Source organism: Mastigoproctus giganteus, chromosome 9 (assembly GCF_048544385.1).
Source record: "Mastigoproctus giganteus isolate SK-2022 chromosome 9, ASM4854438v1, whole genome shotgun sequence".
NCBI lineage: Eukaryota > Metazoa > Arthropoda > Arachnida > Uropygi > Thelyphonidae > Mastigoproctus > Mastigoproctus giganteus.
The window spans coordinates 98428346-98572524 of record NC_143583.1 but is presented as its reverse complement, the minus strand read 5'-3'; the positions used below and the strand labels follow the sequence as shown (position 1 = coordinate 98572524).

The window sequence follows — 144179 nt, the reverse complement described above, 5'->3', positions numbered from 1 at the left end:
TTGCTAACAAATTGGCAGCACGCCCCTGCCTGTATTCCCTCGTCAACGTCATTTAGCTACACATGGAATAAAAGAGGTCTGAGCACTGATCCCTGAGGAATCCCACTTTCTATTTCTGCCCACTCCGAGAAATGTCCATTTATGACCACACTGCAAGGTGAAGAACGAATCATCCGCTGATCGATCTTTCCTGTTATGCCAACCTGCTCTAGTTTATACAATAACCTCTCACGAGGCACTGCATCAAAAGCCTTACTAAAATACAGATATATACACCGATTAACCAAAACATTATGACCACCTACCTAATATGATGTTGGTCCTGCACGTGCAGTCAAAACAGCTCGTACCAGGCGAGGCATGGACGCTAAATGTTGCGCGAACCAGTCTCGAACAATCCGGGCGGTGTGACATGGCGCATTATCCTGCTTCACCTTTGGTCTCCGCCAGAGGTGAAGACCATTGCCATGAAAGGGTGTACCTGCTCAGCAATGATGTTTAGGTAGGTGGTAGACGTCAGAATGCCTGGCACATGGGTGACTGCACACAAAGTATCCCAGCAGAACATCGCCCAAAGCATGACACCGGCTTGTTTTCGTCCCATGCTGCATCCAGGCGCCATCACTTCCTAGACTTCCTCAGGTAAACAGCGCACACGTACCCGGCCGCCCGCATGGTGCAACAGGAAACGCGATTCACAGGACCGGACGACCTTCTTCCAATCAATCAAAGTCCAGTTTCGATGTTCGCGTGCACATTGTAGGCGCTGTCGCCGGTGAACCGTGGTTGTAGCATGGGCACTAGAGGCGGCCTGCGGCTACGCTGCCCCATTTTCAGCAGGGTTCGATGTACTGTGTGTTGTGACACATTACTCCCGTCACCAGCATTCCAATTACCGGCTAGTTGCGTCACAGTCGCCCTTCTGTTGCCACGTACAATTCGGGAGAACCTTCGCTCACCTCGAGCATCGATGAGCCTTGGTCGTCCAACACCGCTCCGGTGGTTCGTGGGTTTCCTCTCCTCGGACCACTTTCGGTAGGTACTAACCACGGCTGACCGTGAACATCCCACCAGCCGTGTCGTTTCGGATATGCTCTGCCCCAGTCGTCTGGCCATTGCAGTTTGGCCTATGTCAAACTCGCTTAAATAGTCCGCTGTCTTTCCCATCTGAAGAACAAGAGTAACACTGATTAACAGAGCTCAGTGTCAGGTGTTTTTTAAACCGTGTCGTGACCCGCACACGCGCCGTAGTTCACCTGCAGTTGCTTCGATTTGCGTAAAGATTCGCTGGTCATAATGATTTGGCTCATCGGTATATAGTATCAACGTTGTTCCATGCATCTGCTTTATAACTTTGCCGTAGTAATTTACCAGCTTAATCAACCATAACTCGTGCTTCACAAAACCATGCTGAGGCCCATTTAGAATACCATCTTGTCGAGATGGTCCTTAATTGTATCTTTAACCAGAGATTCCATTATCTTACCAACCACAGAAATCAAACTGACAGGTCTATAACTGCTCATGTACACTAGAGAAACATTGGCGCTTCTAATCCGAAGAAATAAATAATCCCGTGATGGAAATAATAATTATCTCATTAACATTAATGGCTGGATACTCTTCACTTACCGCTATTTTTAGTAAAACTAGATACATACCATGCTCCCCTGTAACCCTACACACTCTTAACCTCAGTAGCTTTGCGATAGGTGCTTCTCTGATATCAATACGCCACTTACTTTCCACGTTCAGCTCGGTTTCACTCTTTATCCTTAACATTAATGTGGTTTCAGTAGTAAAGGTGATTACAAAACCTTCAGTAGTAAAGGTGGTTCAACTCAGCCGCCACTTCGGCTGGATTTTCGATTGTTCCACGATTTTGTTCTCTCAAGGAACCTACCTTATATACCCTCTTCTTCTCTGCATTCATATATGAGCAGAACTCTTTATTTTCTATTCTTCGTCAACCATTTTCCAAACTCAGCTTTTGCAAATTTACCCTTTGGCCTTCAGGTAAAATCTTTTAAACAGTTATCATAATGTATTAATATCAAATAGCATGGAGTAATAACTCCTGCTTAATAAAGCGCAAAGAAATACTTGAGTCCGATGTAGTCCCCTTCTATAATTAAAGCCCTGGATTTTTTTCCTTTGACCACTGAAATTCTTTGGATGCCAACAAATAATAGTGCCATGATTTTATGACAATATGATCACTCTCCGCCATTGGTTTCTGAACTCTCACATGAGTTGATGAGAAGCCCCACCGTTTTGTTGTTGTTGTAGGATTTTAGGAACATCAACAACTAAGGCCATATTGCTCTGTGTGTACTGTCTGTAAATTTCGTGTGTTCTGTGGTCGATTTTCTGTTTGCTGGACGAGAAACCCGAATTTCCGGGAAAAAAAACCATGCCTGAGACCGACTAACTCAGCTACGTTGTGAAAAAAGCCCATAAAAATTCCTCCCATCATAGACGGAACTCGAACGACAGTCGTTTTTCGCCCGGTGTGGGGAGGGTGACGATTCTACCAACTGTGCTACCCACGAGGGGTCAACACTAAGAGGGGGCGCCTCCGTAGCCAGGTGGGAAGGAGCAGCAGTGCGTAGCACACGCTTCTTGATTACACCGGGGTTCGAACCCGTCACCACCAAATACGGAGGATGCGGAAAGGTCAAGGAATGACCACCGCATATCCCGGAGCAATATGGCCTTAGTTGCTAATGCTCCTAAAAACCAAATAACAACAACAACATCGACACTAAGAACCAACTTAAACAGTCAGTTCTAATGGGCGTCTATGCGAGCTTGAGGTGTAGGGTAGATGCCCTCGAAGAAATTAATATGAGGGGCCCGTCAAGCTCTCAGCTGCCGAACTCAACGCCAGAGCTCACTCCTGGGCATCAGGCAACACAACGGCAATCTCCAAGGCAGAATGCGCTGGTCCCACAGGAGTTAGTTATTGTTGGTGACTCTATTGTCAGGGAGACGGGGAATATATTGTGTAAAAAGGATAGATGGAATAGGACCATGGTATGTCTGCCAGGGGAAAAAGTTGATGACGTTGTGAAGCATATATCATCTTTTAAGGGCACAAAGGGTAATATTGTTGTACACGTTGGCACCCAATGACATTAACAGTAGGAGATCTGTAGATTTATTTAAAAAGTACAGGTCAATATTGCAAAAAAAGTCGTGAGTTAGGGTTAAATTTGAAAGTGTCTGCAATTCTGCCCAGACACGATAGGAGGGAGTACATGATGAGAGCCTTGTCAATCAATTCGGCCCTGGAAGTAATGTGCATGGCTCAAGGGGTAGAATTTTTTCAGCGTGGTCTGTGCTTGTTAACAGGAGAGATTGCTTCTACAGGGATGGGATACACTTAAACAGAAAGGGTGCAAGAATATTTGCTGATGCTATCGAGGCAGTGTTAGGTGGGTCGGAAAACTGCTAGCTTGGGGGGGATTCACAGACTAAAAGGTTAAAAGTAGCCGCAGGCAGAGGTGAAGGTGATTCTTGCACAACTTCTATTAGAATAAGTAGCGACATGGAGCGAGGGGTGCTGGGGTTTCAGGAACTGATGGCAGTCATCGTGAAACAGGTGGGTATATGGGATGTGTTAGGGTAACTAGGAATAGGAATAGGAGCATGTATGCTTGCATGTATACCAATGCTAGAAGTATAGTAAATAAATTTGATGAATTTGAAGTGTTGGTCAAGACATCAAAGGCGGATATTGTTGGGATAGCAGAGACGTGGTGTCACAAAGATATAAGGAATGCAGAACTGGAATTTGGGGAGTACAATGTGTACAGAAAGGATAGACAGGATAGAAAGGGAGGAGGCGTTATGCTGTTAATTAAGAAAAACATAAAATCAAAAGAAGCGCATCCAGTTGATATAGATGAATAGTGCACTGTTGAGTCAGTTTGGTGTGACATAAGCACTGCGAACGCAAAAATAAGAGTAGGAGTGTGTTATAGTCCTAATGACTCGAATGAGTACAATGAACAATTGTACAGAGAAACAGAGTGGGCCAGTAAATCAGAATGTCTTGTAATGGGGGATTTTAACTTCCCAGATATTGACTGGAACTTGTGGGTTGGTCACTCACACTAGTAAGACTTTTTTGGATTTATTGGATGATTGTTTTCTGCAGCAGCATGTTCGAGAGGCAACCAGAGAGGGTAATACTCTTGATCTGGTTATCAGCAGTGATCATTCTGTATTAAGAATTTGCAGATAAAGGAACCACTAGGTGGCAGTGATCACAGTGTACTGACGTGGGATTTACTTAAAGATATAATTACCATCAGGGGGTAAAGGAAAGGGTTTTTGCTTTCGTAAAGGGGAGTACAGTGGTCTCAGAAAGTTTTTAAATTCTGTACAGTGGGATAAACTGACGATGTTACCAACAGTAAATTCTAAGTGGGAAGCATTCAAGGAATTAATCGTGGATGCTACTAAAAGTTTCACACCTATTAAGAAATATTGTTCAAGGTTTAGGTACAAATGGTTATCAAATGAACTAATGAGATTCGTGACAGAGAAGAAAAATGCATGGGATGCATATAAATTATCAAGCGACTCAGAAGCCTATAGCAGATATAAGCTAGTCTGTAATCAGGTCACAAAGGAGGTTAGGCAGGCGAAGGCAGATTACGAGAAATCATTGGCAAAAGATGCTAAGAAAAACAGTAAGGATTTCTTTACTTATATAAGCTCTAAAAGGAAGGGGATGAATCTGATTGGTCCACTTGACATCGATGGTTCGACTGTTGATGATCCTGCTCAGATAGCAAACAAACTGAATGAGTATTTTGCATCTACATTCACACATGAAGAATTATTAAGGTTTGAAAATGGCAGAAGGTTATCAAATTGTAGCAGGGTGCTTAATGATTTTGTAATAACTGAGAGCAAAGTGGAGGAGAAATTGTTGAAGTTAAACATAAAAAAGGCAGCAGCAGGGGTTGATGGAATCTATCCAGTTATATTAAAGGAGGCGGCAAATGAAGTAAACAAACCCTTATCCATAATTATGAGAGCATCCTTGGACTCAGGGGAGGTCCCACGGACTGGAGATGTACAAATGTATCCCCAATTCACAAAGGGGGATCGAAGAGTGACACGAGTAATTACAGACCAGTTGGTTTAATTTCTGTTCCGGGTAAAATAATGGCGTCACTGGTTAAAGATGCACTACACGATCATCTAGACAAGACTGCAGCAATAATTCAGACACAGTCTTGTCTAACAAATTTGATTGGGTACTACGATGTGGTCACAAAGGAACTGGATACAAAAAATAATTTTAATATCATATACATGTACTTGGATTTCAGGAAAGCTTTTGACACTGTTGCGCATGGAAGACTGTACAAATTGGAGCAGAATGGTATTAAGGGTAAGTTGCTACAATGGACAAAAGGATGGTTGAATGGGAGAAGACAGATGGTGGTAATCAATGGGTGCTGCTCTTCGTGGACAAATGTTATTAGTGGAGTCCCCAGGGTTCGGTGTTGAGTCCACTGTTGTTTTGTATATTTATCAATGATATTGATGAAGGTATATCAGGCTCAGTGTTGAAGTTTGCAGATGATACAAACGTTGGCAGGGTTGTTAATGTTAATGACAGTAATGGCAGTGTGCTACTGCAACAGGATCTAGAAAAGTTGGGTAGATGGGCTGAGAAGTGGAAACTGAAGTTTAACATTGACAAATGTAAGGTACTGCATATGGGTAGAAGTAACCCCAGAGAAACGTACCAACTGTGTGGTACTACACTTAAGGGTAGGAAATGAAAAAGACCTGGGAGTAATTGTGCAGTCAGATATGAAGTTTTCTGAGCAATGTAGACATCGGGTTTTGTCAGTGATATACAGGAATTTTGCTAGCAGGGAGAAGGAGGTAATTGTCCCTCTGTATAAGGCAATTGTCAGGCCACGCCTTGAGTACTGCGTACAGGTCTGGAGGCCTCATTTTAGGAAGGATGTAGATTTGCTTGAGCGTGTACAGAGAAGGGCAATAAGATTGGTGAGAGGAATGAAGGGATCTCCTTACCAAGAAATGCTTAAGTTCTGCAAATTGCAGCGACTGGAGACTAGGCAACTGCGAAGTGATCTGATTGAGGTATATAAGGCTTTGAATTGGTTTAGCACGCTGAATCCTGATGGGATTCTTCCACTTCTTCAGATTACGAACCTAAGGGTGCATAAATTCAAATTAAGGAAAGGCAGATGTAGAATAGATGTGCGGAAATTTGCCTTTAGCCAGCGGGTGGTTAATTGCGGGAACAAACATCCATCTGTCGTTGTGGAAGTTGATAGGTTAAATAAATTCAAGGAGGACCTGGACAAACATTTAGAAGGAATGGACGTGTGAAATTGTTTTTATTTATTATTTATTTATTTATTTATTTTTGGGCCGATGCTGCCTAAGCTCATACACTTGCTTTCTTGCATCACATGCCACTACCACTACTACTACTTCTGAAATCTGCTCGAAGATTCTATAAAATCATAAACAAACAATTGCTTCTCTTCTATGTAATGATAATTTCTCACAGATTGAAAAACCTTTTCAAAAGTATTGTTTTGAATTCTAATTATTTGAAACACTGTTTTCTGTTCAGATATTTCTTGGGCTAAAGAAAACCTATAACAGTTGAGCGGGTAGATGCTGTGAAATTGCTTGAGAAAAACCTTCCTTTAGATTTGATTTCCCAGATGCTTTGCTTGAAAGGTAATGGCCAGCATGGACTCTTGTTGGCAGGCGATTTAACAAAGTTAATAACAAAGTAGCTTTCTTTCATTATTGAGTGCACAATTTGAGTGGGGATGTCAACATTAAACGCCAATTAATAAAACTGCCCGTTAAGCGAGTAAAGAAAGCTATAATTAGTTGTTTGGGTAAACAAAGATTGATATTAACTCTTGGCGAGTACGGCCTAACAGGTGAGTGGATATTCCCTTAATGCCACCAAAGATTAACGTGTAATTAATATTTCATCCATAACAAGTCAGGTGGAAGTGGTCGGCAAAGTTTGTCGGCACTTAAAGATCGCTCTGTTAGCAGTCTCCGTACAACTTTGGAAACGACCGAACTGTCTAACATCAGCTCATTAAGGGTTATTTGCATTGGAGATCAAGGACGGCCATTTTTCTAAATTATCGCAACCACGCAAACGAAAGTGATGCACGCGCTATTAGCACGAGGATAATCAGTTTATGTCCGCTCCAACGACTAACTGCTGGGGGGCATCGGTAGTCAGTTAACGGGGCAGCTGTTTTAACTGGTGGCTAAACGCAGCAGAGATGGCTATATCAGACTCGCTGCGAGTATTCCCTTTGAGTTGCTCAGTATTGACCAGGCGTTGCTGAAAGATTTCTTAGCTCTCTCTCTCTCTCTCTCTCTCTCTCTCTCTCTCTCTCTCTCTCTCTCGGAGTTATGATCATCTTTCGCACATTCAATTATTTCAGTAATAACGAGCCCTAGTATGATGTAATACTTTATATATTACATGCACTGTAGTAAAGAAAAGCAGCAATCTTTTCTTTCACCATAGTGCATGCTTGTCTCATCTCCTCCCCTGCTCCTTGTGGGAGGAAGGACAAACTCATATTAGATAACTTTTGTTGTTATTTCCTTATATCCAAGATTAAACAAATTTGATCCAGGTTCGCATGCAAATTCACCTATACTAAGCAAAATATGCATACATTCAGTAATCACTGAATTTCGACCACCCCATCCATAATGGACTATGCTACATAGCTCGCAGTATAAAAAGCCGAACAGCTTCATACTCTAGAGCAGTGGTATGCATCTGGTCGTGCAAATCAAAATGACGAAGTAGAAGTTATGGAACTTAGTAAAGATATCACGGAATTTCAAAAAGGCATGATTGTGAGAGGACGTGCGTCCAGTGCTTCCATTTCGTCAAAGGCGCGTCTTATGTGTTGCTTACGGCCCAACCTTAGTTAAGGGGTACAAAGAATGGTGTCGAATAGTTCAAACCAACTCCTGCCAACAGAATTCTAAAGGATTACGCAAGGTGGATGTTTCTGGTAAGCGAAGGGTGAAACACGTTGTAAGGGCTCAACGGCGGATCCCTGTGAGACAGTTAACATCGCAATACGCTATGGGGGAATGCAAGAACAGTATCTCAAATGACGATGCGCCGCACACTCAGACGTATGGGGTTCCACAGCAGGCGACCCAAGATACACCCTCTTCTCACCACTGATCATCGTCGACGGCGAATGCCGTGGTGTCAACACACGCTGGTTGGACACTGGAGGACTGTAAACGAGTGTGCTGGTCGAATGAATCCAAATACCTGGTGCAAACACGCTGATAGACACCTTCGTGTGTGGCACAAGAGAACGCGAGTCCATGGAACCGTCGTGCATGGTGCCCACTATTCAGGAAGATGACGGTGGTTGCTTAATGTAGAGCATGTTTTGCTGGCAAAAACTAGGATTCCTAGCGCGAATGAACCAACGTTTCGCTGGTGAGGTCTACCAGCAGCTCTTAGGAGGCCATGTGCACCCTGCCATGGTGCAATTTTTCCCGGGCAGAAACAGGATCTTCCAGGACTATAATTGCCGTGTCATTGGGCAGTACTGTGTGCCAGTGGTTTGAGGATCACAGTGAAAATATCACCCATCTTGACTGGCTTCCATATTCGCCTGACCTCAATCCAACTGAACACTTGTGGGATGTTTTGGAACGGGAAACAAGTCGTATGGATACGCAACCATCATCTTTTCCACCAGTGAAGAAAGCCTTGCAGGCAGCATGGCTGCAGGTCCCTACGGACGTCTTCGGACCTCTAGTAGATTCAAAGCCTAGGCGAATAGCGGCTGTTGTCTATACGAATGGTGGCCAAACACTGTGTGGGGGGTAAAATAACGAGGAAGTCTTTGATTCTTATTTTGTTGTTTTTATTTAATATTAATATTAAATATTCTTTATTTAGTTCCCTATTATTTATATAGACTTCTTTTTCTTACACCCCCACCTACACATCTGACTTTGCTTCACAGGAGAATTCCAGATTCAAGGGAACTTCTCAATTATGTATAATTCCCTTCGGAATGGCTGAGTGTTCAAGAATAACAAACGCACTAATTAATAAACAACAAAGTTTATTTACATATATATACACAACATGAGATACAACTGAACTAGATAGCATGTAATATGACATACAAAGTTAAATCAAAGATGCCTTGTATATATTATTCTTATTCCTGTTTCCCTTCACTAGCTAATCTGAGTTGACCATTATATGAAAACACTTGATTCATTCTTCTTACCCTAACTAACTAACTCCTAACACTTATACATTCACTATACCTATTTAACTTACTCCTGGATACAATTTTGTTTCATATATTAACAATCAAATATGCTACTTTCATCATTATGCTCTGTGTTCTCACCATTCTATTACAATATACTTGTAGATCAATCTTAACCTTCCTAAAGTCTATTTGTTATTAGTCTTTCAGATAAACCAACAAATCTTCATCAATAAAAACACTATATTCAGAGTTGCTCATATAACTCAATTATCTATCATTAAAACATATTCGGAGTCCCTCTTTATAAACCTTACAACCCTTCTAACACATTATAGCTATTTGTACATCAATTTCATCTGTTACTCATTCCTTCGTTTCCCTTGCATTTTACATTAACCCTTTTTTTTACACAATAAACTCTGTTAGTATATATAATTTACTTCAGAGATAATTTATCTATCATTGTACTTTCTAGTGCTACCCCTTTTTAATTAATTACTATACTGTTTCACTAACGGTCCTTCTTGTTAACTTACAGTACTTAATATATCTCTCACCTACTTCTATCTTTTTCTTTTCTTTTCCGGGGAGGTTTCAAGCTTCCATTTTAGGCTCTCTGGCTACCTTCTGAGGATCTGCTTTCTCCTGAATCTGCTACAGATAATTTTCCGGAACTCTTGGCTGCATGGGTCTGGCGTCCTTTCTCCATTCTGATCAGGCTACTAATTTTTCGACTTCGCTCCGTCTAATAGGGCTGGCACTTTGCCCTCACACATGTTAGTTTCGATACAAGGGCTGCTTCCTACCGCCTGGACATCAGAACTCTATGTCTTCATCAAAAGGGGCTTCTTCTTTTTCCAGGCACCTTTGCCTTCGCTGATTTCTATCGTTCCACTCCTTTACTTTCGTCTCTCCACCTTTAAAAAAAAAACACATTCACAAGGAGAAAGCTCATAGGGTGCTACCCTCGCTTCTCCGCTCCACCTTTTAAGAAACTCTTGCACAAGAAGAAAACTTCACAGGGCGCTACCCTCTCTTCTACGCTCCACCTTTTAATTAAAACTCGTTCACCAAAAAATATTTGACAGCGCTCATTTGCATTCGGGCCACTACCCTTGCCTTCCTCAATGATGGATTAGACTTTCTGCATACGGCCACTGCCCTTGCCTTCCAATGACGGACAGGCTTATTCTCCTTACACGCCATATATTCTAACACGTCAAAACTCGACTGTCAATGTTACTAACACATATTTTCTACTTCGACAAAACCCTCAACTGTCATCTCCTAACTCATTTTTATTTACAGCGACGAAAAAAACTCAACTGTCTGTTTTACCTAACTCATCTCCATAAACACACACATAAAACTCGACTCTGTGACTATTTTAACCCATTTCCACAAACACCGACAAAATCTCAACTGTCCTGTGTCTTTCCTAACTCATCTTCACAAAAACACCCATGAAAACTCAACTCAGTCACTTCCTTAACCCATTTCCACAAACACCGACAAAATCTGAACTGTCCTCCGTCTCCCCCCTTTCACTCACTTTTTGTCCATCTAAATTACATACCGACCCTATATGTCAGGGTAACCCTAGTTCTCAGTCTTAACCAATCTTCTCATTTTATGAAACTTTCACTCTGTCCTATTCGCCCATTTTAATTTTTCCCAAGCTGTCTCTTCAGTGCTCTATCCAACTCCTCATTTTAAGAATTTTGTAAATTTTCCCAGGCAGTTCACTGCTTTGAAGTTCGCCGCCATCTTTCTGTTTCACTTAACACTTTTTCTTCCTAAAATCCCAAAACTTGCTATCACCGACAGCCAGATGCCAGTCTTAAATCTCACCCGAGCATTTGTCCAGTATTTACTACCCGTCTCTTATCCAGCTGTCACCGATCAAAGGAATGTCCCGACAAACTCGGTCCTCTGCCGTATTGTTCTTTCGGGGTCATAATTATTCACACATACTCGCCAATAGCCGCTGCTACCTGTTTCCATTGTTTTGATTATTCCTGTGTGCTGGGAGCTGAAGAGCACCCCCTATTGCCACTAGCCTTTTGTCAAGCTTACCGCTCCCTTCTCTATTATATTGTCTAATTAAATCCCTAGCGAGTGCTCCATTATCTAAATAATATTCGTGACTAGTAATGTTTTGCTGCCCCATATTGCTATATCAGAAGCTTTACTTTAAATTAATCCCACTTTTGTATAAAATATTTTACTTGTAAGATTTTACATCTTACAACTGTATTAGGTAGGTGGTCATAATTCAGTGATCAGTGTGTATGTGTGTGCTTTTAAGTGATATTTGGTTTGCTTGAGCAACTTTAAAACTAAATTTCATAGTTTATACTGTATTTGCTCATTAACCGCTCAGATAGCTGCCCTTACTTCCTCGCAGTCTGTAGAGGACAAACAGGAGTTATTCCACTATCTGGAGAAAAGGGGCAAATTCTGTGGATACGTACAGAACGTTTGCTTGAAGTATTTCGATCCCCTGGGTTCCGCGATCCGTTTGGCTTGGGGAGTGGTTGTTTTTATATATTAGAATATTTTTTTTGGCTTTTTAGTTTTCATTTAAAATGGAAGTTATCGTTGACCTTTATTCTTTGGCCTTGCACAGTTTCATATTATACACTAGTTGTAAATATTGTATATAGTATAGCTACTTATATTGTTTGATTTGTAACTTTTAGTTGGAAATTGTTCTCATTTTATTTATACAAATTGCTAATCACGTCTTGAAATTCGAGTGAAGATAATCCCCATGGGCCCATTCAAGACCAAGAACTGATGTCAGCCACATCCGATGTAACGGATGACGAAAGGGATGATATTAATGAAGAAATTTTTCAGAGATCGAAGAGTTAACTGAAATTTTCCAAGGACTTTCCAGCACTATCGAACTTTCAACTATTTCCAAATTTGAAAAAATAGCCGGCTGGCGACTATTTTCCAACCGACAGTGACGTCATTGCTGCATTGGTGGAGACCCAAGAGAAAATTTCCTTCATAGCTGGACTCGACACATTGGGGCATCGGTGGCAAAGGTGTATTTACTATAAAGGGAACATGTTGAAATTTAACATGTTACCAGACTTCTCAAATACTGAGGCCACGAAGTTTTCAAACGCCCCTCGTACATGCAACGATACCTTATCGCTTTTGTTTCCTCTTAAAAAATTCAAAACAAATCAATCGACCAACTTCCTGTCAATTAAACATCTCCAGTCATCTCAAAATGAAAGAATAATTTAATGCCACGTGAGTATATAAGGCCTACCTCACGACACGCTTGTGGTGTCTGCTGACTCGCTCAATGTGACTAGTCTCACGTTCGTAAAGATCTGCCTCTTCCCAACACGATTAATAATAAACAACGTCAATGTGTGTCACTTACGGAGAGTAGTGATGGTGGAAGGAAATTCCGCTGGTTAAACGCATCGTTTATTCTTAATTGAAATTTCATAGAATCATAATTAACGCTCTCTTCATTAGCAAGGCGATGAATCAGTCCTCTGTATTAATTTGCAGCATTCGTTAATGCCTTTCTGGCGTCAGAACTGTGTTCAGATGGAGCCATTCTCGCCATTTTAATTCAAAGCAACTCATTCGTCTGACGAACGAATCCTGAATATCCTTATGCCGTGTCAGTTGCTAATTATCTCTTCGGAGAAGCGTCCACTCCAATAGATTCACTCTCACAGTGGCTGAGCGTGGATCTAAGACTACATCTAAATTCAGATTCGAGCTTAAAAATCATGAACTTGAATTTTTTTATTGATAAAACATTATTTATACGAAAAGCCCAAATAAATACTTGTTTTCATCACTAGCGAGAGATGGCAGCACTTTCAACGTTAAAAAAAGACCAATTGCGTAGGCTATCGCATAATGCTGTGGTGATGTAACCGTGGTACCTTTTTAAATAGCTTATTAAGTCAAATACTTCTAACTGTAGAATACAAGCGATTACCAGTACTCGCCACATATTTTGAAATATAAAAATAGGTGGCCAGAAAGATGAAACAAACCGGCCATAGAACACACTCGGTTTATCCAAATATAAAAGATTCAGGGTGAAGAGTCACGCATTCCTTGTACTCCACTTAAGCGTTAATCACGTGAAACATTTTGCATGCCCTTAACAGCCGGAAATACTGCTTAAATCGAGAAATAAGAATTCAGTACTAAAGACTGAACTTTCAGCTTGAAAACACGCTAATCAGACACCTCAATAAGACGTTTGTTAAACATCTGGTGTCAGACTGAAATGAACTGGAAGATCTTTTACGTTTCGGACTACATTTTGAAGCAGTTTTCAAGTGAAGTGGAAGATCTGGGCATGGTCAAGGATATTCTGACAAGATGTTACCATTTTCTATTTCTTTTTTCCACTCTTCCTTTCGCTTATTCCCTCTTTCTTTCTTCTTTGCTCGGCGCTTTGGGAACTTTTTCACCCACGCACGACAGCAAACTTCACAGCTGAGCAAGCTCTCTTCCATTCTATCCGCGTAACTAACCCTAATACGTCACGAGCGTTGTCTCCCGAGCCCGCTCGTACACAAAACACAGCGCGGAGTTGCCAAGTTTGTTGAAAGAAAACAAATATTCGGGAGGTTTTTTTCTATCCACAGTTTTCGTGTAATCTCAGGTGGGCTAATACCAAACAACTTGGCGAGAGGGCGCTCTGTTTTTTACACGTGTTGCAGACACTTTCTTATCCCTGGGTATAATCAATCATCTTTTTTTTTTGTGGCCGCGGATAGATCTGTGATACGACTTGTAGTGGAGACGGACGTGGAAGAAAAAGGGAGGGAAAGTTAACAGGTTGCGAGCGCTTTTTTCCTTGTCCTACTACCTGTTTAGACGATACACTTTTTTGGCCATCCCTGTTCGGCACGCGAAACCCAATTTATTCCTTCGTTTTACACGCGCATTTACAACACCCAAACCAATTGCTGTCTAAAGAAGCAATAAAGCTCCGCGGGAAAAGCAACTGTTCGTGGTAAGGCTGTGATAAAGGAACACACAGATGCAAAGACACCCTCGTACGTAATCTATCTCTGTACAGTCATTTATTTTCCAATTCCAGACATGCCACGTTAGATATTTTGACATCCGAAACAAGCTGAATTATGACCTCTGTTTTTATTTTGCTTTTCTCTCCCACCACCTTTTAAGAAATATCTCTGTAATCGGCAAATTCGTGGTGTTTGTTGTCCCAGTGGCCTCTGCACATCGGTCTTGCATATATAAAGCGATATCTGGCACGTGCCTTTCAATTGCGGTCATCCACCTGTGGGACAATCGAACGAATACAAGAACTGCCGGAATAACAACGTAATTGGCACGGAAATTCACATTCCACTATGTTGTAACGCAAACCTTTGACATGGCTTCCAAGAAACAATTCGCCACCAAGGGGAAAGGATAAAGAAAACTAACATCAGACGTTGAAGTCCCTCGGGTGTAAAGCAGTGACTATGCTGCCCTTCTGAAAGGCCCAGTTTCGAATTCCACCATGATCAAAGGAATTTTCGCCGAGTTAATCGGTCTCGAGCGAGGAGTGCATGGTTTTATCTCGCAGAAAGTTGAATTTTTCATCCAGCAAAATCAGGTAAACTGACGGTGGTATACGCAGAGTTACGAGTACATTGGGAATTTTTCCATTCTCGTGGCCTTAGTTCCATTGGCTGAAAAACAAACGTGAAGAGATATCTAAATGAGTGATTGTATGTTAATCGTTCAAGCAACTAAGGCTATGAGACTTCAGTATGTTTTGCCTGCAAATGGAACTTATTCTGTGGGCGTTTTGCCTGTTTTCTGAACAAAAAATACAAGTTTCTGAAAATAAAGCCATGCAACCCTCGCCTGAAACCGACTAACTGGGTCACGTTGTGAGAAAAATCCCTTTCGCCATTGACGTGATTCGAACTTCGAGCATTTTCCACCCGGTGTGGGAAAAACGGTGATTATATCCACTGTGCTATCCGCGTCAGGGCGAGATTTCTGTACGTACAATAACAACCGAAAATCAGGAAAGTCATTAATATCGACTATGGTCGTGTTGAACAGTTTTTTCCCACCCATCTCCTATTTTTAATGATGCTTTTAAGCCCATAGCAACCAGCGTTTTTTGTTTGTTGTTTTTTTTTATTTATATCTTTCATCACAGAAAATCAATGTATTGAATTTTTTGTTATAAAGTTGTGATTTCTAAAATTGTATTTTATTCCTATTTTTATTTTCTTAAAATAAAACACTTGGAATATTGTATCCACGTCTGAATGCGCTTCTAAAGAGAAAAATATTGCAAATATTGCAAATATTGGTTTGGAGATCCATCTCTTCTGGAGAAGGTGCAAAGGAAGGTGACTAGATTGGTGGAGAGCACTGAGCATTATCTCTATAAGGAACGGCTTAGAAGATGCGGTCTGCAACACGTGTAAAAAACAGAGCGATAGTGACTTCAAAGAAATGGAACCGGAATGTGTGGGTTGGCTTTCTTGTGCAGGCTCAGTATGATTCACACGAAGGCTATTTGAAGTGTGTTTTCTTTAGTTGATAGAATTCCAAAGAATTTTGATGAGGGGAAGGAAAATTGCAAAGATGATTACGAGTTTTATGTAAATTTTAAGAATATTAACTTCACTGGACGTCACATCAACGTTGCAAGGGAGCAATATTCGCAGGGTCATCTGACATGTCATGAAAATGCCAACAAAAAAAGGCACTCCTGCAGCAAAACAAGAAAGGGACATGTGTTTTTGTAAAGGCGGCTTCTAGAACGTCAGTTCAACTCCGCTTCGTATCTCTGTGAAGAAAGAATCGCTGCAAATGGGCCACATATGTGAGTAATGTAGGTTTGTGTGTGTGTTCTGTTGTTGTGTCTGGCCGCTTGGCTACCCAGAAGCTTCAATCACCTGTAGAGATTGTTCTTGGTATTCGTCCACACCGGCGCCTCCGTAGCCAGGTGGGAAGGAGCAGCAGTGCGTAGCACACGCTTCTTGATTAGACCGGGGTTCGAGCCCGTCACCACCAAATACGGAGGATGCGGAAAGGTCATGGAATGACCACCGCATATTCCCGAAGCAATATCGCCTTAGTTGCTGATGCTCCTAAAAACCAAATGACAAAATTCGTCCACACCACGGAAAGGTGGGCCAGTCCCAATTGCTCATAGTGTCTCAATTCCAGACTCTGGGCCACGTGATGTTGCCAAAAGGTGATCCAGATTCCTTCGGGGGCCCACTCTAGAAGAGTAAATGAATAAATAAAACAAAGCAGTTCCCGTGGTGTATTTACAATAAACAAAGGTTCTCGTGGTGTATTAAAAAAAAAAAAAAGAAACAAAAAAAGAGAAAAGAAGAAGAAAAAAATTAAGGTTCTCGGTGTATTAAAAAAAAGAGGGTTAGTTGGAATTAGTTTGTTGATGGTTTGCAATCAGGGACTTCAACCTGACAAAGACGTCTGCGGCGAAGACTCGGAAGGCAGCGAGGTTACTTGAGGTGCTGATAAGTTGATAGACCTGGTCTGGGGGCAAGTAGGGATATTGCTCTTGAGGCGGTCTCTGTATTCTTAATAGTGGACACATCCAAACATTAAGTTGTGTCAATTTTCGTTCTGTCCACAGAAGCATAAGTTAGTATTTATAATCCCAAGTTGATGAGATGAAGTTTTTCATTGTTGTTGTTATTTGTTTTTTAGGAGCATTAGCAACTAAGGCCATATTGCTCCGGCGATATGCGATGGTCATTCCCTGACCTTTCCGCATCCTCCATATTTGGTGGTGACGGGCTCGAACCTCGGTCTAATCAAGAAGCGTGTGCTATGCACTGCTGCTCCTTCCCACCTGGCTACTACGGAGGCGCCTAAGTTTTTCATTAAGTTATCCATGCCCCGTTATAAAGAACGAGGATTCAAGACTGAGGGAAAACCAGACTCCAGTCTTTTTGAACATCACAAAGGACGCATCTGGGAGAAATTTTCTGGTCACCACCCCCAAGGCCGAGGTGTCCCATCTGGTCTGCCACACATTAATAAGCTCTTTTAAGATCTTTCTCTCTTTTAACATTTATGTTTAAGGAGAATTCTATGTCAAGGATAAATGCAAGAACGCCTTTCCTGAGTTTGTAGCAAAAACCTCTATATATTATGTATAAGTCTAGAGGAAGGGTGCCTGCCATTACTTGGATCGCAGCTGTGGAGACCGTACGGCAGACCCAATGGATTTCCAAAATCATTCCTCTCCGAATAGAACAGTAAAAGGAACCAGAAGTTTGGAAGGTAAAAGACAGGTATTGAACGCAAAATCGCCGGCCAGTCTCTGTCTCTCTCTCCAATATGGAGTCTTACGCGCATTTCATTCCCACGTGTCTGAGCAAAAGCATCATGGGAATTCTTGAACTCTTTTTTTAAACTCCGACTCTACTCATATCTTTAGCCAACTGATGCTGAATGTCCTTCAAAGTCTGTCGTTTAGACTCTTGACTTCTTAGGTTTTAATTTTTAAGTTTCCGTTTACATAGTGATATTATGAGATGACAACCGAGGGAATGGGCGGTGCACTTCTTCTTCTTCCTCCAAGCTTAGTCTTAAAGTTACTAATGTTTTTGAATTTTCTATTTTTAATTCATTTATGTTTCTAATGTCTTTTACCTTCCAAACTTCAATATAATTAATATGGATAAATGAGGTAAGTACTGGAAAAATAAGCCTTTGCTAGAATATTGAATTGAAGATTCCTGTTTCTGCTTTGCTTACATCTCGCCACACCATTCACAGTGGTAGGGGTGTTCGAATAGTTTTTAGGGTCATATGTATGGCGAATGTGGTACAATTTTGAAATTGATGGAAACTGAGAAACCCCCCCCCCTGGCAACTAGAACAACGCGGAGATGAAAGTTGTCATGATGAAGCAGCATCCAGCCATAGGTATACAAATTTCCACATTTCTGGAAGATACGTAGCTCAGATTCTTAAGCAGAAACATAATAGTAGTGTCGCGCGAGCATCAAGTAGTTATAATCATGGTCCTTCTACAAGGCATAGGTAAGAAGCCTGTTGACGTGCGGAATTTTTATAGGCTTTTTTGCATGTTTTTCTCTTTCCAGAAACTGGAATTTTTGTCCAGAAAATAGCAATCCGACCGAAGAAGACGTGATGATGCCAACATGTTGGTCCACCAGTTGATCCACCACAACTTAACCAGTAGATGGCATCATTGTGTTTGATCTCGTCGGTGTTAGGAATGTTACAGTTTCACGTGAAACTCGTTTGCTCTTCGTGGCGCTGTCAAGTCTCACTTGCTGTTATAATCTTTGACGTAAACACATCACCATTTTCAAAATATCTCAATACGCACATGTTTTTGTTCTGGTGTAAGCAGTTTTAGGATTCATCTTGCATATGCAAGTTTATGTTAAACTTTTACCGACTACTTTGAATCCGGCGCAACTGGCTTAGTGTCTTAACTTTAAGATAACGTTTGGCAATAGTAGATTTCAATGGTATCCTAATGATCCTAATGTACTCATATATTTAGGTGACATAGTTGAGAATCCAAAAGCTCCGATACTCAGTGCGCTCAGAAATTTAGGAGCACTAGGATCGCAGGAGATAGCTACGAAAGGCATTCCTCAGCTTGTCGCGTCTTCTTCTGTTCCAGGATAGTCTTTGGGAGAAGGTAAGTTCCCTTTTCTGAATATGCTGTAGGAGAAATTCGGAAGGCTATAATTGTGTCCGATTACTAAAATTTTGTACGCATCTTCAATTCTTCAATCTTATGCTGCTTATATGCGGCGCCATTATAGTACCTTCACCCATCGATGTACGTTTTGTTCGTAAGATAAATTGTATTTTGAGGGAACATATCTTCATGGCACTTACGATTAAGGTAAAATGAACGCAACTCTGACTTCAGGCTGGGTCTACGACTCGACTCCTTCCTGGGTTATTATTCCCTCGATGATAGGAGCGTCCTTTCATTCAGTAATTAAAATAAAAATTCCTTTTCTGGTTATACTCCAGGTTGACCGCATAAAGTGAGAGGAATTCATAAGATAGAAAGAATACAAAAACATTACGATATTTAGCAGTCACGCGAGTTTGAACCATGGTCAACTCAAACGAGATTAGAAATGCTTGGCCAATCGGTTGATTAACTCCATGGCTTTATTTCAAGAAAGCTATGCAGGTCTGGCTTAAACAGTCCTAAAGTATTAGAGTCCAAGAAATTTATTAATTTGGAACGAGGAAGCTGAGGATGATATTACTGATGTGTAGAAGGGGGAGCAATGGCAGTTGACATCTCTTGATGTACTGAACCGTGGATTTGGTATCTCTGACACCAGTAAGCTTCTGTTGAATCACCCACATCGCACCTTAAGGTTTGGTTTTCACATTGATGAAATGTTGCTGGAATGATAGTTGCTAATCCCACGTGAGCCCTATATCCGTGTGGGATGAAATTTTATTGACTGTCTGGCCCTTAACAAAAAGGATCTTTTGAGTTTTCTCTTTCGTTGTTGCTAACTGTGCAGTTTTACGAGGATTAAACTCCAGCCCAATTGAGTCCAGGTAGTTTTCAACCGACACACGAATGCAGTAGGCCTTCCATCACCAAATGTGGGCACAGTTAAGTATGTTACATTCGAGCGTACGAAAAAAAATACATATATTTGTATAATCTAGAGGTTTGGAGAAACGCAATGGAAGCTGCTAATACAAGAAATTACAACGTATCATCACTCACGTTTTGATTACATTTCTTCAGTGTAATTGTCGTCCATCTTTATAATCTCTTACCACTTATGGGAAAAGATTATAGAGATAGATGGTAACCAAAACGTACGTGATGATAAGTTGTAATCTTCTGTTTTTTATCTGGCAGTTTTTGTTACCACAACAGTTTTGTCATTAAGATTTTTATACAATATACCAGTATGTGTATTTTTGTACCTTCGAATATCATTTATTTAACTCTGTCCATATTTGGTGTTCACAAATGGAAGAACTACAGTCCGTAATTTCTGTTAAATTCCCTGTAGGCAGTTATTAGTTATCCTAGCGGTAGAGCATATACCAGATGTATTTTCTCTGAGAATTGAGTTTATTCTGTGGTCAGCTTTCCTGTTTACTGGAAGAAAAAATCAAAGTTTCTACGAAGATAAACCTTGCTACCATCGATGGGGATTGACTAACTCGGCTACAGTGTGAAAAGCCAGTTAAAGTTCCTCCCTTCGTTGACGGGATTTGAACCCTAGGCCTTTTCAAGCTGTGTGGAAGTACGGTGATTATAATCACTATGCTAGTGGTGAAGGCTTACCGATTATTGCAAAGACCTGTCCGTACCACACATGGCGTCTTCTCTGTATTCAAAATATCCACATCGAACAGGTTCTGTCATTTTACAGAACAAGTGGAAGTCGCAGTGATTAATGACAAGGGAGTATAGTAGCTGCTTCAGCGTTAATATTTATATAAAGGTTTTTCAAAACTGTCCTAGATCTCAAATAATTCAAGATTCTGAAAAGCAATTCCCCTCGTCTTTTAACATAATAACCTAAAAGTTGGTAGTGAGATTAACTCAAAAAATAAGAATAAGAAACTGTCATATTAGGATCATCCGAAATTACTTCATTTACCCATATGTGTTATGTCTGTAAATTCCGTGTGTCCTCTGGTGAGTTGACCTGTTTTTTTTTTTTTTGGAGGAAAAACAGGACTTTCAAAGAGGAACCCTTTGCTGTCTTCTCTTGAGACCGACTGACTTACCCATGGAGTAAAAAACAAAAACAGCCATAAATTCCTCGCGTTATTGACAGGATTCTAACTGGAGCCTTTTCCACCAGTGTGAGTCGATTATATCCACTGTGCTACACGCGAAGACAGTGAGACTCACTGAATAACACACAAATAGAATTAATCACAGACATTTGGAATGTACCCACTTTAAAGTGGTCTCCTTGAAACTGAATGGGCTTACTTCAACGGTGCTGCCACTTATAAAAACATTCCTTAAATTCTTCGTCTTTCGGAGTTACCCCTCAGCATTTTCGCCATGTTTTCAATAAACAGACACCTTGTTATCAAATTATCTTCTTTTGAGTAGATTTCATTCGGCAAAGAGAAACAAATCACAGGAAACCGAAACTAGGGACCACAGAAATCATGTATTTTGCCAGATACTAAACTACAGGGGCAGCGCATTGTCATGGTGAAGGAGTAAGGTGACATTTTCCCATTACATCAGCATCCACTCTTTAATTAACCATGCATGTGCGCTAGAGCCTCATGACAGAACGTCTGATTCACAGATCCGCCTTCACGAAGGTGGATCTATGATTCAGACCACAATTCAAGGCGGATAGCACCGTGCGCATAAGCACACCCTTCTCCCTCCACCAGGTGAAAAAGGTCGGTTTCGAATCTCGTCAAAGACGCGGCATACTTCACAACTTGGCTTATGGTTTTTTCTCCCGGAGAGTTGAATTTTTCATCCAGCAAACAGGCAAATCGATCACAGAATACACGCAATTTACAGACATATTACATACCGCCCAATATGGCCTAAGTTGCTGATGCATCTAAAACCCTACACCAACAACAATGGGCTATACATATCACTTTATCAAAAAGCTCTAATAACTCCATTTTGAGATTTGATGTCTCGTCATCAAACGGTGTTTACAGTATTCCTTGTATTTCCGTTTTCCCAAATTTAAATCAAAACTTCAGAGTTTTCTCGAGTTCAAAGACACGTTTTTTTTTTTTTTTTCTTCAAAATTAGTCATTTTTGCTAAACTGTAGCAAACGACTGATTATAACGGCATGAGACTTCACCTGTGAGGTTACCAGTATAGACAGTATTGCTACTTGATTCACTGGTCGTCTCAGTTTGATCAACTCTCGTATTTTGAGTTTAAATGAAAACATTAATTTCCTTCTCATGTAGCCATGTCAGCGAGTGCCGACGTAGCCACTGTAATTACATATAACTGTATTACCAGTTGCGCGTTGCAAGCAGTTGAGCGCAATGATTTATGTGGTCCCTCCAGCTGTGGTTGATGAATATGCGTTTTATTCCGTTATGTTCTTTTCCGAAGTGACTGCTAATTAGTCTGGCAAGGGAGTTCAAGGGCCTCGTTCTGTGTCCAGGTGGAAAGGGATATTGCCGAAAAAACAGAAAATCCTGAGATCAGCCGTTTGATATTGACAAGGTGATATTTCAACGCTGATGTTATTTGCAGATGGCGATCAAGAAAAAAATGGTTAAAGATCGTTATTTGAATGCTAATCCGGCTAATAACTTGTTTCTACTTTCCATCAGAGTCATGTCATTAAAGGGACCAACAAGTTTTTCTTCGTGTATAAAAATGGAGTTATCAGGATTTTTTTTTTTTTCATCCTGTTTACATTTGCTTGATTGCTGTACAACCTACAGGTGGCACGCAATTTCAATCAGGCCCCTATGGTCGAAAAAGTCGAATTATTTTGACTATTAAATTGAAAATATGTTTATAGATGAAGTCATCATTCGGTTACTGTTTAAATTTTATTTTGTTTTCGGATGATAGCCACTTTCAACGTTCATTTCGTTCAAGCATTGCATTATAAGAACAATGGGACAGATCCCCTATTTGCAGAACAAATAGCAAAAGTGTATTTGACAGCTGCCCAATGACACCCACTACTGGCCAGAAAACCTCATCAGTAATTCCATATTGGACACGGCCTTGAGCTTGGGTTGTTCAGAATTTTTAATGAAGCAACTAAGTTCATGAGGCATCGTTATGTCCTGTCTGTAAATTACCTGTATTTTGTGGTTGATTTGCAAGTAAAATCCACGGAACTGATTTCATAAACTAACCTGGTTCTCTCAATGCCTCTTTAACAGATCAACTCGATTAATTGAACAAATACAAGAATAAATACATATTTTTATTCTTGGATCGATTACTTGATGTAATCCTGTTGCGTTTAAACACAATCAGTTGATTAAAATTAAAATTTATTATTACTATATGATAATAAATATCTTAATAATAGTAATTATTATCTAATCGATATAGTCTCCATGCTCTGGAAGACCAAGATCATGTTGCGCATATGAGAATGCTGGTATGGCAACCATACATACCCGGACCTGTAAGTGGCTGTAAGATTTGCTTATAGTGCACCTGACATTCTTTTTATCTCTCGCTCCAACCTCGGCGTTGCAAGCTACAAAACCTCAGCTGCGAAGAAAAAATAAATAAATAAAAAAAATCGTTTATGTTCCTATGGTAACTCCTACGCTTGCGTCAGGCGACAATGACACGCTATGGTCTTCACCAGTTACCATAACAACGCAAAATCCAACCACCTTTCTATATTTCTGATAGATGATTCAAAAGCAAAAAGCATACCAAACCGTCCCTTTGGCTCAATATGTTTCCGGTGTCACCCCATTGTCGAAAGTGCTTTTATCCACAGAAAATATAAAACCGACTCTTCTACACGCAATAGTGATTTATCAAAAGTCAGATAGAAAAAATTCCAACTATACTATCGAGCCGCACTTAATACAGAGAAATATCTGACAGTAAGAAGGTTATTTAAGAAAGACTTATGCAAAACTTGAATTCTGCTTTTAATGAAAAGTTGGTAGCATTTTTTTAAGCTTGGAGATGACACTTTATACAAAATATCCTTCGTAAAGTGTCATCTCCGAGTGATAAATCTTGCTTTATACTGGACAGTCGGTATATGAACTCGAAGAGTTCAGCCGAATTATTAGGAAGATTACAAAGAGTCTGGTACTTTGATGGACATTAAAGTTAAGAAGCGTACCAGCGAGGGAAATGATGGAGGTCAGAAGGTTATTAGTGTCGCTGAGAAAAATGTCACTTTAAGGAGTAAAAAGGTTCTGTTACCGAGGTTATGAAATCCATCTCGGAGAATGGGTTCCAGCTGTGCTCAGATAGATTTTCTATGGACCTAAAGAAAGTTCCGGGTACTCGGATGGTTCATTAACTGTGTCGAGGGTTTTAATCTCGTGACGATAGCAGATGGCCAAGCTGTAATATTGTTCGGAAAACAGAATGAAAGAGGGGAAAAGTAAGGGAAGTTTATAAACTGATGAAAGGAAAGTATGGTGAAAGGAAGCGTATGTTAGGGATGAGAAATCCATCGTTAAGCTGTTTGGTGGCAGTTCCTCGAAATACTTTCGAATTTTGACATTCCTAATTTTTAAGTATTGTTTGATAATAGTCTCGCTTTACTTAATATATTCAGTATTCTTTCAGAGCTGACTTAATTTCTTGAAATCAATCTGTTTTTCATAAATTGATAATTAATAGAGAGTCTGATACTTTCTATATGTAATCTTTTGGTTGTATAACAGCGAAAACCGTGATTTTGGTGCTTATGGTAACTGTATCAGTGGCGCCATCTCGTTTCGTTATGTGTGATCTCTGAAAAGTAATAAAAAAAAAAATCGAGAAAGAGAGAGAGAGAGAGAGAGAGAGAGAGAGAGAGACTGAAATTGAGGTCATCATCATGCTATTGCGGTACCCATGAAAAATAAATTACATTATGCCAAGTAGTGTCAAAAGAGATAAAAACTAATTTAACATTTATAACAGTTCTTCGTGTATGTAGTTTTTGAGAACACAAATTTCCGAATTAATCCAAATATCAAAATAAAATCAAAGATTATTTGTTAATTAATATAAAATTAATTAAATAAAGGTAATGCTCATTTTATTTAAATTTTTGTATGTTTTTAAATAAAATGCGCGTTAATAAAATATTGTCGAACTATGAATAACAATGGTCTATTTTTAACCCACTTCAGTTTGCTTAAACATTGAGCGCCCCCTGATGAATTATGCCGAGATGTCTGTTATTTGTTGCATTAATAAACACGTGCTTTTGCGTTGGTTCCAACAGAATTATTTTAATACTGAGGATAATGAGCGAATTGCTTTGAAGATGCGAAATAGGATTTGCAACTTGACCTCTTTATAACGCACAGTTTTACTGCACAACATGCTGGAGAGAGTGATATGTGGCTTGGGACCCGCCTATTCACAAAATTACCTTTCATTGACTCCTCCTGAAAGGTTCCTTTTCACAAAGGTAACCAGCATTCTTCTGTTCTTATAGCTCATTCTGCTAAAAGAAAATATGAAACTTTTAAAAAGATTTGGTATAATGAGCATAAGGAGACTCGATATTGAGTATATGGAGACCTGAAAATTTCTGTCCATGCTACTCGTGTGATCACACGAACCTTCCTCCTTTTTATTTATTTTATTTTAGAATTTAACAGCTCGGCTCTTAGTAGAAGAATTTGCATAAAAGTTTATATTTTGGATCTTTAATAAACATTTAACGAACCTTTCCATGTTGTCCAATATTATTAAAATCTGACCAATAGAAAATTTTCCATTTTTTTCGTACAATTTTGAATTATCTCTATAGATAAATGGAAATATATGTATTATTGTTGAGTAATTTGGCATTACTCAACAACAAATTTTCAATATATGTTTTATTGGTCCCTGGGGAGGTTTCAAATCCAATTCTGATTCCATAACCCCGCAGATTCCCCCTAAAAAACATTGCGATGAATTTGAAGCAGTACTTCAGATTGTTTCCATGATTTCTGGGGGATTTTTGGGTTGTTTTTGATGTTCTCGCAGACCTTTGTATCAAATGTGTCAACAGATCATCCCATATCCCCCTGCAAACTCGTCTCCACTAAAAAAAAACTTCACAAATCTCACCTCAGGGCTACCCAACATGACAGAGGCATTTGCCTTGAGTTGTTCGGATGAATATCACATTAATAATATCAAAAGTGCATCTGACAACTGAATCAGTAATATCATCTGATATTACTAATTGGGAAGGCATAATTCTAAATAGCTTCCTGACGCAGCAGCAACTTCTCCCCGCCCTGAACAGAGTAAATGCTATCTATCACCCTTCCCCGAAAGCCACATCACCACCAGGTACTAGAAATTCCTTCCCGGTTTAAGACAAACCACGAAAGCGCTAAACGCGATGCATTGCCAACGTGTCTGTATTCACGCAAAGAATAAAACAATCTAACTGCGTGCATCTGGAAGGCCTGGGAACACTCTTTATTTATGGCAACGCTGTCTCAAGTGCACGTGCAAATCACCTCATGATTTCTAGGTTGCAGACGTTATTGTACGTGCATCGCACCCACCGCCAAGTTAAAAAAAAAAAATGACACCGGTCTTGTAATTTGAGCGTGTCCACCTCAGGACACACTTGTCGCCGCCATGCCCACATGCCAACCCCCGCCTTTCTCCCCCCCCCAGTTCCTTTCCAACTACTCTTAGCGACGAGAGGATGTCAATACACCTCACGTGACCGAGGTTATTACGCTGTCATCGTTTTTCCCGCAATAACGCTGATTTAAGTGGACGTGAATAGCTTGTTCCAACACGCCCGCACCTTGCACCCAGACGGAATATACACTTCCGCCAAAATAGGATACTGCCAAGGCTGAAATCGTAATGACGTCAGTCCGAAGAGACGTCTCGCGACAGACCCAATAAAGCGATTCGAAATAAAAAGACACCTCCGCAACATCTCGCAGGCACATCCTGTTCGTGGTGACATCACCTTTCAAACCGTGGCATTGCTCAATCATCCGATTGCTCGAGACTTTAAACAACTCTCGTCCTCCACTTCCTAAATATAACGCGAATTGCCAATTCTGACAGCTTCTCGTTGACGCGTGCATTTGACATTATTTCTGAAGGCGGGGAGTGCAGATTACGAGGACCCACCATTGGGAAGGGGAAGGAAGTGGTGGTCCCAATAAGGTCACGATCGTTTGCATAATATCGAGTCCGAAGATTATGCGATTTCTAGAAGTTCGCGCTGTTAGTGATCGAAGCGTCATTCGATGAGTTAAAGTCACTTTAGTTCGCCCCCCCCCCCCCTCAGCGTTTTATTGGCAAAGTTCGTTTCCACTTTGAACTTTAGCCGAGAAGAACAACGGAGTCCAACTTTACCGAACACTTTTCCCGGCGATTTGCTCTTTTTCATTGCGTCGTTAAGGGGAAGGGTTTACGCCAGTTACTGCAAACCACCTGAGAAATCAATAGCTACACTGGCTCGTCCCGAAGGGCATTCTGCGTCACACTAGTGTGCCGCGAGCAATCCGAAAGTGTGCCACGGAAGAAACTAAATTCCGCCGGTTTTTATTTAAAAGTTGCGACCGAAAGGATGTTGGTTGGCAATTAGGCTTGGCTCGTGCTTTAGATTTCGTTTGAGTTGCTGCCGGTCCCGAGGGGAGAAAGTTTTCAAAAGGTCGTCCGCGGAGACGTTTTTGCGGAATACCTCGGTCATCGGCTGATACTCTCTCGCATATTCAAGGCGGCTCGTAATTCCGCCCTACCGTTGACTACCTCGGAGGTTCAATAAGTAGGGTTGATGTCCCCACTGGTGAAGCGAAGAGAAAGGGCTAGCGATAGCATTATAATAACGTTTAACTGACAAAAAAAGTACAAAAGGCGTAACAACAAAACAAGCTGAAACTAAATCACAATCACGTTTTTTTCTGAAATTGATTTTGTTAATGAAGTTAGAATACCGGAAATAAATATTATTACAACAGACAAAATGTTAAAATAAAAACGGTGAGAATTAAGAAATAAATACAGTATAAAAATTTAACGAAAGAAGAAAATATAGAAACTATTAAAATATTGTGTATAAACAAATAACTAGAAGTAAATATACAAAAAGCGATCAAATATACAAAAAGACTTAGATAAAACAAATACACACCAAGTAGCTTTCAGAGCGATGTACTCTTTTATCAAATTTCACAAGAAGGTATGACACACACAAGCGTAAATCTTGCAGATGTTATAACATATGCGCTAGAGGCTACAATCAAACTAATACTGATCTTGGACGGTGAAAAAGGAGGGGGGGGGGGAGAAAGAAACAAACATCAGCCAACGGACTCTGAGGAGAGAGAGATAGAGAGAACGATACAGGCTTGCCACTTTATTACGATTAATGTTGGAACCGGCCACAGCTATATGGAGCGCTTCAAACTAGGAACGATAATGGACATCACGCGCGCGCTGTTCAAAATTTCAACATTATAACGCGGATTGCAATTCACAATCAGTGTTTAATAAACATGCTAGAAATAAATATGCTAATATTTCTTTCCGGTATGTTTATTCCCGAGATGCAAAGCGATTTTGCAATGAATTTAGAAGTTCGTGAATCTGTCAGGTTCACCAGTATTCGTCGATCCGGCACTGGAGTTCATAATTACCTTTGCTCCACATGCAGCACAGTTTCACAAGGTAGGATTGCATCACATGTTGCCAGAGGGGGTTGCCACGAACTAGTCTTTTTAATGACATTGAGGCATATTAAAATGGATGCAGTAAGCAAATGAATCAGAACCTCCACCGGGTCGCCAGCCATGAGTGGGACACTTTCGAGGAATCTGCGGCCAGCACGACTTAAATGGCAATCGAGAAGCCAAACTTCTACGTGTTGGTAAGTTTCCCTAGCTTTTGGTTCTTGTAAAATCTACGCTCGCAAAACTTGTCGAGGTCGATTACCAGGAAATTTATTATCGAAACTGTGTTTGGTTTGCCGGGAATCTCCACTTTTGACCCTCAGGTTTTCAAGACTAGCCTACAGAAGAAGTCGCGGTCATCTAGGTTTCTCCCGGCCAATGTAGAGGATGTGATCCGTTTGTCCATCTTGAGTGATTCCAGACGTCCTGTGGTTAACCGAAATAGCGTCAGGTTGTTGCATGCTACCATTAATTGCTTCCATGGGATAACTTCCAAGTTTGTGTATAAATGGTGTATGTTTTCCCTACAATCTAATTCATCCACTTTAAAAGCCAATATTCACTGTTGAGGGGTTTCCTAAGGTGCGTTTGGGGGATGGAAGAACAGATTACCGATGCATACAAAAGTATTGGGTATAAGATTTGAATATACCTAGCACTGTTTGATATCGAGAATATCTATCTGTCTTCATTTAATTACATCATTTGGTTATTGAAAATCATTCGATTATTGAAATCTCTCGATTGCTAATCATTCGATTATACCCATCAGCAGTTCCACTGGCTACCCACGGAAGTCAGTTAAATTAGCAGGATCGGAATAGACGACTCAGCTCTGATCAAAAAAAGTGAAGTGAAGTAACCACTTCACTTCTCTGTTAATATAAATTATTAGTCTGTCATGTACTTTTCGTTTCCAAGAACTAAATTTCCAAATGTCATCTGCTGACACCTGGAAAAAAGAAGGGAGAGGATCAAAATGGAGATCGAAATAATCAAAGGAAAAGGTTTCCCAATTAATAGGATAAATGCTGCCTTCTCGAAAGTGGTATTCATCTCATACTTCCCCAACTCTGTTACTGTTTCTAGATTCCTCTTGAATGGAGTATACATCGTTAGCCAATCAAAGAGAAAGTTGCTGGCAAACATGGAAACCGCACGATGGCAAAAAGAAGTTCCGGGTGTTCAGTCGAAAGTCACAGTCGGGTCGCCGGCCATTTGTAACGGTCGAAAGTTTAACCCATCACTCACAAAGAAAGTAGACTGGGTGAAGGCTTCAAGCAGCATCCTCGGAGGCTACTGTTTCCACGGATGCAGTGTCACATCAGTGTCAGCTGGGCTGGCAAAGTAGTTGTTAACCTTAACTAAACGGATTAGTTTTATGACGTTTCTCTTTGAAATACGCGTCTGCCTCAGCGGGACTCCTCGAAATAACCTTGGAGGGCTTAGTGGGATGACTAAAAATCGCTTTCGGCAGTGTTCGAAGACTGGTATGTCACGAACAGGAAAGATACAAGGGAACAGTGCGAGAAGGAGACGCGTGAGGGCAAGGTTCACTGGTTGGAGGAAAATCGCACTACCGAAAACAGTCAAAAGGTGAGGCCATTAACACTCAGTGATTGCTTCATTCCATTAAAACTCTCACGTTTTTTATTCATTCAAAGAGTCGCCTTATGTGATTTCTGGATCTACATGCATGCTCTTTAGTCTAAATGTGAAGTGAAGTTAAAAGTACATTTCCTCCTATGTTTCTTTAAGCTTAATAAAAACAAAGATTTATTTATCTTGCAGTAAAGATTTATCTAATTGCTATTGTCTCTGTACTTCTGGACCTCATTGCAACAACTCGGTCTGGTTAATTTGTAATGACGCCCACCAGAGGATCAAGTCTGGAATCATTTCTTGGTGATAATTTGGTCAGCTGTAATTTATTGTGCATTATCAAAGCCGTTCTTGACTGTTCACGATATTAGCCTCGAGTTTTTCATCTACAATAATTATAGTCTGTTTTTATTTATTTATTTCGTATGATGTGATCAATACACGAAGGAACCAGTTTTTTCTTGCTTCCTTCGTGTATCGTGGCTGGGATATCCAACCAACCGGTTGGTTCGGCACCATCGTGATATCCAGCCCGAGGCGGAAATCGAACCCGCGACCTTTGGGTTGCTGGGCAGGCACTTTACCTACCCGGCTAGCCCGGTCGGCAATAGTCTGTTTATACTCCGGGACGACCAAACAGTCAGAGGAGTTCACAAGATAGACAGAATACAAGAAACAGCACCGTATTTATCAGTCACGGGCTTGAACCCCGGTCACTCAAGGCACTTATGCACCCGCGCGCTTGCCCACTGGGTTACGGCAATGATAACTCATATAGGATTCGAAAAGTTTCAACCAGAAATCGGGTTTGATATTAACCAGAATTTAATGAGTTCATTTCTTAATGCGAAATTTAAGTGATTGATACGTTTGCACAACTTAACAACTGGCATTATACATCAGGATTAGAAAAATTTAAATACGCGATGAGAGACAGAAATAATAAAAAAGCATTTTAGTGGAAGGGAATTTAATTATTTCCTAAACTAGCCACTGAACTTTGAAACGGAACCTTACGTTTGACCTTTATTATCAACCACCATGGCATTCTGCAATCCACTTCGATCACAGAATCTGCATACATTCGGGAAAAGTAAAATGAAATCAATCATATTCAGGAAGCCTGAAAATTCTTCCGAATGCTCCCGATAGCATAAAGGTTTCTCCTGCTTTATGAAATAAATGAATTTGTTTATATTATGACACGACCATTTGTGATCAGAGGCATTTACAAGATACGGAGAATACAAGAACACCACCGCATTTAAGAAACCATGGTCACTCAAACGCATGTACTTCTGTACCCTTTGGTTTGACCACTCTGCTACAGTAACTGTATTTGTTGCAAAATTAATCTCTGGTTCCTGTCAGTAACAGAGAGAAATGAAAATGCATTGGGGAGATCTAATATCTCGACAGCGTTTCGTTTTCAGAAAATCATACGATGTCTTTAAGAAACTCCTAAATTCAAATATTTAGCAGCTAAAATACTACAGGAAAGAGACAATAGACTCAAAAGAGAAACCAAAATTCAAATTTAAACTTCACTTTGTGATTCCTTACATTGTTCCCTTTGTTCTCAGATTTTCTCTTTAGAGAAGAACTTCAAGGACTAAAAACTTGTCTCGACAAAGGGATTATCGGCACTCCCTTGACATATATCAGGACTCCATTGTAACCGATATCCTTGTACTCTCCGATGAAATTATAGCCCGTGTAAGATTAGTGCCTGCAGTAATGTTAGCGGTCTTGCTTTTCAGCCCTTGTCACTGACTTGAAGCAGCATATCGTTCCAAACTACAATAGAGACCAGAAAATCGAATTCATGACATCAAAATGCCCACAAAGTAAGATGACTTTATTTTCACCTATTTGTTTTAAACAGGCTTCAGATACTGGGGAAACTACATGCTGTTTTTCCGGGACGAGGAACACCCTTCCAAAGTCACACGGCGATGTACGTCTAGAAACCGCGGACTTAATTGACAATTTTTATTTCTACTGCTTTGACATATGACATTCGGAATCTGGCAGTAAACAACCCGTTCTTATCCACATATCCCTTGTGACCATAACAGTAAGCAGATGGCACGTCTTTTTTCCCCGATGACTAAATGTAGCGGAAGGTGTCTCCATAGCAATATTGTAGCTGTGTTACTTGCCACCCCTTTGAAAAAAACACTGCGGGTCCGAATCGCATTGATAGAACTATGAATTCGTTTAGACCTTTTCAATCAAGACTGAGTAGCTGATTTCAGGAGCAAGCATGAGGTCTTCTTCGCCTACCATCCGCCATGGAGATCAAACCCAGACCTTTTCCACAAGGCGTTGAAGAAGGGCAGCAATAACATTGCGATAGCATCGAGGGCAGTCCCACTAACCCAGTTTCAGCTAATTCTAAATTATTATTTAGAGAAATAATTTTTTTCTCCATTGTATAATAGAAATTAAAAAATTATTAATTTATTCAATTTATTTATATTTATCCAGTTTTATTCTTCGTATTAATTGTTATATTTATTATTTTCTTTCAGGCAGCGATGAATACGAGTGAGACACGTGGAAAGATTTTATGAGCAAGACACGTGGCGGTCGTAGCCATTTAGTAGAACAACCCGCCACTGCCCTAAAATAAACTTAATCAAGAAGGACAATTCAGGAAAAAAAAAAAAATAGACTTCAAGTTACCATCAAAATTTCAGAGATGCAACAGATCCTTCTCAAATGGTCAAAACTTCAGGAATTCCTCTTACTGTTGCCAGTATTACTAGAGGGAAAGTGGTAGGAAAAATATAAATTGAGTAACGTCTACTCTACTACTGAATGAACATTACAGAATTTAATATACTTAAAAGTAACATCAAGACTGTGTAAAGAGACAAACTCGTAAATACTGAGAGATAACCAGCAAATTGTTATGCTTATCCCACAAAGTGTGTATTCAGCGATAAGAAGCGTCTTCGAGGAGGTTGTACATAAATAACAAAGCTAACCAAATAGTTACTGCAGATAAACTGAATGGGAAACCCTTTCCCATGATGATATGTACTGAACAAACCGCAAAGAATATTCCAACAAACTCCATTTTCTCTCAAAGTGGAATAATAACCGGAATCGAACAGAGACGGCTTTGTTGTTTGATGATTGTATGTAAATCATAAGTTCTAGGCCATCTTGCGGGTACTTGAAGGCTAGGGGGGAAGGGGGAGAAAACCCCTAGTTTACAGTAAAGAAACAAATCTTAAGCCTCCGCCTGAGATTGGCTAATTACAATCCCGGCTGAAAATTTTTTCACAAAGTTCCTCCATGGGTTAGGCCCAAGTTTTTATGAGCCAAATCCTTAAGCCTTAATGTGTTCGTTGTTAATCTGTATTTTGTATTTGTATGCTGTATTTTGTAAACTGCTTCCTCAATCTCCTACATGTGAATCCCTGGAGCTGGTCGCCGTGATGGAATATTGCATTGTATGTAATTCTGTACTTCACAATAAAGATTTATTTATTTAATTTATTAGTTAGGCGTTTGTGAAAGGGGTAGTTTTTATGTATGATATCAGATTAGGTTAAGATATTCCCAAGCAGTCTTGGGAGTAACTTTCAACGAATAAAATGGTATCGAAGAGATTAATTAACTGCCAAATCATGGCAAAGTGGTCATTGAGCCACCATTGGGGAAGTAGTCTACCAGTAGAGCCAGGAAACAATTAAGTTACATGCAAGAAAATTGCTTGTGTAGCAGGAAATTTTGAAATCGATTGTGCGTATTGATGGCGTATCCATTGCTCTAACATGGGGGCATGATGCTTAGAGGAATAAGCAGCATTGTAAAACTTTCGATATTTACCACATAGAAGCCACTTTTTATTAAAGGTTGTCAGTCTGGGATGACATTTTCTAGTATGGACTTTATCAACTTCTAATGGACAGAATTTTTTTTGAATTGGCCTCTTCATAAAGTTTGGATAACGAAGATGTCACACTAGCAGCAGCAGTAGCAGTTGGCCATGTGTTACCCTTCATTCCTTTCAACTGATATAATAAGCATGAAAATGAAAAAGAGGACGTGCCGAATGTCTCTTAAGTTAGAAACATGATGTATGTTTAGGCATCTTCGTAGAAATAGTGGAAAAAAGACTTCGCTTGAAACACAAATCAATTATTGAACCTTGAATTGTAAATCATTTTCATTTACAGAACTGCAATGTGAAGGACCATTATGAGTGTGAATTAGAACTAACCCTTAATCGGAAGCACTGTTTATTCCAAACCCATAACTAGGACAACAAAAATAAGTTGTTGCTGAAAAGCAAACAAAACTCATAATGGAGATTGAAACTTTGTATAAAGTACGTTCAAATGAAGTAAATAAGCTGTAATATTCCTGTTAAGAAGGGTGTCGCTTGGCCCTCGAATAACCTACTAAAGTAGAGATTGAAAGGGAAAGATTTAAAGAGAAAAGATCCTCCAGAGAATGTCGCCGACGAAAACACAATTGCAACCCACATGATGATACAGCATAAGGTATGACTTCATCCTTATACATGCCAATAAGTATAACTTATTGACGTTATGTTTACTCATATCACCTTCCGTTTGCTGGAAGAAAATGCGTCTAGATACATCTCTGTGAATCTGTAATAAGCGTTAAAGCTCTCAAATTGCTTTATGTAAGGTAACGTGAGGCACGTCTTATGTGCCGATTGTTTTCAAAGATTGACAAATTTTATTTTCTTAAAAGCAAAAGTATTTGCTATATTCATTAGGCATAACACGGGATCAGTCAGAATTATGTACACACACTTTAACAACCCATAATTTCTGAATCTGATATTAAAGTCAATTGAAATTCTGTAATTTCCTGATGCATCACCACCAACGATCCTCCTCTTTATCGGACCATATAATTTTATCCTCAAAAACGCCCATTTCACCATTTTTTTTTATGGTAATACCACACAAAAAATTGTGTTACCGATCCATATCATCTTCTTATATTACATACAATAATTGAGGTAAAAAAAAAAGCATCAAATTTATTTCCTTGAAGAGTCTCATGACATTCGATTGCAGTTCTCGTGAACTACATTTGCAATTCTCGTGAACACTGTCTTGTTCACTTCTGTGGGGAGCGTTCAAATGCATTAATAATAGTTTCAACGTTTTCGATACTTCTTGGTGTCCTTTCCCTCCCACTGCTCGTCTTACTGATATTGTGTACGGTTCCTCAAATTTACCACTCTGACTGGTTATTGTTAGACGAGTAGGCGCCATATTGTCTTTCCAAGGAATACTAAACCTCTATGACATTCCTAGCCATTTAAGAATCTCCTTTCTCTCACCAAAAATTAATTGCATATTCTCTTTCGTTTATATGAGTTTCAGCCAATCTGAATTAAAAGACACAAATAGGTCATCTAATTCACGAATTATTATTATGGACTGTAAAAGTGTGTATACACAATTTTCAGTTACCCTGTAGATGTAGCAACCTCACACGAGTTGCTTTCTATAGAAACTTAGTAATTTCTAAGAAAATTTCTGAATTTTCCATCTATCTGCCAGTAATACCCGTACACATCACCTGAATGGAAGAAATTGAGAACGATGGCATCTCAACTAATTCTGTTAAATCTGTAAGAATCGGACACTATTGATCTTCTTTATCCGTCTTTCCGCAGAGACCAGTGACCTTTTGTCAAAATGACTCCCTCTCGGAATGACGTTAATGGTTTAGTTTTTATCCCGAGCTTTACACGATCCAAGTAACACCGATATAGGCGTTCTGCGTAGCATTACAATCATGCGCATGCGTGAGCACTGGTAATACCTCACGACAATACTGTAATGTGTAACTGGTTCTGAAAGAAAGACGCCCACCAGGAACACCAATCGTAAAAGGCTATGGCACAATGAAAATCCTTTAACATTAGATGCTGAATTCATCGCCCAAAATATCCTGCGGACACCTTTCCCAACGTCAAAGAAAGGATTTTTGGTGGTAATATATTTTCGGTTGGCAGGAGGAAATAATATACACGCAATCACGTAGATCTGCGTGCAAAAATTTTTATTATGGTGACCCTTGACCCTTCCAAACCGATAACCTTGTAGACTTGACAACCGGGAAGCGATCAGATCTGGTTATATTTGCTTTTGTTCAACTTTTTTTTATTCGTATTCTAATTAGAATCTAAAAAAATACATTTTTTCTCTTGTTTTCTATTCTCTACATGTGATAAAAAAAACACTGCTAAACATAATTGAAAACAGCACACAATCTTTCATTGTTTTTTTTATTTAAAAAAAAAAAAAAAAACAGAAAGAATATACAAGCATACAAAGAACTTTCTCCAACAGATACAAATCAGCCTGGCATTAGGCCTGTTCAATATGCAGCTTTTTAAATTAATCATCCATAGCGTTAACAAACTGACTAAATATCATCAATTCACCGGTCATTCTCAACAAATAGGGACAACTATTCTTTATACAAGTGCACAGATTTCTCTTCACAGTTTAAAACCATTTGTAATGAATAAATTTTAACACAGCTAAAAATATTCGTATTTATATATATATATCCTCTGATTTTTCGTTTCGATAGCTTTATTACTGCATTACAGTTCATGAATTTGCACATAATTTATATTAATATAATATTAGTACATCGATATCCAAACTCAGTATATTAAACTCCACTAATTAAAACAAACACATTATCTAATTACATTAAACTTTTCCAATAAAGGCTTCTTTTTATAATTAAGAACAATCTGTAGGCAAGAGGAATTTTAAAAAGGTTTCATTCTTTTATATTTGAATCTCGATGAAATGATTGTTGATAATGACTGTTGAATGATTGTTGATAATGACTGTTGAATGATTGTTGATAATGATTGTTGAATGATTGTTAAATGTCGATTGTGATGTAATTGTAACCGATTGTGACGTAATTCAGTTTTCCTTTCTATTGCCATTTTCTCACCGGGTTAAACAATAAAATGTTTTCATTGTTGTGTTGATATTTTAACAAAGAAAAATGAACCATCAAAACAGGATTTTTTTTGTTGGAAAATGATTCTTCTTTCTAATGACTGCTATAAATCGTTCATTACGTAATTCAAATCGTACTTGACACCAGTAGTCATATTCGGCAAAGTATGCCAGCTGTGGTTAAATGTCCGTAAAGCTCTTATGGTTGCTATGAGAGCAGCAACCTCCGATAATATAAGTGTCAGCCAACTTCACGTTATTATAGCACTCGACCCACGTGCGTCATTAAGCGACAGTGGGCCTCTCGAGAGCATACACAGAAACACAGATATAGCAGGTGAGGTAGATCATTGACATGTGTAAGAGAAGTGGGGAGGGGGGACGGGCGTGGTTCTAAAGATGAAGATACAGTAACGAAAGAGATTTCTTTTTAAACCCTAGACTTCGCAGATTCATTGGCAACATGGGAACGTTTCTAAGATGTTTCTTCGTATCGTTTTTCCATCCCGGTGGGAGGAGTTCTATATTTACCTCGTAAACCCATCATTGCATTCTTCGCGGAATTTAGACATACTTTATGTTTCCGTCGTGATGGCGATATTTTGTAACTTGTGTGTAGCTTGTCGCCCCTACTTTCCAGGGATAAAAGCCCTCTAGCGTATCCGAAACGACCACACAATTATTTGAAGTAACTTTGAAGATATGAGGCGATTCACTGTCTGAACCGTTTTCGTCAAGAGCGTGATTTAATCGTGGGTGTCTGTTCAACGGCTCATATTTATCTTTTAAAAAGTCTTATTTCTAAAAGAATACACGCTTGAAGAAATCCCGAAAGAGTGATTAATAATTATTATTTTTCTCAACTCGATCAAAATGATACCACGTATCTATGGTTTGATTGTCGAAGAGCTTATTTTTACCACCTCAATTGGTTAGTGAGGACCTTATCGTAATTCTTAAAATAGAGATCCGGGAAAGGCAATTGAGTGGGGGGGGGAGGTAACGGAGAGACCTGAGGAAAGGAAGTCCAACAGTAGAATTGAGGCCTGTGAGATTACTGCTCTTATAATGAGAGGGGGGGAAAAATCCACGCAGGATCATCAGATGTCACTGGCATTCAAATGGTTCAGAGAACTGGTTTGTAATAAATGAAACGAAGATAATGAAACGTTATGAAAATAAATAGACTTATAGACTTTTATTTTCTTTCACTTAAGGGTGGCTTGGAAAGGATGGGAAAGACCAAGTTAGCAGAACAATAATTTTCCCTGCAAGGGTTGGTTATTTATATTTCCTTAAAAGGTTTGCTAAAGATAGGACTCTGTGGTATATTTCAGTCTATAAACCTCACGAGTTCTGAAGGTCGGTTTATCCGTTTTTGAGATATTACGTGTCTATGTGCGCAATATTTTAAACACGTACTGATCTGTATTACACGTACGGAACACGTTTTTTTCCGAAGTATCTTAAAAAGTATTCTAAATAATTAATAAATTTTGAAAAATTAAAATAGATCAGCATTCTTAACATTTCATTCTTTACAATAGTTACAATGATAAAAATAAGTGGTTAAATATGATATTCTAAAAAATAAAGACATATCTTTCAACAACTCAAAAAAAAACAAAAGAGTGGGGTATTTTTTTTTACCACTTCAAACTAGAAGTTCAATTTGAGTAAACAAAGCTACAGTAGAGCAAACATTACACGACAACGCTTCTACATATCACAGCATATGTGAACACTCAGGGGCGAAGATTGCACCACCTGGCGGTGTGTATTGGCAGTCTTGGATTGTAACAATTCGTTACAGTCTAGTAACTTAGAATGGTGAGCGACAGAATTCATTTCGCACGGGGTTTTCAGTCCTCGCAATCGCACACAGCCCTCCCCCACCCCCCCCGCATCACAAGGCGAACAAAGACCGCAACGTGACAAACACGATCAGGAGAAACGTGTTTTCCAGAGCGCCCGCACCGTCCCCAGAGTGCGACTCTGGAGTTGATCTCATTTCGAGGGATGCGCTGTCCTGTTGCGATTTTTCTTCCTCCGATTTTTCTTGGGGGAAAAGTTCACCCTCAGCTAGAGAAGGAAGTGTCTGAGAAACTTCTTTTTCTTCTTTCTCCGTCGTCGTAGGAGGAGGGGGCTTCGATGTTGTGGTCGTCGTCCGACAGTTCATCGTCTGTTCCGTCAGCGTAGACACTCGAACTCGTTGATCGTCGGTATCGTTGCTAGTTCCGATGCTGTCCATCTCCTGAGGAAGGCACTTGACGTGTTGCAGCTCTTGCTTTAGCAAGCGGCTTTCGGTGCGCTGATGGTAGTCCGGGATCCACAGCATGTCACAGGTGCACATCAGAGGGTTATCTGAAAGATAAAGTCACGTGTTAGTATCGGAATTAAATGAGTACCATTTCAAAACTTCAAAAAAAAGTCTATTTATTTTCATAACGTTTGATTATTCAAAAAATTGATCTAAGGCTTGGTTCAAATGCATTTACAATGGGCCACACTTAAAACAGTTTTCTTTGTTAACACTGAAGGTGGAATTGAGAAGGAACAAAAGAGCACCCGGATAAAATCTCATCCACTGAAACAAACTGACTCAATAGAAAGAAAATGAATAAACGTTTTCTGTTTATACCCCGAGATGGCAAGATAAAGAGAATACAAGAACAACATCGTATTTATCGCGCTTTTGATTCTGTTCATCAGTTGATTTTAAACAATGAACTTTGTTATCACACCTTTGTTAAATTGCGTTTCAAATCTATTCTCTGATCGGCCAGCCAAAGTAGTCATTAAAGGCATCTCGTTCTTTACTTCTTTGTGTGGTGTCCCTTGAAGTTGGGATTTTTGTTACTCAGTATTTATCTCAATGATTTATCTACTGTGGCTCAATTGGACTTAGCGCATCATGGCCTTAGTACTCCATGTGCCATAAAAACCGAAACCAGACCAAACCAAACGATGTGACTCAATCTGCAAAAGTTTATTGGGTTGTTTGCCGGTTGAGGGCACAGAAGTACTCAAACGCATGTACTTCTGTACCCTCGTGTTTGATCACTCGGCTAAGGCGGCCAAGATACAGTAACTCTGGACAAAAAATCGCAAACGTCCCTGAACGAGAATCTATTCCGGAACCGGACCCCTAGGTCAGCTCTTTTTCTTTTTAAACTTCAAATATATATATATAAAAAATTGTACAAAATAAAAAGCAATGACATGAGATGGCAGGAAGGGTTGAGGCGGCGGAGGGGGGGATTCAGATTTCTCTGATTCACAGAAACCATTTGAAAGAGAAATCTAAACAAGGTTTTCTGTGTGAACTTGGCTAACATCGCTTTTGTGGAACTCCGAAAAAAAAAAGTGGCGGGGTGCTTCTCGTTTCCGTTGACTTCCCTGGAGATTAACATCGTAGAAACACATGACTATAAGGAGCTCCTGTCACACTTTAAGATGCAAGAAAAAGAAACAGAGACATAAATAATGTAGCGAGAAAACACAAACAAATATGAAGTTCTTAGTAAAACTAATGGAGCGTACTTCGCATTACTTTCAACGTGACTAATAGAGAGTACGTCAATCTTATTTCAAGATGAAAGATTAAGATAAAAACATTCTCATCAGAATACCCTGGATGCTCCCCCTCTTCTCACTTACTGTAAACTTCATTGGCCCAACTGTAAATTCTAAAAGGAGCAGAAGTGCACGCGTTTGAGTGACCGTGAATCAAGCTCACTTGACTGCTAAATACAATGATGTTCTGTATTCTCTCTCTCTGTCTTTAGAACTCCTCTGACCTTATGTGGCCATACCGGAGCATAAACCATCTATATATATTTATTTTATAAGTTGAGTGGCCGCCATTTTGAAACAAGATTGCAGCCATTCAAAATTGTTTAAATAAAACAAGATAAATAAGAAGCACTAACTTAAGGAACCACCCACAGATTCTCTACTATTAACTCGCTTTCTTCGCAAACAGCACAAGTGTCTCCTTCGGTGACCTTCTGTTCCAAACAGTCTGCGTTTGCTTCCAAAAATTATCTATAAAGTGGCGCGTCGTGCCAAAAGGGTTGCTTTGCGAATCACCCACACAACAAACTGAGTAATGTCGTTGACGTTGTTGAAATTTTGGGAAGTATTTTAGTTGCTATAGCAGCATTCCTTTCAGTAAATAGATTGTTACGCTATCGACCTCATCTCCATTATAAGTTCCCTTTTAGAAAACTTACTTTCCCCCCCAGGATGTGACGTAATGTACACGACAGCTAAAACAAAAATAATAAAAGAAAAGGGCAGGAAAGAAAAGAGGCGAAGAACATCATCTGTGCAAGCTGATGAACTTTCTGGGCCCGAAGTTTACATGTAATGTAGAAATGTGAACTCCTCTCCCTCCCCGTTAAGGACCACTCCCTCCCCAGTAATGAGATTTTAAGCGATTATTTTGACAGAGTGTGTTTAAAAAAAAACCCAAAGTCGTGTCAAAACAGGCTGCCGCCACTAAAACATCCTCTCCCTTAAACTGTTAAAGGCGATTTTCTTGAACACTGTTAGCTATTTTATTTTATGGGGTTTCTTTTCCCCCGTTTTCGGCGTGTGATTGATAACTCTCCATTACCTTAAAAAAAGGGGGGCGGTAAAAAAAAGCCACAAACACTCACTTCTCCAGCATACTTAAGATAATGGCGTAGCTCTAAAAACTTGCTTTTCACAGACTAAGCTAGCTCAACACGCTGATGACGAGATTAATTTAGCGCGGTCTCTTAACGCCCCCAAATCGATATTGACTCGCATCCCTGTCAAGGCTCTGGTTAATCCCTTGTAAATCTAATTATGGTTTTATTGGTTTCTGAAACGTATGGAAAATAGCATCTGCAACACCCAGATGGAGACTCTTTTAGACTCGAGCGTGAAGACTCTCTTCGGCTCGTGCTCGCGTGCATTTTTAAACGATTTCGAGAGCGAGTGTGCAAAAAAGAAATCGGTCGAATCGACAAAAACTCGAAGAGAGACACGTATTGACATGAACACAAAAAAAAGGTTTAAGGTAAAAGAATGATGATGGGAAATTTTTAGCTCTGTGACAGAGAAAGAAAGAGAAACATAAATAGAGCAAAACACCATCCCACTAGTCAGGTGTACTCGCGCAGGTGATAGTCAAACAGGTCTAATCTTTTCTTTCTCGGCTTCATTTGTTCAGTAGGTTTTCTACCGAAAACCATAAGCAAGTGAGCTTTAATTCCAATTTTAATTCCAGGCTTCAAATTGGATTGTCCCAGTTTGAAGGAGTAACGTTACCACGTGCAAAGAGAAACCAAAATTTATTTGGACAGCTCTTCCATCTCCTCTTTTCCTCATTAATTTGGAGTGTTGAGGAGCGTCAGTCACCCTCCAAGACTAACAGACTTTTCCACCAGGACATCCGGAATTTCTATCCTCCCTCTGTCAAACATAATGGACAGAGACAGACGACCCAGACTCCGCTGGTACAATTAGTTCTAATCTGCCCGTCAAAACAACCACCGCAACGCCACCTATTACGGAAATGAGGAATTCAACATTGGGGGGCCATCAACAATCACAAATTACTCCAATTAAGACTCATCTTTGACCTGCAAAGTCCGCGGCACTCTCTAATTGGTTTCCATATTTGGCTTAACCCAAGAGGACGCCAAAGTGGCGTCCTAATGGCCTCTCGGAGTTCACAATGAAAACGTTCTTAATACCAGAAAACCGTTTCAATTGCTTCCCTGAAGGGTGGGAACAAAAGAAAAGGACATGCGAGAAAAGAAGCCATCGAAATTCGCTCCCCTCTTCTTTCCCCTCTACCAAACTGCCGTGGCCCATCGAAAGCTCAGATGGCACCCACTGGCCGCAAACTGACGGCGCCGAGTCGATGTGGCCATGTGATCCCCGACTACTGCAGTCTCGATCCGAGCTCTGATTTATGACCTCTCTTTCATTGTACGTTATACGCAGTGACGGAGCCTCGCCGTGTTTGTTTGATTTGGACACATTCGCGCTGCACATAAATGGCAAGGGAACTGCCGGCCGCTCGCGGTGACAGATGTAGCAACTGTTTTGACACCGCCAGAAGGGCAATAAAGAAGTGTGCGACAGATCTTACGGAAATCTGTTACTTCCGGAATTGTTGTCCGGAGATTCCGTCGTTATAGTTTCGTTCCAGTGGTCGTTCTCTCTCTCTCTCTCTCTCTCTCTCTCTCTCTCTCTCTCTCTCTCTCTCTGTTCGGTTTTATATTTTTCTTTAATAAAGGGAATCCACAGAGATTCCCCGAAATTCTAAATATGGAATCATAGCAGCGGCCATTTCATTTCAAAAGGAGCTGATTGCACTAGAAAAGAAATATTTCCAAAAGTTTGTTGATTAAAGAAAGGTAAATTATTATTGACACTATCGAAGAAAAACGTCTAACATGGTATTTACATGTAAAACGGATGCAAGAAACCAGATATCTAAAGGCTATCCTGGAATGGATACCTCCTGGAAGAAGGAGAAGAGGTAGACCTAGGAGGACATGGATGGATGGCCCGATGGATGGATGACAGCCCGAGGTTTAACTGACAGACACCTTGAACCGAACCTTATGGCGGGAAAAAATTCCTACCAAAAAATAACTTGTAGGCTGAGGAAACTCATTGTAAATGGAAACACTCCTCTTGAAGAAGAAGAAAGGTAAATTAATTATTTTGACAATATTAATTAAATATGTATAGCAAGGTTACTTTATTTACAGGTCAAAAAAGACCTAGCTTTATTTGTCTATATTTATTTAAGTATTTTAACTTATAGAAATTAATTTGGTGTGGCAAAACGTGAAAAAGTTCAGTTTATTATTGCTCCACGATGCCCTCTGGTGGAAACTTTCATAAGCAGCTGCCATAAAGCCACTCTCTATTGAGCTGTGTGCGTGAGGCTGATGAAAAAGTTGGAGAACACTGGTGGTGTACAGGATACTAAGGAAGGAGTTGTTGACAAAAAAAAAACTGTTTGAAAAACCTGAAGTCGTTGGACGTGTACAGGATTTTTAGAATTTACGGAGAGACAACTGGGGACATGAAGTGTCAATGTCGTGTCTGTAAATCGCCCATATTCTGTGGTCGGTATAATTCTTCTGGGAGATGAAAAAATATATTTTCTACGAGGGAAAAAAAAAAACATGCAAACCTCTCACGACTAACTCAGCCATTGAATGGAGAAAATTACTATAAAAGGTCCTCCCGAGAGACTGGAAGCATTATGAAATCCCGGCAACGGAAATCGAAACCAATTTTAACCATTTTTCAAACTCATTTTAACCGTCTTTTCGGCAATGGCTAAAAACCATCCATTTTAACCATTCTTCTTGAAGGAAAAGTCCGGTTTTGAATCTCGTCAATGACGCGGAGAACTTTTATAGGATTTTTTTCACTCTGGCTGAGTTAGTCAGTCTCAGGCGTAGATAGCAAGGTTTCTCGTCCAGCAAAACAGGTAAATCGACCAGAGGACACACGGAATGCACGAACATAATACACTTGGGTAGTTGAACTAATGTTCCGGATGACTCTAGTGTGACATTTATTCTTCGTGAAGGAATACGAATAGAAACGCTTCTCAACAGATTTTTTTACCACAATCCGTGTCTGATGGGATAAACATGAACACCCTGCTTCTGCACTCCTAATCTAGTGATACCACTGGTCTGGACCAATGAAATGGCCACGTAGTTTGAGATCTTTGCATCCAGAAATTCTGCAGTTTAGTATGTTGTTTCATCTGCTCGATATTTTGAGCAGTGTTCATGATGGTCGTTGTTTAAAAGTCTTTCAAAGCCAATTTATTGTCATTCTTCACTAAAGTTAACAGTCAAGATTTTTCCAGCATGATGGGACAAGACCACAATGGAAAATGCGATTCTTGGTTTCCTTGACTGTCCGTATCCATGATAGGGTTATCTCCAATTGATATCTTGGACTCTTTAAAGTTGAACATTTCTGGCCATCATACATCTTCTGTGTACGGAATATTCCACCCTGAATGTGAAATAATCCACATTCGGTTGAGGAAATGGAAGCCGAAATCGCATCGACTGTGAAGGGTATCACTGAAGAAACACCAGCTGAATTACGGAAAATTTCTGTAAATGTCCACAAATGCTAGTAAGTACACACAGCGATCGCATACCGGAAATGTTTTCAGGCGAACAAAACCTCGCGTGCTTCATGAGCATTTTGATATCAGAAACAATTCTGTGAGTGAAATATGAACGATTCAAACTGGAACATCTTCCCTTGATGACTTTGTATGTGTTTGATCCGGAGTGCTTTAAGCATTGCTGTGCTTGTCTCAAGAACCTGTAATCTTTCTGGTTACTGCAGTGCTTGTCTTTCATATGTTATTCGAGAAGTTGTTTTTAGGATTTCACAAAACAGGGTGTCTACAGTCAACAAACGTTCTTTTCCTTCAAAGTGAAGAAGACCACTATCTCTGACAACAAAGGAAGGTTTAAAAAACGTTGCACGTACTAGTGTATCGCGTGGAATAAGTTTTACAATTGGGTCGATACGTTGACGCGAATCCTCTTATTGATTTCACTATCGATCTTCAATCGTCATATCCTGCAGAATATCCCGTTATATCGACCTCTCTTACTGAGAGAAATCTTCGGATATAAGAGGATGTCGTTCGTTCATTGAGCAACACAGATGAGTGTCACGCATGGAAAACTTTGTTCGAAACATCCTCGCTGAAGAAAATCCCGAAAATGTTGTAAAAATGAGTAAATGGAAAACGTTTGTCACGGAGGAACTCTGACAGCTCATTAGACATTTTGCTGTTCTCTATGAATTCGCTGTTCTTTTTTCTTTTGAAAAAAATTAAATTCCTTTCTGTCTTCTTGTCACTGTGACGTCTATAAATACGCCCATACAAAGCATTACGAGAAAATTAGAATGGTATAATATGAGTGAATTCACGCTTTTGTTCATCCTCAGAAGAAAATTTAAATCCATACTGTATTCATTAACCAGCACCATAGAGGATGCTATATAATAAACGATAAATTAAATGAATTGGCGAACTGTAACTAGTCAGTACTACGTACTGCACGTAGTTTAAATTAATGGCCACCAACTGGTGTTCCATGATACACTTGCTAGCCGAAGAAGATTTACAAAATGTCAGGGGATAAATGAGAAAAATAATAATTATTTGAATCATAGTTCGATAATATGTTATAAACTTAAAGTAGCTCTAGCTATTTTTCCAAATAAAAGAGATGTTTAAGAGTCGGCGCAGAATTTACAGAGTCTTCAAGAAAACACGTAAAGAATGGGAGTTCGTTATTCAATATGTCATCTCTGTGCATCCAAGATCACTCAGACCTGGTCCTGCATCTGGAGATGTCTAATTACAAATACGAAATGGCTTTGTTCATTGATTTTGAGGGGGCCTTCGACAACGTGTGGTGGGAAAGCGCCCTGGAACGTCTGAGATCGGCAGAATGCCCTCACAATCTCTATTGGCTAATCCGAAACTACTTTTCAGAGCGATCGATCATCGTAAAATCTAAATACCAACAGATCCATAGGCCTGTTTACCGGGGGTGTCCACAGGGGTCAGTACTGGGACCCCTGGTCTGGAATATGGTGCTTCAAAACTGGTTACACAAATCATTTGAACATACTAAAGTCATTGCATTTGCCGATGATTTGACTATCATCATCTCAGGTCATGCAAGATCGGTCCTTGAACTGAGAGCGCAGAAAGTCCTTGACAGTCTCACCTCCTGGGTGGCAACCAACAAACTTCAGATTAATCCCACCAAAACAAAGATGATGATTTTCAAAATCAAACTTCACATAAGAAGGCCCCCCCAGGTCAAAATTAATGGTATCCAGCTACCCCTGGTCGTCCAGGCCAGGGTCTTGGGCGTGATCATAGACCACAGGCTTTCATTCCTACCTCATCTACAACACCTTCGTGAAAAAACCAGGAAGTTTACAGCCGCCATCATTAGAATTTCAAGAAATGAGTGGGGCCTGTCTAGGAGGACCCTGCTACTTTACTATAAAGTGGTATTCCTTCCCATAGTCTCATTCGCGGCCGGAGCTTGGTTCCACAGAGTGGTAATCGTTAAAATGAAGCAAAAACTCAACTCAATCCAGAGGGCTATGCTACTAGCAACACATCGAATCTGCCGAACGGTGTCCACTGCGGCAATCCAGGTTATTGCTGGGACTCTGCCTTTAGACCTATACGTAATATTTAGAGGATTATGCTTCAGGCTCAAAAAAGGAATACCTACCTCCATCATGGATATAGACCTATCGCTGAACGATGATAATAAAAGGGAAAAAGCTCGATGCTTTAAAGAGCTAATAAATGTCTGGCAAACAAGGTGGGACAATTCAACTGTTGGCACTGTAACCAGAAATTTCCTACCGGATGTCTCCTTTGTGATGTCGAAGAACGTTAGCTCATGGTTCACAATTAGTCTGGAAACATCCTATCTCATTACTGGGCACGGATCCCTTAACGAAAAACTCCACCAGCTAGGCCTGTTAAACACTGACCTCTGTTTCTGTGGAGCAAAAGAAAACTGGCAACATCTTCTCCACGAATGTGCCTGCTCTGAAGACATTAGGAATGAGCTGCGAAGTGAAGTCCCATCCTTCAGCATAAATCGAGTTGACCAACTTGTTCTGACCTCATATCACTTGTCTGCACTCCAGGCTTTTGCAGCTGCTGTCTTTGCCAGAAGGAAAGATATGCTTCCAACTAATGCTGTAGCAACATAACCTCAAGCACCTGTCAAAGATCAACCTATTGACCTTTTGAGGCATATTATTATTCTATTTTATTTTTATTTTTTATTTATAATTTTTCCTTTCCTCATCTCTTTTTTTTTTTTTTCTTCAATTTCCCGCTTTTCTTTTCTTTTCTTTTCCCTTTTTTTTTCTTCCTTTTTAATATCTATATTTTTTTTTCTTTATTTTATTTAATTTATTTATTATATATTCTTTTTTATTTATTATTTATTTTCTTTTATTATTATTATTATTATTTTTTTTTTTTTATCAAAACCTGCACCACGGGTGAATGTTTTTTTTTTTTTTTTTTTTTTGCTGAAGTCCCTCTGGAATGGGCCCCCAGAGGATCCTGGCCCACCTGCTGGCAACACCAGGTGAGTCAGAGTCTCTTTCGAGACGTTACGTGATATACTGGAACTGGCCCACCTTCCCGTGGTGTGGACGAGTACCCAGAATCATCTGTCCAGGTGACTGATGCTTCTGGGTAGCCAAGCGGCCAGAACAGAACAACAGAACACACATACAATACACACAAACCGACGTCACACACATCTGGCCCATCTGTAGTGATACTGTTCTTCACAGAGATACGAGGCGGAGTTGAACGAATGTTCTAGGTGCCGCCCTTTACATATACACATGTCCACATAATAGCAAACGTGATTGAAGTTTATCATAAATGCAACCAGTGTTCCTTCAGAGACGCCCTCTAACAGCAGCTGATATTTCGCCTTTCATTTCTTCAACGTTAGCGAATTATTCCTGTAGTCATTGTCTTTCAGGAATTCCCGTAAGAAATCATATTCGATGACTACGGTAGCTAAAGTCATCCAATCCCATACAGTCCAGGATATCGATTACGGATGATTCCATCATTAAAGCGTTCCTTCAGGAAATGGCCACATTCGTCGTTTGTGGTGTTCCACTCTTGTTGGAAAAATGTTCATGCCTTGAAGGGTTAGAACAAAGTAGACTTAAGGAATTTCAAGTACTCTGCAAAATATGTCGTCCAGGAAGACTGATTTGGCCATTCTAACTGATGAAATTGAGCACCACACCAGGAATTTTTCAGGATGCAAAGGAGTTTCCATGACTGTTAGGTTCCTATTGACCTATACACACGTTTTGTTTATTGACGTAGATGATAAGGTGAAACGTGTGCTTCGTTGAAGAACCATATGTGCTAAATAAGTGATGCGTTGTTCTCCAAATATTGGCAAATGAATCACAAAATTTGAATCGCCTTTGTTTGTTAACGTCAAGTTGGAGTACCTTACATGGTACCCTGAGTTTTGTGCGAATAATCTCAGCACTTCTTTCTACAAATAACGCACTTCTTCTTCATTGTCTATCACAGAACTAGATTTGATATTTCTGAATTTTTCTGCAACCAAATCTCACTTTAAACTCACGCTGCAGTGCAACAAAACTCCCACTTTCATAAAGCCTTTTCCCACAAAACGCAGGGTACCCTATAAGGCACTCCAACTTGTTTACTAACTTTTCCCGATAGGATTCATGGATAATTGGCCAAAAAAAAAAAAAAAAAAGACTCCCATATCATATATGTTAATTGACACCAAATTCACCAACATCAGTCAGTACATCTAAAAACAGGAATTCAAGACAACCGCTGCTTTTTTTTCTTGATGACTGTATAACGACAACAGGAAAATACACTCACTACTTGCGTTCCAAAAAAAAAAAAAAAAGATTGGCATCTGGTGATCAATAAAAATATTAATTTGATCCCGTTCATCGCTCTTTAAACTATCTGTGGCAGATCGGTATATCCTATTTTACTGAATCTGCTTAACCAGTTACGTAATAATCATCATTTAGCAGTATTCGAAAGTGAAGCTTCAATCCCTTTTACTGAATCCCACAACGAACCCCTTTAGGCCTTTTTCTGTTCATACTATTGTATATCTAAACGAGTGATCATGCATATTCCAGTTTGATAACATCGAATGGAAACTGTTTGCGAACGATGAGGAGCTTTATGAAGTTTCTCTCTCTCAATATAATCAAAACATTCCTTCAAGCAAATCTGGGTACCACTTCCTGAAAACATCTGCAGTCTGCAAGAAATTTTGAATCCTTCAAAATCATCTCATTTCAGAACGATAACCAAAATGAGAATAAAAACGATATTCAGATTTTTGTAAGCGGCGAACAGATGAGAAGGATGATATCCCACAAGACCTCAGTCTCACCTGGAATGAAGGGATCACCTGCACTTCTACAGGATGAGAAAGAAGGCTTATGCAGCCTTGCAGACCATTCAACAGGAGCTGATTGGAGTCAGCAACCCACTGCTGATATCCAGTGCATCCTACCTTAACAGATTCCTCAGATTAGAATACTAAGGCAGATGAATAGGGTAATGGAATAGGATAATCTCTCTCTCTATTTACAGATTCATCCTCCAAACAAATCTGGACATTCACTTCCTGCAGACGTCTAACGGCTACAAGAAATATTCTCACACTAGAACAGCTCATAACGGACGAACAGATCTCCCACTGTACACCAATGACCTCGTAGGTAGTATAGTTGGTAGAACCGCCGTCCTCTTCACACCGGGTGGAAAAGACCTAGGTAGGAGTCCCGTCGATGACGAGAGAAATTTTTATGGGCCTTTTTTACAACGAGGCTGAGTTATTCGATCTCAGGCGAGGGTAGCATGGTTTTTCTCCCAGAGACTCCTGTTTTTTGTCAAGAAAACAAAAAATTGATCACAGAACACACGCGATTTACACAACAGTATACAAGGAGCAATATGGCCTTAGTGCTCCTAAAAAAATAATAATAAATAAAATAAAGCTACACCTTTAATCAGGGACTTTAATCTCTGCATTAAAACTAATACTTTCTTTAATCCTGTTCCTCCTTTAATCCCTTTTAATTACAAGGTGGCGAAGGAGATCAATTCGACTCTCGTCTGCCGCTTCGACTAACCTTCACAAATCTGAATTATCTGAGAGATGTTTCGTGCCGATAACCAAGAAATCTTCAACAAATTAAGTATACGTCTGAATAAATACTGAAATGAGCTTTACAAAAGCAAACCCTCAGAAAACTCTTATCAACTGATGAATCTGTGAAGGGCAGCATCAATGAAAGAACAATGAATGCATACTGAATGTTCACCCTCCTAGCCAAAAGTGAACTGAATGTTCACTTTCGGGCTTTTGGGCTCACTCAATCTTATTGGGTGAGCCCAAACCTGGGAAATAAACAGATTCAATAATAATAATAAACAACTATATTTAAAATAACTAATTTTTAGCCACTATGCATCTGCAAATGGTTATATAAATTCAGAGTATGTATGTAATTTCAATCATTGAATAAAATTCAACTCTTGTATAAATTTTCTCGGATGAAGCTCACTGTACTCTATATATGTGTGGTACCTCGCACCACAGATTGTAAATAACACACCCTTCTAGCATATAGCCGTCCCGGTGTGATTCACATTCTAAATACACAGATAATAATAATGTTTCAAAATCCTTCTAAATATAATTTATCTGTTTTTGTCTAATCGTATAGATTGATGATTTATGTTTTATTTTTATAGGTTCAAATAGTGTATTATTAAGAAATTTAAGAGTTATCTTTAGATCCAATTTTCACCCTTCTCCTCACATTAATTCTTCTCTCTCATCTCCAAGGTTTTGCGTGGATCGTCTCTCAGACTCGAAAATTTCTGGGACTTGTGAAGAAGTAATCATGCTCCATCCCATCTCAAAAGAATCATCTCAGTTGAATTTCTGATTTTGACGTGGGCCAACCTTAAATGCAGCTATCATTTTACCAATTCTAAGTTTCTCATATACATGAATCTCAGATGATCTCTCCTAGGAATTCTGCTTCATGTTAAATATTTTATTCGCCAATAAAATGATATTTACTTATTTAAATAAACTGAATTCGCTGAAGAAAATATTTCAGCAAAGAATAAGAATAATAAATATCCTTCACTGACGATTACTTCAGGAAGCATCAAACTTCCACTGGCCGATGAACTTTGAAACTCTACCAGTAAGGCAGGAAAAAAGAGGCGGAATCCAAGATCAACCATGCACCCGGGGCCCCCTAAAGGTAAAATTTCACAGTCCTGTATACAATCATGGAGGAAATTCTATAAGCGTAATTCACTCTTTAGTAGTTTTTTAATGGCAGTCGCAAATGTGTCTGTAGACTAACTTCCATTATCAACAGCCTCTGAACTGGCTATGGGAAACTTTTAATAATCATTTCCCATTTGCAAATACCTTGAAGAAGCTGTATACGATCCTCTCACACGAGTAAGAAAGTAGGTACATAACTTCGGATTAATAATTCCCCCAACTTAATTACATCTTCAGTATTATGCAGAGAACGCCTACAGAAGCCTCCGTTTGACATCACCGCCATTTGTGCTCTCCTAATCAGCAATAAAAACGGGGGAGGGATAATTACATTTCATTAAGGGGGCTTAATTTGCGATGTGGGCGTTGAAATATTCAAGGGCTTCCTACCCCTCGCAAGGCACAAGCGAAAGAATGGAGAACTTACTTTTGGGAAACAGCTAAATACATAACAGAAGAAATTAGTCTATCCCTAGATGGGGGCTGACGTCATGAATCAGATCGTTTATTGCATTCGCTGAAAACTCTCCCACACCTTTCAGCATCCGATACAGACATGCACGTTACCCTTCCGTGTGTGTGTGTGTGTGCGTGAGAGAGAGGATTGATGTCAGCACTTTGCGTCCAAACAAAAGGTTTATCCATCGTTCCCATACCTTAATGTAACTTGAAGCTACTCTGTTAAGAGCAATTGTTCGTTTAGGCTTTCAACATTTTATAATCAGACTTGCGCGAGCTGACTAAGTACACTTAATACTCGAGACTACGTTTAGTTCACGATGCTGTGCTGCGTAATGTCACACAGCTTTTTTGCCTTTTCTTTTTTTCAAGTATCAGTTGGGAATTAAAAAAAATATATTTAAGTAAACTCCGAAACAGATGGTCACGCTGGCATAAAAAGTATTAAGATTTCATGTGGCAACAGAGCTGAAAGATATTCTGCTAAAACCTCATTACAAAAAATATCGAAGAGGTAATCATCCTCTAATCCCATCTAAAAAAACTAAAATAGAAACGAAACTAATTTCCTTTTTTAAAGCAACTTTTTTTCATATCGAGAAACAATTAACTCATCGAATTCTACAGAAGGAAAAGATTACAAAAGAATGTCATTTTTTCCTGTCTTTTTTTTTTTCAAATACGACATATTTTTCTGGAATGCTTGACAGCTCGTTTACAGCAATAGCAACGTGCCTTCGTCAGGCTTAATCTGAGACAATAAAGGATTGGATTATTTTGCAACGATGGGCAATTATATTAAAAGCAATTATTCTTCCTCACAAACAAAGAGCTTCGAAACAATAAAGTAAACTAAAAACTAAACCTTACTATCAAACTGTTTGCATCGTTAAAAAAAAAAAAACAACAACAAAAAAACATGCTTGCAGCTTTGTCGACTTTTTTGTCTAATCCATTAGAACTAAAAGAAAATTAAAATGAAAGCTTCTAATTACTTTGGTGTGTTTGTAGAGAAAGCGTCTGTATTACTATGTCGGGTTTTTTTTTCATTTTTTTTTTACTCCTCGCATGCTGTTCGGTACGTATTTTTAGATTACCGTACTGTTTGGGCTATAAGACTATTTGGAAAGAAAATAATAGAGAAACAAACATATTTTCATTACAAACATAATATTAACCACAATTTACCTGCATGACTGAGATAGCCAACTACTGGCCAAAGATCTAAAACATCTCAGGGCCATATTCTTCCACCTTACGAGTATTTTAGAATAATTTTTTAAATTTTTGTCGAACTAATTAATGAACAATTCCCTGGTAAATGAGTACTACCTTAGTTCAAAATCAACAGTAATAAAGTTCATAACAACACAAAAGTATACCAAAATACTGCTAAAACTTAAACCATATAAATGAGGTTTGTACTCTTGAGTTACGTTAATAATTGTGGCACTTTCAACTCCTACATGATTCTGTTAGACCCCATCATCGATTTCGTTTAATGTTTTATTTTGGTAGATGAACACCCCCTTCTTTCCGTTTCTAAAGGAGCATGCGCACTAGTTGTCTAAGCGCAAACTGTCAGCGAGATGAATCAAATTTTTTCAACGCCGCGCTCTCCACCAAATGTGCACTTTCGTATGAAGCAACTGCTTCATCGTTTAATTACCTTGACAGAAACTAGGCTTAAGTGTATTTTAATGTCAGTTTAGTGTCTAGTTATCATCCCTGATGATTACATATCGTCCTTTTGAGAGACAGCATAAACGGGGCGTGGAATTAATATCTTTATAGATGCGCCTTCATTATGAGCAGAAACTAATTCCACCAGACCAGCTAGTCAATTATTTACAGCCGGCATTAGATCAATTGCATCTTTTTCTTCTTCTTCTTCTTCTTCCTGGGCATCTGAAATATATAGGAAGAACACAATCACCTTGGCAACCGCAATAACTGTGAGCGCTCTTCCTGCTTGTTATGTCGTGTGCGCCTGGAATCGCAATATTATTTACTATAGATTACCCTACAAGCTACAAATGAGTACGAATTTTCTGACATTAGGAGCTTAACAGATTGTTAAAGAAGATCTTGGCAGGGTGCCAAATAGCAGTTGAAATTTGATTCATGCAATCGGCAAACAGTAGAAATTAATAAGTCGGTTAATGTACGCAATGCATGATATCTCAGGCGCGTTAGCAAATAGTAATAATTCACAAATTATAAAAAAAGAGAGAGAGAGAAAACAACGATTTCCCCCCCCCTCTCGAACGTTTCGGTTCGCATGGCAACAAACACAATATCTAGTGCTTTATTATATACGGTATAGGAATAAACTATGTAATATGTATTGAAAAAACTATTAATAATAAATACTAAGGGGCTGCGCTCTCTTCTTTTGATAAAATAAAATAAAATACTTACAGAAGCTTTCGACTCTGTGCGTGTCTCTTCCTCAGCTACGAATACATAAATGCGTTACTATATCTATATAATATCGCTGTAGATACGCCATAGACAACTCTTAAAGGAAAACTACGATCGTAGGTGAAAGGCATCATTTCACCTGTATCTCATATTGTGCTCATCCTTCACAACGAGTTACCATGTATTGCGCTACATCGAATAAGTAACGCTTCACTAATTGAGAAGACTATTGTCACTTATCCTCGGTGGGCACAATCACCCAGAGGGCACCGTTTCGAAGCTAGTTGGCTTTTCATCGGTGGATGCCTTTCACACTACGATTGTAGTTTTTCTTTACGAATTGTGTTTGGTGGTGTATCTACATCGATATTATATAGAATCTTAAACTCTCAAAAGAAGCTTGTTTTACCACAGTAAAATAACTTCTATTACGTATTTTTGTATTTGTTACGTTTTACCATGTAACCCGCATCTCTCTTCTCCCATTGGCTGGATAAATATCATTAGTAGGGAAATTATTTTAATGTATAGAAAGAAATTTCCAAATTTCCATTGGTCCGACTTTATATTTTAAGAGCTCCTTTTATTTTTGCTGTCCATCGTTTAAAAATTGTCCTTTCTCTCTCTCTCTCTCTCTCTCTCTCTCTCTCTCTCTCTCTCTCTCTCTGTCTTCTTGTAGAATTTTTTTAGTATCAGTATTAGCCATATAGAGCAAAAATACAAATTATGCACTTCCCTCCTCAAGTAGATAACTCTCCAGTTGACCTTTGAATTTATTCAGACTATCAGCCTCAACTACTCCCGAAGACAACTTGGTTCAGCAATCAACGACTCTCTGGCTAAAAGAAAACTTCGTACAATCTAGTCTAGACCTCTCCCCCTGTATGAATTTATGGCCCCTAGTTCTGTAATTCTTTATAACAGTGAAAATTCCACCTTCATTAATTTTGCTAACCCCTCTGAGAGCCTTATAAACCTCCATCAGATCTCCTCTAAGGTGCCTGGTTCCAAAGCTCTGTAGCCCACATATACGGAGTCTTTCCTTGCCGATCTCACCATGCAAGTTTCTCTTCTTTGGACCCTTTCAAGAAGCTTAATGTCTTTTTTCAGATGCGGTCTCCATACCTGGACAGAGTATTCCGAATGCGATCTTACAATTGCCTTGTACAGTGGGATTATGATCTCCCATCTCTACAGGATATTGTTCGATAAAGCATCGATAGGACACCAGGGGCTTTTCTACCGCCTGTTTACTCTGCTCGGGAAATTTCATATCTATCAGTATCGTAATTCCCAGATCCTTTTCTTCCTCTACTGTTTTCAGTTTGACCCCAGCAAGTGTATTTGTTATTTTGGAGTTGTAAGACCTTGCATCTTATCCAAAAATGTGCATACACACATGGTGAGAAAGGGAACGCATAGTGTTATTTCTTATTTCTTAAGTAGCGGGCTCAAAAAATAGTTGAGTGGATTCAAAATACGACCGGCAAAACACGAATGTGGAGGAGGGGCAATGCGCTGTACCCATTTGAACGCTCGCAGTATACTGTAATCACCATCTCCGCAGTGTTATTTTATATCTGGCCCTGCACACCTGAGCGCCGACTTACATCAGGCCCTGAATAACCAAATGAAGATATAAAATTTTGACTATACCACTATCTTGGATTTATTCGCTGCAGTATCATTTAAGAAGTTATGATTTACAGCTCTTTCAATCAAATGATTATGGTTAATTCCCGGGGGGAGTCCAGTTAAAGGTGGTATATAGGATGCTTCTTGACACTGTGAAAGGTTTTCTGAGTGTCCACTTTAGCCACCTTAGGATCCAGTATTGTATACTAAGGAAGTTCTTGAGCTGAGTAGACGATGCAGAGGACCAAAAAACAGATGCTTAGAGTGCAACCGGGAAGACACATCTCAGTACATACCGCGTTATGAGGCCAGGATGGTAAATACTGGTGAATTCTTGCATTGCTCTCCAGACAGCCTCAAAGAACATTTTGATGCATGTTTTTTTTTTTTTTTTTTTTTTTGGTAGTTGTTGGCGCATCGGTTTCTGTGGCCATAGTGCACCTCCCAAGGTTTTTGCAGTACTTTGATCCAAGCCCGAGGCGGGATTCGAACCCGCGACCTTTGGGTTGCCAGACAGGCACTTTACCCACCCGGCTAGCCCGGTCGGCTTTACGCATGAGCCCTAGCCTAAATCGTTTAGAGAATTCAATCAGAAGCGGAGAAGTAATTTGAGTACTTATACATTGGATGTTGGATAGTGTGATATTGGAGCCACTTAAAGCCGCTGAAGATATGCCGCTCAGTAAAATGGAATTGGATTATTAACCTTAGGAATATATACAAAAGACTGTCGCAGTTTAACATTAAAACAAATCCTTTCTTGATAATGATTGGCGAAATGTATTTCTTATTTTATAAAAATGAGTTAAAATTTTATTTCTGGCTAAAACAAATTATTCTGCTATTAGTAGAAATAATTAACCTCAAAGCATGGTATTCAGAAGATTTCATTATGATAAATTAAATTTTCCATTTAATTATTAGCGTGATTGAGGAGAGCAACCAAGATAGACCGAACTTTATTCGAATGTACTGAATACCAGCATTTGTTATTCGAGAAACGACCATTACATCTTGTTTTGTTAAAGGTCGAAGCAAACGGAAGTTGTTAGGGAAGAAAGTGGAATCCTTAAAAGTAGAATGATCGGTTGACGGTTTATTTTGAGCAACAAATTCAAAGCGGACAATTCCTTTGATATAGTAATAAAGGGATCCGTTTGTGTTTCAGAGTAACGAGCGAGGTGGGGATTACTGAAAGGACTTTAGGAAAAATGATTTCCAGCAATAACAGTAAGGTTTACAATAAAGAGACTTTATGTAAAACCTCGTACAGTATTTCATTTGTTCGTTAGTTGATGGCACTTTTCACTGCTGAGGAACTGTACTCAAAAATGGCGGTGTTCCCTAATATGGGGCACATTTTCAACGCATGATCTCGCAGCAAGGAATATTTTTCAACGATAAAATAAACCAAAACTAAACTATTTTCATCATTTAATAAAGTTGAACGCTGCCGTTTATTTTAGAGTTATTAAGATAGCCAACGATGGCCTAATTTTATCAAAATTCAAAATAAGTGCCTCGAGAAGAAACACACACCCTTGAAAGCCTTCATGGGCTCATAAAATTGCTTTCTTTGGGACCGGATCTGGTCCGCGGGCGACCAGTTGTCTATTACTTCTCCACACGCGACGTCCAAAATAATCCATTTGATGAATGTGTGCCAACAGGATATTTAAAATGGCTAAGAACACCTTGGGAAAGTTCACTTTCCTCTCAATTTTTCCAGTAGCAGTCAGTTTTCTTTGCACGTGAATGTCGCCTTTCCCTGCCGAATAAACCTTTTACGAGCATGACCTCCTAAACTCCACGAAGTAACCTGCATTCGTAGTACACACCTCTCTAGGGTCATTTAGAGCCCACCCCTATCGTGTGCGAACGCGTGGAGCCACTTAAAGCCATTAAAGGTTAACGTTGTCTGTCCGAAGGAGTCCTTGCCTAATTACACGCTTTGAGCAAATGCGCTGATAGCGTGCGCTCTGTTTGCTCCTGAATTTCCACCATCGCACGAAAACGAAAGACGCTTTATCGTCGTCTTATTCGTTTCCAGCATTGGCATCGGCGCAAAATCACCGTTATTAAACTCATTTCTCGAAAAGAGTGCAACAATTCGACGAATACCTAAACGACAAATACTCAGAGGGGTTTTAAAATGAGGATTAAAGCTTCCATTCCGTTGATTATAGGTATGTTGCGTATGAATCATCTGTTCCTTAGGAGGAGTGGCATATCTCCTCAACCAACTGCCTTTAAATCATTTACGGAATTCCACTCGTTGTCGCAAAAAAAAAGCAAATCAAAGTATTGCATGACCTTCCCTATCCGTGGAATTAAAACTGTAATTAATGTCCCGGAAGGTCCATTCATCCAAGTAGAAATATTTACAATTTTTAAGACAATATTCTAAATCCATACAGATGTTCAGCAACAATACCGGATGGTAAACAGTCCCTTTTATATGACAGGGAGGACAAGTGAAGGGATGGAATGCAGTGTCGAGGGTAAAAGTGTGTCACGGAGCAGGAACCACTAGCGATATGTGAACGAATACTTCATTATTCATTCAGCTCCATCAGCCCCTTCCATTAATCATCTGGGACTAACAATTAATTTATCAAGTTTCGTAGCTCGGGAAAGAAGACTTCAAAGAGCGGGAAATCCGCGTGACTTTGTTTCACCCCTTTACTATGCACCGCAGACATTCGGTGAAAGGGTCTGTAAACTGGTTTCTCAGGTTTCCCTTTTCCCCGCAAGAGCACACAAACACACTTTTTTTTGGTCTCCGTTATCTGTCACTTGACCTTGAGAGCGGAAGTGCAGAACATCCGTGTGTTATAATAACGAGGGGAAAAAAAGATTCCTTTTAGGTAGCAAAGTTCGTAAAGTCGCCAACTTTCTTACAACGCCTCCTACACACTAATGGCGTTTTCGTCTGGCACGTGTTTATTCTGCTCAGAGAAACAGGTGACGACAGATGAGTCTAAGGACAATTTCCATAAACGTGGAGATGTTTTCTAAATTTAACTTTCTGCCAATTTGTCTTTGCGCTTCCGTTGCCAGATGGCAGCGCAGTAACTTGTATATCTTAGAAATTATCAAATAATTTTCGTTGCTCAGATGGAAACAAATAATGCCTTGACGCCGTAATTCATGATAAATGGACTATCGTCTTTAGCTCTGTAACCTTTGTTAATAACCAACCATCCGTAAAGCGCAGTTATCAGAATACATCCATTACATACACTCATTAAGGTCGTCTTGGCGATAGAACAACAAACTAATTGCGGTATATTCCTCCCTATAATTTTCAACCTGTATTAATTCGCAGTCTTTGAAAAACTGATTTAGCGAGTAATCCTGAAAGATACAAAGTAGGAACAATGTGTTGTTCATAAAGTCCTGTTCAACAACAGCGAACTAACGTTGTCCCTAATGACTTACAGTAGAAAGTACTCTAACACGAATCCAAGGACATTACAAAATTAACCATTCTTTACCGTGAAAGATTACTAAAGCTTTGTTTATTCATCGTCGACAGATGTAAAAGATGTATAAACAAAGTCTCTCTGTCCATCTTAGAACTACTCGTAAGAACTGCAATGAGCTGCAAAAGTATAACTACAGCTGAGTATATACAACTGCGACTATATTTCCTTGGACAGGATCGAAGGGCTCATTTCGCTTTCCATTAAAACTACCAAAATTCGCTCTTCCATTACTTCGTTCTTTCTTTGAGGCACCATCAGAATCGAAAGATGGAGAGAAGAAAGTATGAAATAAACGTGCTTTTCTAAATGGGACGTTCCCACCCCAACGTCTATGAACGAGGGGGGACTTCCAGCTGATTTAGCAGATGCACGGTAAGCTTCTGAAATAAATTTAAGTACTTCTCGTAGATGTAAAATTTCCTGAACAGAAGTAGCGAATTCGAGCCACATTCGGAAGAATATTCGGTGACAGACGCACACCTTTGGCGGCATTAAACTTAAATACACCAGAACGTGTTTTCAGACCGTTGGATGTTGCTCAAGGTTGTTCCGAATGAATTGTCTTTCTTAACTGTACGAACTGGTTTAAATGTCACAGTGCTCTAATATAGTTCTTTGGGGAAGTTCTTAAAACAAATTTTAAGAAGAGCTTTTGAAATTTACGAGCTCTTTTTATTTTTCACGTAATGTACTTCCGCGTTTTCACCATCCATAAAGTGGTTGTTAAAAAATAGGGCGGTACACGCTATATATCTTTCTATCAGGCTATTTCTATATCCCTCTCTCTTCTTTTCACTGGTCCAGATTTTTTTTATTTTGTAGTTTAAAACGTTTAGAGTTTTTCGACAGCACAATTCAGAGAAATTTAAGCATAAAATTGAAACTATTTATAGGAATGTTCCGCAGAAAAGCTTCTTCCTCTTATTAACGTCTCTGCTGTCAAAGGTGGAGATTCCAAAAGAAAGCTTTCTGCCGCGGTGCAACTGTGCGAAATGCTTCTAGTAGCTCCAGTTTCCAATGGCGCACTTGCCAGAAAACGTCACATTCAAACAAAGTGCAGGCACGGCGGTTTCGGTGGGTAAAAATTTCCTCCTGGCATTGACATCCGAGATGCAGGATATACACAATGAACGGAATGTGACCTCTGGGTGGAAACTAGATATCATTAGAGGGAGGTTTCCGTTGCGAAATCGGGTTACCAGTAGACATCAGAAATTGTGACCGCTCCGAGAGGGTACGTAGCTGTAAACTATCCCCAGGCAGGTGTGCGGTGTACTCTGAAGCCACAAATACGAACTATGTTCTGGACAATGAGGGTTCATTCAAAGATTAAACAATCAACAGTTAGATCAAGTAGATGGACGTCCGACAATGCTTCCGACAGATTAATTGGAGAAAGCGGCCACCGTGAATGCGCGGTAGGTACGCCGGTGTTCCACCAGTTTGTAAAATGCCCGATGGTCAATTACTTTCACATTTAATATAAGGAGTTTTTTGTTTGTTTTGTTTTCACTTGAGAAGCACTAATTGCAGAATAAATGCAATTTAGAGATATACTATGGATTCTTTGTCTTTGTTGCCTTGACGATTATGTCAAACAATTTGTCCAAAATTAGTAATTTGGTTGAAGGTGAAGAATATTTTACCATCTCCCACGACTTGTGGCGATGATGATGATGAAGGAATTCTGGAATTAAGTTGTGGCACCGCCATCCTGAAAATCAGGAATCTATTTCCTATAGACCGTGTCGCAATATATGTTAATTTCTTCTGCATTTTTGTTATTACAGTTTGGACTTCTCGCATTCTGTCAGACTGACCGAATGAGTTTTCCCTGGTTTTGTACGGGATGTTTCCTTTTAAAAAAAGTATTATTTCAGGTTCCAGATACTTTCGTTATGTTTCTCTTGTTCAAATGAGAAAATCAAATACCTCCTGCACATTGATACTTAAAATGAAAATAAATAATAAATAAATTTTCTGTTTATACTCCGGGGCGACTACACGGTCGAGAGAATACAAGAAACAGTACCGTATTCAGCAGTCACGGGCTTGAACCCGGGTCACTCAAGGCACGTGTACTTATGCACCCGCGCTTGACCACTCGGCTACGGCAGCCTCAAACGGGATGGACATGTGGACATGTCTGGTGCGTAAATAAGGTTTCCCGGGTCTTCAGCAACCTTCTAGTTAAATAACTATACCAATTGTAATTAATGCGCCAAAAGGAATCCTGGCACCTCCCTTTACGATTAAAGATTCCAAGATTTAAGTAATCTAACGTATATATCTTCTTCCATAAATCAAAATCTTTAGCAACTCAATGGGTTGTTGTTCATTTTCTTATAACTTCTCCAAAGTTTTCGGTCATGTTTCCTTTCTCTTCACACATTTAACTCTACGGATAACCGCTTGTAAATCCTGCGCAGATTCTCTTAATTTTATAAAAAATGTAAATCCTTTGTAGCATTCCTTCTACATTTTTAATGACCATCAGCAACTCAACACCGTTTCTCCCCCTTTCCACATTATTTTTTATATCAATAGTTGAGTTTACTCTTGCCTCTATTAACTCTGTTCTGAAGCTGTCACGGCAACTAATCGCTTGGCTTTAGCAATATAATGTCTGTAAAACTGTCGTCTGCTACGACTTTATATTTTATGTTCTCTTCTATGGAAAGGAATTGTATTGGTTGACGCGAAACTCCATTGATCTTGAGCAGAGATTTTCCAGAATGGGAAGCTTCCTTCTTTCGATATTAATAATCCTAGCAGTGGATGGTTAGATTATACTACTTATATTTTATTTTATTATTTTATTTTTTTTTTCAGAGAAGGAAGGGTAATTTCGGTCCCTAATATAGATCTTCGCTTTCGCGCTTTATCATAGACCGTCGTGGGTAGCATATTTGTTAGAATTGCGGTCCTCCCCACACCGGGTGGAAAAGACCCGAGTTCGAGTCCTATCAATGACGAGAGGAATTTTTATGGGCCCTTTTCACAACGTGGCTGAGTAGTCGGTTTCAGGCGAGGGTGGCATAGTTTTTCGTCCAGAAAAACACAAAATCTACCACAGAACACGCGCAATTTATAGACGGTACATACGGGGCAATACGGCCTTAGTCGCTGATACTCCTAAAACCGTACAACAACAACAACTCTATCATAGTATAAAGTTTGTGTTAAATTTCATGTATTCTATGATCAATTTGCCTTTTTTTCGGGATAACAACACCCGAAAGTTTCCAAGGGGGAAAAAACACCATACAACTACTTTCTGACATCAGCCTTACTAAATTGATGTGAAAAGAGCAAAAAAATTCCTTTCATCTCGACAGAATTCCAATCCGGTTGATTACCATAAAAATTTCATCAGAATAAGCAATAGGACCGAGTGAAATTCGAAGTATACTCAAAAGTATTCTCCAAATTTCTTCAATAACCGAACCGATTAACTCGCCTCGGTTATTTTAAATTTCATTTATTATATCATTCCATTCAAAATATTCTATTAGTATTTTTGAATTCATGTAGATCTGGTCGTCCCCATATTGTACAGATTATTTATGTATCAATAAAAGCAAAGAACAAACAGCTCCTTTCAAATTCTCCTCTGGAATTGTAAGCGTAATCCAAACTTCCAATAGCGTACTTTACAAATCCATCTTAATTAGAAAACTCGATTTTAGTAAAAAGCTGTGCGTATTCTGTTAAGAAAGCCAATCCGCAACTTGTCTATATTAGAGTTTTCCTAAGCCTTCGAGAAGAGCATTAAATAGAAAGCCCTGACCCCTATTAACCTCAACACCATTCGTTATAATCTCTATAACAGACACGCTGATGACACTGGAGAAGAAACAAGGAATATTTAAGACACGATTCTTTGATTTGTTTCAAGAAAACTTGCTCATTACAGTCATCCTATGAGAGACTCTGTTGGCTATCCAGTCCTTTAGCAACATTACGTGACAAAGTGAAGAGTTGGCCTTCGTCTGACAACCCCTTACAAGAGACTGTTAAAACTAACACCGCCTGTTATGAAACCTGGCATGTTTCCAGACAAGCAATTTGTTTTTTTGTCTATACAAGATTAAAGCAACCACCGAAAAAAGCGTACAATTTTACAGAAATTATAAGACATCATGCTGAATTGGTACATTATGGTATTGATAACGTAGTCCCCGCTATTAAAGTGTTGGCTTTATCGAAATCCATTTGCCATGGGAGGAGTAGAGCACGATTTGAAAGTAATGTATATCTTATCGGTGAAAACACCATTATCATATACCATGTTATTAACGAGAAAAAGTGGGGGGAAAAACATTAACAAAAGAAACATGACAAAAAAAAGTTGAAAAACAAAATGTTAATCTTGTAACATTTTTTTATTTAAAAATATATATTTATAATCGTATATTAATGTATAAACAAAATGCATCTGCATCAGGCCTATTCTCCGGTTAGGAGTTATCTTTCTACGAAACAAACCTTAAGCACAGCACCTCCTACTTTCAAACTCCATTTGTTCATAAAAGAAACAAAGAAGCGATACTTCTTATTAAAAGGGAACTTTGCACAACGTGTGCATAAGTAGCGATTCTTTTTCCAAAGAGCGGAACAAATATTCTTCACAAATAACAACCCAATCCATCTTCATCTTATCAGATCGTTTAACAAAGTTCTCATTAAAGATACAACCTTCCATCCAAGTTCAACAGAGAATCCTCAAATTGTGCTTCCTGAGATGAATCCAACACGCCATGCTCCAATGTACCGTTACATTATTAACAACAAAAGGACACCTCGCCATCGTGCTCGTTCGACGGCTGGTATTTGAAGTACTAGTAAATTGCACTCCACTTTAATATGACACACGATGCCCCCGACTATCCCCTACCAATCCTCCAATAAGACTTGCACACCTGGGAGGTTTCGCCTGATAATGAACTGCCTCTATAGAGCCCGCGGGTTAATCTAGAGATAATTTTCCGACTATTTGTGCTTTGATTATTTTATTTTTTGCCTATTAAGCCGCCAAACCTGCAAAGACATCGATAAAAACAAGTATGCAGAGATGTTTTTCTCTGTCAATTCTAGCTTAAGATTCTGTGATACTCTTGATAACCTGTAATGGCAACAAAAGAAGATCACGGATGACAGCTGGCAACTAATAGCAAAGATTACTTTCCCACGACAACGCTATTTCTCAAGCACAAAAAAACACCTTCGTTCTATCATGTCCGGCTTATTTTCCTTCGTCTAGACAGAGCGGATTTGTCGCCTTTTTTAAGTCCCACGAGGCCTTTTTTGAAGTGAAACTTCACAGTTCACTTCGGTTCCTTTAAGTCTGTCTCGTTAGAACATGGCAATCTTAAAGGCTTATAATACCCTTTTCTGTTCAAGCGACTCCATAAGACCTCGAGAAGGAAGCGAGCTTGCAATTGCACAATATGTGTTTAGCATTGACAATTCATTCTGCAGTACCACATCATAAACAACTTAAATAGCACATAACACGGAAAACTGCTATTCGCTTTTTCTAATGGATTGAAGTCACGATGTTATGAGGAAGTGAGAATATTAAGAGATATTCTAGAATTCCATTACACACTTCTACCTCTGGCGTGTATTCACGCGATAATTATCATGATTAAGCATGATTCTCTTAACTGTACACACACTTCCGTTATTCAAAGTTCATCTCTTTCTCTCGATGTATTTTAACACCAGTTTCCAAATAAAACCAAACAATTAAGTAAGTCAACTAAGCTGGACATTCATCGATCAGTTCTCCATTAAATATACGAATGATCTGTTTAAAGTAGAGCGAAGCCAAGCTTAATTAACCTGAGATCTGCATAAAATGATCTACAAGAGCTTCAAAAGATCTTCAAAAAGTTACATATGCAATAAAAATACTGTATACGCTTCAAACACAGTAATTTCAAAATCGCGATTAATAACTCTAACTTAGCTATATTTAAAGTGCTAAATAATTTTATAAACTTTTGAAAAACAAAACAGTGACAAAAGATGGATGGGACAGATTGTATAAAGACAGTGATTGTGGAAATTTCCCAGAATTCGAAGAAATTTTGTTAGCCAAAAATAGTGACCAGAGATGAACGTGAGATTCTGCGGTCCAGACCAGGGACGGACTGCTCCAGTCAGCTGGACGGTTATTGCCGTGAGATATAAAAGCAAATTTGGATCAGCGACTAATATCCATGACATAAGTGATTCATATGCGCCCAAAACTGTTGGCGCCGCCAGGTCAAAAATGTGCCATCCAGCCCTAGTCCAGAGACCAAATAACAGTCCATGGAGTAGCATCATGAAGGATCTTCTCCCTCATGAGAATTTCGAAGTGCACCACCAACCACAGAGCTATGATAATCAATTTTTTTGTGTGAGGGTGAACAATTAGAAGAGCTGATGCAAGTTACCCATTTCATGAGGTGAGTTTTATTAAAGAAGCTCTTATTATCAGAATTTATCGTAGTATAGTAAATAGAAACTTTTTAAGCTATAATTATAAGATGAATTTGTTTATTTAAAATATTTTAAATAATAAAGGCTTACGAAATAACACCATTATTTTTTTACAATTATTCTCTTTTTTTTATCGGGATAGTCCGGCTTTATGAAAAGATTTAATGCGCGCTAAAAAACCATTTAGCATAATTAGAGCATGAGGCCATCACATTATGCTTTAGATTTTGAAGTTACTGAATGTAGGAGGTGCTGTGGGGATGGAAAAATTACCTAAGTGTATTTCAGTTTGTTACCAAATTTAGTTTATGTTTGATGGCTGACTGGTGAAATTCTGCTTATATCCTTTGACATAGTAAACAACTGGATAGTATTGCATTGCACATTCAGGACGAGGCCTTCTATTCACTCTTTTATATTCCCAAGTGGGAGTCTGCATATGAATAATGGAACTGTTTTTAATAGAAAAAAAAATGAGTTTCCAAAAATTATGGGCGTAAAGTCGAGCATTTCAAGTTTCAGGTGTCTTCATGCGAAACATTTTAATGAACTTCCCTTCCTCCCCTCCATCCAAACATACTTTAAGAGAAAGCACAACTTTTGCTAACCTTCGAATTCATCATAACCCATTTGCTGTGTGTCAGGCGTGACAGACTTGTACATGCGTTATTGTGATGACAGGTGGCAATCTCGATCATGATATCTCTACGTAGGAAGATTCTCCCATAGCAGAGAAGATAGCAGATGTCGTCTGAACCCCGATAAAGACAAGTACTGATATTAGATGCCTGTAATGGCAGACAGAAACACGCTACATTTACGGAGGAATACATAATCGATGCAGGTCACGTAATTCTGTTATATCAAAGTTGGTCAATCACTGGTAAGAAAAACCTTGCAGTCCCAAACACAAACCAGCATCAATCATGGCTGAGTAAATTAGCTGTCAGAGGCCAACTGTTGGGTGGGCACCTGTCGGATGGAAAGATAGTATTCGTACATGGCATACTGTTTTTGCTTAACAACTCTAAGCAGGCTGGATTGCAATGACAGACAAATGACAAACTCATCGATGATGTAGCGGGGGACCTGTTCGTCATAAAAATGGCGCTAACTTAAAATCCACCTCGTTCCGGCTGACTAATTCGACACACCGACTATAAGATTGTTCTTGGCATTAAATTAAAAGGAATTCAAAAATTCCCTTCGTGCACAAATATACACATATTAAATGAACGTCGTTTTAATGATTATACATATCTGGGGTAGGCTATTTAAATGTATCAACGTAAATACCGGTATTAATGGCCAAAATCTTGGATAAGATCTATATAAAATACCAACAAAGGACAACATATCTGCCCAAATCAAAGAAAATCTCTGATCTAATATCAGCTCACTATGAAGCTTAGATCGTTATACAACCTTATTTTTTATATGCTTTACCATGGAGCAGTTTCGCTACCATAAATTACTTAGACTATTTTGAAGAACTCTTACTGCCAGTTGTTTTCAGTGTTAACCATGACTCAGTACATCCAGCACCAACTTCTCACATGTGCAGACAAAATGGCGAGTTATTCTTGTTTTCGTTGAAATCAACGAGCTTTTAAAAAAGTTGAGGTTAGTCTGGTTTAAAAAAGTTGAGGAGGGTCTGGGTTTCAAGAGTTTGTTAAAACAGAAGTAAACATCCACTGTTATTCTATGTGAAAACGAACAATTAACTGGTAGGCAACTGTCTGATATGTGCAATTTATAGATATAGATGCCAGTCTTGATCATAAAAACATTCTTGAATCTGCACACGCTGAATTCCGTGTATCCGTACACCACAGTGGCTCAAATGAACATCTAGCTGGTGTATAAAGATCGTGTAAAAAACAAGGAAAAAAACAAACAGAAGCAGCGTGGGCACCGCTTGAAGACCACCGAGGTATCCATGAGGAGCTATTGAGATCGCCAAAAATGGCTTCCAGCGCGCCATAATCATAGAGTTCAGAAGAAAGTACAGTACTTTGGAAAGGAAAGGATTAAACCAAAATTTACCTTGAATAATTGTATGCTATTATTAAAAGTCATTCTCCTAACAGCCTTAACAGCATATAATAATTACACTTACGTATACAGTACACTGAACTTCAGTCAGATGAGATGCATATGTGATTAATATAAGAGTGATTCAAATATGAATAGGAACGTTTATTGCTGCTTATTAGCCTATTTAACATTTTTAAAAATTTTACCATACTCAAAGCAAGTATGGCGATGGTGCTCATAGCGTTTTCCGGGATGAAAATAGGTGTCACATGATTTAATTTTCTTAAATGGCTGAAGATTATAAATGAGAATTACTACTGCAAGTTATTGAATGATAATGCACAGCCGGAAATACGTCAAAACGGAAATATTAATCGTTTAAATCTCTTGTTTCCATCCATATAAATGCCAGGAATCACACAATCGGAAGTTAGCCGAAAGATGGCAGAATTGCCTAAATCAAGGGGAAGAACCATTTCTAGAAGTAAAAATTGCTATGGATGCTTAGTTCCCATAAACTTTTATTTAAAAAAGTTTACATATAATAAACTAATTTAAAATAAAAGTTTATGGGAACTAACTGTTAAAAATTAGTTAGGAAATTGTTAAACCCACGATGAAAAAAAAAAACTGTTTAATTATGCTACACAATCTCCGAATAATATTACTAGTCGGAAAGAAAGCGAAACCAATTAGAGCAATTCGGATGTGACATTGACGTGAGGGACAATGATTAACGTCTCAAATTATTAACGTAGTGGGAAAGGGCGTCAGAAATTAAACAGGCAAATAATAAATGGAATTAAGTTTCAAATAACAATTAACAAACAGGCAGCTCAATGTGTGCCTTGTTGCTTCCTTTTTTATAAGGTCGCGTCACCTCAATTACGATACTTAATAAGGTGCAGGAAACTCCTCTTCAGTAGTTACCTGAGGAATACTCCGTCGAAGGTTGAATGGGTGTGGGATGGAGCTGTTGATAAAGACTCTCCGAAAACTCATTACAAAACTGGTTACAATAAGTATTTCACACTGGAGAAAATAAAAACCGTCTGGACAACGTACGTCCCTCGTAAAAAAAATAAAATCATAAAAAGTAAGGGGGCAATAAAGGCAAAAAGTATAAATGCCACTCCACATCGTTGGTGGCCACAGGAAATAGAAGAAAGATCCGTCAGAGCCTCTGGCCTTCGTCCGAGAGAAAATCGCTAAATTATACTCCTTCCAACAAGGGACAGTTTATATACGTCCATGTGTGGCCTTAACCCACGTGGGGTTAATTATTTTAAGTGTACTGTTTACGATTGTCTTAGCTAACATCTCTGCTCCATCAGTAATTGTGATGAACTGTAAGCGCTATTATAGTAAAAAAAGGAAACTGGACCTCATTGCAACACTACATTCTTTGCTATCCTCTCTCGTAGAGGGGAAGGCCTTTGAGGCGACAGGGAACCGTTGCACAAAAAGAGCGCACATTCCGTGGGCGATATCGCGGAAACGTAATGTCAAGGGTAAGATACCATTAGATCATTATTAGCTGATTCGTTCTTCACAGCTATTCCGCCTCTTCCTTAATTAGTTGATTACTAGGCTTTGGTGTTGCTTGTAATCATATAAAAGGAACTGTAAGCAGAAACAAGCATAACGATGTACAAAGATAAAGTGAAGCCGACGAATATTTTTATAGTAACCCCAAACACGAAAGGTTATTAGACCTAACGTATTCTAATACCGTGTGTCCACTGAGGATTAAGAAGACAAGATACTTGTTGAAGCTGGACTTAAATTTCTAGGAAAGTTGGAAAGTTGTTCCAAAGAACAGAAAGGATGAATGAGAATACGAAAGTTAATTCGGCGAGTATGAAGTTGAACTGTGAATAGATGCGTTCCACTACCTGACACGTCTTTGAACTTATTTGAAAAAAATAGATGGAATTACAGACGCTAATTCAAAGCAATCCTCTGTCACAATTTAGTGCTGGCACAATACATTGCGGTCTGCCATTCGTTTGGAGAAGTATGGATTCGATTCTCGTTAAGAGGTAGAGAAATTTCTAAAGTCCTCTTCAGTCAAGAGTTAGAAAATCTCAAGCAGAGAAGGATTTTTCCTGCGAGTTATCCAGATTTTTCAGCTCACACACCATATAGCTTCGCGAAAAGAGATTAATACAGACAGAGGCAAAACATACAGATATAAGCGACGAGTTCGCGTGCGTTAAAATAATAATTTGAAATTTGCTAATTCAAAAAAAGGAAATATCTGAAGAAAAGGCAGAAACTCAACGTCAGTATATAAGGGAATAAAGTCGTTCAGCGGCGTTGTTGGAATTTAGGAACATCAACGACTTAGACTTTGCACTATTATATCTGTAAACTGCGTGTATTTTTATTTATTTATTATTATTTTTTTATTTAAATCAGATTTACGTGTACAGAAACCCGCGCCTGACACCGACGAACTCAACCACGTTATGAAATAAAAGTCCTTTTTTTTTTTTTTTTTTTTTTTTTTAAGGAGCATCAGCGACTAAGGCCATATTGCTCCGTATATATTGTCTGTAGATTGTGTGTGTACTGAGATCAATTTGCTTGTGTTTGATCAGTTTGTCCATTTTCTGAATTAAAAATCAAAGTTTAATGGAAAAATTCACGCAAGCCTCTGCCGAAACCTAATAACTAGGCCACGGTATGAAAAAAGTCCATAAAACTTTCCGCCCGTCTTGACGGGATTCGTTTTGAACTTGGTGAGGTCCAAGCAAACAGCAATCATAACTGAAGAGCTTCAGAGAGGTTTTGGGATCAGCACACCAGATGCAGGAACAATATTCCACGATAGAACGGATACAAGTTAGTTTTTGTGGTGGATTGGCAACTTAGACCATGATACACGAGAAATAGACAGGACTGGGTTTAAGAAGGATTAAAATTAATTAAACTCTATCATCCTCTCCCCCTGGAGAATTACATGGTGATGGATAATCGAGAAATTGTGGCTCTTTCATTGTTTTCAATTCGAATTTATCAATTCGATTATTATTTATCAATTATTATTTCAATTCGAATTTGAATTTATCAAAAAATTTGTTTACAAGCACTGACTAGAAGGAGGGCAGCTCACCGCTGACTGTTACCCTCAAATAGTGAATATTATGTTCTGTATAACACATAGAACATTGAAGAAACGATAGAAGAAAAGGGGAAAAGAGCCGAAGATAAGAAAATAAAATGAACGTTCGAGACGAACTACGTGCAAGGGAACAAAATAAAATGTAGGCAAACACTCATTAAATGATAACTTATTTTTAAACAGAATTAAATTCGGTTGTCAAATCGATGAGCCGCTGATCAAAGAAGGCCTATTATAATGCTGCGTGCGTCCTATAATTTGTGTAGTAATCACCAGAGAATGCAAACAGAATAAAAACTCAGTCATTCTTCATTTTTTTGTACGCAAAGAAAAACTCGCCGAACAACTCTACCAACGTGACACTGGCGGGAAGTAGGAACAAGTTATTAGCAGGATTAGCATTCAAATGATGGATCTTTAAGCTTTTTTTTTCCTTTTTTTATTCTTGATTGCCCTCATCAGTTGACATCAGTGCTGAAATATCTCCTTGTCAATATCTAGAGAATAATCTCAGCATTTCTTGTTTTTTCGCCCAATATTTCTGTCGTTCCTGAGCATAGCACGATGTCCAGGGCTTCCCCTGACAGCCTTATCAACAGTCTCTTCAGAAAATAAAATACCGGAATAAAAAGCGTATTCATCAACTCTGATTGGACAGCCTATAGTAAATCACTGCACACTGCCTGGGCAAGTTAACTGAACATGCAGTTCTAACAACCACGTAAAGTCCACACTAAAATGGTATCAGGCTAATGAGGTTGGCTGAGTTTTTGTAGTTATCGCAGCCAAAAGGCCATGAGGATTCATTTGTAATATGTATAAACTGCCCGTATTTGATGATGAGTTTGAATTTTTCTGGATAAAAAAACTTCTCACAGCCTTAGTATGACCTCTTTTTCCATGTTCGTTGGATTATTGTCAATAGAAGAAACAGCCAGACTCATTTTAGAAAGCAAATTTAAAAATACCTGACAAACTGCCAGGTATTTGTTTCCAAAAGTTTTATTCGTTGTATCCTCACAAATAAAATGAATAATTTTCTTTGTACTTTCGAATACTAAGGAACGATAGGCTTTATAAAGGTTTCACTTCTCCTCTCTATAAATTTTCTTTTCAGAGTATCACTACTGCTCCTGTAATACTGTTTATAAAATAAGTTTCCATCCTTAAAACTAACAGTAAATAATGAAATTCCAGTTCAGTTTAGTATCTGAATTTTAAGAGTTATTAAATTTATTCTGACGCCTTTTTTTTAAGATGCTACATGTAACAGCAAGATAAAAAAAATCATATTCTTTATTTGCGTATTCACTCGTTATTTATTCAGCCCCGCCCACGTTCAATGTTCATAAGTGGAAAGCCTACTGCATCCAACTCACCCACAAGGCCACCTCTTGTTCGCCATATACAATTATCTTCTAGAGTTTTTCTATTTCGGGAAGCTCTTCAGAAATAAGTTTACTTTAAAGAAAGAAACGTCTTAGTTGATACATTCAAATCCTCTAATATGCTACGGTCCCTTATAGGGAAGTGTCTTAAACGAATTTCTGTGTGTGATCTCGATACAATAACACGGATCGTGTGTCTGATTTTCAAATGAACGTTCTCCTGTCACAAGTAACAAAAACTTATCTGCTGTAGTTATGGAATCAGTCTTCACGACTACGCAGCCAGCTGGTCAGCATCAAAACAGTGACTGCATGGCACGGGTCCAGCCACGCGTTTGACAATTGCCGAATGTCATTCTCTTGCTTCTAATGGCTTATTACGCACCACGTTACAATAGCGTATTCAAATGTACTTATTTGGTACGGCTTTCTGACCTGGAGTTGATTTTATTCAAATTTATCTCTGAATTTGAAACAGTAGTATATAAGAGAGAGAAAATCGCACTACTAATATGGCGAGAGTTATATCCTAAAATTAGCGTAAATCGCTTAGTGTTCTCTCGATTACTACACTCAGCGAACAGGTGGAACTTTCATCTGGATTCAATTCGTGAATTTTATTTAATTAATTTGTAGAAGAATAACCTGGAGAGTAAGCTATGACCTAGAGAGTGTCATACAGAAGTGTCCTACGTACCATATTGAGGTAAATTTCTCTTATTCTTCTACAAATATTGAAATACAACGTAGAACGTATTTAACATATTTAATTAATGCATAACTCTTACGATAGCTTACTAATTAAAAACCCAAGAAGCCAAAATTGTTACTTACCTTTGAAATAGAGCGCAAACATCTGCTTCAAGATTTGGCTCAAATCGGACACAACACTTCCCTGAACCGTCATAAGCTCATTGTTCGACAAATCGATCATCATAAGATTCGGAGCTTCTTTGAACACATGACTCGGAAGCATCTTCAGTTTATTGTGATTCAACTGGAGGCTCATCAGATTGTCTAGATTGTCAAAGGCGTGAGGACTAATCTCGGATATCATGTTGTGTTTGAGGTCCAATTCGCGTAGTCGTGGCATGGCGTGGAAAACTTTGTCTTCTAACTTGGTAAGTCGATTCTTGTAGAGGTCAAGCCTCCACACATACCGCAGTCCTCTGAAGGTGGCTTTAGAGATTTCCTCTATGCTATTCCCCCAAAGCTCTAGTTCACGAAGATTGTGGAGAGTGCAGAATGCGCAGCCTTCTATCTGGCTGATGTTGTTCCTGTCCAGGTACAACTGTTCCACTTGTGGCAGATCCACAAAGGTATCTGGAGAAAGCTTTGTCAAAAGATTTTCATTTAACGCGAGCTTCCTCAAATTAGGTAGGTCATATATAGAGAAGCGTTTCAAATTAGTGATTTCACTCCTTTCTACAGACAAGGAAATCACTTTGGTGAGGTTCGAGAAGGTATAGGGGTCGATTTCTCCTAGACTTGCTTCTTTTATTTCTATACTTCGGAGATCGGGGGATATCTGAAACACTTCGGTGGGAACAAAGGATAACTGCGTTGTTAATCGAGAAGTTAAAGTCAAAGCGACAAAGTTGTTAAGCCTAGCAAATCCCGTCCAGACAGCGTCCGTTGGAGTCAGGTTCCCGAAAACGAAACATGTGACAGACAGTTCCTTATAAAGACTGACGTAGTTGCACGTGCAATACATAGGCACGTCAAATAAGTTACAGATATCGATATCTGGAGAATCTAAAGAACATGAAGCAAAGACAGTCAAAACGAGAATTAGCGTTGCGCTAGAAGACAGGAACCCCATGATGGAGAGATTTGAAACAGCAACTTTACCTGAAATAGAAAAAAAAAAAAAGTCATTTAATTTTATTCTACTAAATTTGATAATCCACTTATTTTAAGCAAATTAAGAAGCAAGTATTTAGCCTTTTACTTTTGATTTTTATGCGTACCAACTCAAGCCTGTATTTCAAAGATGGATTGTTAAGACAACCTGAGTCGCCTTAGTTATAACCAAACAGCGTGTTCTGCCTGAAGCTAATCTGAAGTTAGTGTTTGCAGGAGGAATGAATTGGGTAAAATTCTGGGGGAACTCTCTACCGCTCCTATTGAGCCTGGCTAACTCAGTTGGGTAGCAAGTAACAAATTAACTCAACCACGATGCCCTCTATCCGAGGATAATTCAATTTATTACGTACTGTTTCTTAAAATAATCCAATAACCGAAGTAGCAAATGTTTAAAAGCATTATATATTTCACGTAAATTACAAAAAGATTAATGATAGCGCTTTTCCTATAAGACAGGATTGAAACATTATTCAACTCAAATCCGAATGAGAATTTAAATCCGAAATAGAGAGCAAACATTTGCTTCAAAATTTGATATTGCACAAAACTGCCTTGCACTGTCATAAGCTCACCGCGCGATAGATTGATCATCCTTAAATTTGGAGGATATTTGAACACATGATTAGAAAGCATCTTCAATTTATTGTGATTCAACTGGAGGATCATCAGCTATCTAATGGCTGATGATCCACCAGTAGTAAATTTAAAAAAAAAAATTAAGATGCATCCAGTGGCTGGCTAGCTCATTAGGCATCGAAAAAAATGCAGTATGAAGATATTCTAATTGATTCGTGACTCAACGTGTCAATGGTACTTGGAGGCGACATGTAATATCTTTTTAACTCGTGTGATAAAAGATTAAATGAAAAATATTTGCATTCTAAGCAAATTGCTTTCTTTTTTTTTACCGAAGAAAATTAAGCACGTGTAGTCTTTTGTTTTCCAAGACTAAATGTTTAAAAAGTTCAGATAATGAAGAAAAATTCGAGAGTAATTTCTGTTTTCTTATATCAGTAAAAACCCCCATTGTTCTATTACGTTTACTTGGACTGCACTGAAAAAAGAATCCATTCGGCATTCACATTTAGAGGGCTGAAAGTTGCATTTCGAAAGTTCAGTAACAGTTTTCTAAACAGGGACGAAAAATGTACTAATGGACTGGAGCAGATGTTTTGTTGAGCGGAAGTATTTTGAAACACAAAGAGAGCAAGGTTCCCTGCCGAACAAGTTTTGTCAAGCACCTCTGTCGAGCTACGGAAATAGCTTCAAAATGCACTGCCGCCTCTGTGGAACATCATGTTGTTCGCACTTGACACATTTTCAGTTATGAACTATTACAACACAAGGTTTTGGCAGCTGTGTCAGTTATAATCGAGTCTTCGGGCGATACAAATGTTTTCCCCAAAAAGAAATAAAACGGGGATGCAATATCTCTTAAATTCGCCTATTGAATAGGCGTATTCTATTGGATGGGCACGTACATAGCACGCCAAAAGAGCTGCTCTCTGACTCATTCTGTCACATGAATCAGCTTCCCACCAATATCGGGAGTGGGACTATTTTAAACGATGTCTCGTATCTCTCTCTCTCTCTCTCTCCTTTCGATGAATTGGTATTCAATAGCATTCAAAATTCGTAAGCTGGTGACACTTCAAGGACAGCAATGAAGAATTAATGAATAGAAGCGTAGACCACACACGACAACCCTTCCATATTAATCAATTCAGGTTTGCAGTCATTTATTCGAATTTTTCTACGGACGCGAATTTCTCTGTGGACACGTAGATTTTAATATTGAGGCGTTAATAGATATGCTTATCGCATATGCGTGCGTGTTCGTGAAAAACTAAAATGATTTATTGCTGTTTGATTTAGAACTATTACTCCGGCCTTTGCCTAGTAAAATTATATTAAAAAATGCTATAATTATTGCTAAAACTCATCTACTTAACCCATGCCTCCTCCCCAGAAGAAAAAAATCTGCATAAAATTAGCTCATTCTTTTTCTGTATAGATGTTCTGTCTTCTACTGGCCGCGATGAAAAGTTTGTTTCATTTATCCTTACTTGATCCATTCTTTCAGCTGGAACAGTAAGATATTTCGTACCAAGTGGCAAAGGCCCAGGTTCGAATCCTTTCGAGCGCTATTTTCACACCATGGTCCTGCCACTCTGTCTGATATTAGGAGTGCATAATTTTTCATCCCTGAAACAGAAGCGAACCAAAACAGGCAATTTGTAAGCACAATACAAATTGCCTGATTTGGTTCGCTGATTCCTGTTAGCTTTTGTTGCCAGGGCGCACAACTGGAAACACAAACGTTTGCTGACCTTATGTTTAAGAATTTAAAGCAATGTTTTAATTCCAGTTTTCCTAGTAACAAAAATTCTTATGAGTAATATTTCTTCATATCAGTAATTTTTGGTATTTGGAGGAAGGGGGTGGGAGGCAATAGCAAGCGAAAAAAGGTTTGTTGTCCGCTGCATATGATGAAAGTGAACGACGAATCTGAATCGAGTTACCATTAAAAGCTTTTTATACCGCGACAAGATTACGCAGGTTAGAGTTTACAACTGACTAATCAGTTTGACAATGAATACTACTGTATTTAAAAGGCGCCTCCGTAGCCAGGTGGACAGGAGCAGCAATGCGTAGCACACGCTTCTTGATTAGACCGGGGTTCGAGCCCGTGACCACTAAATACGGAGGATGCGGAAAAGGTCAGGGAACGACCACCGCATATCCCCGGAGCAATATGGCCTTAGTTGCTAATGCTCCTAAAAACCAAATAACAACAATGTATTTAAAACGTGAACTTGAACGAACTTGAACGTGAACTTCACGTGAACTTGAACCACATGGCTTCTACTTCCATTCGTACAGTAGCACACGCGGCTAACTCAACCACATGTGCTATTGTACGCCCAGGCTGACCATTCGACTGCGTCAGGTCGCCTTAGAAATAGTCTTTTCAAAACAGACTGCACTGAGTTAAGAAATCTCGCCTCATTACTAACTGAGCTTAACGCCCTGAAGATGTAAACAAAACTAAAAGTTTTAAAATTATATTCATTTTCGTATTCTCCAAAGTAGTTGATGTGTCAACCTCCCACTTCCCCAAAACATTGGACCAACAAATATTTATTTGCTGTGTGGTGGAAGGTTCCAAAATAAAGTTGCGATGATTTTTGCATATTTATATAATGTATTAATAAATAATAGCAAAACCAGACCAGTAGTTTATTGTTCCCACACATTACAAAACTAACAAAAAAAAAAAAAAAAAAAGAACGTAAAGTAAAAAATTCCTCCAACACGCCTTCCTGGTTAGGAAGTTACCATCAACCTTTGTTGGATATCCATAATACAAAAAGAACACGGACACCCTAACTCCAAAGAAGGTGAAAAAAACAAACAAAAAACAGTTCTAGTCTTATTACTAAGGTCAACTAATTAAACTTGGAGGAGGTCATGAGAAAAGAGGAAGGTCTCGGTAATAGAAATCAGTGCCCTTCCCAAAACTGTCAGAACAGTGAAAAGGGATCCATGCTGAATCCGAAATTACTCTGAACCATGTTGTACTTCTTTTGAACACCAAACTTGCTTGCGGATCATCTAAAATAAATAAATTTTCCGTTTATATTGCGGGACGGCCACATAACATAAGGGAGTTTGCAAGATTTAAGAGTGATGTGAGCTAGAATCAGGGTTAGCTCAAACACGTGCTACTGTACTCTCGTGTTTGACCACTCAGCTGAGCTGGTTCAGTTCATAAAATTGAAGTAGAATAAGGCTGATGTTTCTTCCCGTATGGATTAATTAAATTACGAAAGTCCGAATTTTAGAGAAAGTGTGCATGGGAACTCATTTCAAGTAGCTAATTATTTCAACAATGATCTTATATAGAACTTCAATCTTCATTTCTGAGTTTAACTGTCAATTAGAAAAGAATAGAGCACTTTTTTTGTCGTAATGATAATCAGAATTTAACTTTGTGAAGTTTGGGCACCGTGGTTATCGTTTCTAGGAAGGAAATCAGAAATATTGGCCGACGAACAGTGGTTTGAAAATATTTTAAAATTATAGGAGAAGTAGAACGAAAAAGAGTGAGTGGGTGACAGGACGGATGTTAGGCACAGGTGAGTGATATCAGAATTACACAATACGTCGCAATTTATTGAAACCCGGACAGTTACGAGTTTGACAACTTGATGAACTCAGCTTTAGAAGGAGTGGGTGTTGGCACATACGTCATATCACTCTCGAAAACAACCTACTCCTCGTGACAACTTAACATTCATTGTGTGGTTTTGCAAGTGTTCGTTCTCTCCTTCGAATTCAGCTTGATCCAAATTTTCTGTCCTTGTCGTGGAGTTAAGGAATCTGTCTTAGCATCAGCAGTCCGACCATCCTTACAAATGAAATTCCGAAGGCGTCAGTAGCAAAAACACCTCACTTTCCTGTACAGATAAGAAATTTCTTACGTTCTATGCACATATATTTCGATAAGACAGGTAATAATATCAGATACAATCTAAGGATATCAGAAAAAAGTTTTAGCTTAGAGCAAGAGATAGAAACTTTCCGAGGACAAATGGAAATGTTTGCATTTATTAAGTCACTGTTAATAAAGTACTGTTAATAGATAATAATTGCTAAAAGTTTCGATGATCAGCTGCTTGTAGATATATTATAAATATTCTTTTCTTCTTTATTTTCTCAGAAACTCAATCCTGAGAGTTCAAATTTCATGCACGACTTTCTCTAGAGATGCTCTGGGTACATTTGAATGCTTAGCTACTGAACTTAAAGATCAGAACATTCCTTTGATTTTTAAAAAATCCTAAATGGGTTTTTAATAGTCAAATATTAGAACTCTTGCAAGCAAATTTCAGTTTGTAAGATACTCATATATATTCATATTTTGCATACGTGTGGTGTATAAACATATTCTTACATGCCAGAACCCTATGTTTTAGAAATAATGCTTCTGGTATTAATTTCAGTGAAGACTTTTTGAATACCGGTAATAGGGGGGGGGGGGGTTCTTAATCGGTGACCTAAGTTTAATAAGCTCTGAGATTTTGCGACAATGAGGAGGCAAGCATGGATGGCCTTTAAAACGCCTGGAATTAAGGCCGTTTCCATTAACTTCGAAAGGTATAATTAGATTAAGACTACATTTAAACCAACTTAATTTAACTACAGCACTGCTTGCAGCGCTAACTTAGAAACATCACCTTAGAAAAACGAACGAGAAGATTAATTTAGTAATTATTAAAATTAAGACTGTCGATCCGTTACTATGCTTATCATAATTGCCAAACTTTTCGAACTCGTGCTGTATAAATACCTTAATTTACCTTTACCCTTCTATAAATAATCATCAACATACTTTTCTTCCCATAAAATCCATTTTAAATCCGCCCTATTTCTCATTTCCTACGACTGGGTTTAGAAAAAGGAAATCAGATTCCTTATTCCTTGATGTTTCATATGCATATGACTCCGTTCACACTGATGTTCTCTTCACGCTTTCAATTTATGGCAAACGATCCACTTTTCTAGATCTGCTTGATTTACTGCTTAGCAATCGTCAACTATCAGTAATAATTGAAAGTACTTCATCAACTTTATTTACAGTTTCACAAGGTGCCTCTTAAGGTTTGCCCTTAGGTCCGTTTCTGTTTGCTGTTTACATTAGCGATCTGTCAACTGTATTTTAGTCTGCTAATGTTCAGTGGTAATTTTATACAGATAAACTTTTTAAAGTCATCAATCCTCCAGCTAACAGCGATGATCTCTAATCTTGTCTTGATTCTCTTTCACCCTAGCTCAACAAAATTCTTGGGAAATTCACTTTATTGCCAAGTATTGACACATTCAATGACTTACATGTTTTATTTCGGCCTGCTCTTCATCCCTCCTGCCATATCGATCTCACAATATCTTGGATTTCCAAACTTCTGGGTTAAATTAAGTGTTCCAACTCGGCGTTCAAGAGTAACAAAGTTATAATCCTTTTCTACAAACATCTTGCTTCAGATTATCATTCGGTACCTTAAAACAGCAATACTGTTCTTATAGATCAGAGCAAGTCAAGCTTTCGAAATCAGCTTATCTTTCATTGGCAGAATAGTGAATCACTTTTCTCATTTCAGAATCGTCCCTCCCCTCCCTGCTCTAGACGACAACTCCATGGGTTTCGTTTTGTTCACAATATCATTAACTCTATTACTGATTCTCCATCTCTTCTTGAACAAATAGCTTTCACTATAGCCTGCCTGAATTCTAGTTATCAAACGTATTTCTCACTGCTATTCTTCCTACTCATTATTTACTCGCTAGTCCTCTGTTCTATTTCTTTCAGGTAATAAACAAATACCGAATTGCTTATAAGCTTAACCCATTTATGCCCATCTATGAACAAGAAATTTGGCAAATGATACAAGAAAGCAAGCATATAACAGCATCAGCCAAAAATATTAAAAACCAACACTTTCCAAATCACCTTTTCATCCTCTCTAATTTTTTATCTAGTCCTTCTTTGAATTTATTCAAACTACTCACTTCGACAACACCAGATGGAAGTTTGTTCCACCAAATCAATTACCCGCTGGCTGAATGCAAACCTCCACACATCTATTCTGCAACTATTCTTCCTCAATTGGCATTCATGCTCTCTCATGTGCGTAGTATGAGCAAAACAAAAGGGTGCTTGGTAAGAGCACCCTTTTGTAACCCTCACTAATTTCGTTAATCTTTTCAGCACCCATTCCAATAGATCTACAGCCTTCCTAAAATGAAGCTTCAGGACCTGTATGCAGTACTGAAGATCTGGCCTAACCACTTCCTAGGATAATCACCTGCTGGAAAATTCCTGTACATTATTGACAAAACCCCATGAGCTGTCCTGACAGCACGTCTAAAATGCTCTTCACTCTGTTTCATTAAGTCTAAATTTGTATAACGTTCAATGTATTATATCTTCATTTCAACTTTTCCCACCCGAGTTTGGAGCCTGAGTACTCCGTAAATAAGAAATATGTAAATAAATAAAAGACAATATGTAAGTAATGCCATTGTTCTAAATAAGCTTAAATATATATATATATATTTTTTAATCAAAGCGGCAGCGATGCCCCTCATTAAAAACGAATGGCATACGTTAGCATGATATTGTGAGTGAGACGCCGTTACACTAATTTTCAAAAATAATTTCAATTATTTTCATTAAACCTGATATAATTAAAAATGATAAACCCACATAAGATTTCAGAATGCTGTTGTAAGCTTTAGACCATACAAATCAAGCGAGCTATAAAAGTGTTTACCACAACAGCACCACTCGATTAATCTAACGCGGGAAAGAACTCGTCTTATTAGGTTTTCTCTTTCTTTAGAGCACAATGTAGAAGTTTGTAAGATTAGGAGCGTTGAGTGACAGGACAGGACAGGACAATCGCTAGTCGAGGTGTTCTCTCTCAGCAGCCACAGGAACGACCGTTTCATCGCAAACTGTAGATGAAAAGCTTCGATTAAAGTGACCTATGAAATATGTACCATGGTTTGTGGTCATCTATTTCGGGCCAAGTTCAACAATAAGTGTAAATATAGTGACAGAGATCTAATATGGAGAAGCATCATGACAAGCGGGCGTACCAATCTTCACACCTCTGAGGAAGGCACCGTAACAGCTCAAGAGATATAGGGACCCAGTCCTTGAGTCCTCTGTGAGGTTTTTGAAATGTTCAATAAAACCTCAATTCATATTTTCTTCCACGTAGACTCACCCTGGTCGACGAATTCTTTAAACGTGAAGATATTCTTTGGATGGAGAAGATAGCCAAATCGCCGAATGAAATCCGATTAAACATGTTGGGAATGTTTTAAGGAGGATAACTGGATGACGCTGATGTATCAGCCCTCCTAGAATCCTCCATGCATTAAGATCTCTTGAAGAGTGGAATTTTTTATCACAAGATCTTATCGTCAGCCTTTGTAAACAGCATGCAATTGGTTGTAAGAGTTTGGATGACAGAGTTGATCGTTCTCTGTTAAACTCTTAAATATGCATGACTAGCTGCCCACTTTTATATAGTTACGATTCACTAAAATGAGGCGTATTTCTTTTCATACTCAAAATGCTTGAGTCACATAATGATGCTCTTCCCAAAAAGATTTAATAAAATTCCATAGAATAGAATTCCATCCATAAAAGATATTTTTCTTGATATCTCAGATTTAGTGTCTGTAATATAACTTTTGGAATAGAGTGTACCTTCGAGTTAGTACGGCGAAGATTTTTTTTTAGAAAGAAGCCCGCTCAGTTTGGAGAGGTGTCATGCCATCATACGTGAGACCAATGCAAAGTACAAAGCAACTCTGTTGGAAATTTTCCGCCATTCTAGTTGTGAAGGGTTGCAGATTGCCTGAAATTCGTTACGGATTTCAAAGCAGTCAGCGCAGTTCATAGTGGCATAACCCACCTAAGAAGAAAGCCTGGGGAGTTAAGTAAACTGCAATTATTTAAGGAAGTGTGACTAAGGTTTCGTAAGTCAGAGAAATCTTAGGAACAGGTGATATGTAGACGCAAGTTTAAACACTAAAACAGAAATGGGAATTACAACAGCATGTGAACAGATAAGTTTAAGGATGGGCTTAGCGAACATTGGCTATTTCGGGCCAAGTTCAACAATAAGTGTAAATATATATTTAAGAAGTCGTTGTTATGATATTCTCGCATTTCGCCCAACAAAATTACGTTTTGTTGTGCGAAAATGTGTTCAGCGATATTGTTTCGTCAAGCTACGCTTTCAACATCTGCTAATTGCAGTAATGAATCTCTCAATCACGCTGTCATTTTGATTGCCAGTTTCGTTAAGCAAATTCGCCTGAGACTTTTTTCTTTCTTTTTTAAACTAACCAATTTTAACTAGGAGCAGAAAGGATATACCTTCCACATGCCCTCGGTTAAAAATCACTTAAAATTTGTCCAAAAATAGATAATGACGAATACTATGTATTATGAAAATCATTAACTATATAATATCGGTGTATATATACCATAGTTAACCCATAAATTTGAACTACTATGTAGTGTAATTACCAAAACCCAGAAGGAATTATGCCTTGTGCATTTCGTTTTCTAAGAAAATCAGAGTAAAACACTGCTCCACAAAATTAACAGAACACGTAGAAAACGTGGTGCAGCTTGCGATGAAACGGGACAAAATTTGATATGATGGTGTACCACAGAGTAACGATGAAATGAGGAGACAATGAGAAACTTCGGACAGGTATAAGGGACAATTATAGAGGTTGTAGAGGAATTACCAAAAAAGTCATGCTACAAAAGTCGGTACAAGATGCTCGAAAATATGGTCACATGACATCAGTACGGCGTATGATCGCTTCCAACGGCTAAACAGGTCTAACAGCGGCGAACCATGCTCGAAATAATAGTGTCTATAAAATTCTGTGGCAACACATCCCATTCTTTCATCAGCGCAGACCTCAGTTCACCAAATGAACGAGGAGTTCGCTGTTGGCGTGCAATGCGACGCCCAAGGGCGTCCCACAAGTGTTTCATCGGATTTAAGTCTGGTGATAGTGCTGGCCACTTCACTCCTTGGATATTTTCAGTTTCAAGATATTCCTCTGCCATTTGAGATCTATATAGAGTGCCGTTGTCGTGCATGAAAAGAAAATCTGGGTCAACCGTATCCCTAAAAAAGGTCGCACATAGTGTTCGATGATCTGTTCTCGGTACCTCTGCGCAGTTACGGTACTCTTATCAAAAACATGAAGATGGGTGCAACCGTTGATCATTATTCTGTCCCACACGAGAACACCGCCTCCACCGTAAGTGTCCCTTTCTCTGACGTTGAAGGTATGGTACCGCATTCCTCGTTGTTTCCAGACGAAATAATGTCTAGAATATTTTTGTAGACTAAGACGGGACTCATCAGAGAACAGAAGTGTACTCCAATTTGTCAGGGCTCCAAGTCACATGTTAATTGACCAGTTTCGATGAGCTCTGCGGTGGTTCCAGGTTAACGGGATTCAGATGGCCGGCTTTGTTGCATAGAGTCCATTGAATTGAGCCTTCTTAATGCAGTCCGGTTGGAAATATTTTCACCTGTGGCCGCAGCAATCTCAAGAGACATTGGTGACAGGACATCGTAGGATTCCGTCTTATTGTTGGAGCCAGATAGCCGTCTGTTCTGGTTGCTGTAGCCCTCGGGAGACCTTGACCAGCTCATCTTGTAATAGTTTCTGTCTCCTGAGACTGTTTCCATGGTGCCGAAACGGCACTCCGTAACACATTAAGCCAACTTGCCATCACCACCTGTGACTTCCCGGCTTCAAGTCGTCCAACGGCCCGCCATCTGAAAGATCACCTAAACGAGGACCTACCATCTTGAGTACTGGAAATGTGGCTGTTCCACTGAGCAAACCAAAAACTGAGAATGAAGTGATGTGGTCGTAACGCGTGTTTTTATAGTCATGAATAATTTGCATAATGTGCAATCTGTAAGGTGGTAGATCGATTTCTATTGGATACTCGGGATTTGCGTTCCAGGATGCCTATTATATCAAATATTCATCTTCGGTGACACTGTTTACAATAAAATATTCATGAAAAGCCTTTTTTTCTGTGAATTTTGTCAAGCAGTGTACCTCACATTATTTAAAGGTCTTGCGTCACCATAGGCTAAGGCTACAATAAAACGGATCTACAGACATATAACCGTTAACACATACTTGGGTGTTTCAAATGAATCAATGCAGAAGGGGTGTGGCATCATAGTTTAAAAGCATGTGCAGTTAAGGCCGTCCATCTTGCATCCCGCAGCAAAATTCCATTAAGAGGCACCAGATGACGTCATTTTCAGAAGGTAATATTTTCCATTGTTTAGTTTTATTTTGATTAAGAACATTTTGGCCTTTTATTCTACGGGCAGCATGAAATGGATGTTCTGACAGAACCAAAGGTTTCCTCATGTAAGCAAAGAAAATGATATTTAAACAGCAGACGTGACTAGATCTGCACGTCATCCCTTATTCTCGTTCTGCTGACACTTTAATAGCAGGTGCCAAACCTATATATCCTCACACGTCAACTTAAACATAGCATCTGTTCAACCCCCCCACCCCTTCATCTTTAATGTAGCATGGAGCCAATACATTTAATTTCTTGGAATTTGGCATCGTCTCAGTGGAAGCCCGACTGAAACTGGTTGCAATGGCCTTGGCCAGTAGTGCTTCTTACGAAATAATCAGCTATCCAAAATCTTTCGTATAAGTTACTATCATTAGTTTTAACTTATTTTCAATATTGTACTTTGTTTCTCATGCGAATGGCAACCTGGAAAGTGTAATTGAACCTGAAAGTTCATCATCAATCCGCCTACACTCTCAAGGGATGGGTGAGAAGGAAATGTTGGCTTCCTTTCTTTAATGGAGTTACAGATTTCCAAGAAAATTTTCGATAAGGTCGCATTAGCAACCTTGTGTAGTAAAATCATGTCCACTTTTTGGAATTTTTTGTGGGTAATTAGAAACAGTAAAAATAATTGTAGCACAATTTTCAGTGAAACGTAAATATATATTTTTTTTCTATTTTTTTTACACTGGAATTCCCCTTAACTGACTCTCCGATTTAAACGTTTTCTTTCCAACAACTAGTCCTTGTGACATTTGAGATTTGACAAATCGCAAAAGGTTATCCAAATTAAAATCATTTCACACAGGTCACATATATTAAAATGTATTAAGTTTGTGTAGTCTTTTTTTAGTCTTATGTGGTCTTTATGTAGTGTTATCAATTTTGTGTAGTTTATGTAGTCGCGTACCAAGAATTATTTAGGATTTCATCCTCCCGAGAGAAGCGAGGAAAATATGGTAGAAATGGTCTAAGGTTAGAACATCCGCTTTACTCACCACATCTCACACAAACAAGCCTTTTTTCGATTTTCCAACAGTAAAATAATTGCCAAGAGGTTTTCACTTCAAAGATGCTGACAAAGTTAAAATTGCTGCAGTGAAAGCGCTAAAGACGTTACTTAAAGTAAGCACTCTCACTAATTTTCATAAAAAAAAAAATAATAATAATTCCGGAAACTTTCTGAATGCATTATAATACTTAGGCTGCATTAATCATATTAATAATTAACTAAAATAGTTAAGGTTTCTATTACCCTTCTTCCTTTCTGTTCTTCCTTAACCGCTCACTGTTGATTAAAGACTAAAGCGGATTATTTTATCCAAACAGTAATAAAATAACAGCGGGGACTTCACTTCCAACTGAAGAATCCAGCTCTGAGTTGAGCAATCTGATAGTACGATCAACATTATATACTCTGGATCTTTCGGTTACGCAACCGCAGTGACACCCAGATGTCAAAGGTCCTTGACACCTGTGTGCCATTTCGAAAATAATGAACATTTTAATATTCATTATTTCGCAGGTGGTGTTCATCAGCTCCATCTGAATGCGGAACCAGTGTAAGAATATCAAGTATCCTAAGCTTTGATACTGAATATTGATATACTCTTAAAGACCTCTGACCACTGACCCCGCAATTCACCTTTGAAAATTAACATTGTGCATTAGTATGAATACATATTGTACATTTATAATTAAAGAATTATTTTAAAACAAAGAGGAAACATGATATCCATTGGATACCTGATAGCTGTATACAATTTATTCTCATTTCTAACTAGCCTGGTTATCTTTCCATCATCATACAGTGGCTCGAGATCTCGTCTGATTTATTTTCTCGGCGATCAAACCCTCACCAATATTAAAAGAAACATTTTAATTTCAGTTGATTTACTAAAATTTTGCTCATATACAAATACTGTGGAAAAAAACCACGTTTTATAATAAAAAAAAGACAAATCCAGATGCATAAATAGATACCAAAACATCGACTGCTGAGCTCCAATTATCTTGATTTATTTGCTTTTAGAGAACAACAACAGAATACATCACTCTGAAGATCAAATCTAAAGCGTTGTAAATCTCGTAGTCTTGGTGTCAAGGAAAGACGCTTTAAGTCACGAAATAAGAGGTCGAAGAGTGATAAGCATTTGAGAAAGCCTACGTCACGAAATTACGCCCTTTGAAGGTTTTCAAGAAGCCTCTTCACTCTAAATAATGAGACCTGTATATTACAAGGTCGTAAATGAAGTATCGCAGCTTGAAAAAGCAAATCATATCCCCCAGAGCACTTCTTTCTGGCAGGGCTGCTGCAGTCGGAGGACACGGTGAGTCACACTTGGCTAGAAAAGAAAGTAGGTTGCCAATGACCGTCTTCTTCAGACTACTCGGTCACCGATAATTGTAGACTACCTCCACAAACAACGGGGACACTGCTCAAAGATGGATTTAGCAGGCCGAACTTGGCACACTATCCGCTAAGCGGCTAAACCATCCCAACTAACGAGATAACAGGTGAATGGAATCGTGTCATTGAGGTCTGTCTGCTAACAGACAGAGAGAGAGAGCGCATTTGATACTTGCAGCAACCTGACTAAATTGGGGATATGAAGATAATCAACGAGAGAGCACCATACAGAAAGCAGTTCTGGATCAGTATGTGAAATATCAAGCTGCAAATATCAGTACGAGTCCTGCGTGACAGTATAGTGGTTTTGCCACATTTCACTCGTTTCGAGAGGTCTGAGTTCGATTCCCGTAGATGACTGGAGGAATTTCTAAAGTCCTCTTCATTCGAGACTGTAGTTAGTCGATCTCAGGGAATAGGGGGTTCCCCACGAGTTATTCCAAGTTTTTCAGACCGCAAAACATGCAAATCGTCCCAATCTAGGCACTCTTGCATAGATGTAATACACAATGACATAATATGGCCTGTAAAATAAGGATGGCCAACAACTGCACATAAATTTTCCTCCTCTTACTAGCTCTTTCTATCTCTCCTGAGAAATCTTGAGGAGCTAAAAAAGAGAGGGCAGAAAACATAAAAGAAAATAAAAGAGAAAGAGAAAAAAAGAAAAGCAAAAAAAATTAATTATCTTTTTTAAAATAATCATAAGTTGCCATTCAAATGACCTCTATCGCGAGTTTCATTTTCCACAAAAACATCCAAAATTCTTTTCTTATTTTCCTTAAAGTGCCTGCAGTTTCAGCAGAGTTTCTTATTAAATTTTAATAAAATTTTAATTAAGAAAAAACTAAGAGCCATAGCTCTAGTTCTACAATTTAATGCTCAATTAAAATTTTATGGGGTATTTTTTAACTTAAAAAATTAGGTCCGTTTTGTATGTTTCCCCCCGACCTTAACCTTTGATCTCTGATCTTTTCCAAAGAACTCATTGTAGTTCCACTTCTACTACGCCATATACAAAAAAGGAGGTTAAAAAAATTAGTACTCCAGCTTGGGTTGGGTTATTGTCTGGAAACAAACGTCTATGTTCGCTAACGACTGTATAATAATAGCTTGCACAGTGCTAGAATGAAGAGACCATCACTGAATCTTTTGTGGTCTTGTGTTTCCTGGTAAACATTAGGTGTGCGTGCTTGCTTGCTTTTGTGTATGTGAGCATACTCGTATGTTTACAAACTCAAGTATGTACGTCCGTATGTGTGTTTCTCCCTTCACCTTCTCTATCTAATACTCTCGTAGAGGTCATTCATATTTTGCGGAGTTCCTCAGTTAAAAAGAAAAAAAAAAAGATGTCTTCACTTGTATCAAATGAACTCGCGTGCACTACACGCTCGTACATAACCTCTCGAAATGTGAAACTTTAAACCACCCAACATACTAATTAACTGTGATGTTCTCTAAGAATAAAATTAAGTCTCTCCTTCATTCTATTTATGTACGGCACGCCGGAGGTTCTCCCAAAGGGACTGTACCCCGTCCCCGAAGGATGACTGAAGATTAGCGCAAAGCTTTTTGACATGTTCTAAAAATAAGAAACACGTGTTAAGTCTTACAGTTCACCGACACCTCCCGAAGGAATGGGAGGCGGAATTTTCTTCATAATCAGAATACCTGCAAAGTATTGAATCCAGGCAACGTGGTGGGTTGTAGTGGCAAGACATATGACCCCAAGCCTCACCGGTATTAAAAATGCATCGTCTAAGGAACTGAAATATCTATGGCTCTCAAGGACGTAGATATTTCTCAAGAATGGTTCAGTGTATCTTGAATGTATCTGCTTGTATAAGAATGGGTCTTGCATGTACCTTAAAGAAAGAGTTCTTCACGCTATATAATGTTGCGTGAAAGTGGAATATTACCATTTGCACTTTAAGAAAAACAAATCATGACTGATAACTGGTTTCCATTATATCTTCTGTAAAGGAGCAGTACATACTGTATATATTAATTCATTTATTTAGAAAACTTCTGTTCTACTTGACGATCGAGTAGCAGCATTGTTTGCCTTAACGCCGTCAGCCGAGTAGGTCTCAGCCTATCAAGTCACATCACCTTTCTCGGCTCCACTCCACACTATCTGGCACCGAAGCTGTTTTAGTATGCAGCTGCTACGCCAGATCTGAAGAGGAGGTGCCATAAATGACATCTGGTCGAACAAAAAGGCAGTTTTATATTAATCCGTGAAGAGGAAGATAGCAAGGCCTCAACGGAAGCATTGAGAAACTTCAAAGCAACCGATTAGGTCTTTGTGCCAGCCGCATGACTCAGGGGTTGTGCAACTTGTCACCTGTTTGGAAAAAGTCCAGGCTCGAATCCGGTTGATGAAGCAAGGAATTTGTTGAAACTCTTTCGAGCTGGTTGAGTTAGCCATTCTCAACGGAAGCGTTAGGTTTATCCACGATTTTTTTTAATGCAAACAGTTAACGCAGCGAAGCAATTTTCCGACAATACGTCGATGTCTAGCGGCATGAGTTTCCTTAAACACGGAAACGAGGAACGAATTAACTGTATTGAAAGGTAAAACAAGTAAATAATAAAAGCTTTGTGAAGTTTAAATACATGTATTTGTTTTTCCAGATTTCTCTAGGATAGCTGCTCCTCACCAGTTCCACCATTCAAATTTCATCTATTACCCAAAACTCTAAAAAGGCATTTCAAGAAAAATACAATACACATTCCTGGACAACTGCATGTTACTGTCATTAAGACATAACCAGGTTATTGAGAAATCGCAAAACAGTTTGCCTCAAATTAAACTAGTTCTGTTTAACAATAAATCCCTTGCGAGTTGACAACTCAAGACAGCCTTCGTGGGTAACACGATCCATAGGATCACCATCCTCCTCGCACCAGGTGGAAAAGACCTGAGTTCGAGTCTCGTTGATGACAGGAGGAATTTTTAGAGGCCTTTTTCACAAGCGGCTGAGTTGGTTAATCTCAGGTGAGTGTAGCATGATTTTTTCTCCCGGAAACTCGGGTTTTTCGTCCAGAAAACAGAAAATCGACCTCAGAACTCACGCATTTATAGACAGTAATGCTGAGTGATGTGGCCTTAGTCGCTGATCCTCCTAAACTCTACTATAACAGCAACAACAACTCCGGACACTTCCACCCCATCTGGAAACATCTCAGGTATTTCTCAAATAGGCTGTATCACTTCAGGCATTCACCGATTAAGGGAACGATAATCCCCGAAATGGACAAAGCGGTGATGGCAAGCATTACAAATAAATAAAGCACTTCGCATTTATTCGAAAATAATATCAAAATAAATGCGGGACAACTTGAAACGAAATGGCATTTTTTCCTTCAAAAAGTAAAAGAAAAATATAAAATTACAATTAAAATAATTTTTTTTATCAATCGTAGTATTTATTTGTTATATGATTGTTGTTAATACGTATTTGTCCTAGATAAACTATAATATTATTTATAACTTTAAAAAGAGCGAGGAAGGCTACGTTTACTTTATATATTTTTCTTTAGATTCCTCTAGTTTTAAAATTTCTTCTCTTTCCGAAGAATTTTGAAATGTTTTTAAAAATTAAAATTGAAATCAAAAGTACTTACTTTAAATTATAAACCAAAAATGTATAAAATGATATAAAAAATAACCATATCTTAATAAAATCACAGGTTATTTAAATTAAATGATTATTACTGGGTTTTTTTTTTATTTAATTTTCAAAATTACTTCACTTTAACTATTCAAAAAAAGGAAAATTAATTTGAGAATTATTACTACAATAATGTATGGCATAAATAAATTAATACGTTATACATGTAATTTAAAGCAACAAAGAGAAAAAAATTTCTCAATTCTCATTTTTCTCTTGTTATTAGAATTAATTTTTTACACATCCGTTACATTCCAATAAGAATTAATTAAAATTACGTAAAATCAATAAATTAAGTTTTTTTCCTCTCTTATCGGGACAAATGATGGTATTATCGGGAAGCGGGACTTGAAGTGCTAAAACGGGATAATCCCGGCCATATCGGAATGGTTGGCCACCCCTCTATACTTGAAGCTAAACTTGGCCACCCTTCTATACTTGAAGCACCCCTAAACCACATGAATTTCACATAGCAAAACGTAGTCCTAATTATACTAATAGGGTAGGAAATCGAATTTGTAAATCGAACTGAAATTTGGAAATGGAAAAAAAATATGCAAATGAGCACTTCGTTATGATATTGAAATATGGGTGATTTTAAATGCAGTAGTCTAATGTTGTCGTTATTGTAGGGTTTTAGGAGCATCAACAACTCAGTCCATATTGCGCCGCATGTAATGTCTGTAAATTGCGTGTTTTCTATTACACTGCTGCTATTGTTTGCAGGACGAAAAACCCGAGTTTCCAGAAGGAAAAAAAACGTGCCATGCTCACCTGAGACCGACTAACTCAGCCACGTTGTGAAAAAGACCCATAAACATTCCTCGCATCATTGACGGGATTCGAACTCAAGTCTTTTTCAGCCGGTGTAGGGAGAATTGTGATAATACCAACTGTGCTACTCACAAGGGCAAGCAGTCTGATCGTGTGTCACTCAGTTCGATGCTCAGATGCCAGTCACTTCTCAGTGACATTTCATAGTTCAATGGCACAGACACACTTATGAATGATTTACTGAGTTGGACAACGATCGATAGAATGGAGACGTTCTAGTCACTGCTAGGTTGCTAGATTTGTGACCCTAGTCGACCTTTTACACTTTTTACGAAGTTTTTGGGCTCGTGCAAGATGTTGATGGATCCTGAAGGATTAGAATGAACCATGAACTTGACCATCTTATTCAAGTGCAGACATCGTCAGATTTGCAAAGAGCGAGAGACTTGACTGTTTGGGACATGTTATGAGAATGGATGATAGCAGAACAACTAAGAGTATAATGAAATGGAAATCTACTGGGAGAAGAGCAAGACCACGAAAAGGTGGAGAAAATTTGACTTCTGGGAGGGCTTATTGGTGGAACACCGTCGAGAAGGCTAAGACCCTACCTGGGTTATGATGCCAGAAGAAGAAATCTACCTTGTGCAACCTTCGGACACTTCTATTGTCTTCTGGAACTCTACCACAATTTCGACATCATATTTGGGAGAACATTGGTTTTCAGAATACAAGTGCAGTTCGCGCACTTTGCATGTGCTATCATAAAATACAGTAACGTTCTTGTAGTCTCAAATTCCAATCCTATATAGACATTTTTGGGAGTTTCATTTATTTCTTTGCTTGAAAGTGTAAGCAAAGTCAAATTTCTTGCGCCACGTGTCCGTTATAACTAGCTCCTACGAAAAATTAACATTTCTTTGGCTGTCATTACCACCGCTATTTTGTGATCAATCAGTGAGGTTCCATATCAAAACATCTATGCAAAATTTCATCTCCGGTCGCTTTGCCGAAACTGTGGTCAATGATGGAAGGCAGAGTTCAGAAAAAAAAAAGACCTGCAAAAAAAAAACTCAACGTAGATAACAAGGCTCTTATTACTAAAGCAATAAAGCGGCCTGGGACTGTGAAACCGCGTTATGAACGTAAGAATAAACTTTGAACTGCACAGCTGCCCTCGAGATCGTGTGCATCCACTTATTATGAGCAAGCACGCACACGACCATGACAGCTGATACTCTTTAAGTTTAACAGCAACGGACTGCTTCGTGAGAAATGAAACAAAAGTATACACGAGGCTGACCAGTGATCTCAAAATTATTCGAATACGCTTATTCGATGTATTGCTCGAGCAAAGCTCTTTTATTTCGCAACTTAGCAATTCAGTTCTGCGCAGCCACACATAAATGTATTACATTAATTTAAATCAAACAGACTGCAGTGTTTATTGGTGTATTCTTCTTATTATTATTATCATACGATTAAGATCTTTATTTCAAAAACCTTATTGCAATATCCTATCAGAGCCTTAGGTTATGGCCTTGGGTTGCCCTTGTGACGTACTATTTCTAATAAAAACAATAGCGGGTCAAAAACATCGTAAAATATTGTATTTCATAATTAGGAAGTTTTTTAGTGAATTCATATTTGTTTTGTAGGAATTTTAGAAAATAAAAATAAATTAATTAATTAAATTTAACTAAATCTTTAAATTTATGTTTTAACGAATCTATTGCAGCAAACAGAAAGGTTGAATTCCATTCCCTAGCTTATGTTAATAAGATTATAAGCTTTATTAGCAAAACAAATCAAGAAAAATAGATTTTTGAATAACCTTGACACTGTTTTCCCAACTTTTATAGTATTTCAGTTTCATAAAAAAGGTAAAACACAATCTCATTTTTAATAAAATCCTCCAACCTCAAAAATATCATTTCCACAAGATCGAGCATTTAATTTCTATGCAACCCATTGAATGTTGAAGCTCTGGCTACGAGGCCAGAAAACAGCCCTGGTACCGCTGAGCAAATGGTAATCACTATAGTTAGAAGAGGATTATATTATAGGAAGGAGAAACATTTTAGTAGGTAACTGATAGCACTCTTCCTAACAGCCCTAGTTATCTGCTTGAGCGAAGACCCAAGGCAGGAATTTCTCCTCGTTTTATAACACTTTGGCAAAGAGCGTCTTCTTTGGTGGTTTCTACAACTTCATTATTAAAACACTCTTCGAAGAAAACACATTAGCAGCCAGAGTAAATCACCAACACTCAAACACACAATGCCGATTATTTATTTTGCTTCCGCCGGACTCTGTCTGCTTTGTACAGCTGTGGCATGTACCATTTGATGTGCTTCCGCGTTTAGAAATTGAAAACTTTAGTTGGCTTCTATTTGCTTGGTCTGGCCCAATTCCAAGACTTCGCGAAAAGCAACGGCATCTTTGTAGTCTGCCTGCAGCTCACCTTACACGCTGTCCTGGTACGAGAGGACAAAGTTAGTGCCTGATTGGCGAGTATGACATGCGGATGTGAGCTAAAAACGATCTTGAAACATGTGTCGACATGTCATATGAAACACTTGTTTCACTCCCATTCATTTAAATTGTAAAGTATTACTGAATAGTTCCACGCTCGTGAGATAGTACCAAAGGGGATATGGAGTAGGAACCTATGTATTCATCTAAAAGAAATACATTTTCTTTAAAATTTTTATATCAGAGATTCCTTCAAACTCTGAACCTTCACTTACTGGGTGGCCAGTCAACTTTAATGAATCCAGTTCATTAATGCAAGAGATTTCACTGACATTCAAGGGTAAACTTGAAGCGAGGCCTCGAGGATTTAGCATTACTGTTCCCATAACGTAAACGACTTTACCCCCTGCAAACATCCGTGTTCGTAGGGGTGTGTTGGGAATGGAGATAAATTAATAATCACCTCCAGCTCTAACGTAAGGTTGAACTCGATATATTTTCTGTCTGACTGAGCATGAGAAAATGGGAGCACACCTGTGGATAACTAAAAGGTCCACGTGCAGGGCAGGGTGTGGTACGAATTGGGTGAACACTGCGCACAAAAGGTCGAATGACAAATATGCTGGGTGTATTGACGTATGGGGCGGTGCCTCCTCTTTACAATCCGGAGATCACACATTCTGTCCATCGCACTTACCACTACGACATACGCAACAAATTTCTAGTAATGTATGCGTCTACACACACACACACACTGTATCTATAGCAACAATAAAACGATATCCGATGCTCTGGTGTACATATATTAGAATTCAATTACTGCAATCGTATTAAACTATAAGAAAGGTGTATAACGTACCAGATTGATAAACAGGTAGCACACAGTTGTGTGATACTTTCCACTCTTGCAGGGATTAGTCTTGAATAAAGTTTCGTTGCTCGGGATTACAAGAGCTGAACGTGCGTGTCCGTTCTCTTTCTTTTACGACTTCATACAGTTCGTGATCATAACAGACTAACCTACTGGGGCGCCTCTTCAGGTAGATGTACCGTTATCTAGAATTTTCCTGGCGGACCTTTGAACCCTGTGCCGTAGTTTTGTGAAGAAAAAAGAAGTTAGCCGGGTAGGCATGCTGTTGTCAAACCCACCTTTCGTATAAGTAAACCACCTCCACAAGCCTGCGATGGATTTGGTTATTAAAACAAAGCTGAACCATCTCGGACGGTACAGTTCTGTTAGTGGCAATTTCTCCACTCGAGAAAAGAATGTGTTTTTGTTATTGAAAGAAGGCGCCGAGAGGAATGCTGAGTTACTTCTTTTCTGCCAAGAATGGCTTATAAATATTAGACTAAACTTGACTCGAGCAAAACAGGGATGGTGTTGTAGTAAACAAAGTGAGGACGTCCGACTAATTGGAGCCATTCATCACACGATACTTTGTATTATTTCCAATAAGAGAACTCCACTAATAAAATGTTCTCATAATTTCATGCTCGTGAAGTTTCCTGTACTGCCTGTGACAGAATTTTAAAGACGAGAAGGTATAAAAACACCCGGTTATTCGCAACATGTAATTAAAAAGATGACAAATATGGAGAAAAACTTGTTTTGACATTTAATTCCCAACTGCAAAGAAGTACCGAAACAGTAGCTTAAATCAGAGTTCCCTTCTCACACACAATTAAATGGAAGCTGGCTAATTACAGAGGTTGGCGTGTTTACGACACCGCTACACGTGAATATAAATTAGGTTTCGGCACTTAACGCGACATATTTGCATCTACATGAGCAGTCGTGTGGGTTATATACTGTTCTTAATTAAATCAAGAACTCCATTAGACTCAAACTGGTGCGACTTTTTTTTTTTTTTTTTTTGTAGGGTTTTGAACTGCGACTTAGACCATATTGTTCCGTTGTATATTATCTGTAAAACTGTGCGTTCAACATCGGCCGACTTGCATGTCGTGCGGGATGAAAAATCCGAATTAACTTACAAGGAAAATCCCTGCTCCCTCCACTTGAGATCAGATAATTACATCATCGACTGAAGTGGACTTTTGAGATTCCTTCAATCACAGGAATCGAACCAGACCTCTCCACGCGATCAGTGAATTTCTCATCAAAAAAAAAAAAAAAAAAAAATATATATATATATATATATATATATATACACAATGTATTTGTACAGTTCTTTCAGAAAAAGAAAAATTGAAATTTTCTTATCTTTTCTCGCGAGTGTGTGTTTTCTAACAAAAAATTCCAAAAAGTTCTAAATTTTCCTATTATTTTTGGATCTGTAATCCACTGATACAAGGCCGAGATTTTTAACATGAGACCCACCACACACCACTGGTGCTACTCAGACCTACTCCAAGCAACGCCTAATAGACTGCTCAAGATGGATTATCCATCGTGTAAAACACGCATGCACTCACACGTGCTCTTAGAAAACTCAACCCGAAAAATTACTAAACTGGCAGCTGTCTGGTTGCTCCCTTACTCGGTGTTAAAAGTCCTATTGTATTCTCCAACTGTTTTTTATACAAAATGTTAAGTGTGACATATTTACACTATTAACGATCTAAAGCCTAACTAATATTTCTTTTATTAGAGCAGTGGTCCCCTGGCACCTCTGTACACTCTGTCATTCGGCGCAAATTTTGAAGATTATTATAAAGTGAAACAACAAATGGCTTACACTTCCTCTGGATCAAATAGCTCCTCGTATGAGTAGCTTAAATTTATATCATCTGCACTTGTATACCATTAACCAGAGTAGATGGCATCTATTCTATATCTCATACTTATCTTGTGGTTTTTTTGATGTATCGACTACATCCTGGTGCACCACTTCCTATGGTACTTCACGTGGTTTTTTATTGTGCATTACGTTCTGTTTATACTCTGAAATAACCACACAGATCAGAGGTTTACAACTATCCATTTAACAAAGCTGGCCTGGATTCGATCGAGAGTTGCACGAGATGTTTAACTCCTGAAACCTTGGTTTTTCATCTCGCAAAACAGACTAACTAACGCTACAGATACAACATGCTGACGCCTCGTGGTGTTAGTTGCCTCGGCTCTTATCCATAAACAACCCGACAACAACTCTAAATAAATTGGAAACTTAAGGGAGTGATTGTTTTTTGCAAGACCAAAATACATCTCGTAGAAGGCCAAAGTTTAAAATGAACCAAGGAGACTTGAAACCTGATTACACTTGTTGCCTTGTTATAATCCTTCCCAATTAGATATTTAATCCTATTACTCAACCAATGCACGAAAAGCATGTAATTAGTCTAAATGAGCAAGATTGGCCGCCAGATTTTAATTTTCTTAAAAACAAGTAATAATAATGTATTTATAGTTAAAATGTATGGCCATTAAAACGCATTATCTATATTTCATTTCAATGATTACATCTGATAATGTATTCGTAGACAATTTTAAATTTTTTCAACCGAGAGCGTTTTCCATTGACATAAATGGTGTCTATAAAATTATTTCAAATTTCGCCATGTTCGAGCACGGACCACTAATTGTTTTTAAATACCGAGGAAGACTTATACAAGAATATGACTGCTGTGTGCAAAGTGTTTATTGCTGAAAGAAAAGTTAACGAATGGGTACAAATTTTTAAAACTGTGCGTACAAGAGGAGTGTATTTATAGCATTCACAGAATTACCCCACCCCCACTCCATTGCATAGAACAACATTGCTAGCGTAAAGGACGTTATTCTGAAAACATGAAAAAGCTCTATGCAGCAAATAGTCGATAGGTTGAATATCAGCATGGAAAGCACGCATTCCATCATTCATGACAAGCATAGCTGCAAGAAAGTTTGTTCTCAATGGATTCCAATGTTTTTGACTAACCAAAAGAAAGAAACGCGTTTGAATGCTTGCAAAAATCTTTTAGTACGCTAACTTTGAGAACAGCGGATTTGTATGTTATAGTTCTTAGAGTGAAAGCTGGGTACATAATGGATGGAGACGCGCACACATCACCACTTCCCAAGAAAGTGCGAACAAAGCTTTACACAAAAAATTTGACTCAGTATTTGGAACTATTCTAGGCCTATTAATACTGGAAAAAAAAAGCTGTAAGAATCAGTGGTGACCTTTATTATAACCTCCTCAAAACTGAACTTATTTAGTATCAGAATAAAAAGACATGGTACTGTACTGTATTAGTATTCGCTAACTAGTGCAAGGAAGCCACAGGCTTTTGCTACGCCAGCCAAAAAAAAAAAAAGATAATAATAATAAATACAATAAAAGGAATGTGATGGTCCAGTGGTTACCACTAACTGACAGATGGACCGGAGTTCAAGTCCACCTTGGCGAGAGCTAGCAGGTGTCTTCATGCTGATAGACCGGCACAAGAAAATAATGGAATATAAATAAATAAAAAGCATAATGATAATGGCAAAATGTCCCGAAAGTCGATTCATTGGACTTACCACGAAAGAAACTACTATCCCCAAGGACGAAGTGTTGGATGAGGTATATAGTGGCACCATCTTGTGTAACTCCCAAGAACTAACACCCACCACCGGATGCAAGCCGAAGCTGAACAGATCCACCGTCATAGACGGATGAAGGTGTCAAATAGTTGCACTTAACAATCTGCATGCTCAGGATAAAGTCACTCGCGTTCGGGCCTTAAGTAGAGTGGACTCCAGTCTCCCTGGGAAAACAGTGGATCAAATGGTGCTGTCCCCTGTATGTAGCTACCACGAGCAAAACAATCCAGCGCAACTGTGCTAGTGATCACCCAGGATGGGCAGAAACGCAATCACATGAAATGGACTATCGAAATGAGCATGTTCATTATGCGAACATACTACGAAGTAACCAAGCTATAGACCATATGACAATGTACAGGACGAGACTACATATCAAGTGGTTGGAACGATTCCGACTGTTCAGGTCACGGAACAGCGAATAGTAGATCAGAGAAGGACCATCATCACGAAGAACCTGATCGCGCCTGCAATTTTGTAAAAAATCAATCAGGATGTGAGCGACCAACTACAAAGAACAAAGAATATGGACAACATCGATCTAGAGGAAGAACAGCAAGAAGAAATACAACCCAGAGCAGCTGAAGTAAAAACAGACGAGGCCACGATAGAACAGAAGACGAATGAAAGAAGGCCCTAAAAAATTCGAAGGAATAAACACTCTGTACCGAATCAGAGAACCAACAGAATCCTGTAGCAAGTTATAGACTACTCCAATCAACAAAAAAATATCAAATTACCTCAAAAACGATGAAGCGACACTGGAGGTCATGCATACACCATGTACTGTAGCAGCCACCAGGAAGAGAAACAAGAGAACAGTAGCAGAAAAACGAAAAAAAAGGAACTGCCAGCATGGGAAAGAAGACTTCAGCAAAAGATAGGCCAATTGACCCAGTACGAATGCGACAATAGAAGTAAGAATCTGACTGGAAAATTGAAGAATCCTCAAGAAAGACATCCACAAACTCAAACTATTAGATTAGGGCCACACATAATTTCTTATGTATACCCATTTATTTATTATGTCTGTTAATTGTGTGTCGATTTGTCTGTTTTTCTGGAGGAAAAAACCCAGTTTCTTGGAGGGAAAACCTTGCTGTCTACGCCTGAGACCGATTAACTCAGCTACTGAGTGAAAAAAAACCTATTAAAGTTCCTGTCGTCATCGACAGGATTTGAACCCTGTCCTTTTCCACCCAGTGCGGGGGGGGGGGGGGACAGTGACGATACCACTGTGCTACCGCGCAGACAGACAACATCCACGATAAACATGAGACCAAAAATTAAAAAATAGGAGAATAGACTGATATGATAATCGGAAGCAGAATCTTCTCGCACTGAGCAAAAGACTATGCCGGTACAAAGAAAGCGCCCAGTGGAAAACAAACAACAAGATCTTCGATGAAAACCAAAGAATCGTCTACAGAAGTATCAGATAAGAGAGAAAAGAATGCAACGACCGCCCGAGCAGAAGACAATTGTGGAGTTCTGGGGCGACCTATAGAGCATTGAAGTAACACATAACAGCTGAGTCCCCTGGATAGAACTAGAACGGAAGAAAACCAACGACATATAAGAGATGACAGAATGGGAGATTCATGAGGACGAAGTACAACAGACGATCAGAAAATTCCACAACTGGCGAACCCCAGGGACAGATAACATCCACGACAACTGGTACAAGAAGCACCCGCACACATACCTAGCGGAGTAGTTAACCGGAATCCCCTACCTGATATAGCCATTAATTTCTAAATATGAAGCTAAAAGAATGTAACTGAATTCTGCAATTCTGTCTTTAAAATGTGGGAGAATACAGTCTATTGATTCTTCTGTTTCCATCTATCTTCTGAAAAGAGTCCACTCATTGATTATTTCAAAAAATATTACAACGGTACCTTAATGGAGACCCCTTTCTGTCTTATCAAATCTGGAATCAGTAACGCAGTTTCATTCTCCATTACTACTGTAGAAGAATAAATGATTGTTGATGTTTTCTAAAAATCACTTCCTGCGATGCGAAATACTGGTAGCAGAAGGACCAGCGAGGCTGTTAGCAGTCAGAGTTATTTACAATCTGTTTGCTAACCATTCGTGTTCACAATGGTGAAAACTCTTAAATGCATAGGGGGTTTTGCGGGTGGGGCAGGGATTACTGACATTAGGTAGCACAGTGGTACCGTCACCGTCTTACCCACATTGGGTGGAAAAGGCTCGGGTTTGAATCCCGTCGATGACACGAGGAACTTTTATGGGCTTTTTTACTCTGTGGTTGAGTTAGTCGGTCTCAGGAGTAGATAACAAGGTTTATGCCCACGAAAACTCGGGTATTTCTTTCTACAAAACAAGCAAGTCGACCAGAGAACATATAATTTATGGACATAATATGTATGGGCAGATAAGTTAGTTCGTGGGTGGCCCTAATATGACAGTGGTTAGTAGAACAGAAAAAATTTCGCAACTTTTGAAGTGCCTGTTGTGCATTTGCACATTTTGGGAAGTGTAGGGAAAGACACACAATAGTTGAAGAATGCGTTTTCAATTAGTGTGAGGAAAGTGAATCAGGAAGTGAGTCTTTTTTTCGCTGAGAACACCACGATGGCGCAGTTTGAACAACGAGCAAAAATCAAACTGTGCTTCTTTCTGAGAACTCATAACGGTCAGTACGTGGCAAAGAGCCATCCAACTCCACTAGTGCACTACTCATTAACCTAAAATACACCTAGCTGAGTCGGTTGTGACATTTTCCAGACGAACACAGAGCACATGCGCAGACAAGATGTGCATTGCATCCTTCGGAGACTACCGTATTTGCTGAAATATAAGCCGTACTCCAAATATGGTCTCGAAATGGAAAAAAATTATATATATATATTTTTTATTTATGAACTTGCATCATCATAAAGTACATAAAATCCGCCGTAATGTACCTTTCATTTACAAATCTTTTAAAACATATTATCGGAATGTAATTAAATAAAGCAGGAATTTAAAATATATGCAAACTTGCAACACAAATACCGCTTTCGCTTCAGGGTCGAGCTAATTATGAAATACAAACATTCAACATTTATATATAGAACAGCTGAAAAAGACATTAGTTTGGAGGCAAAAGGAACTATGAGTTCCAACAACTGTGGGAATGTGGAAATACGAACCCCTCGCAACACAGTATCAGCAATATTTTTACATTAGAACATCACACTGTTGTTCGAAATTCTACGGGTAAAGAGCAGAATAACTCGGAGTAAGCAAGTTTCAAGTTGCTCCAATACGGTTATATATTCTGCTTAAAACATGTTAATTTAAATTTGAGGGTCGATGAGAGGCTGTAATAACATCAAAATAATTAAATATGGTGCATTTCCATTAGGTAAAATACACATCCTGATTTTAAAAGGTATTCTGTTTGGAGCAGAATAAACCTGTACCAGAAAATGTCGACCTCTTTTTGAGCACCTTTTTCCTTTCAAAAGATTCTTAATTGGGTTATCTAAAAACAATTAGAAGGTCAGAGGGTCAGTATTTGGCAAAGAGTCACCCAACCCACTAGTACACTACTCATTACCATAAAATACCCCAGCTGAATCAGTTTGAATAATTATCCAAGATTAAAATTTTTGAAATAACTAATTTCACGTTGGATGGCTTATGTGATGTGGATGAAAATAATAATAATGGTTGGATTTCTATTGGTCCGATTTTAATGAAACTTCAGTTGTTTCTAAAATCTTTCTAAAAGAGCCAAATATAATAACATCTCGTGAAAATCCGTGTGCTGGGCGAGAATGATTACACGCGTACGGACGGACGGACATAGCATATATGCGAAAGCACCTAAAAAGCACCCAACGTTTATTTTCATGCCTTTAAGGCATGAAAATAAACGTTGAAATGTAGATATTTTCTGAATGAGTAGTACGTTATTACCCTGAACCTCCATTAAGATGAAACTCTACCTCATTTAATTAAATACAATATTTTTATTTGGAAAGATGAGTTGAAGCTTATTGAGACCTTTCTAAAGGGCACATTTTCAAGTCATTTATGTACTAGAAAATTGGTGGGTTTTTAGAAAGCGTTTGCGAAGTAACGAGCAAGTTCAACTACAAGTGTATATCGTTGTAGTCTTATAATCCTTCTGCTTCCATTAATAACCATACGAAATTAAGCCTTTCAACTTCTTTCTCAAAAGGCCAAGCAACCATTCAAAAGAAAAAAGTGCTGAATGTAAGTTGAAGCGTCCTTGACCAAACGGCACGCGCCCTGCGGTTAAAACTTTTGACATTTATCGGATGCACGCTTCTTACCTCAGCGCACCTGTTTTTACCTACCTACGGACGGGGGTTAAACGAAAATTCATGAGGCCTGCGTGATGTGCATGCAACTCAACCACTCTTCCGTTATACATCTACGGCATGATACACCAAATATGCCAGTGGCTATGACCGAATAGCAACATGTGCTACTTCTTAAGATTATACCTAAGAAGAGTACAAACTGGGGAAAGAGCGCAGGGGAATGGTTATCTACTCAAGTGGCATCCTCTCTAAAATGCATACACAGCACCGAGGATCAGTCCCTTGATCCATATTTAAACCCAATATCAGCAACGTATCCATAACAGCGCTACAAACATACCTAGTTGGAAATTACCATTTGCTAAAATGTCCCATGGATTCTCCTTTTTCAGTAGTTGTAATCCTGATTCCATATTTTAAAATGGCCCTTACCAAGAAGATTTGTTTGAAGACTACTTTTTGAGAATTTTTCTGCTAAATCTAAACAGTGTTTTAAACAAATGAGGCAACCGAAATCCTCACAGATTCCTATTAAGACGTTCTTTCGTGGAGACCAGAATGTCTGCGTGACGATTGATCTACCCTTTTATTGCATTCTTAAGGCGTCAGTCATAAGAGTTAACGTGACGCTCATAGTCTCAGTATTGACAACAGGACGTCGTGTTTACATTCCCATTTCAAGTGTCGAATGTACGAACCGCCACCACCAACAACTTTCTTCAACTATTCACTCTCTCACACACACAGACGCACATACAAGCTAAAGAAGGGCACAAGGCTATACTAAGCACCACTTCTTCTCCGTCTAGGCATAACACTAGGCGTCTTTACCGTTAACAAGTTCACTTGTCAACGACCTGCCCGATCCCAGCAGCAGATAACTTTCTTCGTGCGACACCCTTCGGATCAGAAGAGAATGCCACAACAATGCTGTGCGGAAACACTGTATGGACGGACTTCTTGATAACGAAACGTATGAGGAAATAAGGAAGATTCTTATCAGGATAGCAGAACTCTGGGGAAGAGGAGTAAATCGTTCAATAACTCTGGAATTTCTGAGTTATTTGTAAGGTCACAGTAGAATCGCAAACAAAGTTTTATGTTTTTTCAGTGGTTTGTCAATTTTCAGGATGAAAAGTTGAGTGCCGTAGAAAAACTTTAAGCAATTAGGATGGGGAAAGAGCCTCAAAAATATATGGGCAACATCTTAGGGACCTTCAGACAATGGAAATCAAATGATTCGTATTGAGAATGTTGTCACTTTTATATTTTGGAAATTACGAGTACGTGTTAAGACATAGTGTTTAAGGTCAAGTGGCACCAGTGGTTTTCCACAACTCCGCTATCTCCTCGAAAGACTTCCACCAATAATTAGAAGTTAAGGGTATGGGTACCCCAGTGCAGGCAACCCACCCTCCACGGGAGACGGTTAAGAACAGCAAAAGTATTAGGGTGGTACAGCCCACTAGGCGAATTGTTTGGAAGGGAAGCAGGGAAGGGGATGGGCAAGGCCCTGGGTAATTAGGGGAGTACAGTCATAGGGTTAGGACATCCTATGTGGGGGGGAAGGTCGCTATGGGGATATCTGAACATTACAAAATCCTAAGTCAAGCCACGCAAGGGTGCGCATGGCGTCAGCAGGGCATGGGGTTGGGCTTTCCTGGGTAGGTTAACCTCATTACGATCAAGTCGGTGGGGGACCTATCAGAAGACAAAAACACATCAATCAGTCAGTCACACACTTTTCATGAGTAATATGGTATATAAAGGTAAATAAATAAATAATGGCAAGGCACTGAATTCATTTACTCATCTTCACTCTATTTATGCTGCTCCTTGTTAATAATATCCTCACTGAGATCTACTTCTACACCACAACAGTGAAATAGCCGAAAGGCACAACCTGGAGAGAAAAGATGTACAGATCAACCATCCACCCTGTTCCCCCCCCCATCTAGCACCAGCGGACTTAGCAATAGCATAGCATTAGTAGAGGCATATGATGCAAGAAAGCAAGCTTATATAGCATCAGCCAAAAAAAAAAAAAAAAAAAACCCTTCCTGTTTCTTAAGATGAACGAAATTTCAGGGTGTTGAGAACATAAAGAAAACCTAACCACCGAACTGAACATCATCTCTTTGGATGCCTTCGCTGAATCTTTTCAGAAACTTTTAGAATAGTCTAATAAGTGTGTTCAATCAGGTGGTGATTACTTTGATTAAAAATAAAACTATTTTTATGCTCCTTCACATTGTGTTCTTTTTATTGCACCAGTCCAAGAACTTTATTGGCACACCTCGTACGAGTGTGCTGTATGTACATATGAGTGACAAGAAATTAAAGCAAAAAAAAAAAATAGTTAGCAAACTATCTTAAGTCCATTAAGTTGACGACATAACCACACAACACAAACAGCCCATTTTGATCTTTATTATAAACAGCGAGTTGGAAAGTGCACAGAAACAAAATAGTGTTCTGCTTTTTCGGGAAGTTTCCTTTCTATTTCTTCGAGGAGGAGAAGGAATACATTACCATGAAAAAGCAAAAGTACTGATCAGACTTGGTCTTACAGTTTGAGGGGTTCCAGGCATTACGCTGATATTGCATACAATGGAGAACTGTTTTGTTAACAATTTTTTATTGGGTTTTAAATGGGCAAAAAGAGAATTTCTTAGAAGTAACAAAGGGCCACAATAGAATAATTAATTACTAACTGCAGAACATAATTTATTCATTTAAAACTTCTTAAGACTGCAAATGACATTGCCATCAAATGATGGCAACGTCATCTGCAGTCATTAAAATAGCCAAGTTTTCACCCTGTTCTTAAAATATCATTGACCCCACGTAAGTCTTTATAAGTTTTCGTTTCGAAGAAGTTCTTTCCCCCGAGGTTAGGACAGGAGCAGAGAGAGAGAGGTATTGCGATACCAGTAACGAAATATAGTTCTCCATTTCTCTTTCTCTCATTATTTTGTACGCATTTTGCGGTCAGATTTCCGTTTTGTAAGATGTATATTTTGTTGCTGTTGTTGTTGCTAAATGGAGCATGGGATTCAAGTCACAAATCTTGCCTTTTGCCGATGGGTCATTAAACTAAACCACACCCCCTTGTATAGGAAATGAGGGAGAGTTCTCCTCCTAGTTCGTTATCTCCCTCGTTAACCCGGGGTAAAAACATCACAATTGATTAAAAATGTCCACCAAGTTCCTAGTATGTGTTAGTTTACAGCCGAAGGACCAAAGGGTACTATAGTTACAATGAAGAGCTCTTCCAGCTCAGTGGGATTATATCAGAGTGAAAAGGAAAAAAAAAATTTGGGAACAAAAAAAAAAAAAAAAAGCATACTAGAGTGGACACGAAAAGAGTAGACACCAGCGCCCCCGTGGCCTAATGGATAAGGCATCGGTCTCCTAAACCGGGGATTGCGGGTTCGAATCCCGCCGGGGGTACAAGGGTGAAATTTTTTTTTTTTCCCCTCTTTAGTCTTTTGCCTCAATACGTTTGTTACATTTGTTTTGGTATATTATGAGTCTGAATGATTGTAAAAACTTTTCGAATTTTTAATTAAAAATAGGATTTTATTTATAAAATTTTTGAATACAGAAAGAAACAATTTCTATTAATTTTTTAATGTATTAATTAATAGTCTGATCAACTTATATAGCTATAAAGATTAAATCCTGAAGCCTATTTATTCTTATTTTTATTTTTTTCATTTTTTGACCATCTTTTACATTTTTTTAATTTTTTTTTTATTTTTTCATTGTATAGGAGAGAAGTTCCAAGCCGGTATGTATTGCTCAATTAAAAACAAATATTTTAATATTATTATTGTTATTATCATCTGTTTATTCACCATAGGTTCATCCCTTAAACAGCCAGTGGGCTAGGAGGGTGTACAAATATTTTTTTTTTTTTATATACAGAATACAATTTTATACAAATTTTCAATATTTAAAATAATTACATTAATTAAAAAATTATATTTACTTAATAGCGGTAAAGATTAACTTTAAAATAAAATTAATATTATAATAAGGGTTGGCCTACATATAATTTCTTCTGTAATTGTAATTACAATTTTCTTAGTTTTTACATTATATTATTGCATTAAATTATTTACATTTCTGATAGAAATAAAACTCTGATTTTATAACAGTTCTGGTAATTAGGACCACATTTGGTCCATAATTTGCTTCTGGGAGTTTTATTTGTAAGATTATTAGCGTCAGTAATAAAACATAGGAGTTGAAGAGAAGACCACCGCTGAGCACCTGTAAGAATGAGAAAAACATATGAAGTGGAAAGATGATGGTATTTATCTCTTCGAATCCTCTCAATGATAAACGATACCGCATTATAATTATACGTAATGAAAAATAGCCTATTGTATAATAATAGATGCTGTTATTACTGTTCCCAGGAATTCATCACCGAAGGATGGACAAAAGTAAAAACACGGAAGGAAAGATCCTAAACTAGCATTCTGCTAGTACCACTCTATTGTCCTGCTGGCTATTGTCGTTCAGGAGCACGTTCCAACTATTAAACTGAATAATAAATAAATAAGATATCCTTAATTAAAGCAATTAAGAATATTCATGTAGGCATTTTCAAACTTCGCTTTTCGGTAGCTTAGGCCGCATTTGGCTGCAGACCTGAATCCATAGTATTGTGTTCAATTCTGGACCTATAAAAAAAAAAAGATACAGAAGTTCTAGGGAAAGTCCAAAGGACGATCAAGTTAGTGATGGGTGCGAAAAAATTGATGAAGATATAGAGAAAGGCTTAGAAGACTGCAAAGTTTGAATTTGTGGACAACAAAGTTTTACAACTAGATATCTAAGGAGATATGATTGAGGAATTCAGGTGTTATGACTCTAACCGAAGATCTGATTGAGGTGAATAAAGCGCTGAATGGGCTGAGTGAAATAAATAAGGAAGGTTTATGGCTGATGCAAAAAAAGTCCGCTTCCTTGTATCATTTGGCGTTACTTATTAATATATCTTTGAAAATTAAGGATTAAGAACTCAAAACAAAAGTTGTTTCATTCAGAAAGAACCGTTTCTTTTGAGATACACATACGTGCATTCCAACCAAACTTCACACTTCAATTTAACTATACAGCAAAACATTATACACACACATTTAGGTAAAATAAATAAATAAATAAAATGAAAAGCGCAACTTGTGAAAGAACACTGCACTTGGCAACATGTCGAATTCAGAACTTCTTGAGGCATACGATATGTAACGTGTTTCCGGAAATACTGCTTACACCAACAAGACGAAATAAATCGCCCCTGTCATGGAGTCATGCCAAGCCTAAATTAGGGTTTGACGAATTAATGGGGTGGGTTCGGTAGACGAAGAAAGTTTTTTCTTCTTTTTTCAATAGAAGTTATAGCGAGGGGTGGAGGGAGATACCAATAGCTTTGTGTAATGTCATGCGTTCATGCAAGTGTTCCGTAGCATCGACCTTTCGATCTTAAATCGGGTGGTCCGACGCACGGATATAATTCCGATCACGAAGCTAAGCGCGGAAAGAAATACGGGACTTTTGTTTCCGCCTGCACAATGGCAACTTGTACTTTGCATACAAAGTGAGCGATAGTCACATTGGAAGGTTGTCATTGATCACAACGCCAGCAACACTTGAATGCGTTTCCATAGCAACTGCAAAGTGAAAATATCGGCTAAAAGAGCGCGGGTGATAACTAGAACTTGTACAAAGCCGAAGTAAGCAAACTTAGCGTTAAGATACTTATCGCTGTTCTCTTTGTACGTCTGTGAAACAACTTGCAAACAGGAGAACAGATGTCCAAAAGGCATTCCAGTTACAGTCCTCTGGAAACACCACGCCTTATTCAAACCACCTTTCTAATACGTTGCACACAACATCAGCCTTTAGATGGAGTCTCGTTTTATAAACAGAAAGCAGTGTAGGCAACCGAAATTCTTCCAACCCCCCCTTACATAAAAATTGTATATTTTTGGCAATAGACGCGTAAAAGGAAAAAAACTTACTGGGGGAAATTTTCGTTTAGAATCAAAATCAGAAAGATAAGAAAAGATACTGAAGGGGTCGCTTAGTATGCTACTGGGGGATTTAATGCGTTTTTTTTTTTTTTTTGTTTTTTTAATCAAGGATTAAATCTGCTCTTAGCAAATGTATTGCTCCTTTAAGCTTAGAAATCGCTCTCTTTTACCAGATAATGTTTCTTGTTCTTAAGTTTCGTTTCAAATGCTATTGGAGAAAAAATCATGGCAACAAGATCATCTACAAAAATTCATGTAGATGATCTATCGAAGCTCATGTATTATTGTTCTCAAAAGAAAATCTTGGCAACTTCTATTTTGGGAAATCGATCGATGGTTAAAAAACTCGTAAATCCTGTAAAAGGAATTCAATGAAAACGCATATACAAAAAATGTAGTTTAAAGTAACGTGGTTTGTGCTAAATTACGCTACTTGTTCAAGTGAAATTAGGAAAAGGGAATTAAAGAAAGTACTGTGAGGGTTACCTCAAACTGCCATTTGCATGGATGGAGATGTCGATCCATCACACCAGCATACGGATCACCACCTGGTGTAGTTCGTGCCAATTCTGTAAACAGTACGCAGATATATAAGATATGATCTAATGCCTCTGGCAGGAAATTAGGTCAAGGTGTATACCCCAGGCCACTATTTCTTACTGATGATATTAGGGGGAGACCGAGAGAGGCGGTTCGGGTGCAGAGAAAAAGCTTCGGTTGGCCGTTTCACCTGGATCGTCAACGCCAATATACTGATCACAAGTTACTCAGTTCCAAAACCAGCAGGAATGACTAGAACCGGTCTCGATTTTACAATATGCAATTCTTTGGCTTGTATTCTCTCTTCATTCGTAAATGACTAGTGTTTGTAACGGTAACCTGAAGGAATAGCACTTCACACAAACGTAGTATTGAGGAACAGTGCTGCCCCTTCAGGCTTGCAGTGTTTCTGTTATTGATCTTTGCTAATTCAAACGCTGAAAATACTTCGATGGAGAAAATCATTTTTGTAGGTAATATACTTGCAACTTCCTTCAACCCAATTGGTAAAAATAAAATAAAATAAAATAAATAATAATAATAACAATATAGAATGATACAAAATTGAGGATCTGAATGGAACAAAGAGTATGATCACAAACGTTTGTTCAGAAATGAATGACCAGTTATAGCAACTGTCTATTAATTCCTGTGGAAACGATTTAATATCGTATTTGGTTGTCATTTCATTAGTGAGCACATCAATTTGACAAAATCGATAGCTATTGATAAGATCTCTGGATGTAGTAAAGAAGGAAACGTCCTGTAAGCCTGGGGATACATCAAAATCTGTCGTATTCCGGTATTCGATGGTGAACCACAGTTTGGAGATGTCAAGTTAGTCTTTGCCATTCGTTTTATTTCTAGTTTGAATTCCTTCTGCCTCTAATAGTCAGTAATAATTGAGAAGAAAAGTAACGCCGAGAGCGAAAATGAAAGTCTAGTTTTATTTTATTTATTTTTAGGTGAACAGGAAGCAGCATTTGCGAAATACGTATGAAAGAATTGAGGTAAGTTTAAGGGAGCGATAATTCGAAAGGATCATCCTTTTAAGAAACTGATTGGATATGAGGAAATTTTCAAGCAAGATTAAAAAAACACCACGGAATAAGAGAATGTAAAATGGGGACAAAATATAAGTTAAGCGTTTTGGGGCATTGGTTTAAAGAACAAATGGTGAAATCCGATCAGCACCTGGAAGATTCTTCGTGTCAAAATTATTAAGAATTCTTCTGTCTTTGTGACGGAAGAACGATGAAGACATTGAATGGAACGTATTTAGTATAAGTGCCAGAGATTTACCAAGATCGTCGATGTAATAGTTAGAGGAAAAGTAAGATAGCTAATAAATCTTTCAGATTAAAGTGCAAGAGAATCATCATTAGGGTGCAACAGAAATGGAAATACGTAGCAGTATTAGTGTTTTAGGCGCATCAGCGACTAACTAAAGCCATATTTCTCCTACTATATTGTCTGTAAATTGTATGTTCTGAAGTCGATTTTTTGTTTGCTAACGAAAAACCCCAGTTTCCGGAAGAAAAAAACCGCGTTACCCTCGCCTAAGACCGACTAACTCAGCCACGTTGTGAAAAAAGTCCATAAAAATTCCTCAAGTCATCGAACTCAAGTCTTTTCCACTCGGTGTGGGGAGGACTGCGATCCTACGAACTGTGCTACCCCACTAGAGTGTGGAAATACAGAAGTTGCGGCAAGAAAAAAGAGGGCTGGAATATCATTTGGACGTGAAGTTCTTTCGTACTCTTAATATTTTCAAAATCGATCTTGGATTCATTAATAAGTCATTCCATGTTTCAGTTAAGGCAGCAAATAAAGTTGGAGATTTGCATACAAGAAACTTACGATATGCTATATTCTTATCTTGAACAGCCTTCGCACATTTATTAGAAAATCATGGTTTAGATATTCGTGACGAGAGGTTATAGTTAAATGAGTAAAGGATTTCATTTATACAAGAATAATTTCACTGACACAATCTGAAACAAATATTAACATCAGCGATTTACAACATCAATCCAACTGAGGAAAAGAAATCATAAATGCCATCCCATTTCTTATTCTTGTGTGAGAAAGAGGATGCCCATAAGAAAGCCGCTTAAAAAAAGACACAATCACCAAGCTGTAGTCTGAGATACCTAGAGATACACTAGAGATCCCGCATCCTAACGCAAGGGTGCGGGATCTCTACACCCTTGAGTTAGGTTTCCGCCTTTGGGAGTAGATTATCTGTCTTCATCTGAGGACTGACAGTCGAGGTCTTCCTCTGCGTTGTTAAGATGGGTGTACTGTGGAGGCGTTCCTGTCTTTGCCTCTTCTAAATTGTTAACTCAGTGTCCGTATGAATGCTACAGACTTACATGGCGGAGTTGAACAAATATTTGTGGTGCCGCCTAACCTTATGATTTACATACATACCGGCAACCCTTATGCATCCATGTGCATCCTACCATGTTGCATTTTTATCCAGGACAGAAACGGGATCTTGCAAGACGATAATGCACCGTGTCATCTGGTTTGCACTGTGCACGAGTGGTTCCATGAAAACAGTGAAATATCACCCATCTTGATTGGCCTCCAAGTTCGCCTGACCTCAATCCAATTGAACACGTGTGGGTTGTTTTGGAACGGGAAGTGAGGCATATTGACACGCAGTGGTCATCTATTCAGACTCTGTGAAAAGCCTTGCACGCATCATCGCTATGGACGTCTTAATAGCGGCTGTTATCCGTGCGAACGGTGGCTGAACACGGTATTAGATAGGTGGTCACAATTCAGTGATCACTCAGTGCATATTAAAATATATCAGTGTTAATGTTTTAAGCACTTTCAATACATCATATTTTAATTTTTTTTTCCCAAAAAAAGGGAAAATGAAATCGCGTTTTAGAGAATATATGCGCGCATACACACCATACTTATATAAGCCTCTTTATATGACATTGTCATTGAATTCATCTCATTAGTAAGTCGTAATAACCACGCCACACCACACGACATTGAATTATATAATTAGACAATGGTATTGCTGCTGTAAAATGTCTCACAACCTCCTCTCATCTCAACTGGAATTAAGGAAGTAATGTAGATGCGCATATGTACGAGTATGTTCTTAGTAATAAGTTTTGATCAATTTTAATTCGGTCTAATTCAATTCAATTCTCAACTAAATTTCTGACACAAAATATTCTTTTATCGACAAAACAACATGGAGCTAGAAATTTTCGTTTGGAATTAATGTATAGATTAATTGAAAATATTGAATTTCGCTCGATTAAATTGAAACTGTATTTATATCCACAAAATTAGTATCTCCAACGAAAGAGAAAAGGAGAAAGTGCTAAGAGGTAAGACTACTTTCTCTCAGAGGAGATCGCATCCACAATGTTGAGAAGCTTCCTAGTCACCGTTGGGGATGTTCCCCTCTCTAAAAGTCTCTCTGCCGATATAAATATTGAGAAAATACGATAAATATATTACAACCAAATGTGGAAATAGAATTCACAGAATGCTCGTCAAGTATTAAAATAAAGCGACTCCAAAATAAAATAAAAATATCGGATATTTATAGATTAGGTTAGCGGTGAACAGGAAAGGGGCAACGAGCGAGGGGGAAAGTTGGAATGTTAATGATGACAAATTAGTCAAGTAGCTGACAGGTATCCGAGGAAACAAGTTAGTTGACAGTGCTCAAGACGCGTGAAGGGCGATAAGAAGTTCATTGCATGACATAAATAATAGCAAAATTGGGATTCGTGCGTGTTATCAAGTTTTGGAAGAATAGACACCGTTAACTTACAGGACGTTTAAGAAATCTCGACATGGAATCGCTGCAATTATCCTCGTTGGTCGAGGAAAGCGTGTAGCAACCAAGGTTTCGGAGTAGTAAAAATCTCATAATTCCTCTGGAGTATATTAGGTTTTTTTGCCAATAAATTGTGTCGGCAGCGTAAGTCCAATGACACACAGAAAGATCAATTTTTTAATTACTTCCGTATGTCGTCAAAATATCGGGGAATGGTAATTCTGATAGTTTTACAATCTACTTCGTAGAAAAACAAAATTTAGCCTTCAAAGAATCGCAGATTCAAAGGGAGTAGCAGTGGTTAGTACCTTAGGAAATATTCTCAATAGAATATATAATTCTGAAACAAAGAGTCGAGCTTGCTTTGTTAGGAAAGCATGAATTAGTTGAAGGTATTTCATAGTCACGTGATAACACAGATATGGCGACCTACGTTGCTTATGATACTTCCTTTCTTGTTCTTAAATAGCTTGTTTGGCAGACTAGAAACGTTTTTATAAATATTTTAATGTATTTTAATAAATATTAGATATGTTTTTTGTATATATACATGTTTTTTTTTTGTTTTTTTTTTTTCGTAGTTGTTCAAATTAGAATCTGTCGCTGGCCCCCATCTAATATTTATGCATGTAGGTTAGCGTCGAAGGCCGAATGAGATAGGGGGCACACTAGGGAAGCTAGAATTAAATACCGTAAACGGCCAGTATATGGAGAGGACCGGGATAATTAGCGATCTTATCACACAGTACTGGGTTTCTTTTTTTTTTTTAACTCCATTATCTACTATAAGGATAATCTGGTAATAAACTTAAATTATAGCGAATATACATTACTAAAGTGGAAACGAGTCTACGAAAAACCGTTCCAAGAGTTGCCTATGGCCATAGCGGCTCACTGCCTCACCGAATCCTTGAAGTACTGCAGCTGCACCAAAGTGCCAGAGCTTGAAATGAAAAATAACTGGGTTGATAATATTTGTCAACAAAAATAAAAGACTGAATATGGTATGTTTTGTTAAAATTTTATCAAACCCTTGCAAATATTAGGAAAGAACAAGACCAATTGTCACATTTCAAACTTCTCTCTTACCTTAATCATCATCATCATCATCAGCCATTTTCAATCCACTGCAGGATGAAGGCCTCTCCAGCAACTTTCCAGTTCCTTCTGTTTTGAGCACTGGCCATCCATTTACTACTCAAAAACTCATGAATTTCATCTATCCATCTCCGCCTTTGTCTTCCAGGTTTTCTTCTAGCTCCTCTTGGGTACCATTCTGTTATTTTCTTAGTCCATCTGTCATCATGTCTTCGAGCTATGTGTCCTGCCCAAGACCATTTTAGTTCTTTAGTTTTGATAAGAATGTCCTTTACTTGAGTTTGCTGCCTAATCCATGTGTTTCTCTTCTTATCTAACAGTCTGATTCCCAATATGATTCGTTCCATTCTTCGCTGTGTAGTTCTCAGCTTCTCTTCCATTCTTTTGGTGAGTGCCCAAGTTTCACTTCCATAAGTCATGGTGGGGAGTATACATTGATTCATTATTTTACGTTTCAGACAAACTGGGATATTGCTCTTCAGTATGTGACTATATTTCCTGAATGCTATCCATCCAAAATTTATTCTTCTCTTGACTTCCAGCCATTTATCATTATTACAGCTAATAACTTGTCCCAGATAAGTATATGACTCCACCTTTTCAATTACTGCTCCTTCAATCATTATTTCCCTTTCCGTGGCATACTTGTTCATCATTACTTTTGTTTTAGCCCTTACCTTAATAGCTGTAGCTAACAGACATCCAAGCAATGCACTATCATATTGTCAACTGTGGAATAGAAAGATTTTGCTTTCAGTTGCGAGTCGTATATGCTTTGGATTACAATGTTTTTAACAACATCAAAGTGAAACTCAGTTTCCTTGGACTTTTTATTGCTGTACTCCCAATTAGGTTACTTTTCACTTAAAACACGTTGAATTTACTTATATTTTAAGCCTTAGCGATTTAAATTGTTTTTTTTATTATTATTTTTTATGTGGGAAGGGATTAACCTGACGAAAAATTTTGTCAGCAATGGCTTCATAGACACAGTAATAACATTTCAAATGGGGATAGTGGTAACATTTCTTATGGGGGACAATTGTAACCCTTCAAATAGGGATCATTGTAACATTTGAAAATGAGACAATTGTAAAATTTCAAATAGAGATGTTTCTACACATTACAACTGACTCCAGAAATATTTTTATTATAGAGGTCAACACATTTATACATTTTTATCGTAATTTGTGAGAAAACGTGGAAGGATTTATAAACCTCAAAAAGAGAGCAAAATTGAGACAAACCTCTCGGAAGATGAATTAATAACTTTGTAAACCTTCAGTTCATTCCCTTTGCACTCGATGTTGATGGACTGGAACATCGAAAATAAAGGTTTAGATAATACATAACTTAAACTGTGATGATGGCTTAGTGGGACACCATGAGAAAGGGAATTAAAGCCCCCCACCTTCACCAACAACAGATAAATGACGATTTATCTGTTTCTAAGCAGAAAGTTGAAAAGAGGGAATGAAGAAAATCAAATGCATAAGATATACTTTGTATCGAGGAACAGTAAATCTGTTTACATCTTGCAAGATGATAAGTATAAAATAGGTAAAAACGGTGAGATTGGAAAGCTAGTATTTATGGGAAGAAAACCGTATTGGCGAGTATCGATAAAAGAATGAAAGTAGACATTGTGATGTTTAAAAATAATGTTTCAAAGATTTTGAAGATAGCGGTGAATGTGGTGATAGGACAGTAACTAATGGGATCATTAGTTTCTGTCTATTAGCTACAATTCTATTTCTATTTATTTATTAACAACGGTTCTGTTTTCATTTATTTGTAAATTGGAATTACATGATCGTGCTTAAAAATGGAAAGTAATAACCACTACGAAAACAATAATTGATCATAACGATTAGAAGAGGAAACAGAGAACACCTTTCTTTGAAAATAAGTAGCAACAGAATCAGGATCAGGAGAGGTAGAAACTCGTATCGACACAGAAGTAAAAGTTGTCATCAGTTTACATTTATTGCAGATTCACACAATACAATTGATCTACACATTGAGACAATTGTAACAATGAGTTCTTGTGAGAATGCTGTAAAATACAACTTTAAAGTAAATTCACAATTCTTTTAAAGGAATATCTACAGTCAAAAAATAACACTTTTTTTATAATATTTGTAAGTAAACTTCGTCATCATTTTATTAACAAATTGCTTTATTATAAAAGAAAATGCAAAAAAAATGCTATACTGACCCCCAATCTTCAACGCCATTTTTCGTTGGTTCTGGCATTTTATACTCCACAATTGATTACGAATGTGCTCGAACTTGTAATCGGCAAATAACCACCTTAAGGTCTCAATAAGCTTTTATTGAATTTTAACAACTGGAACTCTCTGAATTAATTTTTTAAAATTAATTCAGAGTCATCATCATCAGCCATTTTCAATCCACTGCAGGATGAAGGCCTCTCCAGCAACTTTCCAGTTCATTCTGTTTTGAGCACTGGCCATCCATTTACTACTCAAAAACTCATGAAATTCATCTATCCATCTCCGCCTTTGTCTTCCAGGATTTCTTCTAGCTCCTCTTGGGTACCATTCTGTTATTTTCTTAGTCCATCTGTCATCATGTCTTCGAGCTATGTGTCCTGCCCAAGACCATTTTAGTTCTTTAGTTTTGATAAGAATGTCCTTTACTTGAGTTTGCTGCCTAATCCATGTGTTTCTCTTCTTATCTAACAGTCTGATTCCCAATATAATTCGTTCCATTCTTCGCTGTGTAGTTCTTAGCTTCTCTTCCATTCTTTTGGTGAGTGCCCAAGTTTCACTTCCATAAGTCATGGTGGGGAGTATACATTGATTCATTATTTTACGTTTCAGACAAACTGGGATATTGCTCTTCAGTATGTGACTATATTTCCTGAATGCTATCCATCCAAAATTTATTCTTCTCTTGACGTCCAGCCATTTATCATTATTACAGATAATAACTTGTCCCAGATAAGTATATGACTCCACCTTTTCAATTACTGCTCCTTCAATCATTATTTCCCTTTCCGTGGCATACCCCTGTTCATCATTACTTTTGTTTTAGCCATATTCATCTTTAGTCCAAAATCCTTACTAACTGTGCATAACTGATTAAGATTTTCCTCTAATTCTTTGGGATCGTGGCTTATGACCACAATGTCATCTGCAAATCGTAAATGGTTTAGGTACTCTCCATTCACATTGACTCCTTTCTGCGACCAGTCTAATCTTCTGAAAGCTTCCTCAAGGGCAGCAGTAAACAGCTTCGGAGATATTGTGTCTCCTTGTCGAACTCCTTTCTCGATTTTAAATTTGCTACTGTCTTTGTCTAGTCTAATAAAGGATGTAGCACTCTCATATATTTTCTTCAAAATCATAGTATATGGAGTATCTATGCCTTGCTTTTCCAGTGCCCGAAACATTGCCTTATGCTGAATGGAGTCAAATGCCTTTTCGTAATCCACAAATGCTAGGCATAATGGTGTTTTATATTCATTTGCTTTCTCCATTAGCTGTGATATTACGTGAAGGTGATCCATAGTTGAGAATCCTGTCCTAAAGCCAGCTTGCTCTTTCGGTTGATTCTCATCAAGTATTCTTTCTAATCTGTTAGTAATGACCCTTGTGAACAACTTGTAGATATGGGATAACAAGCTAATTGGTCTATAATTTCCAATTTCTGATTTATCTCCTTTCTTATGCAGCAAAACTATGATTGCATTATTCCACTGCTTAGGCATCACACCTTTTCTAATGCACTTTGTGAAGAGCCTTGCCAGTTTTTGTGTTATGTCTCTTCCTCCCAATTTTAACAACTCTACAGTAACTTCATCTTCCCCCGGGACTTTTCGATTCTTCATTTTCTTCAATGCATGTTCTACCTCATCAGGAAGAATATCGGGTATGTCGTATGTGTTGCTACTTTACAATCCATCTTCCCCACTGCTGGTATCATTCCCTCGCTCCTTGTATAATTCTCTATAGTAGTCTTCTGCTATTTGAATTATGCCTTCTCTGCTGTTTATAAGTACACCATCGCTATTCTTCAGTTTCAGTATCATTTGTCTTTCTGTATTACTGCTCATGGCTGCTGATTTAAATCCTTTGTTTTCCCTTAATGCTTGTTCTACTTTTCTTGTGTTAAATCTTCTTATGTCCTCTCTGAGTCTCTTTCTAATGGCTTTGCATAACTCAGTATACTCAATTTTCTCCCTGTCAGTGTTTTTCTTGCTCTTCATTTGTCGTCTTTGGTTCATCATGACAAGTGTTTCTTGACTAATTTTTTCTTCTTTGGATTTCTGTTTCCCTATAGGTTTCTTGGGCTTCATGACTTTCAGAAAGTTGTAATATTCCTCGTCGATATCTTGGTCCTGAGCAGTCTGCAGAAGCTCAAACTTGTTCTTAAGTTCCAGTACATACTGCTTTTTCTCCTCCTCTGTTATTTCAAAGACCTTTGTATTATTTACTCGAGTGAGTTTTTTCCTTTCCTTTCCTACATCTATGTCAAGTGTACATCTTACCATTCTGTGATCACTTCCAACATTTACCTTATTCAGGACGGTAACATCACTCACAATATATCTTCTGTTAGTGAGGATGAAGTCGATTTCATTAGTTGTTAATCCATTTGGACTCTTCCATGTCCACTTTCTGTTCACCCTTTTCTTGAAAAAAGTGTTCATTACTGACAGTCCTTGAGATTCTGCAAATTCCACAAGTCTTTCACCTCTTTTATTTCTTTCGCCAATTCCAAAATTTCCTATAGTTCCTCTTTCTGCGCTGTTTTGCCTTTTTCCAACCTTAGCATTGAAGTCCCCCATAATAATAGTGTAGTGGGTTTTCTGCTCATCTAGAAGACTCTCAATTTCAGTGTACATTTCTTCAACCTCTTCATCATCATGGCTCGATGTTGGTGCATAATTCAGAGTGCTGATTCCAATTCGAGTGCTGATTGGTACATTATATTACCAGAGCATGTAAGGACGTAACCTGCTGACATTTCAATATACTTTGTACATGTATACAGTATCTTATACACTGGTGCGCAAAACTTAAGGACCAACAACATTTCTAAACGTTACAACCACAAAATCAAACGAAACAGTGTGTGGCGATTTGCATACTGTGGCCTTTCAGTAGAAAGCTGGTGCACATGCAAAAAATTCAATCGTGATGAGAGGACACACATAAACAGATAAAAGCAGCAGTTCAGCAGTTATGTGCAAATTACCGAATGGTGAGCACGATTATTACAGACGTTCGATTGGTTTCATACAGTGCTACAGATAACGAAATGGCCAGTAGACAACATCTGGATGACTTTACCCGGGGTCGAATAATTGGAAAGCTCTAGGAAGGTCGAAGTGCAAAGGAGTGTGGCTGCACAGTTGGGTATCGCCTATACCATCGTCTCACGTCCGTAGTCGGCCTTCAGAACGACAGGTACAGCTGTTCGAAAGACAAGTGGTGGTCGTCCACGAAAAACAACGCCAAATGATGACAGCTATATACTCCTATAGGCCAAGAGGGGCCGACACCAGACAGCGGGATCCATTGCAAACCAGCTGCACAGGAGCACAGGACGCAGGATATCGCAGTTTTCTGTGGCCAGGCGACTCCACAAAGGTGGACTGTTTGCCCGACGGCCAGTACGTTGTGTCCCTTTAACACTTGCCCATCGGAGACACCGTTTACAGTGGTGCATCGAACACAAGGACTGGACAGAGCGCAACGGGGTAAGGTACTCTTTACTGATGAGAACAGATTCAGTCTCAACAACGATTCTGGACGTCAGCTAATCTGGCGAGAGGTTGGCACACGGTATCACCCTGCAAACATCACTGAAAGGGATCGATAGGGCGGTGGAGGTGTTCTCGTCTGGGGAGGCATTATCTTGGATGGACGTACACAACTCCAGATACTGGAAGGTGGTACTGTAACTGGTACAAGCTACTGTACTGAGGTAATCCTTCCCCATGTGCTTCTGTTCCGAGGTGCCATTGGCTACGAGTTCGTGTTTATGGACGAAAACGCCACACCCCATCGCACTGCAGCTGTTGATATGCTTTTGGAAAGTGAGGACATTGTTCGTATGGATTGGCCTGCCCGTTCCATCGATCTAAATCCCATCGAACAGATATGGGACGCTCTGGGGAACCGCACAGTGGCACGTCCACACCCACCAGAAAATATTCACCAGCTGAAGATGGCGCTGACAGAGGAAAGGACGATGCTACCGCAAGAACTTATCAACAACATTGTTCTAAGGTTCTAAGTATGGAAGGCGGTGCAAAGCATGCATCGACATTAGGGGTGGCCATATCTCCTACTGAGGACCACCTCTTGTTGTTGTTGTTGTTGTTGTTGTTGTTGTTGTTGTTGTTGTTGTTGTTGTTGTTTGGTTTTTAGGAGCATTAGCAACTAAGGCAATATTGCTCCGGGGATATGCTGTGGTCATTCCCTGACCTTTCCGCATCCTCCGTATTTGGTGGTCACGGGCTCGAATCCCGGTCTAAACAAGAAGCGTGTGCTACGCCCTGCTGCTCCTGCCCACCTGGCTACAGAGGCGCCGACCACCTCTTCCCTTTGTTCCATCTTTGACAGTGATGCATCTGTATCATGGCAGCCAGTGCTATGTTGCCATTTTTGAATAAAGTCCCTCTGTTCCGTTTTGTTTCCGTTGTTGTGTCGGTGTTGTTTCCTTCATCATTTCTGTACCTCACGAGGTTCCTGTGGTATGCTTTTCCCATTTCCAGACCACTCCTATGAGAAGCTACAGGTGAAAACCTGATTGGTCCTTAAGTTTTGCACACCAGTGTTCTAAGGGAACTTCAGATTTTGGTGGCTAAACTAAAACTACAGTTTTTCCATGTGTTATTTTGTATGATTACTGTTTCTTAAATCTCCTCTTGTCACTTAAGTGATTAAGTGAGAAGAGGAGATTTAAGAAACTGTGATTCTGTTCTAACTATTGCATTGCTTTTCTCTATCTGTAATGGACTTACTCTCCTGTCTGTTCGTTGAGATTTCTCGTTGTTTCCTCATGTTTTCACTGTTCTTTCTTTCTCTAACGTGGTGATATTGCTTCTGCTTTTTTTACAAAAACAAATAGGTTACTTATATTAACTGGACTCAGTTTTCTCATTTTGAACAATTTCCTTCAGACAGTACAGCCACTATTGATTTCCACCTGAGACACCAGAAATAGATGTCCCTTGCTATTTAAATAAAAATATCCTAACACTGCTTAACAGTGCATAAATCTCATTATTTGTGGATTATTTTCGGTGCTTATTTTGAAATTAGCAAGGAACTTCACATAGGCCCACCTAAATACAAAATTGATCATCAGTAAGGTTCTGAGTATAGAAAATTTTAGGTTTATCAATTGCATTGTAAATGATTTTTTTCGTCCTTTGAAACGCATGGAAAACGATAGTAAAAGAACCCATAACACATTAGCATTAGCATTAGTAGAGGCATTTGATGCAAGAAAGCAAGCTTATGCAGCATCAGCCAAAAAAAAAAAAAACCACTTCCACTTCACCCCTCTGTTCGTTCAAAATACCTGTCCAGCTGAGCCTTAAACTTATTTAGGCTATCAACTTCCACGACAAGGGATGGAAGTCTGTTCCACCAACCAACCACCCGCTGGCTAAAGGCAAATTTCCGCACGTCTATCCTACATCTGTCTTTCCTCAATTTGAATTTATGCCCTCTCAGGTGATTATTCTGAGCGAGAGGAAGAATCCCATCAGCATTGAGCATGCTCAAACCATTCAAGGCTTTATACATGGTAGAAAAGAAAAAAAAAAAAAAAAAAATAGCACACTTTTTTCTGTTTCAACAAAAACTTTCAAAAAATTAGAAATTTAACGTTGTGTGAAAGGCATACGTGGGATATTCTAGATTACTAAATCAGAATTATCAAATAACTGATGGTTAACTCTATGGAAGGTTTGAACTTAAATTGTGAGATTCATTGAATAGCGAGCTATTTCTATATGAGTAGGCTTCGTACTCAACCACTGGTGTGGGCCACTCTTGTGTACACATGTTGTGGATACAAGATTTACTTCCTTATCTGAGTTCTTTATTTCAGTCTGGTTTCCCCTCACTGTGTTACGGTAATTTAAATTCAAGATCAAAGACAACTACGGGAGTGCTGAAGAAAGGAGTGGCGGGTTTCCATCCGCATCCGGTCCCAAGACTAGAAGGAGCCAACGCACCACGTGAAATACAGAATCTCCATCCCATAATTCACCTTAAAGGGCCCATTGTTTTAGCTCTCACCCAGACTCGCTGTTCCAGATGACGTCGCTGCTCTGAGAAATCGAAAAGAAACTAACGTGGAACAGACGTTTACGATTTTATATGACGGTAGCTGAACTTGACTGGCACTGACAACACGAAAGAATCTAAACCAGTTGGTTAGATCGAGCACAATGATTATAAAATTGAGTGTAGCGGCGTACGTATTTAATGGGGTAACACGGCATTAAACACAGCTCCGTTTAGATAAACCAGGCCTATACAACACCCACCCTTTAGAGGTGCTGTGATTATATTCATGTCCAACAAAGGTGCCTTGAGCGGAAAAAGTTTTAAGTGCCTTTAACTCTAACTAGCTCGCTTCCAAGAAATTACTGTTCGACACCGATATATGGCCAGATCTTGAAGAAGTTTAGTTAACGGTTGGTAAAATGTTGAAATCCGTGCAGATTAATGATGCAGAATTAACCGATTTAGAAATTTTAACCAAATCACAAAACTTCATAAGCCAACGGCTTACGATGAATATTATGCAATTTAAAAATCGACTCAAAAACGCCTTCGTTTGTCTTTTTTTATTTAATTTTAGTATCCACTAAGCTATTCTATTGTGATACCGATTTAAAATATTTTCCATTTATTGCTCATTTATAGGCCATCACTCACGTTCTTTTTAGGGAGCTATTACCTTCGTGAGTGAGTGGCATTTATGTTTTAAGAAGTGCCAGAATTTTTCCATACGAATAATAACAATAACCCCATTTGCAATTTGAATTTCTTCAACATATGATATCAAATTAACTTTCTATCAGGATTAAATCTTTGTCATGATATTCAGATTATTTATGTTTTTTTTAATATATGAATATAAAAAAAGAGCTTGTATTCGTTTCTCATGATATTTAAAAAAACGCGCATAATCGAATAGTAGTAAATAAACGGAAAGAATTCGCAAATATCTGCTCTAAAATGAATAATCAAAACTGTCTGTCTCGTCAAAACAGACAGTTTTTGACTTAAGAGACATCCCTTGTTGCTGGTCTTGAGGATTTCCTCCAGAGTTATTTCTGTTTGTGACTGACTGCTATTAGTATTGGACACATGCAGTAATCGTATGAATATGTATATAGGGTTGGTCAGGGGAATCCCAAAGATTGTCGGTGGTTGCAGTGAAAAAGGACATCCGGCCTTGTCATTTGTCTCCACTCACTCTCATTACACCTTAAGAAGTCGGAGCAGCAATTGCAGAAAAGTCGATTCGCTCTATGTCCTCGTTATCAATGAGGAGCAGAATTTTGATTATTGGTTTCTTCTTTCGTAATAAAATCATCAGCGCAAAATCTGCACTGATGTGACTCTGTGCTTAAATTCGGAGCATTAAAGAAATTACTTGAATAAAAGGAAGTCAATACATTCAAGAGGCCAAGAACCGTAATAAGCCAAGCTGAATGTCAGTATCTCTGTTAAGTATTTTGCTTTGCCAAGGCAACTATAGTGTGAACATGATAAAAATACAGTGTGAACAATATAGTGTGAAAATCTATAGTGAGAACAACAAAAGTGTGAACAAGGCGTTGCCTTGTTCACATTTCCTCACCTCTCACGCAATCATACGCACGGCTATACCGGATGTGACGTTACGAATACTGGTGGCCATTTTTCTCCATAAGGCAGAGCAGAACAGTGCTGTTTATTGCAATAGCCTTCTTAGTATACAATATACAAGTATTCTCAAGTTACACGTTTCATGAAAATTTGTTTATGGATGAGTAAGAATTTTTTTTTTTGCAGTAATAACAATAAATTGCTATGGCAACGCTGCTGTTATAGCCTTACTTTGAGCCTATACACTGAAAAGAGAATTCATAGGATACTTTGTTCCTGGGCAACGCGACGCAATCATCCCTCTTGCTAGTGGACGAACCCACCGCTTGGCAGGTATATAGCCTGCACCATTGCATTCACGTAGACGGTAATTCGATGTCAGTAGGGGTAAACGTCGTGAGTTAACCAACTTTGAAAAAGGGATGATAGTGGCTGCAGTGACGCATAGCCATTACACTATCCCCGTTCGGCAGTATCAATAGTATATCGGGAATACGCTATTTCCGGAATAACATCTCATCGTGGAAAGGGTTGTATGTATTTAACTGTCGAAGGGTGGCACCCGGACATACATCCATCTCCACCAATTTAGCATATAATACCATGTTCTCATAATGGCTTGTTAGTGTAAGTGTGTGTAATGGGCTGTAAAGTGAAATAGGCTACTCTGCCACCAGATGATAGTCCATTGGGCAATTACCACCTGGTGCCCATCCCTAGCATGAGGAGTTAAGCCTGGGTCTACTAACTCTGGCGGTGCATATTGCAACTAGATCCTGCACCCACCAGTAAATGTGCAAGACTGGTGGGTGCCAGCAGTCGTGGAAAGCGTGGGCGGAGAAAGGTGGTGGATGAATGTGGCCGTCGACGTCTGTCTCGGGTTGTTTCAGCTAACCGGAGTGGCACAAATCACCGCCAGCTTCAACAAGGGAGGTGCCAGACACGTCTCCACCAAGACCATCAGGCGATCATTAGCCATAATTATGGGAGCTGCCGACCCACCAGAGTCCCATTGCTAACGCCAGGACACAGGACTCTACGCCTCAACTAGGCGAAAGAACATCTGCACTGGATCTTGGATGATTGGAGACGGGTTTCCTCATCCGATGAGTCCCGTTTCTAGTTATTTCGAGCGGACAGGAGGGTGCGTATCTGGCGGAAACCGCACGAAGATATCCACCCGTCATGTCAACAAGGAACTATTCAGGCAGGTCGACGGTCGATAATGGTCTGAACGTGTTGGGACCTCTGGTACGTCTAGACGCATCTCTGAACGGTCCAGGTTACTTGTCCATCCTTGCAGACCATCTGCATCCCTTCATGATCATCGTGCACCCACAGGGCAATGGATTCTTCCAGCAGGACAATGCGCCTCCCCACAGAGCCGTGGTGACTAGAACATGATTCGAAGAGCCTGACGTAGCCGAGTGGTCAGGTGCGAGAGTGCATAGCACGCGTTCCTTGAGTGGACCGGGGTTCGAGCCCGTGATTACTAAATACGATAAATATTTGTATGGATGATTTATTGTAAACTCTACTGACTTGGTTGTCGTGCCGGAGTATAAACAGAAAATTTAAGAGCATTCCGCAAATTTTACTACCATGGAATGGCCTCCCCGTTCAACGGACATGAACCCTGTGGGACATCTTCGGGATGCTGTGGAAAGGTCCGTTCGAGCTTTGGCTCCTCCACCCAGGAATGCGACGGAATTATGGACAGCGGTGCAGCCAACATGGATGGAAATACCTGTGGAACGCTTTCGTGAACTAGTGGACTCAATGCCTCGCCGTGCGGCTGCCCTTATCCAGGCGAAAGGTGGCCTACCCGTTACTAGGTAGGTATCCCATGATTTCTATCCACTCAGTGTAATTCAGCTCCAAGTAAGGCTATAACAGCAACTGTCAGAAAGTCACACCAACAACAGAATTACTTATTATATTTTACAAAATTTCTTGGAAATCTCTCAGTGATATAAATTTTCATCCAGAGTAGGCTTTCCGTTCAAATCAATGCGGTTAATAAAGTATCTCATAAAAAAGTCAGTTTTATCTTCGAAAAATGAAGCGTCTGAATAATGAAAATACGAAATTAGGGAAGTAAACTTATATTTCTTTATGATGCATGCATAATAATTCAAATGTTAAATAATCTTTAACTTTAAAAGGTTAGACAAGCCTAAAATAAAAAGGAACATCGATACCTTTTATTAAAAGCGAACATTTCTTTTTCTATGGCAGACTAAGAGAAAAGGCATTATTTCCCGGCTCTGGGAATGAAACTTATTGAACTTCATCAAATATTTAAATCTTTCCATCTCAAAATGCGATTAATAAAAACGCAAATGAGAAAATAAAGGGAAAGATCTTGTAATTAATCTAACGAAGAATTCGATTAGACGATAGACAGGGCTCAGAAATTTCCATCAGTTATCTTATAAACATCATCTTGGAAAAAAATAAATAAAGGAGGATCTAAATAAATTTAACATAATATTTAGCATCCATTAAAATTAACAAAAGACACAATGATACATGCTGGCAATTATGTATACAGAGATGCGTATAAAGTAGACTCCCGATTAACCGGGAAGTCGGGAAATTAATTTCCCAGGATAATCCGTAAAAGAAGCAAAAAATCGAGATCATGAATAATATGCATTTAATATAAAAAAACAAATTGTACGCATATTCATGTGTTCTATCATTTATTGAAAGAGGAACGTAAAGAAGTTTGTTTCTTTGCAACAGACCTTCCCACGAATGTCAGAACGTAAAAATAAATAAAGAAATTTTCTGTATATACTCCGGGAAGACCACACGGTCAAAGGAGTTCAGAAGATCGAAAGGATACAAGAAACAGCACCGTATTTAGTAGTTATGGCTTGAACCCCGGTCACCCAAAGCACTTATGTACCTTCGAGCCTGACCACTCTCCAGCACCTTTTTCATGTTCATCGATGAGTTTAAGTTTCTGTTGTATTGAAAGAACAACTCTTTTTCTTTTTAACCTGATGGGTAACTTTAAAACTTTTTAAATAAACACTAACAAACAAAATACGTATGTACTTACTGAACAACCGAACTCAAAGTACCGCCCACTTAACACGCACCAACTGATGAAAAATGAATACGTACCTGTTTGTATGCACACGCGGAGGAAGGATTGGAAGAATCCCTAAGGAACAGGATTGTAAATAGACTCCCAGTGGCGGATTAAGGGTTTGTGGGCCCCTAAGCGGTATTTTTTAAAAGCATTTAAATTTAAAAATAAATTATCGTAAGTAGGTACTGTAATTGATTTTTTAAAGACATCTAAATCAATTTTTTTTCCTCCCTGGTTAATCCGCAGCACGGTTAAACCACCCTCGGATAACCAGGAGTCTATTATATATGTATAGATAGATAGATGAAGAGAGAATCAATTCTTTCTTCTTTATTTTAACAAAAAAAATATACTTTTGTCAATTACTCAGTTGCTATCACTTGAAAATATGACTATGACCTTTATACCTTCCCACTTAAATCATCACTATCTTCCTAGAGAAACTTCGTTGCTCTCTCTCTCTCTCTCTCTCCGTTCCATTAACCTACACGAATGAGTTTCGGAAACTCCCTTCTCTCCCTCCACAACCTTTCATATGCTATCTTTCTTCGTCTTAAAGAGAAGCTTTCACTCTGCTCTTTTTCTATCCTTACAATTTAGACTGGTCTTAACTTTCCTTTCGCGTTTTCTCTATGGAACTCAATTTGTTTTTGTGCCTTTTATAATAATTTTTTATTTAATTATCAAGTTTAGTCTAACTGATCGTCATATTGGAGAGATGAAAACTATGAAATGCACGTAATGAGTAAGTAAAAAAAAATTAATCCTCCTTACCAACCGAGAACTTGAAGAATCACCACAAAAAAAAAAAAAAAAAAAGAAAGAAAGAAAAAAGTTTGTACTCGGACGACCTCGACTTGTTATCGATAAGCAAACAAAATGAAGATATTTTTTGTTTGCCTCTTTCTCTTCGGTTTATCTTATTTCAGTTATCTTTCCATAAGCGAACAAAGATTACAGGCTAATATGAGCAGTATATTACACGAATTCCTAAATTCTGTTTATCGTCATTTACATCCATCTTTCTTTCATTCCGCGCCCATCTCACTGTTGCTCCGACCATACGAAATGAATAAAGTCCACGGTGTAGTGGTGTACCATGGTATTCCACATAGATCACAACTCCGTAGAATCTTCCTAAGTGGCCATTGTACACTAGAGAAACCCAACCATCATAAGAGTGAGAGTTACGTTTCAATTTACACCATCAAGTTGATATTCAATGTAAAACTACTAAAAGTAAAGATAAAAAACAAATAATCAAAATCATTTCTGAATATCAAGGAGAAATCGAACCCCGAATGACATTGGTTATTAACAAAATGTATTATTATTATTATTATTATTATCCGTATGATGCAAGGAAGCCTGAGGCTTATGCTGCACCAGGAAAAAAAAAATTTCCCAAGTAACCCTGAGAGAGAGAGAGAGAGAGAGAGTCTAAAGTAGAAGGGAATCACCAAGAAAGAGAAGAATGATGATATCCAGCTCAGGACCCTGGGTGTGCCAAGCCCATACTCACCAGATGTGAGCCCCCGGGATTAATAACTCGTGAATGAATTTAATATGATGGGGCGAGATCAGATGGTTGGGCATTCCCAGTATAAACAAAATAAATTATCTTTATTGCCGCTAGTACACAGTACTAGAAACCAACAAACAGAAATTGAGTCAAGATTTAAAATTTTAACGATGAAGCCAAATCAACTTGCTTTTATATCACTGGATTCATTAGAAATTAATAAGAGGAGTTTACCTCAATATAGTACGTAGAACACTTCCGTATGATACCCTCCAGAAATTAAAACGGAAAAAACGAAAAAATCGACAACTTACCGGTACATTAAAGTAAAATATAAATAATTAAATAATCAATTTAACACAATTCAAAATCAATTTAAAAACAATTAAAATTCAAATTAACGCAATTAAAAGAATCTAACGAAAATATTCAAAACGATTTTTCGTTTATTTTCGTTAGATTCTTTTAATTGCGTTAATTTGAATTTTAATTGTTTTTAAATTGATTTTGAATTGTGTTAAATTGATTATTTAATTATTTATATTTTACTTTAATGTACCGGTAAGTTGTCGATTTTTTCGTTTTTTCTGTTTTAATTTCTGGAGGGTATCATACGGAAGTGTTCTGCGTACTATATTGAGGTAAACTCCTCTTATTAATTTCTAATATTATTATCAACGTAGAACATATTGAGTATTAAGCTCTGATTCATACTATCACTGGATTCAGTAACCAAAACAACCAAAAAAAAAAAAAAAAAAAAAAATTATATTTAGATATAATATTATTTTCGATAATGAAATACCAAAGATTTCCGAGATCAAAACTGAGCTAAAACCGAGTTATACATTTATAGACATGACACCGGGTAGGATTACAGAAATTAAAAGCATGTGACTGCTCAAAGGGAGTATGACCGGAGTACGAAATTCGACAACTGTATTAAAAGAAAGTTGAGAAAGATTCGGGACTCACCTGCTAACAGAAAGTGGCACGCCTCTGTCACTGACGTACCGCCACAGCCTGACAAAGAGACACGAAGCGCGAATCCCCCTCTGAGGTAACACTGGTTCACGTGGGTAGTAGAGAGAGTATCTTCTCCTTTATTTTTTGTTACACTTTTTTTTTTTTTAATATTATTATCCGTTTACCCAGTGAGCTTTCGGGATGAATGGGGTCTCTAGTCGATGTCATACATCCGTATAATATACGAGCACGATCAGATAAGAACCTTCCCTCCTCAGGTAAGCGGCGGTCCGACCTACGAACCCAAACTGCACGCACGCACTCGCACACACACCTGTTGAAGAGGGACGTGCTAAGCTCGCTGGCACACTACGGGGCCGGAGATTAACAATGAAATGGTCACGTCCTTTTTATCGTCCTCGTTTCACCCTACGAGCGCCTAACCATTGCTGTAATAATCCGCCCACGGCATCGAGTTGGCAGTGCGTGCGGAGAGGTCCATTTCTCGGCCGAACAGGCTCTCCTACGGCAACGTCCCGCACGATCTCAGCCCGATAAAAGTCGGAGTGGCAAAGTGAAAGGGCCTAACGGATACAACTAACAGAAGCGTCAGAGGCATCAGCCAGTAAGAATTTGGCTGCAGGGATCCACACGCTCTAACAAGAGCAGCTTCAGATGACGTCTAATATCAAGAATGTGTGGCCGGTGTGCCGAATCTAACTCTTTGTTTACCACTTTCGAATTGTGCACTCCGTGTGTGGTTTCTTGAGGGGTTATTAACGCGCGAATGTAACGCCTACCGCACGACCCGAATATGCTAACCTCATACAGGAAGAGGAGTTAGAGAGATGGAAACCCTTTCGCTAAATATTACTTTCATCCGCATCTTACTTCTTGTAACTCGGCCTGTTTTCTTTGATGTTGACGTTGCTAAGCAACATTAAGTTGGTGAGTAAGTGCTCCTAAATAAGAACTGCTTACTTAACTTTAGAACACTTCACTTCTCTGACAGAGTTCTCGGTTTCCACAAACAAAAACGTATATTAAACTTAGCGCTCGTCTCACAATCGAAATAAATCTTGGGAACACCCACACTTCGCTAGACAATCCGGAACCAAAGCCTTGTGGTTAAAAGGAACCTTTGATTTAATAAAGAAGCGTTTTTCTGTAGACAAAAATGGAAAAATTAATTCGATGTCTTTACAATTCTATTTTATATCAATAATGTGATATCAAGTTTGCAAAAGGAAAATCGTTCTGAAACTAGTTTATGGTTTCAGTCCGAAACCATAAAATAGTATTTACTTGTTCAATAGTTTTTTAGTGTCTTTTGTTATACCACGAGATAATTTTCGTTTCTTTTAATGTTCGGTCAAATTAGAAACACTGACGATTTCACCTAGATGTGGCGGTTGCTAAAAAATCTCGTTTGAAGAGTTTCAGAAGGAATATGTTTCCCTCGTGATTAGCACAGTGGATAAAATCGCCGTCTTCCGCCGCTGAGAAGAGACCCGAGTTCGAGTCCCGTTGATGACGTGAGGAATTTTAATGGTTCTTTTTCACAACGTGGCTGAGTTAGTCGATCTCAGGCGAGAACAGCGTGGCTTTTTCTCCCGAAAACTCTGGTTTTTCGTCCAGCAAACAGAAAATCGACCACAAAACACACGCAATTTACAGACAGTATACACGGAGCAACGTGGCCTTAGTTGTTAATGCTCCTAAAACCCAACAATAACGAGGAATATGTTCACCTCTTTCTACCAAAATAATAATTCTACTCATTCCATAGCTGCAGCCAAATTGACTTCATCTGAAACTTGCCAGATCTGTTCAAAAAGTAATACGACTGACTCTGTAGGAAACAATATTTTAATTACAGTCTTTGTGGCTTAATTCTCTTCGAAGTATACTCCTACATTCACACTTCTCCAAATGTTTCCATTAATCTTTGAAGGACCTCTGAAAAGTTAGCGAATAGCTAAAATCTGATCTGTCTTATTTTGATTGTTTTCATATGAAATCACTCCTTCTCCGAAGTTTTCTTTTTTTGTTGGAAGAGAAAAGTGTCACTTGAAAGGATATTAATGAAATGAAGGCTGTGGCACTTAGAGATAGTTTTATTTTTAATTCTTGTTGTTTTTATCGTTTTCCTTTTTTTTTTTTTTTTTTTTTTTGTGACGTTACTATGGTCATGAGCCCTCAGTGGATTATGATTATAGATAAAATTGTAATGTTGCTTTGTCTGTTTTGCTGGATGAAATACACTACTCGAGTTAACAGGGGAGTTTGACTTCTGAGGCTTCATGGAGTCTTGGACACGATACATGAGCACCTCGATATGAATGGAATCCTAGAGGTTCGTGAAAGGATTGCCTTGCCTGACCAATCTGGTTAAGTATTATGACGAAGTCATAAAACATTTAGATGCAAAAAAGAGGGCTTACCTATTTGTCTTATGAAAATTGCGAATTTCCAGGAAATAAAACCGTGCAAACCTCGCCCGAGACCTACTAACTCGGCCACGTTGTGAAATAGCCTATAAAACTTCGCTAGATTTTTAACGTGATTCGAATGCAGACGTTTTCCACAAGTCGTTGAAGGACAGCGATCGTAACCAGTGTTCTATATATGAAGGTGAAAGCTGTGATATTCTGCCAATTGTATATAGAACTGGTTCGCTCTGCAATTAATGACGAACTCACTGACCAAAACCAATTACTCTTCACATATACTCTCGCCTAAAAGTTTCGAATCACAGCGGATGACAACAGTTTTCATTTTTTTATTATTATTATTTTTTTTAGCTATGATAATGTAAGGTTTAATATTAAAATATTATAATATTAAATTATAAAAATATTATAAAAATTAATATTAAAACAACACACTACAAAGTATTTGGAGATTCTGCATTAAGCATTGAAAATTTCAACAAAAACAGTTAATGATTAATATTACCGATTATACTGCTTTTTCATCAAAATGTCCTCCACGAAATTTTATCATTGCCTTGCACAGATGTGGCATTCTGGCGATTAATTTTATAATAGTGGTTTGACTAACATTATTCAAAGCGATCTGCAAATTTCCCTGGGCCACCTGGTGTGGAACATGGTCCTGCAGGTCTGGACCTTTGAGAACGTAAAGATCATCGCATTTACGAATGGTTTAACAATCATAGTATCGGGCTCTCGAATAACCATCGAAGACAGAGAAAACCACGTCCTTTCAGAATGGGCAACAAGTTACGCATAAACCCTACTAAAACAAAGATGTTGTTGTTTAGAAATAAGCTGGATCTCAGGCGGCCACGGCAAGTAAAAATATCCAACATGCGACTTCCAATAGTCGCCCAAGCCACAGTCCTGGGAGTCGTCATAGGTCACAAGCTAAGTTTCCTTCACCACTTTTTTTTTTTATCTTTATATCTTTATTGCAGGCAGTGAATGGTTACATGATTGCCCGATGCAATAATACTCACAACAGCGACAATGCTAGGAGTTTAACACGAAATAACTAATACAGGAAAAATTACATAAAATATATATTAGAACATAAAACGTATAATGACATGTTTTACATTTAAAATTGATATTAACATGGGAAATGAAAACACATGAAAAGACGATGGCAGTCACTCGATTGAAGACGAAAGCTGTTCCCTGATGATGCGCCTTCTGTACTATTTGTCCTCTATGAACTTTTTGTAGTCCACATCCATCTCCTGGACGCTGTGGAGCATCTCCATGGGCAGGAATTTATCCCCTATCCTGAGCCTCCACGCCACAGACTGCAGAGAGGGGAGGGCTCTTAAGGGTTTCGGGGGGATCCTCCAATTGCACATCTGCCAAAAACTTGGCGTATTGACTTCACCCGCTATCATTTTAATTGACACGAGCAGGCGGAGGGTGAATATTCGTTTGGAGACTTTTCTGTAATTTAGAAGTTGGGTGATATCTGAAGTATGTGTGAGTGGTGGCAGATTACGTTTGAAGAGGACCCACCGAAGAAGCCAATACTCATCGGTTGCAATGGTTTTTAGCGTCGTTTTCGTTGCCGACGCCCAGATTTCTGAACCGTAGGTGATAACCGGCTGCAGCAACCGGTATATGTATTGGAGCGTGTACTCAGGCTCTGTGACATGAAGGAGGTGTTGTTTGGCAAGCCATCTTGATCTGCAGACCTTGTTGTGAATATGTGCAACATGGTGTTTGAAACTGAGTTTAGGGTCGAATATAACGCCGAGATCTTTGTGCTTGGTGACTGGGGTGATGGGGGTTCCGTGGATTTCCAGGTTTAGTTGCGTTGGGTTTGATTTGAGTGAAAACGCCATTTGTGCAGATTTGTTTGGATTTATCTTAAGAGAAAACTGTGCCAAGTATGTAATCAGATTCTTAAGGATGTTGATAATGGTTTCAGAAACAGAATTAGGTCGGGCGGTCTCGTTGATCCGATAGAGGAGCTTCAAGTTGTCTGCATAACTGATAAATTCTGTTTGCTGGCACACGAATGGGTGGATGGCAGTCGTAAAGAGGAGCCCTGAAAGAATTCCGCCCTGGGGAACACCTACACAAACTTTCCTTGTGAAAGATTTTTTATTCACAGTCAAGTGAAGGACCCTGGTCGTAAGTAGCGACTTCAAGAATTCCAGTATATTGCCTTTTATCTGGTATCCGTCCTCACAAAGTTGCAGAAGGTGCTGGATGTCTGTGCTGTCGAATGCAGACTGGATATCCAGATAAACAATTGCCATCTCAGCCCTATCTTGTAGAACTTAATACACCTTGGAAATAAAATCAAAAAACTTTCAGGAGCAGTTAGTAGGATAACCAGAAATGAGTGGGAACTATCCACAAGGTCCCTGCTCCTATACTACAAGGAGGAATTCCTCCCGATTGTGAACTATGCGGTGGGCGCCTGGTTTCATAGGGTCAGCCTTGTGAAGATGCACGAAAAATTAGGATCCATACAATGGTCAATATAGCTCGCCACCTGTAGGATCTGCCGTACTGTTTCCACCCCAGCCATCCAGGTAATTGCTGGGACACTACCACCCAACTTACATCATTACATGTAGCTTTCGGGGGGGCTAACCTTCAGGATACGCATGAGAATACACACGTAGTCTCATGCGTATTATGGTAGACTCAGTAAGGGTGTACGATGGCAAAGGCAGGAGATAGTGCGGACCTTAGAAAGGCATGATCATAGGCGCTCTTGCAACGGGAACTCCGTTACGGGCATTGGTGAAGTCTATCCCTGTATCTATAAAGACAGGTTCTAGGATCATCAGTCACTGACTATTGTTAGACGAAATCAGCAGTGAGAAATATAAATCCAGCTGGAAGAAGATATTCCGCTGACAAATGCCATTCTTGAACAGGAATGGAATGCATCACCATGGACATTGCACGCTTAGTTGTAAAACACACGATCTATACAAACTCGCATTCCGCATCATTTGAAACAAGCACGACCGAGTGGTCGCGACTATTTACAATGAGCGCCGAGGCAGCTAAGGCTAAGCGGTATTAGGACATTCGTGAAGGTGTAAAGTTGTAAATTAGTGAATATTTGTTTTGTTTCTTTGTTTTAATATTTACGGCGCATCAGCTCTGATAAGCAGATAAAATAGTTTAAAATTAAAAATTAAAATTTTTAATTTTAATCTGTCTTAGTTCAGTAATTATATTTCACTCGTAACTGTAGACATTTAAAATTAACCTTATTTTAATACTGTATTTAAGACGTCCCTGGCCGTAATCCAGACCGCCGAAGGGGCACAATTTTTGATGAGTACTGTATCCAAAGTCTTACAAGACATTTCGTTTCGCCATTACACAGCTAAATACGTTCGTACAGTATATTAATCTACCTGCGGATAACTACGACCATGCCCCTTTCCGGTCGCATTAGAAAGTAAAATAATACGTTACGTGATTAACAACACAACTTGAGAACAGTATATGCATAATAAAAGCCAAGATCTGTGACTTAGAAACGGTGACGTAACAATACATGACGTGACATGGCAATAATGTCGTGGCACATCACGCATGCAATCGCTATTATGCCATTTTTGCAACGATTAATTCAAACACGCAATCTATGTGTGCCATTCGGTTAGCTTCAGCAACCGTGCAGTAATAGATTAGACTGCATGTTTCAGCAGTGTTGAATATAGTGTATAAAATACAGCGAGTTCATTTTCCAGTTGTGTGTTTGTGTTTCTCCCAACTTGTTTGGGATTTATTGAGCTCATCGGCATCTCTGGCCATAGTGCGCCAACTTTCTCTGGCAACTTGTTAATGCTGTTAGTAATCCACAGAAAATAATTTAAGGTTTATCGCAAATTATTCATTTTAATGTTTAGTTGTCGAATCAGAAAACATTTCATACGCAGCTAACGATTAGACACGTTTCACTCTAACTTCTAAGAAAAGGCGAAGCAGACGTTTCAGTGTTGAGCAGTCCTCACGGGTAGAACAGTGGATATAATCCCCATCCTAATTCATTTCACACTTCCTAAGCACTTCCTAATTCATTTCACAAATATACGTGGTCTCAATTCTAATCTCAAAGATGTCCATTTCCACTTGCAGTCTGCCAAACCCCATGTACTTTTTCTGACAGAATCTCAGTTATCGGTTGATTCAACCACTGCTCATCTCAGATGCCCAAATTATTCGCTGTATGATTCCTTTCGCCTCGAAGGTGGTACTTGTGCATATGTCCGTTCTGATATTCCCTGTCAGTGACTTGGCAATTTGGAATCTCCTCTCTTTGATCTTCTCTGGCTTAAAATCTCTCTACCTCATTGTGTCAAATTCATCTGTTGTCTCTACCGTTCTCCCAACTCCACTAATCACTTGGAGCTCTTTGACTTCCCCTCTTTGCAACTTGACTTTCTTCAGTCCAACTTTCCTAACAGTGAGGTAATTTTCCTTGGTGATTTAAATGTTCACAACTCCAGCTGGCTTCCGTTTTCTAGTCACACCGACCCAGCAGGTCGAGATGCTGAGGCTTTTGCAATTACTAATGACGTAGCACAGATTGTTCATTTACCTACAAGAATGCCGGACAATCCTAATCATATAGCCAATATGCTTGATCTTTTTCTCACAAACAACCCCTCTAAGTATACGGTCGAAGTGAGAGGTCCTTTAGGCACATCGGATCACAACTTGGTGATTGTCTCTTTTCCAATGGAACCTTTATCTCATGGCTATTCCCAACCTCGTGTTGTTTGGTATTACAAGAATGCAAAATGGGATGACCTGCGAGACTTCTTTTCTTCTTTTCCTTGGTCGGATTACTGTTTCAAAACTTCTGATGTCAACGTTTGCTCAGATCGTGTCAGTGAAATTATTCTTGCAGGAATGGAATCCTTTATCCCACACTCCACTTTAAAATCTCGTCCTTTATCTAAACCTTGGTTTTCCAATAAATGTGCTAAGGCTGTTCAAGAGAAGAATGTTGCATACAAAGCTCGCAAAGTAAAGCAGTTATTAATCAGTCCAAACTAGAGTTTGAACAGGCTAAGAGTAGAAAACTTCCTTCTTGCCCTAATGTTAGCCGAGCATTCTAGTGTCTTGCCAAAGCAACTTTTTCCCATCTCTGCTCCCACCTCTATCCAAACCAGATGGTTCTGTTGTCACTTCAGCCAAGGATAAAGCTGACCTGCTAGCATCCCATTTTTCTTCCTGCTCATGTATTAATGTTCTTGGTAAAACACTTCCCAACATTCCCAACACGCTCCATTCAATGCCTCCTGTGGTCTTCCATCAAAAGGATATCAGAAGGATTTTGATGAATCTTGATGCTAAGAAAGCTCCAGGTCCCGATGGTATTTCTCCACTTGTTCTCACAACCTGTGCTCCTGAACTTACTCCTATTCTTTGCCACCTTTTTTCACTTTCTTATTCCAAAGGTGTTTTTCCTTCTGCTTGGAAATTTGCTCATATCCAGCCAGTTCCTAAAAAGGATGACAAATCCCTACCATTCAATTATCGTCCCATTGCAATTACTTCTACTCTTTCTAAAGTAATGAAGAAATCAATTAACCGCCAACTCTTAAACTACCAAGAAACCTTCCATCTGATCATCGATCGCCAGTATGAATTCTGTCAGTGTCGATCCACTGGTGATATTCTGGTTTATGTTACCCATTTATGGACTAATTCAATGGAAAGGTTCGGTGAAACACAAATATTTGCTCTTGACATCTCAAAGGCTTTTGATCGTGTTTGGCATAAAGGTCTTCTAAACAAGCTTCCATCTTATGGTTTGCCAACTGTTTTTAGTAATTGGTTATCCAGTTTTCTCTCTGATCGCTCATTGAGGGTGATGGTAGATGGCTCTCTGTCGTCTAACTTCTCCACTAATGCCGGTGTTCCCCAAGGTTCAGTTCTTTCCCCCACTCTTTTCCTCTTGTATATTAATGACCTTCTTCTATTGACTGGAAATCCTATCTATAGTTTTGCCGGTAATAGCACATTGCATTCCACTTTCCATTTTGAGAAAACCTGTCCTGCTCAATCAGCTTCAACTTCTCGAAAATCTGCTATCAATTCCTTAAATGCCGATCTTCAGGTAATTCTCCAGTGGGGCAAAGACAACTTAGTTGATTTCAACTCTTCTAAAACTCAGTCTTGTCTTATATCTCGCAAAAAGGATTCTTCTGCTCCTATGCTTATCTTTAGTGACACTCCGATTTCTAGGCAAAATGATATATCTCTTTTGGGGATTACCTGGACTGTTATCTCTCTTGGCACAAGCACATTACAAATATTGCTTCCTCTGCATCTAAAAAACTTTTACTTTTCTTCCCAACAGCTGCTCACTCTGTATAAATCGCAAATCCGCCCTGCCATGGAAAATTGTTCCCACATCTGGGGTGGTGCCCCCTAAACCTCTCTCTGATTCTTGATTCCATTCAGAAGAGGGCAGTTAGGTTAATTAATGATTCATCTCTAACAGAGTCTCTCCACTCGCTCTCTCATAGACGCACTGTTTCTGCTGCATGCCTCTTCTACAGATACTTCCATGGGCACTGTTCTTCTGAATTGGCTTCTATAAGTACCGCTCTCTCTTTCAAAACAGTCCGAACACGTGCCGCCACCAGCCAACATCCATTTACTGTCCAACTTCAAACCCACAGAACCAACTTTTCATCTTCCTCATTTATTTATTCAACTGCCGTTTTCAGGAACAACCTTCCTTCGTACGTATTTCCTGAAAATTACAATCTACAGAAGTTCAAGTCCAATGTGAACAAATATCTTCTTTCGTCTTCTCAACCTCCAACCCAAGCACGGTACTAAGTACTATAGGTTCCAATACCTCTCGTGTTTGGGGTTCACATAAAAAAAAAAAAAAAAATCCTCCACACATGGTTTAGAATAGGTTACAATCCCATCAATGACGCGTTGAACGTTTTTATACCTTTTTACACTCCATAGCTGAGTTACTCGATCGCAGACGAGATAGTATGGTTTTTCTCCCGGAAACTTGGGTTTTGCTTCCATTAAAACATACAAATCGACCAGAAAGCTGTGTATTAGGTCTGTAAATTGCTAAACGCAATTTACAGACCTAATGAGAGCCCTAAATTACTAATCGCAATTTGCAGACTTCAGGGAGCCCTAATAGGGATAGATGCGGTTGTAGTCGGGGAGCCATTTATATGACAGGTTTATTTTATTATTTAATTATTCCACTGGCATCGGTAAGTTTAGCTGTTGCTGCTGAATTTTAGGAGCATCAGCGACTAAGGCCAAATTGCTCCATGTATATTGTCTGTAAATTGCGTCGGTTTTCTATTGTCTGTATATTGCGTCAGTAAACTGTGGTCGGTTTTCTATTTTGCTGGACGAAAAACCCGTGTTTCTGACAGAAAAATTCACGCTACCCTCGCCTGACACCGATTAACTCAGCCACATTGTGAAAAACACCAATAAAAATTCATCACGCCATCAACGGGACTCGAATTCAGGTCTTTTCCACTCGGTGTGAGTAGGACGGCGGTCCTACTAAGTGTGCTACCCACGAGGATGGTGAGTTTGGTATCATTAAAACACCTAAGACACAGAAGTTTATTATTGAAACAAAATCACATTCAGTATTGTTATCCATATGCATCCAAGCCCATTCGCAGATGTCAGCTGGCGATTACCATTGCAACTAGTATTTCTTCACAGATGCTTTCCGTAGCAGTTCATCAGTAGCAGATGGTCCTTGAGGTTATCACTGACATTCTCTCAGATATGCCAGACAAGCTGCACTTGCTACCTACGAGACTAAAACGCTGATGAAACTGATATTCGGGTGACATTCAAATCAAGTGGACCCAATTTCGGCGAAATCCGGATGGTCTGTGGCAGCCAAATCCTCTGCTTGCACCTTCACGATGGTGGGACTGTTAGTAATCCTGGATATAACCTCCAAGCACAAGCACACTGTGGGTGACCACCCAGATGTGAACCCACGTAAGTAGGGGTCGAGGTATGGCGTCCACACTACATGGAGGAATGCTGCCCCCTCTGTGTTACCAAGCAATACTAGATGGTAGATGACTCTCATCAACCGGTGCATTACCACCACTTTGCTTATTGGAGGCTTGAAGTGGTGGAACTCATATTTAGTCCCCAGCGCTAAGTTCTGGTCAACCCTTCCCCATCTCTTCCATCATGCAGTATGACCGATGGCTTTTGTCGTTACGGTAAACATCATGACAAGATCCAATCTTTCTTACCTTTCGAGGGTACAGCTCTAAAATGGTGTTCGCAAGCCGGCAGCTAGTTAGTACACCGGATCGAACCTATTAGTAACTCTTTAGGCGGCTTCCGCATCAGATAGCGTATAATCTTGCTATCTCTACTCTGCCAGATAGTGACTGCAGGGAGTCCGAGTATTGTGTATGCTGAGGCCATTGTCGAGGCCACGTTATGTCAAGGATCAGGATATATTCTTACCATGTGTACACCATATCAAAAAATTTCATTACTTAATACAGCATGTCCTCCCCCACCAACACTTTTTCTTAATATTTAATACACCATGAATTGTCAAACTAATAAAGTAAGCTTATCTGCGAAAAGCGCCCTCCGTAGCCAGGTGAGCAGGAGCAGCAGTCCGTAGCACACACTTCTTGATTAGACTGGGGTTCGAGCCCGTGACCACCAAATACGGAGGATGCGGAAAGGTCAGGGAATGACCACCGCATATCCCAGGTGCAATATGGCCTTAGTTGCTAATGCTCCTAAAAACCAAATAACATCTGCGAAAAGATCTAAACCTCCTAAACACTTCCTAGTTCATTTCACAAATATACATGGTCTTAATTCTAATCTCAACGATGTCCATTTCCACTTGCAATCTGCCAAACCCCATGTACTTTTTCTGACAGAATCTCAGTTATCAGTTGATTCAACTATTGCTCATCTCAGTTGCCAAAATTATTCGCTGTATGATTCCTTTCGCCTCAAAGGTGGTACTTGTGCATATGTCCGTTCCGATATTCCCCGTCAGAGACTTGGTAATTTTGAATCTCCTCTTTTCGATCTTCCTGGCTTAAAATCTCTCTACCTCATTGTGTCAAATTCATCTGTTCTCTCTACCGTTCTCCCAACTCCACTAATCACTTGGAGCTCTTTGACTTCCTCTCTTTGCAACTTGACTTTCTCCAGTCCAACTTTCCTAACAGTGAGGTAATTTTCCTTGGTGATTTTAATGTTCACAACTCCAGCTGGCTTCCGTTTTCTAGTCACACCAACCCAGCAGGTTGAGATGCTAAGGCTTTTGCAATTACTAATGACCTTGCACAGATTGTTCATTTACTTACAAGAATACTGGACAATCCTGACCATACAGCCAACACGCTTTATATTTTTCTCGCAAACAACCCTTCTAAGTACACGGTCGAAGTGAGTGGTCCTTTAGGCATCTTAGATCACAACTTGGTGATTGTCTCTTCTCCAATGGAGAATTTATGTCATGGCTATTCCCAACCTCCTATTGTTTATCATTACAAGAATGCAAAATGGGATGACCTGCGAGATTTCTTCCCTTCTTTTCTTGGTCGGATTACTGTTTCAAAACCTGATGCCAACGTTTGCTCAGATCGTTTCAATTAAATTATTCTTGTAGGAATGGAATCCTTTTTTCCACACTCCACTTCAAAATCTCGTCCGTTATCTAAACCTTGGATTTCCAACAAATGTGTGCTAAGGCTGTTCAAGAAAAGAACGTTGCATATTACAATTGGCTTGTTTCTAATTCTTCAGTTTCATTTTCTGCCTACACCAAAGTTCGCAACAATTGTAAAGTAGTTATTAATCAGTCCAAACTGGAGTTTAAACAGGTTAAGAGTAGAAAACTTGCTTCTAGCCCTAATGGTAGCCAAGCATTCTGGTCTCTTACCAAAGCTATTGGTCGCAACTTTTGCCCATCTCTGCTCCCACCTCTGTCAAAACAGATCGTTCTGTTGTCACTTCAGCAAATGATAAAGCTGACCTGCTAGCATCCCATTTTTCTTCCAACTCATGTATTAATGATCTTGGTAAAACAGCACCCACCATTCCCAACACGCTCCATTCAATGCCCCCTGTGGTCTTCCGTAAAAAGGATGTCAGAAGGATTTTGACGAATCTTGATGCTAAGAAAGCTCCAGGTCCTGGTGGTATTATTATTTATTATTATTATTAGCCCTATTGTGCAAGGAAGCCTGAGGCTTATGTTGCACCAGCCAAAAAAATAAAAAAAATAAAAAATCTGAATTACCCCGAGAGAGAGAAGTAGAAGAGAATTACCAAAAAAAGAAGAATGATGTATTTCTCCACTTGTTTTCAAAACCTGTGCTACTGAACTTGAAATCCTTGACTGGAAATCCTATCCATAGTTCTGCCGATGAAAGCACATTGCATTCCACTTTCAATTTTGAGAAACCTTTCCCTGCTC

The 144179-nt window shown here is 38.8% G+C and overlaps 1 protein-coding gene and 1 non-coding gene across 3 annotated transcripts; one reads left to right on the top strand and one right to left on the bottom strand.

Annotated features, from left to right (window-relative positions):
- Window positions 1-36632: 36632 nt before the first annotated feature.
- LOC150080583 (uncharacterized) lies at window positions 36633-131988 on the bottom strand. Of its 2 annotated transcripts, none has more exons than XM_090381451.1 (3): window positions 131232-131988; window positions 74107-75123; window positions 36633-39635 (listed from the first exon to the last, which is right to left on the bottom strand). In XM_090381451.1, exons 2-3 carry the CDS (start codon window positions 75092-75094, stop codon window positions 39178-39180), a joined length of 1446 nt encoding a protein of 481 aa, XP_090237577.1. In that variant the 5' UTR covers window positions 75095-75123; window positions 131232-131988; the 3' UTR covers window positions 36633-39177. The 2 variants fall into 2 exon arrangements, with proteins under 2 accessions (XP_090237577.1, XP_090237578.1); XM_090381452.1 differs by lacking the exon at window positions 131232-131988 and adding an exon at window positions 87342-87440.
- Window positions 107638-107710, top strand: TRNAR-CCU (transfer RNA arginine (anticodon CCU)). The gene has a single exon. It is a non-coding gene; the product is annotated as a tRNA-Arg (tRNA).
- Window positions 131989-144179: the final 12191 nt, after the last annotated feature.

Coding starts and splice junctions, on each gene's coding strand:
- LOC150080583 (XM_090381451.1), bottom strand. CDS start 75,094: ATGGGGTTCCTGTCTTCTAGCGCAACGCTAATTCTCGTTTTGACTGTC. Junction 39,636..74,106: donor GTTTGCGCTCTATTTCAAAG/GTAAGTAACAAT, acceptor TTTATCTTTCAG/ATAACCCTCTGATGTGCACC.